The following is a 126948-nucleotide window of genomic DNA, read 5'->3' as shown; positions in this document are numbered from 1 at the left end:
CACTTTTAATCACGCTTAACCAGTTATTGATTTTTTTGGCCTCATTTTGTCCTCTAGGTACACCTCTGCATTGGCAATGCCTAATTTCATTTTTTTTGCCCACAACATCCTTTAATTCTTTGTAAATCATCTATTTACATAGCATCCAGAAATGACCCAAGGCACTTCATGGGAGAATTATAAATCAAACTATGATTCTGAGCCATATAAAGAAAATTAATATTTGGTTAAAGAAGTAGATGTTAAGGTTTGCCAAAAGTGGAAACATGACCTAGAGAAGCAGAGGGAAGCAGAGGATTTATTCCACAGCTTGAAGGATAGGCAATCAAAGACACACCCAGTGTGTGTGGAGTGATTAATGTCAGGAGTGGACAAGAGGCCAAAATTAGGGGAATGCAGACTCCCTAGAGGGTTGCAAAGCTGGAGAAGAATACAGAGCAAGCCTATGTAGAGAGTTGAACAAAGATGAACATTTTAAAAGCAAGATTTGTTTGAGCAAATATAGGTCAATGAAGACAGAAGTGATCGAAGAGCTGCTGTGAGTTATGGCACAGGTATCAGAATTTTGAATGGCTTCCAGGTTACAGAGGCTAGAATATAGAAAACCAGCCAGAAATCCATTGGAATAGGAGATTCTGGAGGAACAAATGCATGAATGAGGGTTTCATTTGGAGAGGAGCTGTGGCATGTACAAAGTTGGAAATGAAATAGAGGAGTTTAGTGATGACACAAACATATGGTTGGAAGCTCATCTTGGAATAATATGTAAGATTAAGATTGTGAACAAAATGTCTTAATATCAAATTTTTGTCAGAAGTAGAATTGGTAACAAGGAACATAGTTCAAAGTGAAACCAAAAATATTGGCTCCAGTCTTTCCACACTTAATTGGAAGAAATTAAATCCAAATCTTAATACTTCATCCATACATGGTAAGGTGTTTCTAACATCTATCTCACAATATAGGATGCAAGTAAAAGAGTTTTCTTCATAAAAATTATCTTTATTCATGAAACATTCACTGCAAAACATTACAAATTTAAAATTACAGGAAGTAGAATAGAATTAAGCTTTTCTCCACAGAGAATGTTCCACTCAGAGTTGCTTCAATACAATTGAAATACTCTTGATATACATATATGCCAATATACATTCAGGTGTACTGATCACCAAATAAAAGCTTGATAACTTTCCCAACCCTCCCTGCTCCCCACCAGCCTTGCATTCTCTATTTTATTAACATTGGCTGTCAATTGTCTTCTGAATTTCCTTTATTGTTCCTCCTAATCTGCAAATATAGTATCTTCCACTACCCTACTTCTGCAAGTACCTCTTTTGAAGATATTACTTAAGACAAAGTGTGCATTTATAAAGCAACATTCATGATTGCAAGCCATCCCAAAATACCTTACAACCAATGAAGTACTTTTAACTATGATCACTGATGCAGGAATTTACCCTCACTACATTCTCATTTTGTTTCATGATAGCACCAGTTACTCTTTGCTAGCCTCTTAAGTTGGTGGAAACACTAAATTCCAGGAGTTTATCATCTCTAAACCTTTGGCTTTTAATTCAAAGATGAGATAACAATCACTCAGTGACCATTTATCCTTTCATTTCCTTCACTCCTCTCACTGTTGTTGATGTACTTAGACCTTGAAATACAATTTCTCAAAATAATTTTAAAATTACAAATGAAAGAACTTCAACCATAACAATTTGTAGCATAAAATATAACCAAGCAGCTAAACTAAACAGAAATGGGGGTACAGTTAGCAACGGTAGCAGCTGATAGGAAGAATTGCCAAGAGGAGTCAAGGTGATAACAGAAGTAAGTGTAGCTAGTAATGATACTAATAAAAAGAGTGGAGAGGAAATTATACTAAAATGATGGTCAATAAGACAGATAATTGTTTTAAAGAAATTAATCCTCAATTCTTCTGAATATTTAGCAATTTCTCATAAGTCTAATATATCATTATAGTTTATTTATAAGTCCATTGCAACTTCTTCCAAATTTATTACACAGTTCTTACTCATAGAGTCATAGAGATGTATAGCATGGAATCAGACCCTTCGGTCCAACCCATTCGTGCCGACCAGATATCCCAACCCAATCTAGTCCCACCTGCCAGCACCCGGCCCATATCCCTCCAAACCCTTCCGATTCCCCATACCTACTAGCCTTTCCTTTCACCCGAACAGGAATATACTTTCTCTGGATTATCATTATCTTGTGCCTGAAGGCTTCCCATTTTCCAGCTGTCCCTTTACCTGCGAACATCAGCTTTTGAAAGTTCTTGCCTAATACCGTCAAAATCTTCAGACTCTGGTGCCTTTTCCATCCTACCACTGGTACAGCTTTCTCCTTTAACAATTGCCTGTAGAATAAATCACAAAGGAAAGACATTAGAAAAAATGGGACTGAATTCAGTTACCAGTCAAAAAACTCTGCCATCAGAACTAAAAATGAGAGCCTAACGTATGCCATGAGTGGTAGAATCCCAGGGCAGCATTTTCTCAACAGCAGACAATTAACAGACCACCACTGAGACAACTGGCCATATGGGCAGCTCAACACACTGCAGCCTGTCACGATTGAAGGAGAAAGTCCCTCAATATTGAATTGTCCTTCAAGATGAGGTTTGTTCTGTTGAATAAGCTGCGATCAGGAGTGTGAGGCACATAACTGCAGTGGGATCATAATCATGGGAGCAGCTACTGGCACTGTGGGAGGGGTCTCATTTTGAATGAGCAGCCTTTATGGAGAAATGCTACCCCGGGAATTTACTGGGAGATTTAACCTGTCAGACTTCCAAAGCTGCTACAGCCACTCCTAAACCTTGACTTTTAATTGGACATTCAAATGAGGCATTTCGCTATCCAGTGCACAGCTATGCTGCTGAAGTTCCCACTACTGATAATATACAACGGCAATGGGAAGACATTAAAATTTTCTCATCATATTAATACTCTCCCACCTCCCAGCCAAACAAGTAGGCAATGTAAATGGCAATAGAGAATTGAGGGATACAGTAAGAAGAAAGGTGAATTGGATCATTTTATTAAATGATTCTTTCATATTCACTTCAATTCTTTTTTACTTATTCATTGAATGTGGATATTGCTGGCTAGGCAGATAAGAGTCAACTGCATTGCTATGGGTCTGAAGACACATAGACCAAACTGGGTTAGGATGTCAGATTGGAAATGTGTTGCTGGAAAAGCGCAGCAGGTCAGGCAGCATCCAGGGAACAGGAGAATCGACGTTTCGGGCATAAGCCTGAAGAAGGGCTTATGCCCGAAACGTCGATTCTCCTGTTCCCTGGATGCTGCCTGACCTGCTGCGCTTTTCCAGCAACACATTTCCAGCTCTGATCTCCAGCATCTGCAAACCTCACTTTCTCCTCTAGGATGTCAGATTTCCAACCCTGTGGGACATTAGTGAACCAGACATGTTTTTGCGATAATTGACAAAAGTTGCCATTAAGTTGAATTCAAACTTCATTATCTGTCACCTACAATTATTCATTTTTCATTACATTTTAATATGAAAACAGTTTTCAATAAGTAGATTGAATCATACAGTTCAAAACGAAAAGTTTTATCTTCAACCAGACAAAGATAGTGAACAAAACTTTGTTTCAACTTCAGGATTTTAAGCAGCAAAGCAACTGAAGACCAAACGTCCATGGTGACACAGCCTGGGAGAACGCTGATCTTTCTATCCCTGCTGGTCTCTTAGCGAAAGGAGCCTCTGTATGTTTGGCTTTGTCTCTGCCTCCAGCAGAATCTTCTGCTTTTCAAATCACTCCAAAACAGAATCTTCTGCTTTGCAAATCACTCCAAGCAAGTGGCAGTTAGTTTGGTTCAGAGTGACAGAAGTATGGCAGAGTCTGTGAGAACCTCTTAGGAGACCTCCTGTAGTAGTGAAAGAATCCCACCGAACTGTAACCATAGAAAACTGCTGCTGGCAGACTGTGGCTCCCTGCAGTGCTGAATCTGCATGATTACAGCTAAGAAGTTGTTCAAATTATAAAAGTGGTTTTCCATTATCATTTTGATTTCACCTCACTGTCTGGGTAGAATATTAAATATGCTTAAAGTAACATTTTATGTTTAGAAAGTAGATTTCATGTCATTCTTTCAGGGTTTTTAAACCAATAATTCAATTACATAATTGTAAAGCCAATCATCTTTTCCAATAAATATTTTGCAGTCTTCTCAGTTTCTTGGTATTCATTTTTTAAAGACATTAGTTCATTTTGGTTATACATGTACTGGAATTAATTACTCTGCCATACCTCAAATAAATAGCCATTCTTCTCATGAGTTTAAACAGTGTGTATGGATAGGCTTTCAAAATCAAAACCAAGCGGAACTCTGTTGTCAGCTGTCACAATGCAACTTTTTACAGTGACGCATGGAGTGCTGAAATTTAAAGGAGCGTTTTCTTCATTCAAATATATTTAGCAAAATTTATTTTGGACTATGATTACTGCCTACTCAACTGTAAGGGTGCATTCACCACATGTGCAGTTCCAGTTCGTGATATCACAGCATTCCATCAGAAATGTTGGATTAACAACTTGTGAAACACAATGATTGTTCACTGAGTTGATGGCCACGGTGGCTCAGTGGTTAGCACTGCTGCCTCACAACATCAGGGTCCCAGGTTTGATCCTGGCCTCAAGCAACTGTCTGTGTGGAGTTTGCACATTCTCCCTGTGTCTGCGTGGGTTTCCTCCGGGTGCTCTGGTTTCCTCCCACAGTCCAAAGATGTGCAGTTCAGGTGAATTGGCCATGTTAAATTGCCCATAGTATTAGGTGCATTAGTCAGAGGGAAATGGGTCTGGGTGGGTTACTCTTTGGAGGATCAGTGTGGACATGTTGGGCCGAAGGGCCTGTTTCCACACTGTAGGGAATCTAATCTAATCTAATATACATAGTCGACATTTGGCTCAGTTTGTGCCCCAGGGAACAGACCCAAGAGTATAGAGTCCTGTGTCGGGACAAACCTTGACAAAAATCATTGCATCTCTCTCCAGACTTTCTTTGCAAAGACAGATTCCAGAAAGAGATCTGCGACAGCGTCAAACCATTTCTCCCCACCAAACACCCTGCAGCTGCTTTGAGGGCTGACAGAACATGAAGGATTTCACAGGCAATACCCTTCTCACCACCAGCCAAGTGATGTCTTGGTGCTTATGTGTAAGAGATATCTTTGGTTTGTTTGGATAAGAGTCAAATTCAAATGTTTGTTTGTTTCCTTGATATGCTACTACAGAACCAAACTGCATTTGTGACTATACATAGAACTATATACATAGAACATAGAACTTAGAACATTACAGCACAGTACAGACCCTTTGATCCTCAATGTTACTCTGACCTGTGGAACCAATCTGAAGCCCATCTATCCTACACTGTTCCATTTTCCTCCATATGTTTATCCAATGACCATTTGGATGATTATATACACAAAGACTTTTTTTATGAATAAAATATATTTTGGACATAAATACAGTTTATTTTTTCCCTAACCTTTTGCACTGCTAATGACATTGAGACTACCAATCTGCCCACATTCTTCACCCTTTAAAATGTATAGATGTGTAAGTAATATTAAAGGTGTAGGAATTACAAAGTTTAGCTGCAGGAGCTGTGCTGGAATTTGTACACACCATGGCCATCAAATGAAGCAAGAGGAAAGTGGAGAACGGGCAGCAAAAGGATTGAAAAATGGAATTGACAAGGAACGGGGAAATGGGTGGTGAAGGAGAGGTAGCAACAAGACTGGTCTTTTCTAGTTCAAGTTCCAACTTTGGGTTGCTGTGCAGGAGCATAATGATGAAGTTAACAGCACCAAGTTCCTGTTTCAGTTGTTGGCTGGAGTTAAAAAAAAAACTATTCGGGGAAAGAGTATAATGTGAAGATGTAAGTAACCTTTTGTGCCACAGTGGTACTAATTCATCAATGAGGGCTTGACCTTGCAATACAAATGATATAAAGTGATTGAGGATCTTATCTCTCATTTCACAAAAATACTTTTCTTTTAATGATCTGTTATTCTTCCTCTTTAACATTGGAAACAAAATTCGGTAGATGTTAGAAATGTGAAATAAAAACAAAAACATGGTAGAAATATTTAACAGGTTAGCCATCATCTATGAACAGGAAAACAGAGTTCATATGATCTTTAATGATCTTTGGCCAGAACTTAATGTTTTCTGACAATTTAATGTAATGTAAGCTGTTACATTGTAAGCTTTAGATTTTTATCTGCTTTTTGAATATTTTAGAATTTAAAAAAACTGCTTTATTTGATTGTCACCTACATAAAGCTGATTTATAATCATGTGTAGTGGATTCCAGATAAGAATAAACAGCACGATAATAAAATCTGTCAAGTGATATATGGAAACACTGGTGTCAACACTTATGTCAATACTTGTGGAGATATTTAGAAAAAAAACATGTTTTGTATTCCTCTTCCTACATCCCTAAACTTCCCCAAGGAGTTATGTTTTTTACAGTCCTACTGGTACTTGCAATTCATCCTTTCCCAACTGCCCAGACTTCATGTGTGGGTCCTGACAATGTTATGGCAATAGTACTGAAGACATATGCTCCAACACTTGCCGTGCTGCCAATAAAGCTGTTCCAGTGCACCATGGCACTGGCATCTAAGCAGTAATTTGCACAGGAAAAGTTCAACTGGGCCAATTACAGCCCCATCGATCTGCTGTCAATCATCAGCAATGTGACTGAAGGGGTCATCAATGATGCTATCAAGCAATACTGGTTTAGCAATGACCTTCTTACTGACACTGTTTAGGTTCTTCCAGGGTCTCTCAGTTCCTGACTTCATCACAGCTTTAGTTCAAACATAGACAAAAGTATTGAACTCCAGACATGAAAGAAAGACTGTCCTTGACTGAGTGTGGCATCAAGGAGACCTAGCAAAACTGGAGTCAAAGGGTATCAAGGGAAATCTTCTCCACTAGTTGAAATCATAGCTACACATAGGAAGATGGTTGTTGAGCCCCAGTACTGATCCTTGTTGTGTAACATGTTACATCTTGGCAATCAGAAATTGACCCATTTATTACTACTTGGTTTTCTGATACTAGCCAATCTATTTTCCATGCCAAAATGTCATCCCCTATGCCATTAGCTTCTACACTTTGAAATAACCTTTGATGTGATACCTCAACAAATATTATCTGGAAATCCAAGTTCAGTATACTCCTTTCATCCATTTATGCCTTTATCCATAATTCTTCAAAGAATATCAGTAAATTGGTTAAACATGATTTGCCCTTCAGAAAACCATCTGACACTCCACTGCAGTACTGAGAGAGTGCTATATTATCAGAAGGCACCAACATTTGGATTGGATGGAAATCAAAACCCAACCAATTGAGTTGTCATAGTCTTACCAGTGATCTCTCTCATTAAAGAGAGAGATGACTGGTGGTGCTTTAACCTGTGAGTCATCATACCTCCTGTGAGGGAACAGGTTAAGAAGAAGAATCCTTCATGGTAACCTCAGCCAATGATGGGAATTGAGTCCACTCTATTGGCACCACACTGCTTCACAAACCAACCATCCAACTCTTATAAGGAATTAAATATCCTACAATATTGTGAGATGTGAAGGAAAACGCCTTCCTGTGTCCTGGTCAAAATGAATCCCTCAATCAACATCACTGAAACAAATTACTTGGTCATCATTGTTTATAAGATTTTAAAATATACCCAGTGGCTGCCATATTTCTAGATTGTAACTACATTTCAAAAGAATTTCATTGACTGCAAAGTGCTTTGGGTATCTGAACATTGTGAAAGGTGCTGTATTCATGCATTTTTTCCTTTACCAACAATAATAGTCGAGGAAATGGTTTGTTATTATGAATATAGAGGGTATGATCTTGACCCATTTGGATCTGATGACAGACTCAACTGGGCAATCAGGAGAGCCAGTGCCGCGTTGTGTTTATCTGCAACCGTGGCAACGGGAGGCACGTGATACTGAAATCGATCAGCTGGCTTGTTGCAATTATGTATCGGAACGAAAGGGGTTACAGCAAGGCAGGGGAAACCCCGAGAGGAAGACAGTTTACATCGGATTAGATTCGCAATTAAGGCATAAGATTGCATTTTTTTAAAAAAGTAAAGTTGCATACTACACTGCTACAAGTCTGAAAAGAAAAAGGCGGAACCTATTCTATTCGAGTTTGAGGAAATAGCTTCAGTTGATCTGCTCTAGAAAGGTGAGTGTTTATTAAGCTAAAACATTATCAGCAGCAGTTGGACTGCAGTAAATACACCGTTCAAAGGAAGGTGACTTCAAATTAAACAATGCTTTTATTCCTCAACTTGCATTTGTCACACTATTTACTAATCAAAAATTTAAGGGAAACCTGTTACCTGTTCTAACGAAATTATATGGTAGAGGAGGCTTGTAGTGTAGACGAGGGAGCAATAGGATAACAGGCAGGATATAACACTATTGGTGTTCACTGTAATTTAATGAATGTATTCCTTATTGTCAGGGTAGTGGTAATAAAGCCGGGCCTCCTTGATAAGTCCCACGTGATCCAGAGGTGTGTTAAAACATTTCTGAACAGTTTTTTTTAAAATCCTGCTTTATGGATAGTGGCTGTTTTGTTGGTCATTGAGTTGGAACTTTGAAAAATCCGACTTGTCCCTTTTTAAACTGATAAGGTTCTATTTAGTATAGACACATCTTGAGAGTAATAGTGCGCTTTAAGTTGCCCTGTGCTTAAGTATCTGACTGTTCCACAAGGTTAGAAAAGCTAGCAGGGCATTTTATTAACTAAATGCAAATATTTAAGCATGTCTAATTTGGTAAATATTTTATAAACTTTGCCCAAAAGCAACATAATGGGAGGTCAAAGCAGTAACTCTGGTTTCTCGCCCCCGGGCTGAGAGCCGGTCTCCTGTATTGATGCAGTTAAAAGCATGAATGCTGCTGCTGTAATTTGTGTAACAGTTTAAAAGATTTGCCAATCATATGACAACCATTCGGTGGTTACAAAGGGATTTTATGTTATTCCGTTGCGTGCTGCTTTTTTGTAAATACTCATTAAAATGGATGAACTGCAAAGTGGCTTCTGACTTGGAGCCAAATTGGAATCTCTCCTATTTGTGTGAATTGGGCCTATTTAATTAGCCCGGTTAGGTACTTCTACCACACAAGGGCCAAGGCGGCTTATAAAGAGTGTACTGTGCTCAACTTGAGTGTAAACTATTGAATTATATCAACGACATTCTGTCCTAGGTTAGAAAATGGACAGATGCACAGACGAGGATGAAGGGAGATTTGATGAAGGTCTTGATTTGTTATGCATATAAAAATAACCAGTCCCCAAATTCTTTCAATTAATCATTTCTTCTGAGCTATTCTCCTCCTTACACCGCTCCTTTCCAAACAAACCCTCCTGTCCGATCTTTGCCAAACCTTTTGTTCACCATCTTTCAGACTGCTGATTTTCAAGGGTCGCTGTAAAATGAACAAGGATGCAATTTCTTTCACACTGTTGTCGCAGTTGAGTTCGTTTTCGCGAATCTGCTTCTCCAAACTGAAGTGGGGGCGATTCTGGAGTGAATCTTTGACGTGCCCTAAAACAAAATTAGCTGATTTTAAAAAGCTTTCTGCGGGAACGTGTTATATTTACTTGAGGTAGGGCCGAAGATGACAGCGATTTTGAATTTCTGCAAAAAAAAATTAGAAATCTCCATCGAATAACAAGTTTTGAAAGTATCCCCACAACTCCATTTAATTTGCAGACGAGAAATAATATGGGCTGTTTGTTCAACAAACCACCTGTCTCTTGTAGAAATTGAATACTGTAGCGACGTCTTGGATGAGTTTCAGGTACTGAAGGGATTTGTACCTTTACACAACATGGGTTTATTGCGAAGAAAAGAGCGAAGAAACAAAATGCGGATAGATGGTGTTAACAGTAACTGAATTAGCGTTGCATACACCTGAGGGTCGAATTTTAGAATACACTATTCAAGTACAAAGATTTGCGTTCAATTGTCTGAATCTGAAGATATTAATTAACCCCTTTTACGGGTGGGGGAGTCATAAGCTTTAATGCTCAAGTTGTTACTTCGACATATTATTTTATGCAGTTAAATATTTGATCTCTGTGCCTTACACTGGGGATTGATCAAAGTTAGAAAGTAGTTAAATGGTGATGAAAACTGGTTTGTTATATGTTATTCGGGGTTCCACTTCAGGCTCTGAGAGGGGGGAACTGAATGAAATTAATATTAGTAAGAAAATGGTATTGGAGAAATTGTTGGGATTAAAGGCAAATAAACCCTCAGTCTGATAGTATACATCCCAAAGTACTTAAGGAAATGGCCCTAGAAATAATTGATACAATGGCGGTCAACTCTGGAACAGTTCCAATGTACTGGAAGGTAGCTAATGTAACCACTTTTATTTTGAAGGAGGTAGAGAGAAGAAAGGGAATTATAGAGCAATTAGCCTGATTTTGGTAGTGGGGCAAAACGCTAGAGGCTGTTATTTTACAAAAAGTCATAGCTCTTGGAAAAACGTGACAGAATCAAACAGAGACAGCATGGATTTAGAAAAAGGAAATTTGATACTTGACAAATCTCGAACTTTCCAAGGATGTAATTAGCAGAGTTGATGGTAAGCCAGTAGATGTAGCTTGCTTAGGCTTTCAGAAAGGCTTTAGTGAAGCACATGAGATTGGGGGTAATATACTGGCATGGATAGACAACTGGTTGGCAGACAGGAAACAGTAGAAGTAAGTGGATCTTTTTTAAGTGTGGAAGACAGTGAAGTGGTATATCACGTGGATCAGCGCCAGAATCCTAACTATTCACAATATATATTAATGATCTAGATGAGGGAACAAAATGTAATTTCTCCAAGTTTGTAGCTGACACAAATCTGGATGGGAGGGTGAACAGTGATGTGGATGCAGAAATGCTTTAGTATAATTTGGACGAGTTGAGCGAGTGGTTAAATGCATGGCAGAGGAAGTGCAATGTGGATAAATGAATTATCTATTATAGTAGCAAAAACAGAAAGGCAGATTATCATCTGAATGGTGATGGATTGGGAAAGGGAGGTACAAAGAGACCTGTTCATTCTCGTACATCATTTGCTGCAAGAAAGCATACAGGTGCAGCAGAAGGTAAAGAAGTCAAATGGTATGTTGGCCTTCAAAATGAGAGGATTTGAATACAATGGCAGGAATGACTTGCTGCAATTGTATATAGCCCTGGTGAGACCAGGGCTATATACAATTGCAGTTTTGTGCAGTTTTGATCTCCTTATCTGAAGAAGTGTTCTAGCTGCCCTGGTGAGACCACACCTGGAGTACTGTGTGCAGTTTTGATCTCCTTATCTGAAGAAGTGTTCTAGCTATATAGGGAGTGCACTAACAGTACAGGCAAGGACTGATTCGGGATAGTCAATGTGGCTTTGTGTGTGGGAAATCATGTCTCACAAACTTGATTGAATTTTTTTGAAGAAGTAATAAAGAAGATTGATGAGGGCAGAGCAGTAGATGTGACCTATATGGACTTCAGTGAGGCATTCGACAAGGTTCCCCATGGGAGACTGATTAGCAAGGTTAGATCTCATGGAATACAGGGAGAACTAGCCATTTGGATACAGAACTGGCTTGAAGGTAGAAAACAGAGGGTGGTGATGGATGGTTGTTTTTCAGACTGGAGGCCTGTGACCAGTGGAGTGCCACAAGGATCAGTACTGGGCCCTCTACTTTTTGTCATTTAAATAAATGATTTGGATGCGAGCATAAGAGGTACAGTTAGTAAGTTTGCAGATGACACCAAAATTGGAGGTGTAGTGGACAGCGAAGAAGGTTACCTCAGATTACAACAGGATCTGGACCAGATGGGCCAATGGACTGAAGTGGCAGATGGAGTTTAATTCAGATAAATGTGAGGTGCTGCATTTTGGGAAAGTAAATCTTCGCAGGACTTATACACTTAATGGTAAGGTCCTAGGGAGTGTTGCTGAACAAAGAGACCTTGGAGTGCAGGTACATAGCTCCTTGAAAGTGGAGTCACAGGTAGATAGGATAGTGAAGAAGGTGTTTGGTATGCAATCCTTTATTGGTCAGAGTATTGAGTACAGGAGTTGGGAGGTCATGTTGCAGCTATACAGGACATTGGTTAGGCCACTGTTAGAATATTGCGTGCAGTTCTGGTCTCCTTCCTATTGGAAAGATGTTGTGAAACTTGAAAGGGTTCAGAAAAGATTTACAAGGATGTTGACAGGGTTGGAGGATCTGAGCTATAGGGAGAGGCTGAACAGGCTGGGGCTGTTTTCCCTGGAGCATCAGAGACTGAGGGGTGACCTTATAGAGGTTTACAAACTTATGAGGGGCATGGATAGGATAAATAGACAAAGTCTTTTCCCTGGGGTCAGGAAGTCCAGAACTATATGTTATAGGTTTAGGGTGAGAGGGAAAAGATATAAAAGAGACCTAAAGGGCAACGTTTTCATGCAGAGAGTGGTACGTGTATGGAATGAGCTGCCAGAGGATGTAGTGGAGGCTAGTACAATTGCAACATTTAAGAGGCATTTGGATGGGTATATCAATAGGAAGGGTTTGGAGGGATATGGGCCGGCTGCTGGCAGGTGGGACTAGATTGGGTTGGGATATCTGGTCGGCATGGATGGGTTGGACCAAAAGGTCTGTTTCCATGCTGTACATCTTTATGACTCTACTGGACTGATTCCTGGGATGGAAGGACTGAAATATGATTACGATTATATTCAGTAGAGTTTAGAAGAATGAAGGAGGATTTCATAGAAACCTATAATATTACAGCGGGATTAGGCATGGTAAAACCAGGAGTCACAATTTAAGGATACTGGGTAGTCGTTTAGAATGGTTAAAGAGAAGTTTCTTCACCGAGGCTGAGCCTGTGAAATTCTCTGCCACAAAGTGGTTGGTCAAAGTTTGTGCGAAGATTTGTAGCTCGGGTGCTCGTTGTTGTGGTTCTGTTCGCCGAGCTGGGAATTTGTGTTGCAGACATTTCGTCCCCTGTCTAGGTGACATCCTCAGTGCTTGGGAGCCTCCTGTGAAGCGCTTCTGTGATGTTTCCTCCGGCATTTATAGTGGTTTGTCTCTGTCGCTTCCGGTTGTCAGTTCCTGCTGCAGTGGCCGTTATATTGGGTCCAGGTCGATGTGCTTGTTGATTGGCATTCATCCACTGATTCAATCAACAAGCACATCGACCTGGACCCAATATACCGACCACTGCAGCAGACAGCGGGAACTGACAATCGGAGCGGCAGATTCAAACCACTATAAATGCCGGAGGAAAGATCACAGAAGCGCTTCACAGGAGGCTCCCAAGCACTGAGGATGTCACCTAGACAGGGGACGAAACGTCTGCAACACAAATTCCCAACTCGGCGAACACAACCACAACACAAAGTGGTTGAAGCCAAAACATCTGATGCTTTCAAGGAGATATAGTTCTTGGGGCTAAAGGGATCAAAGGGTCTGGGGAGAAAGCAGGAACAGGGTACAGAGTTGGATCATGGCAGAGCAGGTTCAAAGGGCTGCATGGACTACTCCAATTTTAATGTTCTTTATTTGATCAGCCTGAAGGATGGAAAGCAGTAAACCACAGCAAAGCATTCTGGAAGTAGTGAAGACCTCAGTCTATGAAACTAGAGGTGAAACCTGCATGGCAATTACCATTTTCTTTTGAAAACCATGCTACTGAGAATTGTATTAATGCAATGGGGACATGAAGTGCATCACCATGATAAACATTGCATTGTTTTAGTTTCCTTATCTTCCCAAAGGGCTGCATATTTTCTGTGGGGTTGGGGTGGCTACAAAATAGTGCCCAACCATTTTGATGTCAGATATGTCATATGGTATGTCCACTCAGTACACTGAGCTGATGCTCAGGATGAAGTTACTGCCATTATTCCCCCTCTTTAAAAAAACAAATGTAGGAAACTACAGGGCCTAGTGTGGTTGAGGAAAGCCATTTATTGGTCTAATGAAAAAGGATTCTTGTAAGTTAACAAATAGCAACTAGTTACAGGCTATGTGCTAGTGATAGATTTTGTTAGAGACTTTGAGGACCAGTTTGTTTGGTCAAGATTCCAAGTTATTCAGCCCACCAGTCCAATGACCTCATCTTAGGTGGTACTTCTGACACTGACACTGATTTTTTTTCGTCATATACATTCCCTCATTATTTACACAACTGTATAACAATAACTAAATTTACCAATATCACATTTCCATCAGTTCCCTATGAAAACTTCTTCTTATTTTACAAATTCAAGGAATACAGAGTTATCTTCAGACTTGAGATCTGAGGTTTGGTGAAAGACTGTTGTCTCTGATATTGTTCCTAATAGTGTCTAAGACATACAGTTCACTTTGAGCTGGAGGATATTTAATCTCTTGGAATTCCTTCAAGGAAGGCACTCTTCCTGCCTCTTTCAGTGCCTGATTCCCTGAAACAGGCAATTTCTACCATGCGGTCTCTTGAAACATTGAGCATTGGTCATCTCTTTTCAATGACAACTTCTTTAGAATTGTGCACACATCATCTTGAACCTGTCAGCAATATTTTTCTTTCTCAGTCTGCTTATAAACTTTCTAATTCAACATGTTGATTGGCTTAGACTCTCTTTCCATTCAGTAATTTGCATTATTGGTGAAACCAACATGTTTGCTTTTTCAACTCTGCAATTTTAAGGACTTCTTGCAGCTTGGCATGATCTCTCTCAGTTGCTGCATATTCTTCCTGGGAAAACAATCAAATAATTTGCTTGAACATGTCCTATTTGAATCACATCTGACATCAGATTCAAATGTCATAGCCATTTGTTCACAAAGCTGTGTTGCACTCAGTTTCTTCAGTTATAGGTTTGTCAAATGGAGTATGCTGTTCATTGACTATCATATTGAAAACCTTACTAGCTCTTGCAGTCTGAGTACTCTACACTGTTAGTACCAATGTTTCCCACTCCCAGTCCATTAAAGTCACAGGTTCCCACCTCCTTTCTTGTGCCAACGTTTTGTTTAGGCTACACGATGAGTCGAGGAAGACTTATGTAATATTCCGCCAGCTGTCCTATGACCATTTCTTGATTGGCTGTTCCATAACTTTACATTATTTAACTTGATTTATTTGATGATTAAGGACAAGGTATGTTTCCTACTCAAATAAGAATTCTTGACTATGAAGTATTTATAAGTTCTCTACCATTTGATATCCACTAGAGACTTGCTTGTAGCATACCATTTAATCTTGAATATGACGTAATTGCATTTTGATTGTAAGCAGTGTTTTCTTAACTGTTGCTCGCAATCTGACTTGTCTCACTCACCATTTATCTACTTGCCAAAATGCAAGACCTGGATCCTCTAATTTTGAAAAGATAATTTTCAATTTTCTTCTGTTGCAGACTGTTCTACCTTATTAACCTCTGTGTGGATAGCTATTTGATTTCTTGCTTTTCTCAAACAATGTTCCACTTCTGCCCATTTTCTGAAAGCCCTATAGTGAAAAATAATTCACTTTTTAAATTGCTGACAGTACCTGATGCCTGTCATGGTCACTTTATTAGTTTTTCATATGTCATTTGTGATTTTTATCTTAACAATAAAGTGGAATTTGCTGATCTCCTACATCATGGTCATTCTTCTCTTGGGATTGTCTTTAGAGTCCGAGAGATGTGCAGCACGGACACTTCAGTCTAACTTGTCCATGCCGACCAAATATTCTAACCTAATCTAGTCCCATTTCCCAGCACTTGGTCCATATCTCTCTAAACTTTTCCTATTCATATATCCATCCAAATGCTTTTTAAATGCTGTAATTTTACCAGCGTCCATATACGTACCACCCTCTGTGAAAACATTGTCCCTTAAGCCCATTTTATATCTTTCTCCTCTCACACTAAACCCTCTAGTTTTGGACTCCCCCATCCTAGGGAATAGGCATTGTCTATTTGTCCTATCCATGATTTTATAAATGTCTATAAGGTCAGCCTCCAATACTCCTCCAAGGAAAACAGCCACAGTGTATTTAACCTCTCCCTGTAGCTCAAGTTCTCCAACCCTGGCAATATCGTTGTAAATAATTTCTGAACTTTTTCAAGTTTCACAACATTCTTCTGATAGGATGGAGACCAGAATTGCATGCAATATTCCAAAGTGGCCTAACCAATGTCCTGTACAGCTGCAATATGACCTCCCAACTCCTATACTCAATTCTCTGACCAATAAAAGAAGCATACCAAACACCACCTTCACTATCCTATCTACCTGTGACTCTATTTCAAGGAGGAACTATTATTGACCATCTGAATGACTTTCTCTAGTCAAGTCTTCTTTGGAGGGGACTATGACAAATTTGACAGAATCATCAGCAACTCCTAAACAATTTTCTCTATGAACATAATCTTAGTCACCATAGTTACAGTTCTCCATTTATCTGTAAAGATTTTTAATGAAAACACCCTTCAATTCCACTAAATCCTGAATTCTTGTATAAAATATTTGCTCTTTCCAGCATTTTATTTTAGTTCATAGATTGAAATAATTGTCAAAGGCTTTTTGTGACTCTTCATAGATACCTGTTGCTGTTTTTAATTCATGGTGAGGTATGACATCAATAAGACTCCCAACTGTGTATAGCATTGAATTTATTTGTTCTGCTTCTGATTTATCTTTATAATTTAGTAGCTGTTCCAGATCTCAATTTTTTTTTCTCCCTACCATGTCCAATTCTGTTTTATTTGGCCCATGCCTGAAATTGTCTTGTCAACACTATTTCTGATGTTAAATCCAGTTCTAAATATTAATAACAAGTTACAGGTTACCTTGATATTGATGTTATTAAACATTTTGAAGAAAAACTAGATATTTGGTCTCCCTCATTTTGACAACAATGTTCTGCTCATATCACCTCTTCATAATGAGTGGAGCTTCTGACCCTGTATGAGTCTGAAATTGTTAATACCATATAAGAAGTGTAGTTTGCCAAATTACATTAAAAGATGCCCGATCCACTGCTTTATGGAGATGTTTATCCAATGCTAATTTTGAAGAACAAGTTCGCTGGGTAATAGTCAAGGAAAGCATCAAGCAAATAAATATACCTTGTTTTATGCACTCCCTACCCCCAAAAAGTTTTCATTGACTTTTCAAAATGATGTTCATTCCAGTTATTTTGTGATGGTGATGGTAACAACCCAAATTTTCTTTCAATGAATGACTGTATGACGCAACTGACCTGGAATTGTTCCCAGTCTTATCACTAATAAGTTGTAATTTTAGAATTTAATGTGCTTGACCACATTATAAATGCATCCTCAGTGGCCATTGAGTCCTGGCTGGAACCTGAACAGAGATTTTCTGGCTTAGAAGTCAGGATACTACCCAATACACCTCAAGATGTTTCACAGTTGAATAGATTAGGATATTCACTTTTTTATCTCTTCTATAATTAGCAATCATTGAGCAACATTTTGGAGACCTGCTGAATGTAAGAGCATGCTTCAGGTCCTGAGGGCATGCTATTGGAAAAGAAAATGTTTAAACAGATTTTTAAACTAGCTGGCCACCAGGGAGTTAAGGTTCTCTTGAACTACATCATTAGCTAGGTTCTCTTTGGGTCTTCAAATATAATAAATACATTAGCAGGGGCACTGTCTTTACAAAACATTTGGTATGCTTGCATTTTAATTGGAGGTAGAAAATAAGTGGAAGAGATCTGTGTAAGCTTCAGCCTAACAGCAAGAACTTAAACTGAGTGGTGCAGAAAGAATGTATGACAAACTCTGAGATGTTGACAATGTGAACACTTTTTTTTTGGCTATTCCTTGCTGAACTCATTAAATGCCTTTTTTCATAAATATAGTTACACATTCATTTCTTTAAATGAGCAAATATTATAATGTCAGTGTAACTTTTTTTTAATGATTTCAAGCATCTGGCTCATTTCTTACTCGTTAAGATTTTTCCAAATTGTATTGCTTCACTACCATGGCTACAAATGTCAGTGATAGTATGTTAATACTCTACACATTAATGAATCATAGTGTTACTTTCACGAGGATATCTTGTCTTTTATTGGAGAACATTTTTTACCTTTTCAAAGGAGGGGACTGGTGTGGATGAATCACGAGCAAAATTTTGTTTTGCTCATGTCTAATTGTCCTTCAGAACTTCTTGTGAGCCACACTCTTAAATGTCTGCAATCCAAGTGGTGTAGTTAAGCCTACAAAACTGGGGGGAAGTTTGATCCAGCAACCATAAAGGAATACCATCATGTTTCAAGTTAAGTTGGAGTGTGACTTGAAGGTGGTGATAATGGTGCTTGCACTGTCCTCAACTTTCTAGGCAGTACACACCATGATTTGGATATTGCATATGACATGCACTACCACTACTGTATATGCATGGGGTGCTAATTGAGTAGAGGTGGGACTATTACAAATCGGATGGTCGCTACCTGGGCAGGACTGAACCGATGTCCTTGGGAGTGCTTTTGCTAACGCTATTGGGGAGGCTATAACTAATGTGGCAGACGGATGGGAACCAAATGAGGTGGTTAGTGGACAGTAAAGAGGTAATAACTAAAGCCTGTAAGGAGCTAGACAATGAAGTCAGTGACTAAGGGGAAGAGTAGGCAGGGAGCAGAAGATGAACGCAGAGGGACAGTGTTCAAGTGGAGATTTGAGACGGCCCAGGGAATCCCTTGTGGACTCAGACCTGTAAGCCTCTCTCTCTTGGTTTGTCCCAGAGATTGTACACTTTGGAAATGTGAAATAAAAACCTCTTACAGACAGTTTAGTTTAGTTTTAGTCATCCCTTTTTATGCATTAATAGTATCACTATTACAACATAACACTGATACCTATAAGCTAAACTAACTAGGTTCTAATAACTTAGGAGAGTAGGGTACCAGCTGTTCAAGTGCCCCAGTAGGCTACTCCAATGTACTGATATAAAGTGGCTTCCTTTACACAAAAGTTTACAAAAACATTTCATGTTCTTAATTAGACAGATAATTATTGAAAGATAATAATTCGTAAGGAAGAAAAGTTAATTGGTACATCTATGTGCGCTTGACTGATCACTCCTACAGGCCTTGAGCTATCCATCAGGTCGGAGAAACAAATCCAGCTGACTTAGGCATCTGCTGGCGACATAAGTTCCTTTAAAGAAGTACTAGTCGAAATTAAGTAGGAGATGTCATAAGGTAACTTTACACAGCTCGCATGTCTGATATCATTGTTTTACGAAATGGCTTCTTAGCAAGGAGCAAACCTTTAACCATAAAATGGCTTCCTGACAGATTGTGTCAGAATCTCTTCAATGTTAGGTTTAGAATAATTTTAAGCTGGGAACAGATTCTTGCTTTTTATCTTAAGCACAGAATCATTCTGTACCTGAGGCTGAAATGTTACTGCAAGGTTGTATTTAAAATGATTAATTAGTCTCAAATTAAACTTTTTAATTTCAATTTTATGTTTCAAATTTAAATAAGACATAAGATCTGACGAGTTACAGTTGACAGTGGGGCGGCCTGTAGAGTCTGCTGCAAGAACAGCAAGTAAGTTAAGGCTTCATCAATATTACCTTTTAACAGAGTTTGTATTTAATAACTGGTAATGGCTACTCAATATCATCATAAAGTCCCATAATGCAATTAAATTCAATCCATAGCAGCTAAGCACTAAGAGTTAATTTTCTGCAGCCTCCAATGGCCTTGGCACTAAAATGGTCTCTCTCTAATGTCCTTTTGAACCCTCAAGTCAAGGTTTTGTAACAGCAAAGATTTTTTTGTGTCTGCCCTGCTTGCAAGGGGTAAAAAGAATCCATTATAATTAACAGCATCTGACCATTAATTACAAAGCTTTTGATAGTACCGAATTTCATTTCAGGGTCAGAATCAAACAGTCATTAATTTCATAAGGGAATGGCTGTGAATGTTATCAATTGGTGTCCTGTTCACACAGAATCACTGATGCTAAGGCATCCTGTTATCACTTAGTGAGCCCAGCTGTCCCAATCTTCTGCATTCCTTAAGTTTCCCCCTTTTTCTGAGCCTTCCTGCCTAAGTTTGTTTTATTATTCAGCATTACAGTTTAGTCTAAATGTTTAAAGACAAGTTTTAAGGCTATAGACTTTCTCAAGAGGTGGTCTGAGGTGCGCTTGTTTTAATGGGTAGTAGGTAAAGCAGATGAACTTAGAGCTTGGATTAGTACCTGGGAGTGTGATGTTATTGCTATTGCTGAGACTTGGCTGAGGGAAAGGCAAGATTGGCAACTAAATATCCCAGGATATAGATGCTTCAGGTGGGATAGAGAGGGAGGTGAAAGGGGTGGACGAGTTGCATTACTGGTCAAACAGGATATCACCACTATCCTTAAGAAGGGCACTATGGAGGACTGAAGCAGTGAGGCAATATGTACAGAGTTCAGAAATAGGAACGGTGTGGTAACAATGTTGGGACTGTACTACAAGCCTCCCAAAACAGAGGCGCAATTTTGTAGACAGATTATGAAAAGATATCGGACCAACAGGTGGTGGTGAGAGATTTTAATTTTCCCAACATTGACTCGGATTCACTTAGTGTTAGAGGTTTAGATGGAGCAGAATTTATAAAGAGCATCCAGGAGGGTTTTATAGAACAATATGTAAATAGTCTAATTCAGGAAGGGGTCATACCAGACCTGGTTGAAGTTTCAGTAGGGAAATACTTTGGGAATAGTGATCACAATTCGAAAGTTTTAGAATACTCGTGGACAAAGATGAGTGTGGTCCTAAAGGTAAACTGTTGAATTGAATTAGGCCAACGAGAGCAAAATTTGGCAGGAACTGTGGGCTGTGGATTGGGGAGCACCTGTTTGAGGGTAAATCCACATTTGATATGTGGGAGGCTTTGAAAGAGAGATTGATTGGAGTCCAGGACAGATATGTCCCTGTGAAAATGAGGGTTAGAAATGCCAAGATTAGGAAACTATGGATGTTAGGTGAAATTATGACATATGTATTCTTCCTTTTTCCTCTTACCTAAGATTTAGATGACTGAAAACAGACAAAGCTTTGGAAAAATATTGGGAAAGTAGGACTAATCAAACTAATTAAGAGGGCTCCAAGGGGTCATGAAATATCTTTCGCAAACAGGGTTAAGGAAAATCCTTAACCCTTAACCAAGAGGGTAACTAGAGAAAGGATTGGCCTACTCAAGGACAAAGTAGGGAATTAATGCGTGGAGTCAGAAAATGGATGAGATCCTTTAGTACTCTTTGCTTTGATATTTCATGAGGAGAGGGACATGATGGATGTTGAGGTTACAGATAGATGTTTGATTACTTATGGTAAAGTCAGCATAAGGAGGGAGGAAGTGTGGATATTCTAAAAGGCATTAAGATGGACAAGTCCCCAGGTCTGGATGGGATCTGATGTAAATTCTAACTTTTGAGCTTCTACTTTTTGCACTTTCATTGAATAGCTAAGCTTGCCCTTGTAAAAATCATCACCAAATGTCCAGTTTCTCATTCCCAACAGTGCTCTAATCGTCAGAACTGTCTTGAATTACTTCCTCCTCTCAAATTTTGAAATCAAATGTTCACTTCAAATGTTCCCTTCTTTGTCCGATATCCAACACCTGTGCAACCTTCTTTTAAATCAACTTTTCTTTCCTTCCTGGTGGTGGAAAGTGATTAAAAATTTGTTCACCTGTTGTCTTTCACTGTGTGTCACATCCGCGCATACACATCATAGAAAAAATAAATAAGCCAACTCGTTCTGTCGTTGGGTTTCTGGTATTCTTGGCTTGGTGTGATGCACTATGGGCTTGTACGAATGGTCAGTTCATGTGCGGGCCAGGAAACTGACAGGAACGTGTGGGAAGTCAGTTTTATACTTCAAACTTAGAGTTTGATGGTGAGTCAGGTGGTAAAACTTGTGTTATATCCGGTCCCCGTCAGATTAAAATTGCTTTGTCGCGATAGCTCTGAGTCGGTCTAATCCGCAAATTTTGCATTTCTCGTTTTTCCTAGGTTTGGTTTCATCTGCACGTATGTAAATCCCTGGCATGCTGGTTTGGTGTTGGTGATGTCTGAAGAGGAGCTACCCGCCTGGCTCTGCACCAAAGGGGACCAGTACCTGGCCAGTGGCTCTCTGTCCGATGCCGCCGCCTGTTACACCTCCGCTTTCATCCTGAGCGCCGAGGCAACCGTGCAGCATGTCAAGTCCTTGGGGGAACCGGGGCTGGGTGACCTGTTGACAGTGTTGGAAAGCTGGTGCGCCAGCCAGAGCTGGGTGCCAAGCCAGGGCGGAGGAGGAGGTGGCACCGGCAGTGAGCTTGCAGTCGAGGCCCCCGTCAGCGCCAGAGTGGCCGCCATCTTCCTGTCGGCGCTGAGCCCGGGCAACCTGACGGCGTCGGTGCTGAAGATGGACATGCTGCTGAGGAGTGGGCGGCACCAGGAGGCAGTGAGCCACTGTAATGCCCTGCTCAACGCCCACCCGAGCCACTCGCTGGCATTGCTGCTGACCAGGGCCCTGGCCTGGATCCTGTCCGAGCGGCACTCGGCCAATGGCGTGATGGACTACATGCAGGCGTTCGGCAAGCGGCGGGAAGAGACCGTGGCATTCGTCGTCCACCGCCAGAAGAGGGACTTGCCGCAGATTGTTCGCGCCTTCGCCCGTTACCTCTCGCTGCACGAAGGGAGGCCTCAGCAGCAGCAAGATGGCCGCGGCGCCGAGCTGCTCGCCGATTGCCGCCGTTTCCTCGAGCTCGTGGTGCCTCGAGAAGTTGGCGCGCGCCCCTTCGAAAAGCGGCGGTTGGAGGAAAGCGTGGGAATCCCAGAGCTTGCGCCGCCCATGACCGTTGACGGGATGACGCCCGAAGAGGAGAAGGAGGCCCTTACCACCAGGGGCGACCCAGACTGGGAACTGGTTCACGACTTGACGTCGGCCCTCGGCAGCGGAGCCTCACGGCAGCCCCGGGCACCACACGGAGTGCTGGAGCTGGCCAAGCATTTTGTCGAGGCCCGCTTCTCCGAGTACAGGCAGGCGGTGTGCCACCGCCCCGACCTGCGATCCGACGGCGGAGCCGAGCTCCTGCGTCCCGCCCTCCGAGCGCTCCGGCTGTTGGCTGGCGTGGAGCCAGAGGCCAGGCGGGAGTGGGAGATACGGCTGGCCGACTGCATGCTCCTCTGCGGGGATGTGCAGGGCGCGCTGCGGCTGTGCCAGCGCCTGATTGCGGCCGACCCGACCAACTACCACAGCACCCTCCTCGTCCTCCGCGGGTTCTGCCACCTACACACCGGGGACTTGGCGCAGGCCCTCGAGGACTTCCAGTCCACCCTGGGGCACGGCCTGCCGCACCCTAGGAGCTGTGTCAAGGCCATGTGCGGCCGAGGCCTGGTGCGGATGTTATCCGGCAGCCCTTACCTGACGGCCCTGGACTATATCACCGCCAGCAGGCTGCGGCTGGACGAAGTGGCCCTCCTCGTGAAGTCCTATGTGCCCTGGAACCAGCGAGGCCTCCTCTACAAGGTGCTGCAGGAAGAAGCGCAGAAAATCCTTCAGAAGAAATCATCCAGCCCCTTGGGGGCCGCTGCTGCCATAAGGAAAAAGAGATGCGGGGAGCATGGAAGCCAAGGCTACCCTTTCAAGGAAGGGTACTGCTGTCTCTTAGTCAAAAGAATACTGTCTCTAAAGTTGTACCATCAAGTTGTATTTCTTTCTTGTTGGTGTGTCTGCATATACGTAGGACTTCTGCTGTAGAATACACACATGGCTCTGAAGTGAGATGCCCATTGCTTTCATGCTGTGCGATTCCAATCAAAGAATCTAAAACATGGGGCCATAGTCTTCCCAATAAAAGAGCTCATCATTTAGGAAAGAGATGAAACAAAATTCCTTTGGGTGGCACAGTGATTAGTGCTGCTGCCTCACAGCGCCAAAGACCCGGGTTCAATTCCTGCCTCAGACGACTGTGTGGAGTTTGTACATTCTCCCCGTGTCTGCGTGGGTTTCCTCCGGGTGCTCCAGTTTCCTCCCACAGTCTACAAATGTGCAGGTTAGATGAATTGGTCATGCTGAATTGCCTGCAGTGTTAGGTGAAGGGGTAAATGTAGGGGAATGGGTCTGGGTGGGTTGCGCTTCAGTGGGTCGGTGTGGACTTGTTGGGCCGAAGGGCCTGTTTCCACACTGTAAGTAATCTAATCTAATCTACTTCACTCCATAAGGGTTTGTACCTTTTTGGAAGTTATCGATTCATCTTCAAAAACTTCAACAGCTGGATGGACTTTTTGTTTGAATTCCCAGCAAATCCAAGGGAGGGATTGAGGAGGCAGGTAGGAGAGTGGAGTTGAACCCCCCCAAAATCAGCCTTGTACGGAAAGAATGGGCTAAATGATCTGCAGCTCCAGTTTCTTTCGTCTGGGTCTGTTGTAAATTAATTCATAGAAATTTGACTAGTCAGCAGCTTTTTCAGAGCTGAAAATTTGTTGCTGCAGCAGGTCAGGCAGCATCCAAGGATCAGGAGAATCGACGTTTCGGGGCATGAGCCCTTCTTCAGGAATCCTGCTCCTTGAATGCTGCCTGATCTGCTGCGCTTTTCCAGCAACACATTTTCAGCTCTGCTCTCCAGCATCTGCAGTCTTCACTTTTTCCCAGCAGCTTTTTCACACAGTGAAAGATAACAGGTGTACAAATCTCTAATTCATTTCCACCACCAGGAAGGAAGGAAACATCCGAGTAGTCAGTGACAATAGTGTCCTTCTTAGAGGGTAATGCTGCGTGATCAAACAGTGAAGTGGTGGGTAGGGATTTGATCAAAATAGAATTGGAGGGAGAAATAATATACTCCACTCTCTGCGGTGCCCACCTATCCCCGAGCAGCTCAAGGGTGTTGGTGGACACCGCATGCTCTTTCTTCAAAGGCACCTGGACTTGAACGTAACCATGGAAGAGGAGCAGGCAATCAGCCTTAACGACTCCCTCTACAGTCCACTGCCTGGACCAGTTTGGCCAGGGCCACGAGCATAGTCAGCAGCTGTTATTTTACTAAAGGATGATTAGATGGTGGATGTGTCAGACCTGTGGTCTCCAACTTGTAGATCGTGATTGACTGGTTGATCACTGATTTTCTGACAATTGATCTTCTCACTCATGTGTTCCTTTTGCTTTGTACGTGTTGATTGTCATGCCATGCATGACATCTACTTCCTGACACTGCACAACTACAGAAAAATATGATGCAACAAGCTGGCATGCATTCATTGCAGCATAAAGTAATTATTTTTGTGATGGAAATACAAACAAAAGGAATCCATGTGTGAAGCCTGGATGTTACAGTACTAGAAATATCAGAGGTTATCTAGTTTGCTGTGTCCATGCAGATTCTCTGCAGAGCAACTCCAGTCTATCCTTCAATTCTTCAGCTGGTTGTCTAATGGGTCTATATAGGGTGAAGGAAAATTAAGGGGAACACTACCGCACTTCCTATATCCTAGCAAAGCAAGCTGACCGACAGCCCTGAAAGCAAATAGAGACGACAAAAATGACTTCCCATGTCCCCACTCTTGAAAGCAGCCAGCTATGTTCTGGATGTTCCAGAAGCATGGATCCAGAGGCCTACCTGCAGTGTGACCAATGACGGAGGGATGTCACAAATTACAAGATGATGCATTTTTAATTCATTTGTGGGATATGGGCATTGCAGGCTGGCCAGCATTTACTGCCTGTTCCTAGTTGTCTTTGAGAAAATGGTGGTGAGCTCTGTCTTGAACTGATGTTGTCCAGTATTGTTAGGGAGGAATTCCAGGATTTTGACTTGAAGACATTTAAAGGAATGATGATCCATTTGGAATGGTTAGTGGCTTGGAGAGAAGTTTGCAGGTGTTGGTGTTACTATGTGTCTGCTGCCCTGCTGCCCTGAGTTTGGAGGGTGCTATCTAAGGATCTTGAGTGAATTTCAGCAGTGCATCGGGTAAATGGTAACAAACTGCTGCTGCTGACTGTTGGTAGTGGAGGGAATGAATGTTTGTGAATTGTGGTGCTTATCAGTTAGGCTACTTTTTGTCCTGGATGATGTTACACTACTTGAACGTTATTGGAGCTGCACTCATCCAAGCATCACATGCTCCTGACTTGTAGCTTGTAAATGGTGGACAGGTACTAGGTGAAGAATGATGAACCTGGATCATATATTAAAAAAAGAAATGTAGAATTTCTGTGCAGAATGGGGAAAATGAATTTCTATTCACAACTGTAAAAGTTATGATTTTCTGCTATATATGTCACCTGAGTATATCGATAAAAGGAGGAATTTGTAATAATATTATATCACAACAATGTACCTAAATTCAAAGATCGTTTTCCCTCCTTTGACATACAAATACCCAACAGGAATTCTCTTTATAAATGTGGCAACAAAAGGAAAGGCCTGCACTGAAGCACAATTTCACATTTACCATATCCTGACTAAGCATGAGAAATCATTCACAGATGGTGCAATAATTAAAGAAGCAATGACAGTGATCACTGATTCTTTATTTGACCTTTATAAAGGTTTACAAAATTATGAGGGGCATGGGTAGAGTAAATAGACAAAGTCTTTTCCCTGGGGTTGGGGAGTCCAGAACTAGAGGGCATAGGTTTAGGGTGAAAGGGGAAAGATGTAAAAGAGACCTATGGGGCAACTTTTTCACACACAGGGTGGTACGTGTATGGAATGAGCTGCCAGAGGAAGTGCAACATTTAAGAGGCATCTGGATGGGTATATGAATAGGAAGGGTTTGGAGGGATATGGGCCGGGTGCTGGCAGGTGGGACTAGATTGGGTTGGGATATCTGGTTGGCATGGACGGGTTGTACCGAAGGGCCTGTTTCCATGCTGTACATCTCTATGATTCTATGACTTAAGAACAATGATGACTTAAGAACAAAGAAGTAGTAATAATGGCAACCACAGCATGTCACTTATTGTTTCCACAGTGGCATGCTGAATGGAATCTCTGTCCAGAGGTTTTACAGCAGCAATAGAAGGATCTGAAGGGCTATGCAGTTCAGTGAATCCATCAACATGACAAGCTGTCTGTTTGTTTTATGTTTGTGCATATGATCTTTAAGAACACAACAAAAAAATCATGATTTGGAGGTGCCAGTGTTGGACTGGGATGTACAAAGTTAAAAATCACACAACACAAGGTTATAGTCCAATAGGTTTATTTGGAAGCACTAGCTCTTGGAGAGCTGCTCCTTCATCAGGTGGTTGTGCCTGATGAAGGAGGAGCGCTTCAAAAGCTAGTGCTTCCAAACCTTGTGTGATTTTTAACGTTGTACAACAACAAAAAAAATCATCTCGCACATCACTCCTGAAGGAGTGAACAAGAGGTGAGGATATTCGCATTGAAATCAAAATGTATGTGCTTGAGGGAAAACTTCCTGATCAAGATACTGGCATTCATCATGAGTGATGGTGCACCAGCTATAGTTGGTGTAAATAGGGGCTTTGATGAATTTACCGGAAATGAACCTGATTTTCCCACTTGTCAATTACTGATGGACAATCCACCATGAGCATTGGACTTTGTTCATGCAGTGAAAATTGCTATTATGATTGTAAATTCAATTCAAGCAAGAGTCTTTCAACACTGTTTATTTAAGTCCTTATTTCAGTGCTACATTTAGATAACTATTCCTCCATATTAATTGGAATTAGTTAAGTCAAGGTAAGGTCCTGCAAATTTTTATTAGATCTGATGCCTAAAATTGGTACTTAAGTAAAGGAATGAAGTGTGCAGTGAGCTGTCAGACAATGTATGATTGCTCAGTTTCTGGTTCCTTGCAGACCAACATCAAAACTGAACAGGCTGAAGGAAAAAGTTAGAGGCTTAATATATAAAAGACCATAAGAAATCGGAGTGGAAGTAAGGCCGTTTGCCCCATCAAGTACACTCCACCATTCAATCATGGCTAATGGGCATTTCAACGCCACTTACCCGCACTTTCCCCATATTTCTTAATTCCTTGCATAATGAAGAATTTATCAATCTCTGCCTTGAAGACATTTAATGTCCCAGCCTCCACCACGCTCCGTGGCAGTGAATTCCACAGGTCCACCACTCTCTGGCTGAAGAAATGTCTCCTCACTTCCATTTTAAATTGAGCCCCTCTAATTCTGAAGTTGTGTCCATGAGTCCTAGTATCCCAGCCTCACGGAAACAATTTATGTGTCCACCCTTTCTAAGCCATGCATTATCTTGTAAGTTTCTATTCGATCTCCGCTCAACCTTCTGAACTCCTAACGAATACAATCCCAAGATCCTCACTCTTTATCGTATGTTAGGCCTACCATTCCAGGGATCATCCGTGTGAATCTCCGTTGGCCACGCTCCAGTGCCAGTATACCCTTCCTGACGTGTGAGGCCCAAAACTGGACACCGTATTCTAAATGGGGCCAAACCAGAGCTTTATAAAGTCCCAATGGCGCCTCACTGCTTTTACATTCCAACCCTCTTGAAATAAATGACATTACATTTGCTTTCTTAACCATGGACTCAGCCTGCAAGTCAACCTTTAGAGAATCTTGTACTAGCACTCCTGGATCCCTTTTAATTTGTCTTTATGAATTTTCTCACCGTTTATAAAATAGTCCTTACCTGTTCTTTTTTATCAAAGTGCAAGACCTCACATTTGCTCACATTGAATTTCATCAGCTGTTTCTTGGACCATTCTCCTAAACTGTCTAAATCTTTCTGTAGCCTTCCCACCTCCTCAGAACTACCTGCGTGTCCACCTAACTTTGTATCATTGGTGAACTTTGCCAGAATGCCCCCAGTCTCTTCATCCAGATCATTTATATATAAAAGTGAACAGCTGGGGCATCAACACTAAATCCTGTGGGACACTACTTATCACTAGCTGCTATTTTGAAAAAGAACCTTTTATCCCAACTCTCTGCCTTCTGTCACATAGCCAATCCTCAATCCATGCCAGTAGCTCACCTCGAACACCATGAGCCCTAACTTTACTCAGCAGCCTACCATGAGGCATTTTATCAAAGGCCTTTTGGAAGTCTAGGTAGATAACATGGTCTAACCTACTTGTTTGTCAGGCATGACCTCTCCTTACTCAATTCATGCGGACTTGTTCTAATTCAACCCTGAACTTCCAAGAATTTAGAAATCTCATCCTTGACAATAGATTCCAGAATTTTACCTACAACTGAGGTTAGGCTAATCAGCCTATAATTTTCCATCCTTTGTCTTGATCCTTTCTTGAACAAAGGGGTTACAACAGCGATTTTCCAATCATCTGGAACTTTCCCTGGCTCCAGTGATTTCTGAAAGATTACAACCAATGCCTCTGCTATTTCTTCAGCTACCTCCCTTAGGACTGTAGGATGTAGCCCATCTGGGCCAGGCGATTTATCAGTTTTTAGACCTTTAGCTTATCAAGTACTTTCTCCTTTGTAATGGCCACTCATAGTCACTAATATACTCTCAGTTATCAATACATATAAATTGAAACTGAGATGATAGTCCTCCCAATTTAAACAAAAACACTACAACGCTTTCAGAGTCTAGATAAAATACTAGAAAAACTCAAACAAGATATAAAATGGTTCCATCTAGAAAATCTGTTTGCACATTTAAGTTTAGCAGGGGAGTTCAAAGGGTGATTTCAAGAATTTGATGGATTGGAACAAACTGATGTTTGACTCCAATCCATTCCTTCAAGTAAATATTGTTGGGTTAGCTACCAAAATCCACTAGGAGTTGGATTTGCAAAGCAGTGGATTTGATATGAGATAATTACTGTGCAAAACAATATTGAACTGAAAATGCAATCAGAGCGTCAGACTGAGGAAAAGCTTGCTTTGCCTCCACGTACCTCCAAGAGACAACATTCGTCAAAATGAAAATAATCAAATCCAAGCAATGTAGCGCTTCACAGTCATTTGAACTGCATATGACAAGCAGTCTCAAACTATAATGCAGACCTCCAGACAAAGGCAAATAATGTGCAACACTTGTAAGTGCACTGATTTGGTGAATAGAGCTCAACTTGAATCTATGTACTCGGTTTTAGAATGATAAAGCACTGCAAATAAACTTTGTTTCCTTAAAAGTAGATCCTGTGTTGCACTTAAATTTTAAAAAATGATCATGTGCTTAAAAAGGCTGGAGATCACTGCTTTACAGGGATCTTGGTCTTTCTTCCATCTTTGAAGACCTATCTTAGTAGATTTTAGTATAACTTGGACTGCAATGGAGTACATTGGTTGGTTGTCCAAATACAATTAGACTTCTAAACTGTGTGATTGTAAGCTGAAATGGGACTACCGATACAAAGAACAACAGAGCTCCATTTTGAATTAGCAACCTCTGCTTTGCACGAATGCTAATTAAAGTTTGTGAAGTGTCCTGGAGTCTGTTGCACTTAGGTTGAATTGTACTGGTTTCAGTATAACTCTTTTGGTTCAGGCTTTCACGTAAATGTATTTGAAGCTAATGCGAAAATATGTAGCTGTTCCTGCACACTTATCGTAACTTTGAATATTTACATCACTACAAGAATTCAGTTATTCTGATTTTTGGAGAGTTTAAGGTTAATTTGAATTTAGACTGTCATAGGGCTTGAATATTTGTGCTTAAGGTGTAATCCTGGAATATAATAGGTATTGTGTACAATGTGATTTATATTAAGTTTGTATTTTTGAATTATTGATATTTAGGTTTTGTGTGTATGAAGGGGTTAATGATTAACTTGTAAATATTTCTGTGCTATAGTGATTTGTTTTAAAACAAGTTGATAGATAAGTAACCTCAAGGAGTTTTTGCTTACATTAGGAGTTTACCACATGTAAGATAAATAATTGTGCATTCTGATTTCAGTCAGATAATTCTTTATTTTGGGTTTTTTAAACTTAGGCAAAGCTCCAATAATCTGGAGGGAGAAAAAGCTGTTTTGTTTCTGGCAGTTCAGAAATATTTGGGTGAAGATGAATGAGTAAAGAAGTGCTCCAAAGAGATGGTGTAGATAGAAAAATGGATTGCCTTCAGTTGGAGTTTAGTCGTAGCTCCAGACTAGGAGTGTTTGGATAAAACCTTGATTGTGTTATTTGAAGTTGAAACTCAAATATACGAATACCCCAGGGAAAGGTTTATCAGATTTTCCAGCCTGGGTGTTGAAGTCACAGTTAGATTAAATTTAATGAGATGTTAAGAAATGGAACTTTTGTCTGTTTTAAGTACTTTATTGATGGGGATTTTGGGTACAGTACAGGTGTATGAAATTAATGGGATTGCATGTTATCATTTGTTTTCAATTGTTTGTTATATTAAGTAATCTGGTTTAGTCTATTTTACCTGTTAACTTTACTGAGCAAAATAAATTGGTTTTTTTTGTTAAATCCAAATCTGTAACCTTGCATGCTTACCTTTTTTGAGGTACCACTTTGTTAAAGCTAATGAAAAAGATCATTCCGTATCTCAGTCTGCGATCTGACATATCCAGTAATAATATCAGATGGGACCATAATAGTGTGTAACTGGTCATGTTAGTTTTCAAAGATCAAAGTGTATCAATTGCAAAATAACTATGCTTTTTAGTGACATCACCTTTTATTGTACACCAGCCAGTGGAAATATTTCCACGTGCTTCACCTAAATTATTTAGTTACCTCTAGAATGTTTCAGCAATTCTGCACCAACATGCCACAGTAGCCTAGTGATTTATGAACTAAATGATCCAGAGTTTGAGGTCAGTTGCACTGTGACAATTTGAGAACTTGGATTTGATTTCGAGCTGGTAACTCGAACACTGTCACAGATAAAAATCAGACCCATTATAACATACCAACTTGTTCACTAATGCCATTCAGGAAGGCGAACTTGTTATTCCGGTGTGGCCTGAACTACATGTGACTCATGTCTCGCTTTGCATTGGTCAACTCTTTCTTACTTCCCTCAGAACAACAAATGAAACTTTGTTGTGACACATAACTGAAAAAATGTGTCAATGAATTGTAACAATGTGTTTTTGAGGATCAAGTCCAGAACTCTACTTTGTCTTCTCATTACGTGATCAGTGGTTCAATTGGTAGCACACTTGCCTCTCATTTAGCTCATGGGTTCAAGACCTTTCAAAAAATGTTTTTTTTAAATTTAATATACTTTTATAATCGCGTGTGTGGTACTGGAAAAGGCCTCATTTCTGATGAAGGGCTTATGCCCAAAACGTTGATTCTCCTGCTCCTCGGATACTGCCTGACCTGCTGTGCTTTTCCAACACCACACTCTCGACTCTGATCTCTAGCATCTGCAGTTCTCACTTTCTAATACTTTCCTAATCAACCTTTTCAGAGATATTATACAGCTTTGGAGCAGGTGGACTTGAACTTAGTGTCTCAGTCCAACAATAGGGATTGATTTCAGTGTTGTCACATGTATTGAGATACAGTGAAAAGTGGTGTTTTATATGCTATACAGGTAGATCATACCATACAAAGTGTGTCAGGGTAGCAGAACGGCATGCAGAATGCAGTTAGAACTGCAGAATAGGTGCAGAGAGTGAGAGATCAAAATTAACATTTGAGATGTCCGTTCAAAAATCTGATAACAGTGGAGAAGAAGCTGTTCTTAAATCTGTTCAAACATGTTTTCAAACTTCCTAATGTTCTGCCAGATGGACCTATACCTCTCACAATGTAAAGCTCACAGACCGAAGCTGATACACCTGCTCACTACTTAGGCAGTGTCACATTTTCTGAGGTGCCATCTTTCAGCAGAGGCCTTAAACTGAGACCACCTTCAACTTTCAAACGTGTGTTAGAAAAGTCTTGTGGCACTACTTTGAAGGAGAGAGGATTAGTTAGCCCCAGATGTCCAAGTTGGATAGTAATCATTTCCTGGAATCTGGACCAAAACAATACACAAATGTATTCCATGCTTCCCTGTTGGTCAGTACTATGCAAAGTGTACAGTTGGTATAAAGCTTTGACAGCTGGAGTCCAGGGAACATAGCATGTTTTTTTTTCCTTAATCACTCATGGGACATGAGTTTTGATGCCTGGCAGCATGAGGAGCCAGTGGCATTATAACTGAACTATTAATCCAGGGAGATGAAAGTGAGTACTGCAGATGCTGGAGATCAGAGTCAAGGTTAGAGAGTGGTGCTGGAAAAGCACAGCAGGTCAGGCAACATCCGAGGAGCAGGAAAATCGACGTTTCGGACAAAAGCCGTTCATCAGGAATGAGGCTGAGAATCTTTGGGGGTGGAGAGATAAATGGGAGGGGGGTGTAGGGCTGGGGGGAAGTTTGCTAAGAGTGCAATGGGTGGATGGAGGTGGGGGGGTGAAGGCGATAGGTCGGAGAGGAGAGGAGGGTGGAGTGGTTAGATAGGAAGGAAGATTGACAGATGAGACCGGTTATGAGGATGGTGCTAAGCTCGAAGGTTGAAACTGGGGTAAGGTTAGGGGAGGGGAAACGAGGAAACTGGTGAAGTCCACATTGATGCAATGGGGTTGAAAGGTCCTGGGGTAGGAGATGAAGCATTCTTCCTCCAGGCATCTGGTGGTAAGGGAGTGGCGATGGAGGAGGCCCAGGACCTGCATGTCCTCAGCAGAGTGGAAGGGGGAGTTCAAATATTCAGCCACGGGGCAATTTACTGTATCCGTTGCTCCTGATGCGGTCTCCCCTACACTGGGGAGACTGGACGCCTACTCACAGAGCGCTTCAGGGAACATCTCAGGTGCAGGTGTCCCAATCAACCCCACCGCCCCTTACCACCCAACGCGGAGGAAGAACGCCTCATCTTCTGCCTCAGGACCCTTCAACCCATTGGCATCAATGTGGACTTCACCAGTTTCCTCATTTCCCCTCCCCCACCTTACCCCAGTTCTAACCTTCCAGCTAAGCACAGTCCTCATGACCTTTCCCATCTGTCAATTGTCCTTCCCACCTATCTGTTCCACCCTCCTCTCTGACCTATCGCTTTCACCTCCACCCACCTATTGCACTCTCAGCTACCATCCCCGAGCCCCACCCCCCCTCCCATTTATCTCTCCACCTTGGAGGCTCCCAACCTTATTCCTGATGAAGGGCTTTAGCCGAAAATGTCGATTGTCCTGCTCCTCGGATGCTGCCTGACCTGCTGTGCTTTTCCAGCACCACTCTAATCTGGACTATTAATCCAGGGACCTTAGTGTTCTGGACACCTGGTTCAAATGCTGCTACAAACTTGAATCAAGATGCTAATGTTGACCATAAATTCATTATCTGAAAAGCCTATCTGGTTAACTGCCCTTTAGGGAAGGAATTCTGCCATCCCTACCTGGTCTGGCCTACATGTGACTCCAGACCTAATGTGGTTGACTCTTTTATGCCCTATAGATGGACAAGAAATGCTGGCCTAGTCAGCAAAGCCCACATTCTGTGAACAATTTTTTTTAAAAGCAGCCCATCCCATTCTTGAACCGCTCAATTCTAAGTTAAAGGTTGATCCATAATTCCCTTTTGGGCTTTGGTGAGACTTGGTAGAAATTAATACAAATGAGTGGCTTGCTGGGCCATTTCACAGAGCAGTTGAGACTCTGTCAAGTTGTGGAGTCACATATAGGCCAGACCAGATGAGTATGGCAGGTTTCCTTCCCTGAAGGACATTATTGAGCCAATGCATTTTTCTGATAATCAGCAATGTTTTTTTTAGTCATTGATAGATTCTTAATTCCAGATTTTAAAAAATTGAAATCCAATTCATCACCGTCTGCCAAAAACGTATTTCAGCCCAGGTCCCTAGAACATTAGCTGAGTTTTTGTATTAATAGTCCAGTGATAATACTGCTCGGCCATTGCTTCCGCACACTTACAAATATTTGACTTTTATTCTTGACTCTAGGCCAAAATGATAACTTCTAATTTGATTTTTAAAGGTAATAGTCTTTCTAATTCAATCCACATATGTTTGTTTACTCCTAGAGATGCAATGGGTGTTCATTATTTGGCTTTATTGCTGCTTGAGCTAGAGCCATCCGATGAGATTTCCCAAATTCTGTCTGCAGATGCTCTCTACCAACTTGGTTCTATGGAAGAAACTCAGAAGTCTTTGCTGGTTTCTCTTGGCAAGAACCCTCGGCATTCTTCAATCTTGGCTCGGCTTGCCCTGCTTCAACTGAAGAAAGGCTTTCTGTATGACGCCAATCAGGTATGATAACCAGGAAGCTGGAATTCAGATGGTTATTGTGAGGTATTCTCCAGCTTTGTTACACTTGGTATTGTGATTTGTTGTTGTGAAAGAGAAAAATTGAGTTTTAAAGCAAATTGTTGATGAACAGATCTGCAGATATGTACAGTAACAAAGTGATTATTTACTGCTTCATATTTATAAAAGATTATTCTGAGATTTGAGTATGGTTGGCAGCGTCAGCAATTTTTGCTCATCCCTACTTTGCTTCTGAGAAGGTGGTAGTGAGCTGCTGCCTTGAGTCGCTGCAGTTTACGTCTGTTTTGATATGTTGCTCAAGCAATCTGAAGATAATTGTTAAAAATCACACAACACCAGGTTATAGTCCAACAGGTTTAATTGGGAGCACTAGCTTTCAGAGCGCCGCTCCTTCATTAGGTGGTTGTGGCCAAACTACAACCACCTGGTGAAGGAGCAGCGCTCCAAAAGTTAGTGCTCCCAATTAAACCTGTTGGACTATAACCCGATGTTGTGATTTTTTTTAAACTTTATACACCCCAGTCCAACACCGGCATCTCCAAATCATGAAGATAATTGCACTCACTCCCTCACTCTCCCTATGGTACTATGTCCTCCTCTGTTTCAATATTTATTTGTCCTTTTAACTATGTTCTCTGCCTTTCACTGCATAACTTCCATGTCTTAATGAATTGTAATGCGGTTTCCCAATCCCTTTTCTCATGCTCCAATTTGAATGAGATGTTTTAATCATGGGAAACACAATTTAAACTTTGCATAACAATTGAGGGTGGGTGGCAGGGGGTTATTTCTTCATCAAAAGGATTATCAAAACCTGACCTATCGAAGCAGATAGTATAAAAGTGATCAGAGTCACTGAGACATCTGTAGAGAAACAAAGGGTTGATTGACATCAGAAGAAAAGAGGAGAAAGTGAGGTCTGCAGATGCTGGAGATCAGAGATGGAAATGTGTTGCTGGAAAAGCGCAGCAGGTCAGGCAGCATCTAGGGAACAGGAGAATCGACGTTTCGGGCATTAGCCCTTCCTGAAGAAGGGCTAATGCCCGAAACGTCGATTCTCCTGTTCCCTAGATGCTGCCTGACCTGCTGCGCTTTTCCAGCAACACATTTCCATCAGAAGAAAAGAGACAATGTGGGGTTTTGTCTATGAACATTTTAAAGGTCTTTCCTTTTCTGGTTCTCTGATTTTTACCTATACCAAGGTTGCTAGTTGGATTATTTTTGAGGAAATTTCTCATATATTTTCAAAATTTGAAATTTAAAAAAAAATCTTGGTGTAACATTTGCTAAGTAGAGAAAATCCCATAGCTTCTAAACCTATTTTTTTTTTTAACCACAAGATGGCACCAAAACCACAGATTACAGAATTTCTACAGTCAGCCAAAAATGTTTTTTTTCAAATTGCTTCAATGGAACATTTCAAATGGTCTTTGACGGAATTTGATTATGAAATATGCAGTAGAGAATTACAGTTTAAATCTTAAGCCATTGGGGACAGATTTAAGCTAACTAGAGAGAAAGCCGAACAGTGAAATGGATATAGATTGGAGATTTTGTTCAAATAGTCTGCAAAGTAGCTGACGTTCTGTGTGAAAGTATGGCACTAAAGTGGGAACACTACATAGGAGGTAATTTGGCATTATACTGAGAAATGGTCATGCTACATAACTATATGAGAACAGAAAGACTTGTATTTATAACTGCCATTCACAACTTCTGAATATTTTCTAGCCAGTGAAGTGTTTGAAGTGTTGAAACTTGTATGGGTATGAATAGAATTTTACTGAGGAGGTGTGTAAAATGAGTATGGTACCTGTGGGAATGTCTCTGCAGGATGAATGGCATATTGCCTATCACAGCAGGAAATCTGAGAGGCAGGAGGGGCTGGGTCATAGAGTCAAAACGATGTACAAGACGGAAACAGACCATTTGGTCCAACTCGTCTATGCCGACCAGATATCCCAACCCAATCCAGTCCCACCTGTCAACACCTGGCCCATATACTTCCAAACCCTTCCTATTCATATACGCATCCCAGATGCCTTTTAAATTGTACCAGCCTCCACCACTTCCTCTGACTTCCATACACGTACCACTCTCTTTGTGAAAAGGTTGCCCCTTAAGTCTCTCATATCTTTCCCCTCTCACCCCGAACCAATGCCCTCGTTCTGGACTCCCCCTCCCCAGGGAGAAGACTTTGTCTTTTTATCCTATCCATGCCCCTCATGATTTTATAAACCTCTATAAGGTCACCTCTCAGCTTCCAATGCTCCAGGGAAAACAGTCCCAGCCTGTTCAGCCTCTCCCTGTAGCTCAAATCCTCCAACCCTGGCAACAACCTTATAAGTATTTTCTGAACCCTTTCAAGTTTCACAACATCTTTCCGATAGGAAGGAGACCAGAATTGCACGCAATATTCCAAAAGTAGCCGAACCAATGTCCTGCACAACTTAACCTCCCAACTCCTGTACTCAATACTCTGACCAATAAACGAAAGCATACCAAATGCCGCCTTCACTATCCTATCTACTTGTGATTCTACTTTCAAGGAGTGATGAACCTGCACTCCAAGGTCTCTTTGTTCAGCAACACTCCCGAGGACCTGACCATTAAGTGTATACGTCCTGCTAAGATTTACTTTCCCAAAATGCAGCATCTCGCATTTATCTAAATTAAAGTCTATTTGCCATTCATCAGCCCATTTGGCCCATCTGATCAAGATCCCATTGTAACCGCTGGTAACCTTCACTGTCCACTATACCTCCAGTTTTGGTGTCATCTGCAAACTGTCTAACTATACCTGTTATGCTCACATCCAGATCATTTATATAAATGATGAAAAGTAGTGGACCCAGCAGCAATCCTTGTGGCACTCCACTGGTCACAGGCCTCCAGTCTGAAAAACAACCCTCCACCACCACCTTCTACCTTTTGAGCCAGTTCTGTATCCAAGTGGCCAGTTCTCCCTGTATTCCATGAGATCTAATCTTGCTCACCAATCTCCCATGGGGAACCTTGTCGAACGCCTTACTGAAGTCCATATAGATCACATCTACAGCTCTGCCCTCATCAATCCTCTTTGTTACTTCTTCAGAAATCTCAGGCAAGGTTGCAAGACATGATTTCCCATGCACAAAGCCATGTTGACTATCCCTAATCAGTCCTTGCCTTTCCAAATACATGTGCATCCTGTCCCTCAGGATTCCCTCCAACAATTTGCCCACCACTGACGTCAGGCTCACTGGTCTAGAGTTCCCTGGCTTGTCCTTACCACCTTTCTTAAATCGTGGCACCATGTTAGCCAACCTTCAGTCTTCTGGCACTGGAGTGCGAATAGTGCTTTTCTGCTGAACTTCCAGCCCAAGAATGTACAAGTGTGCAGCTCAGGCCACCAACTCCAAACTTTCCATTTTGGTCAGACTGTAGCACCAAATTTTCTACATCATTGGATCAGAAACATTAAGCTGTCTAGTGGACTGCTCAGACTATGTACCAAATGATGTACAAGTTCTTTATTCTCCTTGATGTTAATGCATTCTCCCTACCCTACATCTCATTCATCTTCCACCAACTCCGTTACTTTGTTTATCTGCCTTTTAACTTTCTTCCCCCGTTAATGATGATCTCATCTACATTTTCTTACTCTCTCTCTCCTTCCTCCACACCATGTTGATTCCTCGTATGCATGAAGTACAAATACTCCATTAGTTCACTTTTGTACCAAATCATTGATTTTGTTTCTAAAAACAACTGACCGTAAATTGTCAACAGCTCAACTGTATCTAATCTGAAGGATCATCGCCATTGAAATGCAAAACCTGTGCTGAGTCTGCATTATTGTTACCAGTACTGCTACTCCCATTTTAACACCACCACCTCATTGCATGCTTTGTAACAACCCCAGTCGTCAGTTGTTCTGTCTTCTCTTTCCTATTTGAAACACTTTTATTTTTAATTAAAAAAGCTGTGGCGATTCCTTGCACTAGAATTGTAGATATAGTACAAGGATGTGGGCATTTAGTCGGAGATAGCCATTACTTAAAATTTTCCTTCCTCCCATTTTAATGTACTTTTGCTCTTCTTTTGAAATTTCTTTAATCTTCAACCAATTGATTCTTTCCCCATTTTTTAAAAACTAAATTGGAATTGTTGTGGTAGTGGGTGGCACGGTGGTTAGCACTGCTGCCTCACAGCGCCAGAGATCCGGGTTCAATTCTCGCCTCAGGCGACAGACTGTGTGGAGTTTGCACGTTCTCCCCGTCTCTGCGTGGGTTTCCTCCGGGTGCTCCGGTTTCCTCCCACGGTCCAAAGATGTGCAGGTTAGGTGAACTGGCCATGCTAACTTGCCCATAGTGTTGGGTGCATTAGTCAGGGGTTTAAAAAAAAATGTAGGGTAGGGGAATGGGTCTGGGTGGGTTGCTCTTTGAAGGTCGGTGTGGACTTGTTGGGCCGAAGGGTCTGTTCCCACACTGTAGGGAATCTAATCTAATAAACCTAAATTATGGGCTTTATATGACAATAGGAATGAACATAGACGCTTGCTGGCTCCAGTCCTGCTAGGACCATGGGAAGGTCACCTTTCAAACACAACGACATGGTATTAAATTGATAGTTTTATGTCTTTTGGAAATGAGGAAAAAAATCCAGTTTTTTGAAGGGGGAGTAATTTGATGGCTTGTGGTCATTCACCCTTTTTGGGGAATTTACATCCATAACAAAAAGATTGGATTCGTAATAAACACATGACTATGGTTTTATTTTGCCTATTGTACTGTACAAAAGTGTATAAATATTGTGTTAACAAGTTTGGTTTAATCAGCAGTCAGGAAATTGATTAGGAGAGTCATTACAACCTTATCTAAACTCTCAATGCAAAGACTTATTATGTACGAAATAACTCCACAAACGCCCGTATCCTGTCACTAAGTCGGCCTTTATTTACACATGCACAGTACTTGTCACAGGCCCAGCTTCCTCGGCCACTGAGTGAACAGAACTTCAATCCTGTTTATAAATGTCAGCCAGGGCTCCCTGATTGGGGCTGTTAACCTGGTCCAATCAGGGAACTCATTCTATGAGGTCCACCTGGCTGATCTTGCTACAGTAATTGCATCTGCGCACACAGCCCCCACCCCACCAGATCTGGGGACGTAGGCTGCTCTTCTTCTTGTAGACACCCCTGTGGTGTTTTTGCACCAGATCTGGATCCTTCGGACTCCGCCTCAGATACGGGCAGTGTGTACTGGACTGTAGCCTACATTTTGCACCCAGAGCATCATAGAAGAAATTCATTCTCCACTTCAAGGAATAAATGCTTTGAAGTGGCGACGTCTGCTGTGTTCATCCCAGACTGTGAAATTTCTTCGAAGATGACAAAGGGGGAGAACCAACAGGTTCCGACAGCCTTTCCAGCTGTTCTGAGGAACTGGGTACATATTGCTCCTGCCATGTTTGCAGCTTTTTTGATCTACACACGAGTTCAGGTCCACATCATCTACCTGAACTTTGTACGTCTTGGGACCATGACCCCTCATCGACCATGCCTATACCCATGCAGGGACTATTCAGTTATTTTGGCACCACATTTGTTCCCTGAAGTAAACTGTTTCACTCGAGTAGCAGAATCTCGTCTCCTGATGCTGCTTCATCACTACCACCACACCCCTGGCCCCCAGATCTAAAAAGATAAGATTTATCCTGATGCAGAGTCTTCTCCCCATTCGCAACTCTGCTGGAGCAATCCCCGTAGTTACATGAGGCATGGTCCAATCATCAAATAGGAACCAAGACAGTTTGGTATCACGTGAAGCTGTAGGCTGTTTTTTTAAGGTTACCTTTAAAGTTTAGGCTGCTCTTTCCACCAGACATTGGACAATAGATTGTATGGAGCTGTCCTGAATGCCATTCAACTTCAGGAAATACTCAAATTCCTTGTTGGTAATTGATAGTCTGTGACCAACACCTCTGGGAATCCATGTATTGCAAAAGATGTTTGCAGCTTCTCTGTTGTTGTCCCAGTGTTTGACGAATGAACTCTGCGTGCCCAATCACTTTGAGTGGGCATCTACAATGACTAAGAACATTGAGCCATGAAAGGGTTGGCATAGTCACAAGTAACTGAGTCCAGGGTTTCCCCAACTATTTCCACGAAGATGGGAGAGTTACTGTCGTTAATTTTTGTCCTTGTTGGCAATCTGGGCACAACCCCACCAACGTGGTTCTATCTGCATCCAGTCCTGGCCACCATACAACTTCTTGCCAAATTCTTTGTTTTGGACACTACTGGATGATCCTAGTGGAGTTGAGAGCTGAAAAGGTGTTGCTGGAAAAGCGCAGCAGGTCAGGCAGCATCCAAGGAGCAGGAGAATCGACGTTTTGGGCATGAGCCCTTCTTCAGGAAGGCTCATGCCCAAAACGTCGATTCTCCTGCTCCTTGGATGCTGCCTGACCTGCTGCGCTTTTCCAGCAACACCTTTTCAGCTCTCAACTCCAGCATCTGCAGTCCTCACTTTCTCCTAGTGGAGTTCAGCCAGTATCTGACAGTGAGCTTTATCGGGACAAACACTCTTGCTCCCCTTAATAAAAAGCTGTCCACTATGGTGATCTGGTCTCATTGTGTCCAGAAAGGTTTCAGTTCTAGTTGTGATGACCCTTTTTGTTTCAGCCACACCCCAAGGAAATTTCTCATGAATGCCTTTATGACCTCCAGCCTGCTTCCATCTTCATTTGGCTGAGGCATGGGCTTTGTTTTGGGGTTTTGCTGATCGCTGACCGAGAGACCCTCCATTAAAGGATATGTCCTGAGTGAGGCTATGCAATTGTCTTCCCTTGTGATGGTGTTCCCCAAACTCAGTTAGTCTGGCAAGGCTGTCCACTATCATCAGCATACCCTCTAATTCATTTTGCAGTATTTTTTAATAACAAACCCAGCTGCAGTGCCTGTTTGAAGTCTACTTGGGCTTCAGCTAGTAGGTACTTTTGCATAGTTATATCATTAATCCCACATACCAAATGGTGTCTCAGCCTCTCAGTAAGGGTTAAACCAAAGTCACATGCCTTTGCCAGTCACCTTAACCTCGTCAAAAATCACAACACTGTTTCCCTAATTCTCAAACAGCTGAGTAATCTCATTAGTTAGAAAAGGCTTAGGGTCATAATATTCCTTAACTATATCCTTCAACATCTTGAAATGTTTTATTCTCTGGTGCTTAATAACTGAAAAAGCAGCAGGTCCACAAGCTGTCAGGAGAATTGCTCTGTTTTTCATCTGCCTCAATGTCTTTTGTATGGGGTAGTGGAAAATGCATTATTTCCACACATGGGCCCAGACTTCGGCAGGATGAAACAAGTTAAGTTTCCCAACTTCATGCCCGAAATATTCACCCCAACTCAAAGATGACTGTTTGCAAGTTAATTTCTTCAGGAGTATATATTGTTTTCTCTTGTTGCCACTAAAGCAACTCTACAGAAGCCAGTATCTCATCATCCAACTTGCCCTTTATTTACCTGTGCATAGTGCTTGACATTGGTCAGACTTCCTCTGAGTCAGCTGTTAGAATGAACAGAATCTCTGACACTTCTGTTTATATCTATCAGCCAGGGTTCCCTGACAGCCCCAATCAGGGAACTCATTCTCTGAGTCCATATGGCTGACTTCATTACAGTCACAACAATCTATATATCTTGGTTATCTTGACAGGCACTTAGAGTCCACACATAACGTGAGACCAGAGTTGCATGTAGGCAAGTGTGGCAGATTTCCTTTCATTCCTTTTGAACATTGAGTGAATTGGTTTAATTTTCACTGTTGCAAATTTTATTCAGTAACTCAATGGGGCAGGATTTGAATTCATGATCTTAGGTTTGTAAGTTATACTGTAAATCACCACTTTACACTATTTAGCCAGCTGTGTATTATGACTTTCAGATATGGATATATTATGGAAAGGACATACAATCAAATATCAACTCTGGGCTCAGCAAACTCACCAAAATGAGACAAGTTTGCAAAAGAAAGTTTTCAGAGAAGCTTATAAGGGACTTTGTAATTAAAATTGTTACTGCATACTGGGGCTGACTAAAGAGTCTTGTCTTTCCAGATACCGTATTTTCCAGTAATTAATTGCTGAGGAAGGGTCAGTAATTTAAAGGGCCTCCAATTTTTGAGGTCTCACCAAACATTTCTTCTTTTTTAAAGCTAATAAAGAAAGTCATTGAGATCGGTGATACTTCCTGCCTCCTACCCATAATGGACATTTTCAAGTCAGAAGATCGAGACCTAATGCAGAAACATTGCCATTCCAGTGCAATGTCAATCCTACAAAATAAGGAAGGTGACACATATGTAAAGGAAGCAGTGGCCTATCTCTCTCTGGCAATAATTTTATCAGGTTAGTGGCGGAGGTTGTTCGTTAGACTAGATGTGATCAGTGAGATGAAACTTGGATCAGGATTATATTAATATCCTAAGAATGACATGGGGGGAATGATGAGACTTAACACTCAGTGAATCAGGAAGACTGGAAATCTCAGGGTTTGTACACAATTCATAAACACTGAGGCTGCTATGACAAACTTATCCACATTTATTAACATGCAGAATTTTATTCTTACCATTAGATTTTGAGCACTAAGTTGAGTAAGAACAAGAAATAGTCAGATCATTCACCACTTGAGCTTGAATTGGCATTGGCTTGGGGTGTGGCTGATTTGAACCTCCACTCCATTTGTCTGATACTGTTAGCCAATATAACTTTCACTTTCATTCTTGAAGGTTCCAATTATCCTAGTATTTACTGCCTTTGAGGTTGGGGTAGAACAGCTTTTGATATCCAGTCCACCAATTCGTCATCTTTCATCAGTGAAGTAATGCTATCCTTAACCCTTTGCGAAGGAATTTTCTCATGAATGTCTTTGTGACCTCCAACCTGCTTTCATTCTAAATCCAAGTTCCACCCTACAGAAACGCTTGACTCAAAATTATCTCTGCTGTATATGATGCTGCTTGTTCAGTATTCCCATTCCTCTTGCCTACTTCCACTGGAGCTTCCACGTCCCTCGTTAGCTTGTGCTCATTTTCAAATCTATTTCAAAGCTGCATCCTGAGCAGAAACGGTCGATTCTATCTATATTTTGCGTGAGGATGTAAAAATAATCCCTTTGTTTTGTAATCATACAATGGTTACATTCCCAAATAAGGCCATTTGTCCCAAAATGTGCAAGAGAAATTCAGCTATTTTCACTCCCTTTTGTTTCCTTGTAGTATTTCTGCTTGTCCAATTCCTGTTCAGAAGCCAGAATTGAGTCTGCCTCCACCAACCTTTTAGGCAGTATCTCCCAAATTGTAATTGCACGTTGCATACGAATGTTTTTCTTCATGTGTCTGGTTCTTTTACCCATCACCTTTTTAAAGTGTCCCCTGGTTCTAGCCCCTTACTGAACTGGTAATAGTTACTTCCAACTACACTGCCTGAATCTCAATAACACCATAAGACCTAGGAGCAGAAATTAGGCTATTCAGTCCATTTGAGTGTGCTCCACCATTCAAACATGGCGGATAAGTTTCTCCACCCCATTCTCCCACTTTCTCCCCGTAACCCTTGATTCCTTGGTAATCAAGAATATGTCTGCCTCAGGCGTAAATATACTCTGACCTGGCCTCCACAGCCATCTGTGGCAAGGAATTCCATAGATTCACCACTCTCTGGCTGAAGAAGTTACTCCTTATCTCCGTTCTAAAAGGTCTACCCATTTTACTCCAAGGCTATGCCCTCTGGTCCTGGTACTCCTACCAATGGAAACATCTTCCCAACATCTACTCTGTCCAGGCCATTCAATATTCTGTAAGTTTCACTTAGATCTCTCCTCATCCTTCTAAACTTCATTGGTTATAAACTGAGTCCTCAAACATTCCTCATTTGTTAAGCTTTTCATTCCTGGGACCATTCTCGTGAACCTCCTCTGAACATGCTCCAGGGCCAGTACATCCTTCCTGAGATATGGGGCCCAAAACTGCGCACAGTACTCCAAATGGTGTATGACCAGAGCCTCCGAAGTACATCCCTGCTTTTATATTCAAGTCCTCACAAAATAAATGCCATCATTGCATTTGTCTTCCTAACTACTGACTCAACCTGCAAGTTTACCTTGAGATAATCCTCGACTGGAACTCCCAAGTTTCTTTGCACTTCAGACTTCTGAATTTTCTCTCCATTTTGAAAATAGTCCATGCCTCTATTCTTTCTACCAAAGTGCATGACCTCTCACCCTCTCACTTTCTGCGAGTGTGAGTATGTGTAAACTTAAGCTGACGGAATTTTTGTTTTTGAAGAAACAGAGGTGAAGAGCTGAGGTCAGTTAGGACCACGTCTTGCAAAGATTGAGGAGAGTAGACAGAAGATAGGACAAATCTGGAAGTGGCATTTAAATGACAGAGTTTGTGTTTCAATAGTCCTGCCGCAATTACAATCATCTGCAGTATTTTCACAACTTGGCATGTGCTGTGCATGTTGGAACAATGTCCATGGCCCTCCTTGTCCAAGTCCTCCATGCCTCATTGTATGGAGGACTATGCTGGGAATTGTCATCAGTGTGTGAGGTGAATGTGATTGCTCAGAATATTAAGAACATATTTTATTTCTGAAATTCCTCACCGAGGTTCATTAGATCTAGCCACGCACAGGTTATCATCTCTACGAAGCTAGACATGGAGAAATTGATGAGGAACAAATTCTAGCCAGCCCAGGACCAGCAATAATCTCCAGAGACTGATGAATAGTCTCCACGTGAGGAAGTTGTAGCTGAAGGTCCCTTCAGGATGTGAAGGAAATTACAGAAATCCAGAGCCTATTGCCCTCACCTCCATTTCCTCCAGATGGAAGAGGTACATTGTAACTGCAGACTGGGATGTCTCTGGACACTTCACAGAACTATGCCGTCTAAAGCAGGATTTGAGACCTGAAGGGTGGATGGTCATCCTATTCCAGTAGTTGTCAATGTGACAGTTGTACTCAATTTTTTGAGTAACTGGATGCTTCTAAGGATGCGCTGGGTATCTGTGAAGAATCTCTCAATCCTCAAATGTATCAAGATTGTTATATCACAGGGTTTTATCTTGTTTCTCCATAACTAGGTCATTGTAGCCTAGGCAGTAAGCTTTGCCAACATAGCTGACTTACCCAGATACAGGGTGCTGTAAACTGTACATTGTGTTGAAAGCACAATATTGTAATGCAACAACTTTTTCAACAGAAAAAGGATTTATCAGTGCACCAGTTAACTGTGGTCTTCAGTAGACATCTGAGTTTGCATTGCGTACCTTGGAAGCTGCCATGGTGCCCGTATCCTGGAGAAATCTCATGCTGTTTAATTTTGAAAGGTCAAATGCCTTACAAGGATGGTTACTGGGGTGCAAGGGCTAACGTCTGAAACCATGATTGACTCCTTTGTACGATCTCCTGACTGAGGCAGAGGATAGATACTGTGCTGCCCGATCTTTAGTGAAAACTATCATGGAGCAGATGATAGTCCTTCTGAAGATGAAGTTCCAGTGCTTGTATTGGTATCGGGATGCCTTGCAGTAACACCTGAATGTAGTGTACTGTATAATCCTTTCATGCTGTGCCCTGCACAACAGGAGCAATCAAAGAGGGAATATAATGGATGCTGAAGAGCTAGAAGAACGGCAGCAGTCTTCCAAGATGTAAGGTGAAACCTTACATCTTCAGTGAATGCATGACTCCCTTGTTCCCCATTATCTGTCCTGCTTGTTATTTTCCCAATTAGTTGACCACTTTCCTTTTTACAGAATCATGTTGTTTCTGCCTAGTCATATATTTTTGTTAAATGGCCTGCTTTTACTTCCTGAATAATTGATCCTAGGATTTTTCCCATGTTGGGTTGGACTAACTAGCGTAATGTTTCCTGATTTCTATCTGCCTCCTTTTACTTTTTTTAAGGATATTTTTATTTTTAGCAAAAAAGTAATTTTTTCTTTGGAATATTACAACAAATGCAAAACCAAACAATTCAAACCAATATTAAAAAACAAATCCACTAATTACATAAATAACAACTAATAACTAAGTTAACAAAAGGAAAATCTTAACAATAATAATAATGATAATAACTATAACATAGCTTCGCAAAACAAAGCATTAGCCCTCGATCATTGAGCACATTAGTTTATATATATATTCAAATGCTCATAGATCCTCCCCTCTGGATCCCAGATTCATTACGTAGAATTGCCATGGCTATATAAAGGCTCTTATTAGTATGGCAGACAAATCTGTATCCAGGTAATCCAAAAAAGGCCACCACGTCTTATAGAAATTCTCATTTTTATGGTGTACCATACTTGTAGGAAAGTCCAAGGGGATGTGCTCCATGACTAGCTTATGCCAGCCCGCCAGCAACCAGGGAGATTTTCCGACACCCACCCTAATAGAATGTTCTTTCTTGCACAAAAAGTGAGGATACTGAAAAGCCTTTTTTTTTTGTGTGTGTGTGTGTGCATGTAATGAAAGTGCTTTAACAAAGCAAAGAAGAAGAGACACAGGGTCCCCCTCCACCTCCGTCCTCAAAGCTTTCTCGATTTCCCCTATCACAGCGCTCCCGTATGCCCACAGTCTGTGGCAGGACCAAAGACTTGCTTTACTTTTAGGACACTTTGGAGATGCTCCTGCTTTAAATTTAGCGAGGTGGTCTGGGGCTAGATGAACCCTGTGGAGAAGCTCCAATTGCAAGGTGTGGGTCCTGTTGCAAATCAAGATCCTTCTTGCATTTTCCCAGATAAGTTCCCATATTTCAGAAGAGATCTCAACATCCAACTCCCTCTCCATACCTTTACAGAGCCGTTCGGTTTCATCCGAGGGAGCCTCCCCCAGTAGATGATAAGCGTTGCTTACAGTTAATGTACCCTCAGCATTCAACAGGCTCTTCTCCATGTCAGACCTAGAAGGATCCATTAGAAGTGTGGTCTCTTTTTTTTTGTATGAAATTTATAACATAAAATAAATGAAAGCAGTCCCTACTGGGCAATTCGTTATTTTGAACCACCTGGTCAAAGGACATCAATGTGTCCCCTTTGAATAAATCGTCCAGGAGAGACACATTGCCCACAGTTTATACCCAAAGTCCATCAGCCCTGGCTGAAAGCCCGGCATACCAACTATGGGTGCCAAAAATGATGTTTTGGCAATATTGCCCTCCCCCTGAGGCATTGCCCTCCACACCTTGACATTATTGCAAATTATTGGGCTACGGCAATATTTTTCTTAATTATTCTCATTTTGTCTAAGAACAACAGGCTAATAAGGGGGCATCTTGCCTGAGGTGTTTTGATGTCTAACCAAAGTGAGGTGAGGACTCCCCCAACCCCCCCCCCGGGCCCAACCATTCACGTAAGATAACAACGAACTTACCTGGTAGTTTTTGATATTTGGGAGGCCCACTCCTCCCAGTCTGTAAGATAAGTGCAATTTAGTTAATTTAATTCAGGGCCGCTTGCGATACCAGATAAAAGAACTGAACCAGCCGAACTAGCAAAAAGCAGAGGAAGCATTCACATGGGACACAACAGGTGGGGCAAAATGCTCATTTTGTCGACTGCCCCTACAAAAATTAAAACTGCTTGACTGTACACCATTAGTGAGGACCATGGCAAGAGGTTCACTATACAAAACCTCCACCCACCTGATGAAGGTCTCTCCCAGGCCAAATCACTTCAAAGTATGAAAAAGATATGGCCACTCGCTCCTGTCAAATGTCTTTTCCACATCTAAGATCACTAATCTCTGTACCGATCACTGTTGACATACTTGGATCATGTTAAGTAATTTCTTGACATTGTCTGTCGATCTGCAACCTTTTATGAACCCTCTCTGATCCTCCTTAATGGTTGAGGGCAGTACAGCTTCTAGCCTTAATGCCAGAGTCTTAGGATTTTGAAGTCAACATCCAGGAGTGAAATGAGTCTATAGGTAGCACAGCCCTTTTTTAAGAATGAGAGATGTTTGCCTCTCTTAGTCGTGGCCTCCTCCCACCATCTCTGTGAGTCATTAAACAATCTAAGCATCAGCCCTGACAATATACTTATAAATTCCTATAGAACTCACTGAGGAGCCTGTCAGGACCTGGCACCTTTCCACTTTGAAGCTGCCTCACAGCCCCCTTCAGCTCTTGCTATGACAATGGGGCATTGAGGAGAGACTCTTGTTCAGGGGTCACTCCCAGAAGGTCCAAATTCTTAAGATTCCATCCTAACCTGCCCATTCTCACAGCTTTCAGATTGATGTAATTCAGTGTAAAATGTCTGGAATGCTGCATTAATCTTTTAGAATTGTAGGTCAAATTTCCAGTGTCCTCTCTGATCGAGGTAATGGCTTGGGGGACACTCCTTTCCCTAGCAAAGTACGCTAGGTACTTGCCCGGCTTATCCCCATGCTCAAACAGCCTTTAACTTGCAAATGTAAGCTCTCTGTTGGCTGTCCATGTGAGCATGGAGTTCAGTGCAGACGAAAGCACCGTGATCCTCTGCAATTTAACCAGCAAGGGCCTGTCAAAGTATGCCTTTTCAGCTACTTTCAGATGCATCTCAAGCTAATGTTGCTGCTCACTCGTCTGTCACTTCTTACCGGCTGAATAGGAAATAACTAACCACCTAGCATAGACTTTAGCTGTTTCCCAAAAAAGCCCTGAACTCAGTAGAAAAGAATGCAATAAACTTGCTGTCCTTGAGGATGAAGGGGTCCAGTTGCCAGTGCCTTGAGGCTACCATGGTATCCTTACACTTAACCATTAAATACAGTGGGGCATGATCGGAAATAGATATTGCCAATTGTACGTGATGCCACCGAGCCCAGATGTGCTGCAGGCGTCAGAAAAAGATCAATCCTGGTATGGCATTTATGTGGGTTCAAAAAGAACGTGAAGTCCCTGCCAGTAGGGTGAGGGTGCCAACAAACATCTACCAACCCCAATTCAACACACAAATCCTTTAATTGTTTAGATCGCAAGGAAGATATTGGCGGGCCTTTGGGCAGTCTGTCTACTGTGAGATATTTGAGACAATTGAAATCCCCTCCTATGATAATATGTTCAGATGCAAGGTTAACCATTCTAGAAAATGTTTCTGTCAAAAATTTAAGGGGGTGGGCCGGGGGTCAGTGAACACTTAAGATCCTGTATTCTTCCTCGGGTATCAAAGCTTAAAGGATTACAAGACTTCCGTGTGTTTTTAATGCACTCTAATAACTTAAACGGGAAATTCTTTCTAACTAAAATTGCCACCCCCCTCTACTCCTCGTATTGAAAGATGAAAAATAAACCCAGTCATAACAGTTCTGTTGCAGCTTCAATGCTCTGCAATATCCAAGTGTGTTTCTTGTAATAAGGCAACATTCACCCTATCCTTTTTAAGCCTGGAAAGTGCCATCTTCCTCTTGACAGGAGAATGACTCCATGCACATTCTCCCAGTGTCTGCGTGAGTTTCCTCCAGGTGCTCCGGTTTCCTCCCACAGTCCAAAAATGTGCAGGTTAGGTGAATTGCCCACAGTGTTAGATGTAGGGATAAATATAGGGGAATGGGTCTGGGTGGGTTGCGCTTCAGCAGGTCGGCGTGAACTTGTTGGGCCGAAGGGCCTGTTTCCACACTAAGTAATTTAATCTAATCTAATCTTCCAGGTGCACCACTTAAACACATCCTTAGCCATAACCTTCTATAGGACCATTTAGACTCTAGAGAGGACGAACCTGAACTATGTAACCCATCCCTTTAACATAGAGATTAAAGATAAAAACTCTATCCATCTCAGGCATCATTTCACACAACCCCTGCCAGAAAGGAGACTCCACCAATCCTTTTTAAAGAAAAACAAACCCAAACAGCTCTGTCCTCTACGCCTATTCAGCTGTTCAACTTAAGTCAATGTGCCAGTAAAGTTCTTCGCTTTCTCTGGCAAGTTGAACAAATGTATGGATCCATTATGATTGATCCGAAGCACCACTGGATACCTTAAAGAATACTGGATCCCAAGCGCTCTCAATCTCCCCTTGTTGCCATTGTTCCTTTTCTGAACCACCACCACCACCGAGAAGTCTTGAAAAAACATGACCCTTGAGCCGCCATATACCAATGCTCTTGAATCCCTCTCTGGAATGTAGAGGCTTCCATGACCCTCTGCTTGTCTTTGTAATGATGGAAGCTTACCAGGATAGTGCACAGGCGCTGATCTGCACCTGGCTTTCGTGCCACGATCTGGTGGGCTCTTTCAATTGTTACCTTTCCCTTCTCAACCTCCAAACCAAGGAATTCCAGGAACCACATCACGAAGAACTCCAATGGCTGCTCACCTTCTGTCCCCTCTGGTATGCCAACAACGCACAAATTCTTTCTTCTGCTCCTGTTTTTGAGATTGTCCACCAGACCTAACAGACCATAGATCTGTGTTTCCAGAGCTTCAATCCGGCTCTTGGAGGAGTCAGTCTCTGCCTCTACCCCTGCAGCCTGGCGCTCGAGCTCATCCGGTCCTTTTTCCCAAGTTTTGCAGCATAGCAGATACAGGAGCCAGCTTCTCCTCAGTTTTATTTTTCTTCTTTTTTTCCTCCCTGGATCTGCGTCCCCAGGACCTCATGAGATTTGGCCAGCTCCTCAACCAGGGTCTTCTGAGTAAGCAAGCCCTCTGCTTCAGAGGGCTGGGCCAGGTGAGCTACCTCCTTTTTTTTTCAGCGTTCCCTAGCTGTAAGGGCAAAGGTGAGTTGTTTTTTTTTTTAGGTTTCTAGCTCCTTTACTGTATTTTTACTCACTATTAAGTGTTTGGGATGGGTTCTGGCTCTGTTGGGTTGGTGTTGCAGCGCGGGGCCCAGCAAATGTGATCCTAACAGGACGCCGCCATCTGGGATCCCCCGCCTCCTTTCTTAAATGGTGTTTATATTTGTTGTTTTCCAATCTACTCAACTTTCCAGAAACTAAAGAATTTTGGAAGATAACCAATGTTAATGGTATCTCTGCAATTATTTCTAGGAAGACCCATGGATACAAGGGTACAAGAAACTTGTCAATCTTTAGCCCAGTAGTTTGTCAAATATCTATATTTTTTCGCCTTGAGAGTGATTTGTTTTAAATTTCCTCCCTGCCTTTTCCCTCTTGGTTTTTCAAATATTTCTGGGATATCTTTTGTGCCTTCTACAGTGACGAATCGTTCAAAATACCTGTTCAACACTGACTTGTTTCCCATTACGAGTTCCCCATACCATCCCTACAGGGGCTACCACTTATCTCAGCTACTCTTCCTTTTCATATGCTTGTAGAAACTCTGATCCAGATTTTCCAGGGAATGGCAATCTCTCACAGATTGCGAGTACACTCCTTTTTATAAAGATAAGCTCTGCATTTCTGATCAGAGATTCCAATCAGAGTCCCTTTTGAAATGTAGAACTATACTTCCATTCTGACAAGTCCCACATAGCATAGAACAGTTGGGGGAATTCAAATCATACCCCTTTGGCACAGCAGTCAGTTTCCATTTTCTGAAACATAAAAGTCCAGCATCACAGCTGTTTTGATAGCTGTAGTGCAAAGGGAGCTTATATAAGATAATTGTGTGCGTAGGCTGCCAAATGAGTAGGATCCAAGGTGGTAAGGGTGCCAGGTAGATGATTGAGTGTTTTTAAGGGTAAGTTGGGGTGGGTGGGAGATGTTGGGTCGTGTGTAGTATAAGTTTGAGGGTCACTTTTAATCACTATCCAGGAACTAGAATATGGAAGGAAATCATCAACTTAGTAGAACCCTTCATATTTTCTGATTTTAAACGGATATTTTGAGAGTTTTGTGTTCTGGGAATTACCCAGCGGAATCTTCAATTTCTTGGGCAATTCTTTTGGCGTTATCTTTTTTTCATAAATGTCACTCCTTGCTGGATTCTGAAAGGTTCCAATCTTTTGACCTGCCACTAATCTTCACAGAACTGAATGTCGTTAAATTCTATGCTTAAATTATAAACATTGCACATATAATAAATTCCCCATCTGTCTCAAGCCATGAGTTGCTCTGGCACTGGGTTTTTCTTTTTACAGGAATTCATATTGGTGTTTGTCAACCTGACCTCATGTTTCATAACAAGTTGATTAATTAGCCTGAAAGTAGGCTCTTGCACCCTTAACTCAATTTTAAATTTTGTATTGTTGTTGTATACTGTTTTTCTGTCTCTCCATGTATTATCCCTCTTTTCAATGTGCTATTCCATAGTATGAGGAACTAACTGAGACCTCACTAGGTTGATGCAACTGTCAGCTGATCTTTTTTTAACCCCATTCTGACTATGGGCCTGACACTAATTGAGCTTTTAACATTATGCCCTACCTTCTGTTAAGAAATTACCCAAAGGCAAATCTCAAACCTCCTTAAGATGCTTGTATTGTGGTGAATTTACCAAGTTGAATTTACTTAACTGTGAATGTTTCTTAGTTGTGATTTCCACAACTGTTAATACTGATTTCTTGTACAAGCTCCCAGCTAGTTAAAAGTTATTGCTGATTTATACTGTTTACCCAATCATATCTTTGCAAAATAGCTGTGTTGTTCTGTTTGATGTGAAAGATTGTCAGTCTAATTTAATGCCCTTCTAGTCGATGTGCTTATAAATATAAAGGCAATAAATGAACTCTAAATGGATCAGTGAAGATGAACACTGGCACCCTCAATGTGGAGGTAGGCAGCACAGTGAAAGCATTTAAGGATTTGAAATGATGTTATTCATGGAAAAATATCCTTTATCTATCTTTATTTACATAACCATACAAGGCTAGGTAAGAGATTGCAGAGATATTGATTAGAGTCCTTTTTTTGTTGTTAGCTGTATTTTACACCAAAGCTCGAGAATGTTGAACACATTACCTCCAAGTACAATCTCAATCACTTGAGGTGTTTGAAAGAGAACTAGACAGTTAGTTAGTTTAGAAGTATAGGTTTCTAGCAATTAAAGGATGAGAACTGAGATGAATTGATATATAGATGCAGGTTTGAAGGGCTATATTAGATATTTTTACCCAGAATCAGCTATACCAGCAGTTTTATGAAGGATGATAACTATTCTATTGCCCTGATTTTCCTCTGCTTAAAATACTAATCCACATTTTTTTGTGCAGTCTTGCAGAGGATGTAAGTAATGCTGTATGGCCCTTGACTCTACTACAAGGGCAACAACATCTCCACATCTACCCTGTTAAGACACTTAAAATATCTTAAGTTTCAAAGGAATTATCCATTCATAAACTCAGTGATTTGCCAACTCTCATCACATTTCCCAAATGTTGTTACGACAGCAAAATCATCAACCATATTAGTTTTTTTTTATATCAAATGAATAGCTTTTACTTTTTTGTCAGATATTAAAGTCCCCATGGTTAACAGGAATTGATTGTGCTAAATTGATGAGATTCCATATTTACTCATTAAGTTTAAATTCTTGTCAAGAGCAAGCATGTAGGTTTATATGTTTTCTCTTTTAAAATTGGGCTACATTAATCAAGCCAATGTTTAAAATTAGAAATTGGAAAGGATAGTAAAGAGAAAATAATGAGTTCTAAGTTACCTAATTATGTGAAGCTTGATTAAGTGGTTCTCGAGCTGCCTACTTTATACAGTTTGCTCTGAAGGTATTTTTACCACTGCTGGTAGTGTTGCTGCTAGTGTTGTATTCCAATAAAGGCAAGTTGTCAGAAATTCTGTTTTGCAAAAGGCAAACCTTTCGTAAAGATACTCTCATTTCTGCATTAATCTTGCTCAGCACCATAAATATGTGTACATTGATCGGTCTGTTTGTCTTTCAATCACATTGTTTTTGTATGTTCATGTTGTGAGTGGATTTTTTTTTTAATCTTCTGGTTCTCAGATCTTGGAAAGATGAGAGCTCTTTGATTTAGTTCTAATTTTCCAGTTGCCTTGGTTGAAAACTGCCTACAAGCTAGTGTCATATTACACACACAAACTTGACATTCGAGTGTAATTGTGCATGTAGCTCCACTGGCACACTTTCCCTACATTTTGGTTCCTATCTAATTCCTAACTCTTTTCAGACAACACAGCAATATATAACAACTCCCATCCAATGGTGCTAACATTTTTCTCTGTTCCTTCTGTTTGCAAGTTATATGCTGAGTTGAAACTTTATTGTTGGAACAGCACAGCAGGTCAGGCAGCATCCAGGGAACAGGAGATTCGACGTTTCGGGCACAGGCCCTTCTTCACGAATGATTCCTGAAGAAGGGCCTGTGCCCGAAACGTCGAATCTCCTGTTCCCTGGATGCTGCCTGACCTGCTGTGCTGTTCCAGCAATAAAGTTTCAACTTTGATCTCCAGCATCTGCAGACCTCACTTTCTCCTCGAAGTTATATGCTGAGAATTGGGCACAATTCTAAATCTGTGTAGGGCTTTAAATGGACCTGGCACTGGGTGGACGAGGCTTTTGCTTGCTTCACTTCTGACCACTTGCAGTAGAAAGAGAGTGAAAGGAAATCAGAGAATAGATTTTTCTTTGTGGAGCCTAGATGACTGCAATTGAATCAGCTGCATAAATGCTATGTTACTGAAGCAGATCAAAGACTTGGAACAATTATCAGCTGTGCCTCTAATCAAGTGAGCCAGTACAATTACAATACTGGCATCTAGTTACCAATTTGGAAAATTGCCTAAATGTATCCTGTCCATTTTAAAAACTAGGACATATCCAATCCAGCCAATTAGAGGCATCAGTCCACTCTCAATCATCAGAAGTGATGGATGTTGTTAGTGATGTACCATCACGTAGCATTGAGTCAACCCGCTCAATGACATACAGTTTGGGTTCCACCAGGCCACCCTCAGCTCCTGGCCTCATTACAGCTTTGATCCAAACATGGACAAAAGGGCTAAATTCACGGGAAGGATAAGATGGATGCCTTTGACTATAGCATCAAGCAGCCATAGTAAAGTTGGAGCTAGTGAAATTCTGGTGAGAAACTCTCTGCTGGTTTGATTTATACAGAGTACAAGGAAAGACTGTTGCAGTTGTTGGAGGTCAATCACTCAAGCGTAGGATAATGCAGTGGAGGGGCTCCTTGGGATAGCGTCCCAGGCCCAACACTGCTTCATCAGTGACCGTGCCCTTACAATAAAGTCGGCAATTGGGATATGTGCTGATTTCACAAGATTTATTGTTGAGGATTTCTTGTTTACTGATGATATGTCCAAATAGCGCAAGACCTGGGCAACATTCGTGCTTGGGGTCATTGTGACATGAATTGTTCTTGCCAAATAAGGACCATCTCCAACAAGAGAGAACCAAGTGCAAATCCATCCAGGACAAACCAAACTGTGTGATTGCCACCCCAATCATTATCTTGCATTTACTGTATCCACAAATGAGAGACAGTGACAGAAGTGTGTGCAACATACCAAATGCACTGCAGAAATCTGCCAAGCTTCCTCCTAAAACAGCATCCTGACTTGGAACCATATCATTGTTTCTTTTCTGTTGTTGGGTAATAAGTCTTTACTCCCTAACAATACTATGAGATTAACTACTCTAGATAGATTACAGCAGTTCAAAAAGGCAGCTCATATTGACTTTCTTGAGGATAGTTAGAGCCAGATAGTAAATGCTGACCTTGTCAGACGTGCATATTCCTGAAAAGAATATTTTTTTTAAAAATTGAGTGCTGAAAATATGGTTCTCAGAAATTTTAGGGGTTAAGAGGAGGTTAAGCACAGTGCAGGTGGGGTGTGAGGCAATGGAAGGCTCTGAACAACAAGATAACTGTTTAAAAATTGAAGCGCTAGTGGATAGAGAACGAGTGCTATTCGGCAAACAATGTTGTTGACTGAAATGAACTTGTTGCAAGTTGTTGGAGCATAATTTGTGGTGAACTCCAGTTTATGTAGGGTTGGAAATGGGCGGCAAGTCAAACAATCACTAGTAGTCAAATAAGCAACTCAATGCAATAATCAATTCTGTGCTAGAGCAATAAGTTACCCAATGTGTAGTGGCTGGGCTGTAATTTGCTGGTTGAATTTAAAACAAAAGAAATTATTAGAATACAACAGAAGTGACATTATGGAAAGCAAATTGCATTCTTAACGGCCAGTGCTTGTAATTATTGCCCTCCTCTGAGAAGAAAAGACTACGAGGAGATTTGAATGAGGTTTTCCAAGGAGAAAGTGAGGACTGCAGACACTGGAGAGTCAGAGTTGAGAGTGTGCTGCTGGAAAAGCACAGCAGTTCAGGCAGCATCTGGGGAGCAGGAGAATCGATGTTTCGGGTATAAACCCTTCATCAGGAATGAAGTCTTCCAAATTGTGAGAGGTCTGTACAGAGTAAACAGAGGAACTGTTCCTGCTTGTGAAAGGGTCAAGAATGAAAGAGCACATCTAAAATGATTTGCAATCGATGTAAATGAATGTGAGAAAGCACCACTTGTGCACAACTGTTTTGCATACGGTAGAGACATTCAAGAGGGCATTAATTGATTTTTTTTAAAAATAGAAATAATATGCATGATTATAGAGAGTGTACAAGAAAATAGTACGGAGCTGTGGTCCTTTGGAAAGCTGATATAGACATAATGGTCCAAAAACATCTTCCATATCTTAACAATTCTGTGATTTCTGAGCAATATTTCTCCCAGTGAGAACCCACTTGCCAACCAATCAGTACTTTTTTCTCTTACACAGTGAAATACTGGTTTCAGTTTACATTAATATTTCTTGCGAATTATCCTGATGAGTACAAGATGGAAAGTTTCAGGAGAATGTTGGTTTTGTATTAGCCATGAACCAAAATAATACAAGGAATCACAGGTTCCATATGATGCCATTAATGTGTTCTGCAGGTAATGACATAAGACCAAGGTTATCTGAACACTTGCTGCATTGTAATATGTTTTGCTGAATCCAGTGTGGGTCTCTTGAATTGATCGTGTTGTATAGAACTACCGTGGAAATCTATTAAGAGGTTTAATGGAATTCTGAATTCACTTATACTGGTTTTGATGTAGTAAGTTTTTTTTGTTTAAATCTTCACATCGCCAATTAAAAATTTGAGAAAATTACATTTCTTATGAACAAAGTTCAACTGTGTCAGTATCACTTTTTTTTTCATTTTCAACATATGCGTTCTAAAAGACTTCCACTACGTGTGTATTGTATTTTCTTTAAATGGGATCATCTATGGACATTTTCCACTTTAAATTCAAATATGAAATTTTTTAAAAGAGGACTGACTGCATACGTAAGTTCAGTGACTATCTGGTAGAATGGACCCATAGTATGCCTCACATGTGTAGCATCAAGGGAATTTCAATTGGAAAGACTAAAATGAAAGCAATGAAAAAAGGCTGACTACCCAATCTGCTATCAGCAGTAATCCATCTCCTGCAGACACATTTGTGTTTTAATCTTTCCAAGGATATACAAAATCCGGGTTAGAAACCAACTTCAGCTTCAGCTCTAGGCTCTATGTGGCCTTCTATCCTGGAATGTATACTAATGTACTTCAGAGATAGACTTAAAAAGGAAAAAAACCATGCTGTCACTGAATGGTGTTAGCCAGCCACTCTGAAAAGGAACCAAGCCAAAAGAATTTCAATTGACCAGCACACCCAAGTGTTTCTCAATCAACTATTCATCTACCAACGTCAGCACCACTGGTAATATACACTGTAATGAGTTGAACATTCTATTATGAGCTGCCAGAGGAAGTGGTGGAGGCTGGAACAAGTACAACCTTTTAAAAGGCATCTGGATGGGTTGATGAATAGGAAGGGCTTAGAGGGATATGGGCCAAATGCTGGCAAATGGGACTAGATTAACTTAGGATATTTGGTCAGCGTAGACGAGTCCGACCGAAGGGTCTGTTTCTGTGCTGTACATCTCTATGACTGTCTAATCTTCAAAGAAATCAAAGGCTCATCTGTAATTTGTAAACTTTTTTTGTATTCACTTTTGACCTTATCTGTGTGTATGTTCATTGCATTGTCATGTGTTCTCATGTCTTTAGTGACTAATAAACTTGCACTTGTTAATTCAAGAAAGTCTGGTTAAATTGGCTCCTTTTTAAACATCGATTAATGTGGTCTGGGAGAAAAGTGCCCCTGCCCCAGGAGCTTAATGATTTGTGATTTCACATCTGGGGAATTGGGGAAAATTGTTCAGGGATTGGGGTAACATTTCAAAGAAATGACTTATGAGTAGTTTGAAGTAGAGGGAAAAGGTATGTGTATGGAATGAGCTGCCAGAGGAAGTGGTGGAGGCTGGTACAATTGCAACATTTAAAAGGCACTTGGATGGGTATGTGAATAAGAAGGATTTGGAGGGATATGGGCCGGGTGCTGGCAGGTGGGACTAGATTGGGTTGGGATATCTGGTCGGCATGGATGGGTTGGAACGAAGGGTTTGTTTCCATGCCGTACATTTCTATGACTCTATAACAGTTTAGTATTTAATTCCCGTTGTAAAGCTGTTTTAAGTATTTTATTGCATATTTATTTTTGTTCTAGGAGGCACTGATGAAGCTTCACTCCTCACCAGGGCACGATGTTATGCACATCTTAACCAGAAGAAAACTGCTATCTTTGATTTTGGCACAATTCTAAAGGCAAACCCAAACCATGTACAAGCACGATGTGGACGAGCCTTCATGTATGTGATCCTTAATAAAAAAGAGGTAATTGCTGCCGATGTTATCATAAACTTTGAGAATAATTTCACCCAATTGAAATAATTCATATTTCTTTTGATTATTGCCACAGTTGGTAACATCCAATATGAAACTGAAATCTTGAATTGAGGTATAGAGTTAACTAGCCTTATCTGCTCCAAGCAACTACTTACACCCAAGGTTTTCCATTTTTTTTAGAACAGGGTGATTTATTTTAACTATAGGTATTTAAATAATATAAATTATGTTCTTTGTTCCATTACTAGTCGAATTGTTCAGGTAAATTGATTTGCTTCTTTTTACTTCATTTTTATATTTTTTGCGATTAAAAATCTGGATCATTTTGTCAGTCTATTTTCTTTGAAAATAGGTTTAGTTGCTTGAATTTTTCTTCCTAACCAGTTTCCAAAACTTGTAATTATTTTTTTTCCTTCTCTGGCCCTGTCTGCTGTATTTGCATCCTTTTTGGCTCAGGGTGAGCAAAACTGCATACCACGCTTCAGAATGAGCCTCTTTAGAGATTTGTTCTGGCTTGTGCTCTAACAGTGTACACATAACATCAAGGACAGTGACTGAATTCTAAATACTACATTTGTAATCCTTCTATGCATCTAATTTCAATACAACTACTTAAGCTTTTTTTATGGAAAAGAAAAAAAGAGTTGTTTTGAACTCTTAGTTTTCTCACCTTTTGATCTGTGTTCTCACTGAGATGTGAGCGGTACACTGTCTTTATCTAATTCCATTACACTATGAATCACAAAAAAAAATTAATTCCTTAAACAAATACTAATATGACCAATGGTATTTTCCTCTATCTTAGACTGTAAAGAAACCTGCTTGATGGATCTTATTTCACTTTAAGACAAAATTCCTGAAGTTCTGGCAGAGGAGATGTTGACACTAGACCCTGGCTGCCTGGTCCAAATGTTATCAGTTAACAGCATTCCCTAACATGGAGAAGACAACAGTTAGAGATTTCAATCGACTGACAGCCTCACTCTGTTCCCTTAGAACTCCTCTTCGGTATCCCCTGAATTCTCATAAGTAATCTATTGAACATTTTGCAACTGGCTCCTCCCCTATTACTGAGCAGAATTGAATATTACCAATCAGAATCTTTTGGAATGGTGCTGTCTATAAATCATAGAATCCCATACAGTAGGGAAGCATGCCATTCAGCCAGTTGAATCCACACCGATCTTCCGAGGAGCATCCAATCCTAACCCCAACTCTATCCTTGTGATGTACCCTGCATTTCCCATGGCTAATCCAAATAGCCTGCACATCACTGGACACAGGTGAACAATTTACCATGGCCAATCCACCTCACTTGCACATCTTTGGACAGTGGGAGGAAACCATTCTGATGTGGGGAGAATGTGCAAACTCCACACCAGCCTTAGGGTGGAATTTAAACTGGGTCCCTGGCGCCGTAAGGCAGCAGTGCTAGCCACTGAGCCACTCTGCCCATCCTATCATATTATCAATAATAAATTGCTGACTTGCTCCGTACAAAAAAGGATACAAATAGAGGCTTTCATCACAGTGGATTGACTTAACGATGACTACTATTGTGTGACAGCATATAATGTAGTGTCACTGGACTAGTAATCCAGAGTCTCTGGCTAATGTTTTGGGTGCATGGGTTCAAATCTTATTAGTGGTGAAACTTGGAATTCACTAAAATTTTGGAATAAAAAAGTTAGCCTAATGTTAACCATGTAATTATTGTTAATGGCAGTAAGTAAGAAAGGAGAGACTATGGACCAAGGGCAGGCAGACGGGATTAGTTTAATTTGGCATCATGTTCAGCACAACATCATGGGCTAAAGGGCCTGTTCCTGTGCCATGCAATTTCTATGTTCTTAATCCAACCTGGTTTACTAAATCCTTTAGAGAGGAAAGTCTGTCATTCTACATGTGACTGGGGACACATTACAATGTATTTGACTCTTAACAGACCTTGGGGCAATTAGGAATGGGCAATAAATGCTGGTCTCATCAGCCACACCTACATGAGCAAATTTTTTAAGTTATACAAATATCCATGATGCGTTTTGTCTGTGGGACTTGTGTACTAAATGTGTGTACACATCAGAGATTTGTTTTGAATGTGACAGAACCCAAACATGTGCATGACATTTGAAAATCATGTCCCTGAACTCTTCCACGTACACTACTCACATTCTGGTGAGCGAAATAACATTGATTTGTTTTGTAACAAAAATCAAATGACCACAAGTGTGATTTTGACACATACTATTAGAATGAATAGGAATGATTTATACTATTGTAAGCCTGCATATCTTGACAGCACCTTCGACAGTATAACATATCGGGCTTTTTCTTCAGACTTCAAATTTCAGTATAATTTAAGTTTGGACATGTCCATTCTCAACTGATATCTGCTTCAGTTACTAATTTATTCTTCAATGCTTCAAACCTTTGAGATACAGATATCTATATTGCCTTGATAAATGTTTCAAAATGCAGACAACAGCTGGAACAAAAAAGAAAGAAGTGACCCTACTGCTAAAGGCATTAATTAACCATTCAGGCAAAATAATAGAACTGACGCCTTGATGGCTCATTTAATCCACATTTACAAACCAAGTTCTTCTTAATTTTCATTTCATTGGTAAAGAACTGAGAAGGGCATGAAGACCTGCACAATTTGTTCCCTGTTGATGAAAATAAATGCTTTATTTTGACCTTCATGCCATCCTTTCCCCATCTATAACTTCCTTGCGTGTGGGGTGAAGTTTTACAGATAGATGATACTAATGCTTTTCTTTTCTTTGATGTACTTTGGTCAGCTGGGTGTCTGAAGTGTACTGACACTTTTAACAGTCCTGCAGAATTCCCAAACAGAGTAATTTGAGATATCTAATTCAAGTTTTGGTTTGACTGATATTGAAGATATCATTGCCCAAAGCCCCACTCCATCCTCAGAAGTACACTTAGTCCAGAGAATTTAGTCACAAATTACAAATACTCATGGCTTACTAACGAACAAGTATAAATACATAGTGTACTGAAATTTATAGTGTTCAACCAACTAAAATCATGCAGTTTATCAGCAATGGATAACATTGTCATTACTTGTCCAGTTGATATTAGCCAATTTGTTAGGACATTTTTCCAGCTAATTCTTTGAACCAGAATGAGAAGTATTTAGTCCTGATGACACATTTTTTTTATATAGATATTTTTATTGAAAATTTAACATGTTTTTACAAGTTTACAAAAGAAAACTTAAAAAAACAAGTATAAACATTGATCTACAGTTAAATCTTAAATAAATGATAACCAAAATCTGTCAAACAAGAAAACAGAAATACCAAGAGAAAAAAAAAGACAAAACTCAACTAACTACTCATCTAACTTACAACTAACCAAAGTGTATCATTAAAATTCTTACATTATTCAAGAGGAAAAAAAAAACGGATAACACATAAATTGAGCAGTGATATATATGCTCGGAATGTGTTAACATCAGATCACAACAAAACCCGTATTTATCCAAAACATCCCGAGCATAGAGCATATAAAATTCACAAAAATAAAAGCTCTTTAGTACATTCAGATCAATATAATAAAAAAAACTATTTCTAAATAGTAAAAAAACAGTATAAAACATATTTGAACGGAGATCTACCCCCTTATTCCCAAGGGGCATCACTTCCTTTCCAAAAAACCCATCATAACCTCTCCCAACCGGTGCCCCACCCTTGACCCAGGCGCCCCACGATAGGATAAAGAAAATTCAAGTATACTACTGAACGAGAACTAACAGTGAGTACCCTATCCTCCCCCCCCCCCCCCCCACACCAACACCTGGATATATTTGGTAATGTTAATACCATATATGAACATATATGATTATAAAAGTACAGTCTCAGCAAATAATAATTAAATATATTAATACAAAATAACAGGGGAAAACAACCTCGCTCCCAAGGACAAAGATAAAATAGGATAAGGTAGCCACCTTCCCCCCCATCTACATTAACTAGCCCCCTGGCCTATATATAAAAAAAGTGAAGAAAATCGCTAAGTAAAGGATGAATAAATAAACCATTCTTCCCACCCCCCAGAGATAATATTAAACAGTAAGGTAATGAAAGGAAAAAAAAAAGAGGGGGAAAACTGGGGTGGGGGTAGGGCAAAACAACATCAATTAACTCTTATAGTTTATCTAAGAGAGTCCAAAAGTTCCTTGGCCTTCTCCGGTGATCCGAAGTTATACACGGACCCTTCATGGCTGAAGCGTAGCATAGCTGGGTAGCGCAAGGAGTATTGAATGTTTAAATCCCTTAAACGCTTCTTTGCTTCATCAAATGCCTTCCTCTTTCGGACCAAAGCTGGGGAAAAGTCCTGAAATAACATTCTTTATAAGTCATAGCTTGGGGATCTTTCCCAAGATTTCTGGAGGCATCCAAGAGCATCTGCCTCACCTTTATAGCTCTGCAGCTGGTACAGGACCGGGCGGGGGCGCTGGTTCAAGTGGGCCCATGTATTGCGACCCGGTAGGCCCATTCCACCCTTACCCGGCCTGATCCAGCCTCCAGATTCAATAAGTGCGGAAGCCACTGTTCAAGGAACCTTGTAAGCTGGCCGCCTTCTTCCCGTTCAGGAAGGCCCAGCAAACAAATATTTCTTTGACAACCTCTAAGGTTCTCTAAGGTCTGGACTTGCTACTCGAGAGTCCGGACCCGATCCACAGCCGATTCTGCAATGGCCTCGGAGGTTGTGGCCTTTAACTCCGCCCCTCCGCGGCATTCAATTTATTCGACGTCTCTGCCGTGCTTTTGTAGCGCGGCCGAAAGTGAATTCCATTGACTTCAGGACTCTTCAATGAAAGCATCGATCTTCGCATCGAGTTTGGAGATTATTTCCGCGAGGCTCACCACCGTAGGCAAGTCCCCCGGGGCGGCTGCAGACGCCTCTGCTGCAGCTGGGGAGGGTGGGGGAGGGGCTCCTGCCTGCTGAGAACTGCGGGCTCCTTTCCCCCCTAGTCATTTTTACAGGAGACTGAACTGTTAAATTTAGTACTGAACCACTAATTACATTAAATAAAAACTATTTTTAATTGATTTGGTGAGTGTGGTGGAGGAGGGTGGCCCAGTTTGCCCAGGTCTTGGGAGGAGCACTATAGACTCAGACTTGCTGAGTCGCCGCCATCTTGGATCTCCCCGAATGACCCATTAATGATTTGACAATATTTAATAATAATTTGAGAGCTCTTGTGTCATAGTGATAGTGTCTTCACCTTAAGGCTTAGGACCCAGCTGGGTTCAAGTCCATTTCGTCCATGTTAATTAAAAATATCTGTAACATTACAATCTAGTACCATGCACTGCCCAATTCGCGTTAGGTTGCAGCATATACGATAAATGTGACTTTTTTGTTCTAACTTTCCATCATTGAAGCATTAGAGATATTTTGACCCCAAAGGCACAGAGATTATCTTTGTCCCCTATTTACTCACTCAGCTGTAAGGAGGAGGTTATTGTAGGTTAAGCAACTAAGATGTGAATTTGAACCCTTCCACCCAAGTTGATAGGATTGTTGAGAAGGCGTACGGTGTGTTGGCTTTCATTTGCAGGGGGATTGAGTTTAAAAGCCGCGAGGTTATGCCACAGCCCTATAATGCCCTTGTTGGATGACACTTGGAATATTGTGTTCCATACGGGTCGCCTCAATATAGGAAGGATGTGGAAGCTCTAGAAAGTGTACAGAGGAAATTTACCAGGATGCTGCCTGGACTGGAAGGTAGGTCTTATGAAGAAAGGTTGAGGGAGCTAGGGCTTTTCTCAGTGGAGTAAAGAAGGATGAGAGGTGACTTGATAGAGGTGTACAAGATGATGAGAGGCAAAGATCGAGTGGATAGACCAGAGACTTTTTCCCCAGGGTGGGAATGGCTATCACAAGGGGATATAATTTTAAGGTGATTGGAGGAAAGTTTGGGGGAGATGTCAGAGGTAGGTTCTCTACACAGCATGATGGGTGCGTGGAATGCACTGCCAGCAGTGGTAGTAGAGTCAGATACATTAGGGACATTTAAGCGACAGTTGAATAGACACATGGATGATAGTAAATGACTGTGTGTCAAGCACAAAGTCTCCAGGTAACTTCGTCCGATAGTTTCCCACAAAACCTGAAATATCCTCAATAACTTTAGATCCTCTAACATCTAACAAATGAAGTCAGTTATAACATCTGATAGGAGAGGTCAGCTAATTCAGCACACTAGGTTTCAAACATGGACCTGTATACACTGTACAGCTCACAACTACACCACCAAAGGTCACTCAACATCTGAGTTATCAGAAAACAACCATATCCTAAATCAATCACCTGATGAAGGAGCGTCGCTCCGAAAGCTAGTGTGCTTCCAATTAAACCTGTTGGACTATAACCTGGTGTTGTGTGATTTTTAACTTTGTACACCCCAGTCCAACACCGGCATCTCCAAATCAAAGAAAACATAGTAAGCATTCTGAACAAAAATGTCAGTATAATGTTTGCATATTAATTTTCAGACTTAAAAGTAAAACATGTACTTGAGACAACATTTGCTATTTTAAACAGCAAGGTAATGTCCAACTTCATAAGTCATGTCACTTAACACTTTCTTGTTCTCACTTCACTTTCTCTTGGATCTAATTGTGTGCTGCTTGCTTTTTAGAGCCTGTATTGCTGAAGGTAAGTTGCAGAGATTTGAAATGAAATCAAATAACACACTTAAATTACTGTAGAAGAGGAGAACTTGAGTTGTTAAGGATCTTTTAAGTGGTGACTTTGAGTACCATCTTGGGTCCAAATCAAAGAAACACTGTCTGGTTGGTTGCTTTAATTCAGCTGATTCAAATTGAATCAGTTGATCTTAACAACTAGACATTGCATCTTAGGCTAAAAAACAAGAGGAATTTTAACAAACTATTTCTGTTTCAAAGTGTTGACATATGTTGGTTAATAATTGCATAAGTATTGCCATAAAATTGCTGGGTTACAGATAAATAAGCTGGTGGATGCCTAATTGAGCACATTGACTCAAGTGCAATGTAATAAATTGGGATTGATATTTTGAGATCTATTTCATGCACTTTTTAATTTTTAAAAGTGGTATCCTAGTAGAGGAAATTATAGATTAAAGTGTATTTCAGAAATAACAATTTATGTTAAACTTACTGAATGTCAATGTGAGAACATGAATGAAAAATCCTGCTCGCTAACATTTAAATTGGCTGGCTCGACTTGAGGTACCCAACCATTTCATTGATAGCCTTTCCTACCCAAAATACTTTGCAAACATTGGCAATACAGATTTGCATATCATGTACTATTAGATTACTGCTTTGTAAAAGTATATTGATGGAGTTATGTCAGTGATCTGGGTTTTGTAAAGTTGCTGCCTGTTCAAATTGTTAACTATTTGAAATTTGGCAATGTTTGTTTGACTTTCTCTGTACATGTTTTTTTCTATGAATGCTTGCAAATCCACCAGTAAATTTAGTCTTGAGCTGTCATTTTCTTTTCAGATTGACAGGTTAGCACTGCTGCCTCACAGCGCCAGAGACCCGGGTTCAATTCCCACCTCAGGCAACTGACTGTGTGGAGTTTGCACATTCTCCCCGTGTCTGCGTGGGTTTCCTCCGGGTGCTCCGGTTTCCTCCCACAGTCCAAAAATATGCAGGTCAGGTGAATTGGCCATGCTAAATTGCCCGTAGTGTTAGGTGAAGGGGTAAATGTAGGGGAATGGGTGCTCTTCGGAGGGTCAGTGTGGACTTGTTGGGCCAAAAAGGGCCTGTTTCCACACTGTTAGTAATCTAATCTAATCTAATCAGTCTGATTTTGGTTAACTCAGTGTATTTTCTTTTTGAATAGGCATTCCATTTTGTTTTTAATATAAATGATACGATAGTAGTAGAACATAGAAGAATACAGCGCAGTACAGGCCCTTTGGCCCTCGATGTTGCGCCGATCCAAGTCTTCCAGGTTCAGGTGCAAGTCATACATGATGCAGTGTTTACACTAATGGATTTATATTACAAATTTTGAATCAGTTCAAAGCAATATTAACTGCATAACAAACGTTATAGATTAGCTGAATAAATCTGGAGTTAGCACTCTACCAAACACCAAAACAAAACTTAATGGGGTTAGTAGTTTAGCATTATGTGGAGTAGAAATTAGTGTTTTGTATAAAAGCAGATTTACAGAATACTCCAGGCAAGTTTATTAATACTCCTGGCAATTTTTTTAAATGTATCTGTCCACAATTGTCATATTTATAAAACAGAGATATTGTGCCTTTTCTGCAATGTAAGCATTTAACTGATCAGATTCTCTCTTTCAGGACAGAAACACACAAGTTTAAGTTTAAACATATTTCTGATTGATTGGCTGATATTTAAACTTAAGTGCCAGGTCACCGATCTAATAGCTGCAATACAAATTCAACCCGTAATTTAAATACTGATCCCATTGATGCCAAACTGCCAAGCTTCATAATAAGTTTGATTAATTTCTGCTCATTACTGATGATGATCAGTACATTTCCACCACACTGATGTAAGACAGTTCGGCAAGCTGAATTTGGACATTGAAAACTGCTTAAGCATAGACTGTGGAAAAAGGCTCTTGTGATAGTGTCCCTTCCTCTGAAGCAGGATGGATGCATAATATCATCACTAAACAGGTTAATTAGAAAATGTCTAGTCTGTGGGAAAACACCATGCTGTTTCTGAATATTTTTACCAGGACTGAAAATAGTTCTAAAGCTTTGATTGTGCCACATGCATATTGTTTATTTTCTTTTTGGGTTTTTTTGGGTCAGTTCACAAAATTCATTTATCTGTGTATTTGCAAAATGTAACCAGTCTACAATCATACTTTTCAAATTGGGTAAGTAACTTGACAAATATATTCAGCGTTTAGTTGCTAACATTGTGCCTTAACAATAATACCGTGGATCAAATTGAATGACTAGGGTAGATACATGAATGAAATGCATTAGTAAAAACCCTTTTATTTCATTTTTTTTCTTTTATCCAGGAGTCTTAAGACCAGGCTAAATGGATATGGTAGTTGAGCTTTTGTGCAGTCATCCTACTTCGAGCTCCCCAATATTACCTAACTCTGCTGATGCTAAAACCTCCCTGTTGTTTCACCTAGACTTGACCGTTTCAATAATCTCCTGCTCTTGCTCACATAAACTTCAGCACATCTATAATGTCTGATGTCCATTTCCTAACTTATATTCATCAATCGCTGCAAAGTGACTTATATTAGCTCCCAGTCTGGCCAAGCCTCGAATCATCCTTGACTTCAAATCACACCACAGCCTCTTTGAGAACTTTATATTGTCTCTCTTTATAACTTCCTGCAGTCTGCCGCAGCCATGAGCTTTGGAATTCACTCCTTAAATCCCTGGCTCTCCTCCATAAGATGCTCATTAAGACCTGTTATGGGTTTTGGTCATCTACACCATTATCTTCTTACATAGTTTTGTGTCAAATTATTTAATGTTCTTGTGAAATCCCTTAGGATACTGTACTGTATTAAGTGTGCAAATACAGTTTATTGTAGTGTTAGTAACACTAACCGAGCACAAGGATATTTCGCTACTTATAGTTCTGTCAAGACCTGTGCAATGTTACCTCTAAGCTGCCCACAACGCTCAGAATTGGAGCATGCTGATATGTGTGAAAATGCATGGACTTTCAATTCTAGAGGTCATTATAGCACACAGACATTGGAGATCCACAGAGCAACAGAAAAAAAACTCGAGTGAATGTTGAACATATGCAGTCTTTTGGACTCATTGCCTAAGGAATAATGTATTTGCCTTGAGTACAATAAGATTGCACAAAATTAGTTATTCCTGATGAAGGGCTTATGCGTGAAACATTGACCCTCCTGCTCCTTGCATGCTGCCTGACCTGCTGTGCTGTACCCACGCCACATTTTTCAATACTAATAGATTAATTTTAAGAATTCTACATCTAACTTTATAGTTTACATTTCAAAGTTTCTGAAATTGGTAGACCTTTCACTCTGTTTCTACTTTTTTTCCAAACAGGAAGCAGTACAGGACATTGTATTAGCTCTGCAGATGGATCAAAAGTTGGCAATTGAAGAAATCTCATCTCTGAAGCTTGAAGCTCAAAATCTAATTAGCTGCTGGCTGCATGATCACTGTATTAGCATTCTAACCAGGATGGCACAAGCAAAGGCAAAAGTCTCCAGTGAAGAATTGGTTAATCTTCTTGCAATTGGCCAATCTCTACTCCAGATAAATGGGAGAGGTTCAACCTGGCACATCCTGTATATTGACATATTGATTGCAGAAGGTAAAGCTCACAAGTTTAAAAGTATTAAGCTTAAAATGACACTTGTTTTGTTTTTGTTGTCTTTACAGTCATACATCTTCAAAAACCAAAAAAAGTGCAGATATTGTAGTTAAAGTGGAGGAATGTGAAATATTAGATTAAGCAAGCATCCTGAGAAGGACATCACTGCAGGGAATCACCTCCATGAAGGTGAATGTATCATTATTCAAAGAGGATTTGCGGAATAGGCCAAATAATTTTGGGCTAGTTATGTTGACCTCCCTAATGACCAAGATGACTCTATAAGTTACTGGAATCAATATTCAGAGATAGAAGTGGCCTTTACTTGGAAAGACATGGACATTTGTGTTGCTAATTAAATTGATTTTTTTTGAGTAATTACAAGCAGGATCAATGAGGGTAATTTAGTGAGATGGATTTTAGTAAGGCTTAAAACAATGCCTCATATAGACTGGTCAGAAAAAGTTAAAACCCATGGAAGACAGAGGATGTGGAGCATTAGAAATGGCTCAGGATCAGGAAACAAAGAATAATGGTTGACCAATGGTTTTTGAGTGCAAAGCTATGTGTTGAGTCGTCTGCTGTTTGTGGTATGTAGTAATAATTTAGATACACATGTAGGACATATGATAGGGAATTTGCAGACGGCACAAAAATGAGGCAAGTAGTCAACAATGAAAAGGATGGTTGCCGACCCCATGATTATGGGCAGGAGCCCTTCAGGAATCATGCTCCTGCCCAAAATGTCGATTTTCCTGCTCCTTGGATGGTGCCTGACCTGCTGTGCTTTTCCAGCACCACTCTAATCTTGATTGTAATCTCCAGCATCTGCAATCCTCACTTTCGCCTGAACTGCAGGATTATATCAATGGTATGATTGAATTCCATTTGCCACTTTTCCAGACATTCCATCTGGAAAGGTGCGGTTTTATGCATTTGGGGAGGGCAAGGAAATGCAAGCTAACTGGGAGGAAATCATGAAAGGTAGAAAAATTGAGAGACCTTGCAGCACATGTCCACAGTTCCATAAAGTTACATAACAATTAGATAAGAGAGTACATGCAGCATATGGAATCCTTTCCTTCATGAGGTGAGGTATTCAGAAGCAGAGGTGTAATTTGAGAACTATTTCAGACATTGATTAGATCACAGATGGAGGTTTGTTTTCAGGTATGGTCGCCACATTAGAGGAGATGCAAGTACGAGGTGAGAAACACTATTTTTTTTGTAGAATGGGATGTCTGGGTTTCGAATGCATTGCCTAGAAGTGTATTGGAAGCAAGTTCAGTCAAAATATTCAAGGGGACATTGGATGATTAGTTAAATAGAAACATGCTGGTGACAAACTCATGTTTTTTCCAAGTCAACATGTTCAGAGCAGGTGCACTGAATGGCGTCTACCTACATTGTACCAATTCCACGATTCTCTGATTTGCTCCAGAGAGAGTACAGAGAACATTTACAACAAAGTTGCCAAAGCTTGACTATTACAGGTAAGGAAAGATTCAATAGGCCAGGCTTGTTTTTCTTGGAATAGAATTGGCTGAGGGGTGAATTAATTGAGGGACTTGGATAGAGTCAACAGTAAAGACCTACTTTCCCGAACAGGAAGAATGGGATTTGACTATGTGACTCCTTTATTCAGCCAGCGCAGGCACAATATTCTTATGTGACCTCTTTCTATGTTATAACTTTTCTATGATTCTGTGTTTTATCTAAAGACAATATGAACGGACAGGAGATCAAAAGGATAGAGAATATCTTGGATGTTTTTACCTCCATATTCTTGAAAGAATTCTTTTATCTGATGAGCATAAATCTTCCTTTGTTGAGAAAATTTGTTTTAATCATAGCATTAATACAATGATATACAAATTTAGACTAAATCTAATGTACCACATATGTTCCTTGGAACTTTTATAATATTTCTGAAATTGGGCTTCAGAACAAGCAAATTTGTAGCCATGAAACCTGTCAAAGATGTTGCATTTTAAATGCCCTCATTTTGACATGAGCTGTAATCCCAGATTTCAGAAACAGCATCTCATAAATGTATTCTTTCTGCAGAAATGTATGATGATGCCTTAAAACATCTGCAGGAGAAGTTTGGACCAGTTCCTAATGATGCTGCTGCCTTGGCCAGGTATGGGCTCATTCAAATGAAGAGAGAGAATGTCCAGCATGCTGTGCAGAATCTGAGCATCCTTGCTGAAAAGGACAACAAAGACTTGCAATTTCTATTGCTGTTCCTGGATAACAAATCACGTTACCATATGGCTCAGGTAATATTTTATGATTCAAGACACCAGACCATCATCTGCTCTGGAGCATGTGGGGAAGCGCATTGAATGCTGGTCATGCAATGAATTGTATAAAAATAATTGCACTGTGAGAACAAGGATATTTTGCTATTAAGAGTTCTGCAGAGATCTGTGCAATGTTACCTCTAAGCTGCCCACACTGCTTCGAATTGGAGCATGCTGATGTGTGAAAATGCATTGACTTTTGATTCCAGAGGCCATTATAGTACACAGACATTGGAGATATACGGAGCAACAGAAAAAAAGTTGAGGGAATGTAGAACATATGCAGTCTTTTGGGCTCATTACCTAAGGAATAATGTATTTGCCTTAAGTACAATGAAGATTGCACGAAATTGGTTATTAGGATGGCAGGGCAATCTTGTGAGCAAAGATTTAGAAACGACCTAAGTTATCTGGAGGTCAGAAGAATGAAGAATATTTGAGGACTCTGGGTCTATACTAGGAGTTTAGAAGGATGATGGAGGGGGGATCTAATTGAACCTTACAGCGTACTGAATGGCCTGAACAGAATGGATGTTGGGAAGATGTCTCCATTGGTTAGAGAGACTAGGCTCCAAGACCACATCCTTAGAGTGTAGGGAAAACCCTTTAGAACAGAGTTAAGAAGAAATTTCATCAGCCAGAGCGTGGTGAATCTATGAGATTCATTGCCAAAGAAGGCTGCGAAGGTCATTGAGTATATTTAACACTGAGATAAATCGATTATTCATTGTCAAGGGGATCATGGGTTACAGAGAGACATGGTTGAGAACTTATCAGCCATGATTGAATGGTGGAGCAGATTCGATGAGTTGAATGGCCTAATTTCTGCTCCTATGTCTTATGATCTTTGTTTAGGTGAAATGTATAAATCTTTTTTCTCCTTTTTGAGAGGGCTTAATTGGATAGGTGGTGAGAGGCTGTTTCCCTAGTTTGAAGAGTGTCAAACTAGGGATTATAATAACAGGACAGGTAGTTGGCCATTTCTCCACTGCCATGAGTAATTCCTTCACTGACAATAGTGAATCCTTGAAAATCTGTACTCCAGAGAGCATTGGTGCTCATTCATTAAGTTTATTTAAGATTTAACGTATTTGATTTTTGGACATTTGAAGGGAGTTGAGGCATATGGAAATGAAGTGGGAAAGTGGAGTTGATGAAAAATGGTAGGTGTGATCTTGTTGGAGCAGGTTTGAGAATTTCTTTTGATATTTTTGATCCATTAGAATGGAATTGTTGCTACACTTATTATATAGTCTGTGCAGCCATCAATTTTCATGCAGTGATCAGGCAAATAATTAGGTTAATTTTAATAAGAGATGGTTGAAGAATTTTGGCTAAAAACACTGAGCAAAGATTGTAGGAGTTTCTGCCTACAATTTGATGCCTTAACAGAAAGGTGACACCTAAACAATGAGTATATCCTCGCTACTGAATTGAAGAATACACTAAGTTGAAGGGTAGGATTTTCCTATAACCATCGTGAGCCCCCTCCTGAAAACAAAACTTCAGGCTGAAATGGGGCCAGAAGTCCACTGTTTGGAATGTTACTCATCTATGATTTTATTTTCCCTCTGAATTAATCAATTATTGTTTGATTGATGGGTTTACCTAAGGCTGGAAAGACAGAAAAAAAGGAATTCCTGATGAAAGGCTTATGCCTGAAATGTCTGTTTTCCTGCTCCTCCGATGCTGCCTGACCTGCTGTGCTTTTCCAGGGCCACACTTTTTGACTCTGACTTTCCAGCATCTGCAGTCCTCCCTTTCTCCTAATCAGTAACACTTGTAGCAACTTCAGTCTAAGTTGGCATTGTTTGGTGTTCTGGCCCCCACTGCAGGTGCTGTGGGAAGAGTGCTTTCCTCCTCTGCACCATCCTGTCCACTAGGACTTCCAGATCACAGTCCCTAAATGAGGCTCTAGTTTTCCCCCTTATCTGCCAAGGTTATGGCAAAAATTATGAACCATGCAAGGCAGCTCTGGGCTGACCATGCTTGACGGTACATTTTTTTTTTAAAGGTGACACTGGTACTAAGGATCCCAAAATATCCCAGGAGAGGCAAATACATCAGCTAACATCAGTGGGAGAATTTGTGGTAGCATTGGATGCAAAGTCAATGGGGCATGATAGGGAGTTAATGAGCCAAGCTTGAAGAATAACACAAGATAACTCACTGGGCCTCACGAGAGAAAGAGAGTGAAAAATTATACTCTGCAAAAATATGGTAAAAATTCAGCTGCAGGCTATAGAATAAAAAGTTTTAGTATGGACAAATTTAAATTTGTAAAGTTATTAAAATCAGTTAATCTCCAATCTATACTGAGCTGGATGATCTCAGTCAGAACTGCAGTGCATAACAGTAGGATATTTGTGGATTAGGAGAAAGTGTTACGACACTACTGTAATAGGTAAAAATTTGAGTGGCCAAGAACTATGTAAAGTAAAAATTAACAACTTTATTTCTTAAAGTATAATAAAGCATAATTAACTAACCACTGTTTTCAATTTCGTTCTCTATCTTTTACCTTTCCTTCTGTATATACTAGTCCGATAAAACTCCCAATTAAGATTTACAAAACACCACTTCTTATCTCAAAACCAGGCAGCTGTGGATTCTTGTCTTCGGATCTTACTGTGCTTTCTTTTCTCCTTGTTAGGAATTTCTGCATCACAGGTTACTGATCGAAACAGTACTTTTAAGAGAGAGCTATTTTCAAGCAGTCTGTTTACATGCTGGGTCGTGGCAGTTCTCCCCTCAACTGTTCAATTTTCCCCAGTCTTATACTCTAAGCATCTGATTGTGTCATTGGCTTTTAAGATTGTCAATATACTCAGTTCAAACTTGATTGGAGTTTGTTTCTGGTATAATTTAAACTGATTGGCTGAACTTGAATTTGTTTTTGTCTCTAAGCAATGAACTAATTGAGTGATTCGACCCAATGTTACATTGTTACAATTTTTGAGTACACTTGGTGCTGGGTCCAGTAGTTCTGCTGCTTTTAATTCTCTTAAAGGTATACCCACATCTTCATAACAAAAGACATCAGCAAGATTTCAAATCATTATATTGGCAACTCCTGCTGGAAACAGTGTGAATTAGGACAGTCTTAAAGATGATGTTTTAGTAGCCGCTGTGTCCTTGTGCACCACTCATCCAATAGTCTTTGTAAAATTTTATATCTGGGTATTGGCCCTTGGCCATGGTACTGTATTTGACGAGCACCTCTATATCAGACCCTATAACAAATTGGAATTCCCAAGAGAAAAGCTTACAGGGAAAACAAGATAAAAAGTGAGAAAGTATAGATACAGAGAATGGAAGAATGGGTGCAAGATGTGCAGAAATCAAAGCTGGGATTTTGAAGTTAAAGTATGGCATTGAGCATGTTAGTTAGTATCATATCAGCTAATACCTGGCTGAAATATCTCATGCGATCACATGTTTTTCAGCTTATTATCTGTGCGAGTGAAATGTTGTGAGCGTTATTCAAAGGATCCAATATTGAGATGGCAGGCCACTGGTGGGATCTTCTGGGTTAAAGTTTCTGGTGACTTACTTAAAGACCAGCTGCACACCACTTCACTTGTTGCAAGCCAAGATCACCCCTTGGCCTGTAGTGGTCACCCTTCAATTCTCAGAAGTTCAGGTGAGCTCTCAGGTTTGTCAGTGAAGCCCACTTGACACTGCTGGACAGAGTCACTGGTAGGAGGTGACTCTTCCCAGGTGACTGTGCCAGTATTCCATCTCATTAGAGTTGTCCAGCCTGGAACAAGATCATCGCAGAGTACTGAAAAGGTGCACAGTAATAAACGTCAATGATCTCCTATTTCTGCAAAGGTAAATGCGCCACCACCTTTTTACTCCGTCCCAGTCATAGGAGCATAGCATTGTGTTCTGATCATCTTAGATTTGCAGGAAGGTAAACACCTTATTCTGCATAACCTGTTCTTCATTCCAAATTAGTTCATTGTTCTGTAGACGCTAGTACAACACATGATCCTGCACAACAATAGTAGCCACCGTCTGCGCCCTTCTGCACCAGCACTGCCCCTGGTGAGGAAGATCTGTGAATCCTTCAAGGATGTGGGCGGCACGGTGGCCCAGTGGTTAGCACTGCTGCCTCACAGCGCCTGTAGACCCGGGTTCAATTCCCGACTCAGGCGACTGACTGTGTGGAGTTTGCACATTCTCCCCGTGTCTGCGTGGGTTTCCTCCGGGTGCTCCGGTTTCCTCCCACAGTCCAAAGATGTGCGGGTCAGGTGAATTGGCCATGCTAAATTGCCCGTAGTGTTAGGTTAAAGGGGTAGATGTAGGGGTATGGGTGGGTTGCGCTTCGGCGGGTCGGTGTGGACTTGTTGGGCCGAAGGGCCTGTTTCCACACTGTAAGTAATCTAATCTAAAAAAAAAATGCATCGGTAAGGCAAGACACTCACCTTCACCCTCGCCAGTGCAGAGACCTTAGTGGGTACCTAAACAAGAGGACACTAAGACATAGTCCAGTGACATCACTACAAACTTGTCTGTCCTCTGTGGAGAAAGAAACTGCCAACTTCCTGGCACTTGGAGGACTGCTGGAGAACAGATCAATGTAGATGATGTGCATCTGTACCCAGCCACAACCTGCAGAAAGAAACACGGGTGTGTCAGGCAGGTATGCCAGAAATCCTGAGAAGGCTTGCCCAAACAATGGTGAATCCATTGTCACAATCTAATAAGAGTATGCTGGAAATTGAGCTCCAGGTTTTGATCATACAGAGCTCTTAATTCTAATAATGACTTTAATTTTTGTTTGGTGCAATGGAGTTTGTTTTGTGAATCAGTTCCCTACATACTCCAAGATTTGACCCAAGCATTTGGGATAGCCAAACATCTACAATACAATGAAGTTATAGCATACCAATGTGCTACTCATATGGGTAGGGCCAACATATAAGGGCTTCAAATGTTATATTCCTTCTTTAGTAACATATTAAGCCAGTGAAGTGAATGAACTAGTGATTGCCCTGTTTCATTATACAGATCTTTCTAACAGGATTTCTACACATCTTGCACCCTTTTGAACTAGGTATTCAGCTGCTAACAATTTCTTAGCAAGATGCTTGCTTGCTACTCTCTGCATACATTGCAGATGTAAGGAAAATTGAGACTCATTGCATCTAATTACAGATCAATAATAATGACTTCTCCAGTACCTCCGATTGCCATTCCAAAAGATACACCATTGTTTTCAGTTTTGATTTCTTCTTTGTTAAATGGAAATGGCTTAGTCAGTTCTAAACGAGATTTCATAATGAAGATGTTGCTACATTGCCTTTTGTAAATGTCTCCCAGCAATTGTTTCCTTCCGGTAAACGTTTCCTTCTGTATTACAAAAATCAGGCCTTTGTGTTGAATTGTTTGGATTGGAGCTTTATGAAGTGTTTGATCTTTTAAGTCAGTAATCTACAAAAAAAAGCTTCACTACACTGCAGAATGCATATCTTGTTATGTGTACGTTTCAAACTCATATATGTGTTAGCCTTCAACTATTATGCTTTTGTATTCTCTCTCATCACAGGGACTTTCGTCAACAGCTTGCAATAAACAGAAATAATGAAAAGTGCATTATCTTGCACAGTGGCTAAGCACATTAATAGAAAAGCTGGCACAGATTTGATTTCCATAACGGCAGTAACTCTTTAAGAGCTGTGTTCCATAATCAGATGGCAGCAATTCAGCCACTACTGGTTGAAATTAACTGAATTATGTTCATTTTATTGAACTGGACTGATCTGCTTCCAAAAACACATCTCATGACCTTTGTACTTTGTTGATATAGTCATTTGACCTCACAGTTATTGCTATGCAGTTAATCAAAAGTAAGATGTATATTTGTAAACTCTTATACCTCAAGAATTGCATGAGTCATGTGCAAGTTAACATGTTTCATATTTGACTAGTGGAGTTTAATGCTTTTTATTTTACTGAAATGAATAATTTGGAAGCATAAGTAGTATTTTTTTAAAAAAGATCCCTATGTCTCCTAACCCTTACCATTGTCATTTAGAAATAGAACATAGAAGAATACAGCGCAGTACAGGCCCTTTGGCCCTCGATGTTGCGCCGATCCAAGCCCACCTAACCTATACTAACCCACTATCCTCCATATACCTATCCAATGCCCGCTTAAATGCCCATAAAGAGGGAGACTCCACCACTGCTACTGGCAGGGCATTCCATGAACTTACGACTCGCTGAGTGAAGAACCTACCCCTAACTTCAGTCCTATATCTACCCCCCCTTAATTTAAAGCTATGCCCCCTTGTAATACCCGACTCCATACGCGGGAAAAGGTTCACACTGTCAACCCTATCTAACCCCCTAATCATCTTGTACACCTCAATCAAGTCACCCCTAAACCTTCTTTTCTCTAATGAAAACAGCCCCAAGTGTCTCAGTCTTTCCTCATACGATCTTCCTTCCATACCAGGCAACATCCTGGTAAACCTCCTCTGCACCCGTTCCAGTGCCTCCACATCCTTCCTATAGTATGGCGACCAAAACTGCACACAATATTCCAGATGCGGCCGCACCAGAGTCTTATACAACTGCATCATGACCTCAGGACTCCGGAACTCAATTCCTCTACCAATAAAAGCCAGTACGCCATATGCCTTCCTCACCGCACTATTTACCTGGGTGGCAACTTTCAGAGATCTGTGTACATGGACACCAAGATCCCTCTGCTCATCCACACTACCAAGTATATGTCTTGTGTTTAAGTGCTGGATGGTTGTACATTGGAATTGCCACCTAAACTTCTGATTGCAGCCAACAATTTATTTTACTACATTTCCTAACATTTCAATTAAGATTGGTTTCTCAGTGCTAAGTTATGAAAATGGATGAGATATTATCACCAATCTCTTTGATCTAGGTTGCCTACTTATCTTTAGAGGAGCTTTCTGGGTGAACTTCTGAGACAGGCACCTTCCAAGCGGAAGTGATCTAGTCACACAATCCTTGCAGGTAGCAACAGAGTGGATGAACACTGAAATCATGCCTCTGTTTTATGGCAATAACCGTATTCCTTGGTTTAAAGATCCTAAAGCTTTTCTTCCCAGAAGGTTGACCATCGTTTCTCTCTGTCTGTCCTCTGTAACCCTTACATATCCCACAGGCCAATTCCATCTGTATTCATTTTCTCTTCTTTCTCTCTCCTTTTCACATTTTTCATCAATCTTTCCTTTCATTAACTCTACCATTTACTCTAATGTGATCAAAATATTCTATTTTTCTCTCCTTGAGCTTATGCATTAATTTATTATTCTCTCCAGTTATTTCTGGAACTTTAAGTTTTGTGTCTGTGTAAGATTTGTGGAACATGGTTCTCGAGGCCCATTTCTGAAATGCATTCAGGTTATCAATCAAATTTATTTATAATCCATATCTCTGAGGCACATACCATAAATGACAAAATGCAACACATCAGCATTCATTTCCTAAGATTACAATTCATTTTCTTTGATATTAAACTCCAACCTCATTCTGTCAAAGCTGCTGTCGAATTCTCCCCAATCTTACATTTGCATCTCTAATCATCTGTGATAATCTGCCCAAATCATGTGAGCTTTTCATTTGTTCCAGGACTTTAACATTTAATGTAATGTTTACTTTTTTTAGTCCCTGTAGATTGATACAAATAACAAAATATAAAAGACATGGTGTCAACCTCTTGTAGAGGGTGTTTTTCACGGAACCTTCTGGGAAATAATCAGTGCAATGAATAGTTTGAATTCCAGCAATGGCAATTGTCCTAGACTGTATCAGTTATTTTTGGATTTACCCAAGTTTCTTGCCCCAGCCTCTTGCAACCAGTAAACCAGCCTGCATCACTGTTACTTTTGAAGAGTCTAAGGATAGTTGTACATGTGTATATGTCACACATGTAGCCATTTTCCATCTGTCAACAAGGTAGAGTTGACAGATTCTTGGTTTTGTCTGATATCTTTCTTGCATGTCTACAGTAGAGCAGTAGACATCTATGAAGATCCAATGCTTGATTAATCACTGCTTCCAATCAGAATTTTCTAGCTTCCAGAGTAGAGCTAGCAGTTGCTTTAGAAATCTAACAAAGAATACCAGCTTTTTACTTGAAAATAGACATGGGATTCAAATTGAAGGAAATTGCAATCTAGATCACCAATTTTATTTCAACTTCCTTTCTAACCAAACTTAATCAGGAACAAGGCCTTTATGATACTGCACTGTGAGGAGCAAAAACTGCCAGGAACATCCATACCAAAAAAAGTAGTGAGACTAGCAGTAAAATAGTGCCTATTTTGGGAGTCTTGGCCTCCAATTGGTGGGCAAGCTTCATCTGTTTGTTTGGGATAATTAGACATGGAACCTTGAGGTACAGATACTACGTACCATCCTTTTTTCATCTCCCACTTGACAATGTTTATAATTCATGGAACTCTAATGGCACCTTTTTGGCTGTTCTCTTTTACAGGTGGCCTCGCAGGAAGCTGATATTTTGACAAAAGGGAATCAGCTGGAGAAGGCAATGAGTTACTACACACTGGCTGTCCTTTCAAGTAAAAATAAACCTAAGTACATTCGCCAACGTGCAAGGTGTCTGATCCAATCAAAGCAATACGAGAGGGCACTAAAGGACCTACAGGGGATCATTAAGAGAAGTACCTCCAGCAATTCCCTAGAGCTAGTACAAGATTACTGTTCTGCTGGGTATGTCCAACTCCTTATCCGGAAGGAAGAGGAGGCATGCAACAATTACATAAAAGCCCTACAGTTAGATCAGTCTGTGGCATTAACCAATATCTCCAGTAGGCCAGGACGGCTCAACTTGGCTCAACACTTCCACCAAAATGCTCGTGATTACTTCAAGCAGCAACATTATGAAAAAGCATGGAATTTAACAGAATACGGATTAATAGTTGATGAAAGCAATACTGAATTAAAGAAACTGAGAGCTAGGATCAAACGAGAGACATCAGGGTGTGTTGTTCATTAGTACCGTATGTCACTGTAAAGAATTTGCCAAAGTAATGATGTGGAAAATCTACCTGTGAAGAGTGAGGTTCAGAAAAATAAGTGGTCTAGGGCTGCCAGGAGTAGAGTGACTTGAACAGTAATGTGGACTGAGGAAAAGAGCAACTACTTAAAGGGACAATGCCTCTGAAATAAGAGTCTCAAATACTGAAAGCACTCAGCAAGTCTATCAGCATCTGTGGTGGGAGAAAGGGTTAATGTTTCAGGTGTTGATCATCGGTCAAAACCACAGCCACAGTGTTTTGCTTTCAGATTAGCGCATAGATTTTCCTTTAAACTATTGCAATACTGCTGCTATGTCTGAATTGAATTTCTGCTAGTTATGGCAATGGAGGTCCATGATAAAAATTTAAAATGTTACAACAATGACAAAAGGCAAACAGTTCAGCTTCAAAATGTTTTATATTTTGGTCAACAATCAAGTGGTTTATTTTGAAGTCAATAATTCTGTTTGTGCTCTGAATAGCGCAAGGACATTTTGATGTCTCTTCATGGTCCTGTTGTGTCGTATGCCTTTTTAGGCTGCTGTTCGCAGCCTTTGTTAGATACCTGACAAATTTAGATCCATTGCTGTTCTCCTTTGTCTCCTTTTTTCTGCAAAGCAAAAGAATGCTATAAACACACCGAGTTACTCGAGCCTTTATAGAGTAGATGGAAAGCTCTTTTAAAATTTTTATTAGGTTTTGTCATTTTTAATTATTTCTGTGTTCAATGCCAGATCACTTTATAAGGATTTTATTGCTATGATTGAAATCAGAGAACTCTATGGATATGTAGCCTTTACAGTGAATACTTGGGATTACACCATGACTATAAGTTAATGAGTAATACTTCATTTGAATGGATCTCATAAGTGTTTTCTTCCTAAGTGATAACTACCATTTTGTAATGTGGAAGACTTAATAGAAGTCCAACATAGCCCTGACCAGCCTATTTTTTCAGGAGGAAAATAAGATTGTGCGTATTACTATTGTGTAAATGGAAGTTCATTTTTTCTTAAATTATGTATTTAATATTGGTATTTATTTTATATTAAATTATAATTTGTATAGAATTCATAGTTGGATTCTGACATTCACTGAAACCAACACGCATAATTTGACAAGTATTCATTTAATGTCTGACAATCAAGCTACAGGAAGTTAGTGATTTGAGATAAAATTGAGGATGGCATTTAATTATGTGTTGAATGTTTAAATATAAAAATGGAGTTATCAGAAGCTCCCAAGTTATTTTGCATTATCCTTCCTTTCGTTTCGCTCCTTGCTCCCTTCAATGCTCAGAACTCTGAGGGTGAACTCCACAGTACCAACTACACTGAATGAAACGCTGCGCATAGTCACTCTTGTTGTGCATGCAAAAGTCCTGGCATCAACAGGACTTTCTTCCTGACCAAGTCCAGTCTTCACCAAGATTTACACCTCCATGTACTTTCCAGAGGGGTCACCGGCAATCAATTAGTTATCCAACTGACTATCTACAGCATGGAAAATTTCTGAGTACCTTAACTTGAAATATTTATCTCCAATTTGTTTCCAGATCTTGAGATCCAAATAAATACGATTGACTCCATGTTGAGAATGTGTGCAGTAAATGGTGAGCAGAAGTAAAGATCTTCATGGACCTAATAGTTTCATTTAGATTGGCATTTCCTACAACTATCTCCAGCGAGTTTCACAAAGGGTTTTGGGAGTACAGCTTTTATCCAAAAACTGCTGATTTACTTTTCCACCAAGCTGTTCACTAAATGCTGGCCAGAAGTTTACTCAGTAACTTCAAAACCCAAGGAAAAATGGGTGTCTGTTGCTCTGGAACAAGGCTAGTTGGGTTGATTGCTTTCCTAAATCCCACTGGTAGTGGGAAACTTTGGAAATTCCTTTGGCTGTTAGCAATGTAAATGTAAATAACTTGCTTTGTGGCATGATAGATTTACTTTTGTTTCCTTACAGTCAGCCTAGAATTTAAATATATACAGCCTATTGTTATCACTTTACTTTAAACCCAGCTTCTTCAGCATCCTTATCAGCCTTTCAAATACCTCCCTATATAAACTTCTAACTTGCCTGCGACTCAATCTCACCTGGTGATTTGGAGTTGCTTAATATAAGCCGCTAACCAGTTGTAGGCAATTTTCAAATGATTTGAGTTTAAGAAGCAGCAATTTAGATATGATACTCTAGTTAATTATACTGAAAAGTATACAACTACAGTAGTTGAGAATAGTTTACAGATACCAGATGAAAAACCGGCTGTTGGCACAGGCTATGAAATATTAGGGTACTCTTCCCTGGGTTGTCTTCCTCTTCTGGTCCATCTACCATCTAGAGAAAATAGATCCCTGACATAGTGCCTACAAGGGAAACCTGATCAGAACCCCTTCTGTACTTTCCACCCTCATTACATTCCTTAGTTTTCTCAGTTTCAATGTTGAACTCTCCCCAAAAGGTATTTCACACTTAAAATTTAATAACCTTCTCAGAATCTAAATTCATGGTTTTTCATTTAGTCAACTTGCCAGAGTTCTCTGTTGCTGAGTCTGCTGCTTTCTCTTGAATTCTCAATTGCTTTGTTGTTGTCTTGAGTATAGGAGTTGGGAGGTCAGTACAGCATGTCGGTTAGGCCATTTTTTGAATTTTGTGGTCAATTCTGGTCCCCCAGTTATAGGATGGATGTTGTGAAACATGAAAGAGTTCAGAAAAGATTTACAAGGACGTTGCCAGGGTTGGAGGATTTGAAGAATAGGGAGAGGATGAAGAGACTGGGGCTGTTTTCCCTGAAGCATTGGAGGCTGAGAGTTAACCTTGTAGAGCTTATAAAGTCATCGGGGCAAGGATAGAGTGAACAGCCAAGATCTTTTCCCCAGGGTAAGGGAGTTCAAAACTAAAGAGCGTAGGTTTAAAGTGGGGGGGAAAGATAAAAAGAACCTGAGAGGCAACATTTTCATGCCAACAATGGTGTGTGTATGGAACAAGCTGCCAGAGGAAGTGGTGGAAACTGGCACAATTTCAACTTTTAAAAAGGTATCTGGACAGGTATATGAAAAGGAAGGGCTTAGAGGGAGATGGGTCAAATGCTGGCAAATGGGACTAGATTAATTTAAGATAACTGGTCAGCATAAACAAGTTGGAATGAAGGGTCTGTTTCTATGCTGTAAATCTCTCTCACTGCATTGTGAGATGCCTTTGCCTTTTGTGTTATTAATGCTATGCATAGTAGACTGTTTTGACTAGACAGTAAACTAACAAAGATTGTAATTGTATATTATGTAAAATGCTTAAGCAATTATGTTGTCAGTGGTACAACGTACATTTATTACAATAAATGATCATTTGAGAATAAGATCAAATTCATCCAGGTTCTTCATTACAGCCTATTTGATCAAAATTACTTTAGAGAAATAGCATCTAATTTCAGTTGATGTAGTCTTAAAACACAATCAAAAACAAGATTGACAACTTTGTTTTTTTATGTTAGTGCTTGATTTCACAATAATACACAACTGCATTCTGTAAACTAATTTTTGTTTTTTTGTTAAATGTGGCAAAGATAACGGGAATTTTGATTTTATAGAATTATATTTAGAAAGAGGCCATATAGCCCTTGCCTATGGCTAGTGTGTTGGTATAGGCTTGGAGGGCCAAAGGACCTGTTCTTGTTCTATATTATTCTTTGTTCTCTTTGAGAGAACTATTCAGTTAGGACTATTCCTCTGCACTCACTTTTAACGTTGCAAATTTCTGCTTTTCAGGTATATATGCAATTCCCTTTTGAAGAATTTGTTATTAAATCTGATTCAAATATAGAAATTGCTGCGGAAACTCAGCAGGTCTGAATTCAGCTCTGAAAAAGAGCCACTGGATTCAAAACGTTAACTCTTTTTCTCTGCTGCCAGATATGCTGAGTTTCTGCAGCAATTTATGTTTTTGTTTCAGATCTTCATCAGCTGCAGTTCCTCGTTCTATCAAATCTGTTAACTATTTCTATTCTGAGGAGAATAATCCCAGTTTCTCTAACCTTTTCACAATTTCTAAAGTATTGAAATAATTTAAGAGTTTTCTGAAAGATTTCCTCAAATCTTTATTCGAAGAATGCTGAAAGCAAAGTTATTCCTGTCAAATAATCTTGACATTTGACAATTTCAAATTTAACTTTGCTGCCACTACCACCTTTTTTAATCATGTACCTGTATTTGGCCAATCACCCACTTCTCTTTCCCTGCAGAGTTTGATTGGTTTTCTTTGCTTTTCAGGGTTGCAATGTGCAAGCTTATTTTACGTATATATTGTGCTTTTTCAGCATTGTGTCTTTTGAAGGGTTTTCCACTTAGTCCCTACTGAAATTTTTTGAACAAATCCCCAATCAATTTGCCCAATCTATTCCCTCAACAGTGTGGCTCCTTTCCAACAGGAGCTAGATATATAATTGTCTAAGTTCCTTTCCTTTTGAGAGTTCATCTTTTAAGGACTCCATATGCTGTGTGTATACAATATTAGGACTCTGTCTGGCAATTAGTCCACTGGGTTTGCAAACTCCTCACAAATACACAGACACCACTCGCCCCCCCAGCCTCCACCCCCAAACTGGTCTTCTGAAATGTCTGCTTTGTAACGTTATTATCTATTTTACTCCTTTAAATAGTGAGTCAGTTCCTCACAAGCAATTGATTATTAGGTCATTATCACTAACATGGCAGTTCCTAGTTCTCAGCACTGGGATTTCTAAATCATTGGCAAGGAGAACTCGGAAGAATATCAAAATTTCTCTCTATCTCAATTCATGGCTCCTCTAAAGATTTATTGTACAACACCATCAGTATCTCCACCTTGGATTAGATACTGCTCCAACAAAAATATTGCACAATTCTTTGCTAGAGTTTGAAACCTCGCAACATCCATTTATTTCTTTCCTTTCTGAGTTGCAAACCAATCCATCTATCATTGGTGTTTGGTGGAAAAGAGTATGTACTACCTACAAGGTGCACTGCAATAACTGTTGAAGCCATGTATATCTAACTGGTAAAATTCAAGAGCTGCTGGTGCATAACCATGCTGAAATAGACAGATGCAACAATTTAAGATGGTGGCTCCAAGTTTCCAAGGGAGCTGGAATCAGGATGGTTTTCCTATTTATTGCTAAGTTTTTTTTTTAGAGAAAGAGAAGGCCCCAAGTTCTGATTCTGTCATGAGTTACCATAACAGAGGTGATTCTGCATTCACAGAAAGACAATAGGAGTCACTAAATACTGATCAGGGAAAAAAAACTCTATGTTTCCTTTGTTTAGCCAATGTTTTTTGAGGCCAAGTATAAGATTCCGGATAGGCTGAAATTATTTATGGTATAATAGGGAATTGAAACTGTGACCTTTCTGGCTATTTTCACAATTCTTTACCAGTCAAGACATTAGAAGAGCCATGGGAATATGAAGAATTGCTAAATTACTCAAGTCTGTAGCTGTGTCTCATGATGTCCAAAAACATGTCACATTTAATGAATTATGTATGAATCACAGCACAAGGGTTTAGCAGTCAAATATGGCAGCTGAGGTAAGCACAGCAAACTTCTAGAAACAGAATGTACAGGCAGCAACTTCGTATATGGCATTTGTTAGTTGAGGGAAGTGTAGTGGGTAGTGCAAAATAACTTGCATTTGTTCAGTGAACCAGATGGTCTTTTACAGCAGTTGACAGTGGTATTAAGATCAACATCAGGCCAGCTTTTTAATTCAAATTTCACTTGCCACAGTGGAATCTAAGCCCATGTTCTCATGACCATTAGCTTGGGTCTCTGGATTACTGTCAGTGAAAATATCATTATGCTACTACGCCCCCTTTACCAAAGCTGAGAGGCAATACCTACTAGGAAATACAAAACAGGCTGGTTATATCCTTTCCAAAAACAGAAGGGTAGCCAACTAAAGATCTATAAAATCATAAAGGGTCTTGATAATGTAGAAATATTGAAGTTGTTTTCATTTGTGGGAAATAACAAAACTAATGGCCAAAGATATACGATCATAAGTTCAAGAAGGAATTCAGGAAAAATCGTCTTTCCCAAGGGTAGTAAAGAATAATTCAATAAGAAGTAGCTATGAAAAATATCAAAAACACAAGTCAGAATAGAAATGCATTTTGATAGGGTTGGGTGAACAGATTTAGAAGAAGGTTTGTAAGGAGCATAAATACTGGCATCAATCAGTTGGGCTGAATGGCCTGCATCTGTGGTGTAGATACACCGCCTACTATATGCATGTGTATGTTTGTTTGTGCATACTTTATGCATATTTATGTGTTTATTATTTAAAGCAGTATTAGTCATATTTACCAAGTACTGATCTTTAATTGACCTTCTCAGCATCTTGCAGGCAGCTGTGGAGCCTTAGTATTGCAATTTAATTACAGTGTGTAGTAAATGGGGCTAATGAGTTTTACAGTCTCACCACAGGCAGGAAAAAGGACAAATCAGTCACATCACAGACAGCACGTGTGCTGATGTTCTATAATGTCATTGTTTGTAAAACTGACAGAGAAAGAGAGATCTTTGTCTAAAATGAATTTACAAAAGTACAATTATACTGCCAGCTTTGAAGACGGAGTATTTTCAGGTGAGTCCAAGGTTCTGTTCTGATTGCTGTAGGATTTACTGATACTATACAAGGTGATAGTACCCTCAGAAACACCATCTTGCACCAGTTCAGCATGATCCCAAGTGGAGTAAAACTCCAGTGAGTGGTTGAAATGTTTTTTTAAATCACGTGGACATAAACCCTGCCCACTAAGGGGCCATTAATCATGTATTAAGTATGTCTTCTATTTTGAACAGTTCAATAAGTTCTTTACCTATCAAGGGAAACAAATTGTCGATGATTCAATAAGCAACAGCAATAATGTACCATTGTTAGATATCTTATCTACAACGACAAATCAAAATGCAGAGGGTGGGGGGGGGTAGAGGGCTTGGTGATGTGGTGCGATGAGAATGACCTGTCTTTCAATGTCAGTAAAATTAAAGAACTGCTCATTGACTTCAAAAAGAAAGGAGGAAAACATCCTTCCCCATCTACTTCAGTGGAGCTGAGGTTGAGAGGGTGAAGAACGTTAAGTTCCTCGGAATGATGATAATTGACACCCTGTCCTGGACTTCCCACGTAAATGCAACACTCAAGGAAGCACAACTATGCCTGTTCTTCCTCAGGTGGCTCAGGAAATTTGGCATGTACACTGGGACCCTTACCTACTTCAACTTCTACAGATGCACCATACTGTCTGGGAGCATAACAGACTGGTAGGGCAAATTCTCTTCCCAGGACTGTAAGAAACTACAGAAAATGGTGTGCACAGCCCAGTCCCTCACGGAAGCCAGCTTTCCATCTGTTGACTCCCATTTGCACGGCTTGCTGCCACAGAAAGGCTGCCAATATCATCAAAGACCCATTGCACCCTGGTAATGATCTTCTACAACCTCTTGCTCCAAAGCACTGAAGATGTCACCTAGACAGGGGATAAAACATTTGCAAATCACCTTCCAGCTCAGCGAACGTGCCTACAACCACGACAAGTGGTTAAAGTGTTAATACTCGGAGGAAGGGGAATTGGAAAAGGTCAGACTGGACACAGGAGAAAAGGAGCATAGTATCTACAGTTACGGGTGAAAATCCTAGAGGAGAAGGATAGAGGTTGAAAAAGTCACAGGAAACATTTCAAGCACAATTTTTCTCTAAATTGGTTTTCAAAATAAGGACTGTCAGAGAACCCACTGTGCAAATTGGAGAGGACCCAGATCAGTTTGCTTATGTTCCTGCCCAGCACAGAAATACCCAACTGAGGAAATCAAAACAGAAACTAAACAATACTATTGTATGAGCACTCAGCTAAGAGCTTTGCACTGAAGGGAAACACTCCCTGCAGAATAAATCTAAATTAAACTCTTGCAGCTTCAAACATTTTCTCATTCACGTTTAACAAATGGGCACCAAAGAATCACCAGCTACTGTGTTCCAAGAAAGTAAGTTCAAGGAGCAACTTTTCATTTCCCGCTTAGGCGTTTTATATTCTCTCTGATTCAAGATCCATTGTCAGACTATGACAGCTGTCCTCTGTTTTTCTTAAATCTCCATGGTTCTCCGGTTGTGTCTTGTTGACTTTGCTCCCAGCAGAGCTTACTCATTTTCTCCTTTTCACAATGTAATTTGCAGAAGTTTTCCATCTCTATCTCTCCTTTAACATCATTATCACCCCTTTTGTCTTTTGCTCTGGGCATCCTCACACCTGTTCCACTTGCTCCTCATTCCTCTCTTCCCACTGCATACTTTTTTCCAACTCTTTTCAGTTCTGAGGAAGTCATACTGACTCGAAACATTAACTTTGTTTCTCGCTCCACAGGGCTGCCAGATCTGTTGAGGCATTTGGGTCTCCGGTAGAGAGGACATGGTGCAACAGGGAACCTCTGGCATGGCCAGAGACGATAATCCCTTGGTGCTTTGCTATTACCCCTCCACCCTGTTGGTTTGAAATGGCACCCACCCATCTCATGAAGGATGAGTACCCAAAGTAAAATCATGATCTTCAAATGCTCCTCTTATCCAGTCAGGGACCTTGCATACTTCTAGCAGACATTGACTGTTCTGTTCTGTTAGTGGTCACCATCTAATCAGTGGAGCGAGCCATTCACTTGCATGCTGAAGCATAGTATCAGACAGAAAACTTCTCTGCTCAGTTGGCTGGATGGCTGACTTGTAATGCAGAACGATGCTGACAGCATTGGTTCAATCCTCGCACTGAAAGTCTCTCCCCTCACCTGAAGTGTAATAGCCCTCAGGTTAAACTGCCACCATTAGTCCCTCTCTTATGAGAGAACAGTCCTATGGTCTAGTAGGACCACGGTGACTTTACAATTGGTGACACGGGTGATTACTGGTGGTGGTGGTTAATCGTTAAATAAATGAAAGAAGAGTCACATTGATTTGATACTGGGAAAGCTCTTCGGTTGTGTGTGGTAACATCTCAGGATATTTAAAAAAAAAACAGACCCAGAGATGGTCTTGTAGCACAATGGTGATGTCCCTACCTCTGGAACAGGACACCAAGGTTTAAGTCCTACCTACTTCATAGGTGTGTTATAATACTTCAGAACATCTTGATAAGATGACACTACAAAAGGATAAAACAGAACGAGGAGGCCTCTTGTGGCACAGTGGAGTGTACCTATCTCTGAACCAGGAGACCTGGGTTCAAAACCCACTTGCTTCAAGAGGTGTGTCATAAACCTCTCTGAGCAGGTTGATGAGGGGAAAAAAAATCTTTACAGCAGACCTGGGATATGGGCCTTGTCGCATCGCAGTAATTCTTGATGAAGGGCTTTTGCCCGAAATGTCGATTTTCCTGCTCCTCGGATGCTGCCTGACCTGCTGTGCTTTTCCAGCACAGCAGTAATGTCCTACTTCTGAGGCAGGAGATCCAGATTCAAGTTTCACCTGCTCCAGAGGTTTTAGTTACATCTTTGAACAAGTTGATTAGAAAATGTAAAACTGACCTCTGGATGGGTGTGCTGGACTGTCTGTCCCAGGCTGTAACTAACCTATGTATGCCATGAGTAGTGGTTCTATTTTGGTGTTCAACAATAAATGAGGTTCCTTTCTTGTCAGGTTACCTGAATTATCACAAGTGTGAACCTTGATAATTGTAAGAGACCCACTAATACAATGGAAGCTGCAATGAAGTGACAGGCATTGTTACACAAGTATGATAAGATGGAGATCCAGTGCACTGGCAACCTTACAATTCTTACTTGCACCTCTAGAACCATGAAATATTGAGTAGACAATGGTCCATATCTGCTAGATCATTTATCCTCTTACATAGAACCAGGTTCATTTAAGCTGCCCCCAGCACTGACCTCATCAACCTCCATTTAAATGAAATGAATTTCTATCAAGCAATACTATCAGACAGTCAGTCAGTCTGGCAACTTAGAGGTAGAGGAATAGGTCAAGAAAGGTGGGTAATACCACCAAAGAACAGCATGAAGCTGAGAAAGGAGCCAGAATTATACCCCTCGACTTATCAAGAGAGGCACAGGAGCAGGGAGAAACGCTCTTGCAGGTGAACCTCTGGCTATGACAGGATTAGTAAGAATTTAATCAGGCAGGTCCTACCTTACTGGATAATGGAGAAAAGATGTTGATAAAGGATAGCGTGCATCATGTCAAAGACTGCAGGCCTGTGAAGAAGAGAATGAAGGGATGGTTTACAATGGACATTTGTGACTTAAATAAAGCTTATTTCAGTATTGTGGCAGAACGGAAACGTAATCAGAAGGATTCACACAAGGGCTTCCAGGAAGGTAGGTATGAATTTGGGAAGCCAACAGCACTCTTCAAGAACTTTGAAGTGGAAAGTGAGGTCAAAGTTAGATCAATGGTTTACAAGGAAAGAGGGATTATGCGTTGGTTCTTAATGGAGACAGTGAAAGCAGATTTGAAGTATTTCAGTCCTGCACCTGAGGGGTTAATTTGATAATCACATTCTATTTTATCAGTTTAAACATGCCACTGATTTCATCCAAAGCCAGATATTCAAGCAGCCATGGACAGCTGCTCGTATAGTTAACAATTATATGTTTGCCAATAATATTTTGTGTTCTTCAGCCACTGATATCAGAGGGTAGAGCAGCATGGAAGACTGTTTATCAATTGTCTGGTGTAAAACATTTCAACCCAGCTTGTGTTCCTCATATTTCAAAGTGTCAAGAGCAGGAGAAAAAAAGAAAATCAGTCATTTATGTTGGCTGCTTCTTATTTGGAGCCAGGAATTGATGAGCCTCTGTTGAGCTGCCAATTTTCCCTCGTCAACAGCAATTAACATCAAATTGGTGCTGGCATATATTTACTGCAATAAGGCTTAGAGGTCTTAAAGGGACAGATTAACTTTAAAACAATTTCATTTTCAAAATAAATAAATACTTACTGTTATTAACCTATCATCTGGCTGATCATGAACAAGGCTGAGCAAGAGCCAGAATAAGATTATAAACAGATCATTGGATATACTGTATATTTTCATCTCCCAGGTTTTGGTTAGGACTGCATCAGCATCAGTGTGGTACATCAGCTGTTCTCTAGGTATGGGTCAATGAGTGCCGATTGATTACTTATTCATTACAGAGCACCAATACAAAGCCCAAGCTGGTCTGACATCTACAAGGGAGATAAAGTTACATTGTTTTTTTTTAAACAGTATAAGCTCCCATCTATGTGAAAAGGTATAAAAAAGATTCTGAGGATTCTAACTTTTACATTCCATCTTTAACCATTTCAATGAAAGCAGGGAGTTAATTTTCTAATTGGCTATTTGCTGATGTAAACATATGTGTGAACATACCTGAACCAAAAGCAAAAACAAAATCTCTGAAGAAGGGTCACTGGATCCAAAATGTTAGCTTTGGTGGCTTAATGATTAGCACTGCTGCTTCGCAGCGCCAGGGACCCAGGTTCAATTCCAGCCTCGGGTGACTGTCTGTGTGGAGTTTGCACATTCTCCCCATATCTGCGTGGGTTTCTTCTCTGGTTCCCTCCCACACAGATGTGCAGGTTAGGTGGATTAGCCATGCTAAATTGCTCATAGTATTCAGAGATGTGCAGGCTAGGTGGGTAAACGTGGTAAGTATGGGGATAGACTGGGATGCTGTCCAGAGGGTCAGTGCAGACCCGATGGGCTGAACTGCCTCTTTCTGATTGGTAGGGATTCTGTGATTCTATGCTTTCTCTCCATAGATGCTGCCAGACTGACTAAATTTCTGTTTTTATTTCAGATTTCCAACATCCACAGTTTTTTGGTTTTTTTTTATGTTAGCACAGAGTTAGTACAGCAACAAGTATAACTTGAGTAAATCAGTGTTCATTCTCTAAACAAGTATTGATCTCACACTGTCATCTGCAGTATAAGTCTTTTAAACGCTGTCATACAACATAACTGTTTTGATCAATTAAAATTGTTTTTTAAGAAATGCCTAGCAGAGATAAAGATACCATTTCTTCTTAATAAAAGAAAAGAAAATAATTAAATATTAAAATATGTAACACTGAAATAATTTGTGTATCAATATGCTAACTGTTTAATACTGTGACAGACCAAGGAACTCTCTCACATTCAATCCCTAATGTGTCTGTTTAAATACACAATTGAGCTATGGCCATGCTAAGATTCTCAATGTCTCCAGGCCAAGGGACTATGCAAAATATTAACCTGGATTTCCACTGTTCATCATCACCCTACAACTCCTGTTGGAAAGAGTACATATGTGGACGTTAGATGAGGGCAGAGTCAGGTATGATTCAAACCTTACTCCATATTGCATAAACATACAGTCATTGTCTGGATTTGTGCATGAAGAATGGCTACTTTGGCAGTGATTGCTCACTCCTGCTCAGCTAAATCCCAGTTTCATGAGGTAAACATGGATAGAGGGTGTAAAAAGCTAAAAGAAAGTTTCTGAACAATACGCTATAAAATATTTTTATTTGTGTACTTTAATACAAAAGGGCTAGATACATTTGAAAGTTTAGTAATAAAGCTTTAAGTACGTGCAGGCAAGTCTGACAGACTCTGTAAACCACAGTACTTATTACCATGTGTGCATACCATTTCAGCCCATCAGCTGAGCCCAGGGTCATCACTTAGCATTCTGATCCACCTGACTGGAGCTGGTAATTTCCTTCTCTTCTTGGCCCCCACCCCCACCCCCACACCCACAGTGCCACTTGCTCAGGCAAGGTTGTTAGGGGATTTACATTTCAAGACTTGTGCCTAATTCATCATCGGCTGAGTACAGCATCAAAGAGAACTGGGCTGTTGTACCAAACACTCAGATAACATTGTGCTGGAAGACCAGCCACTCTCCTCACCTGCAGACGATTCCTACGGGCAACACAAAGGCAACCTGTGTAAGTACATAAGTTTTCCTCCCTCTTCGACTATCCACTTTTTCCCTGTTACTCACTGCTTCCTTTCCCCAACCTTTTGCTATATATGTGAACTGTCTGTGCCTTGTTTCCCAGATTGCATTGAATAGCAAATATGTACATTCTTGTGTAGTTTTTCTCAGATGAAGAATGTACAAACTAACTCTGTGTGGAATGAACTTGAAGGATGGATTAGTAAATCCTAGAAGCTGTGCAGAGAAATTGGCGCCATTGTATAGATGGCCTTGAGAGATCTTTAAATATAGAAAATGTTATCAATAAGAAGAAGCAAAAATGCATTAGACAGGAGCAATAGCAGAAATCTGGCTGCTGATAGCACCCATCGTTTTGCAGTACTGTTAATCTGATAGTTACAGGAATAAAGCTACAATATTTTATGGTCAACAAAAGTATACTTAACACAAATATTATAAGGTAGTCTGTCATGTTGTGGAAGTTCTTATCTGTCACAACTGCAAATGGCTGCAAAAAAGGCTGTAATTTTAAGTCAGCGCAGAGGAATTAAAGTGCTCCGTGGATACAGGGTTCAACAGAGAAGGGACATTTTCTCAGGCATTGATTTATTTTTCATTTACTGCACCCGGTCTACACAATTACAATTACTACGGGAACCACTGAGACCAAAACACACAGGGAAACCTTGACTAATTTCACTCTATCCTAGCCCACGGACATTGAAGATTAATGTAGTAGCTTTTAAAAAGTAATTCCTTCGTCCTGGTGGTCAGCCATGTGTCATCTCTTAGTACTCTGCTCTACAAGTCAGAAGTTGTCAGCTCTCTCTACAGAGACTTCAGTACAAACTCCAACCTGTCAGAGGAGCTCTCTTTCAAATGAGATGTTGGATGAGGAGAAAGTGAGGACTGCAGATGCTGGAGATCAGAGCTGAAAATGTGTTGCTGGAAAAGCACAGCAGGTCAGGCGGCATCCAGGGAACAGGAGAATCGACGTTTCGGGCATGAGCCCTTCTTCAGGAATGAGGAAAGTGTGTCCAGCAGGCTAAGATAAAAGGTAGGGAGGAGGGACTTGGGGGAGGGGCTTTGGAAATGCGATAGGTGGAGGGAGGTCAAGGTGAGGGTGATAGGCCGGAGTGGGGTGGGGGCGGAGAGGTCAGGAAGAAGATTGCAGGTTAGGAAGGTGATGCTGAGTTCGAGGGATTTGACTGAGAAAAGGTGGGGGGAGGGGAAATGAGGAAACTGGAGAAATCTGAGTTCATCCCTTGTGGTTGGAGGGTTCCTAGGCAGACGGTTCTTCCTCCAACCGTCGTGTTGCTATGGTCTGGCGATGGAGGAGTCCAAGGACCTGCATGTCCTTGGTGGAGTGGGAGGGGGAGTTGAAGTGTTGAGCCACAGGCTGGTTGGGTTGGTTGGTCCGGGTGTCCCAGAGGTGTTCTCTGAAACGTTCCACAAGTAGGCGGCCAACATCAGAGATGTTGGATGAGGCCACTTTTGCCCTTCCTAATGACTATAATACAGTAAGATCTAATACATTGAAAAAAAGAGACACAGAGCTTTCTCTAGTCAGTATTTATCACTCAACTAACTTCATTTTAAGCAAATTATTTGTTTATTATAACATTGCTACTTATGGAATCTTGCTGTGCACAGTTGGCTGATGCATTTCCTCCACAACATATGTGACAAAATGTGCTAATTACATAAGTAATATTTTGGAAATTTGGATTCTAAGTTAGTGGCTGAGGAAATTGGTCAGTTCTGTGAATTTTTTTTTACAAGATCAGAAAACCATTCTTGAACAGTGACCTGAATACATCATTGCTAAAGAAAGCTTATAGTTCCAAACAAACACCTAGGGATTAATCTTGTTGTGTTAATGGGTAGGTATTTTTTTATATAGTGTCAGAGTAATTAAAACAAAGTCATTAGTATTGTTTTGACCCCCGAGAGAAGAAAAATTAACATTTTCAGTTTTGTTCAGGAGAAGGAAATATACTGTCCAATTCAGGGGAACCAGTCACCCTCAATAGAAGAGTTTCCAGTCTGTAGGGTTTCCAAGAGTGCAGCACTTGTATTGAAGTCTTCAAGCTGTTTGAACTGAGAAAGTTTAGGTCGTCAGATTTGTGAAAGGTTCATGCCCACAGACTTCGAAAAGAATCATAAACTTGTTTTTGTAGTCCACAGAAAAGAAACTGGAAAGAGTCAGTTAGTGGAAGCTTAAAGATTTCACATAGGGGTATAATTTCACTGGACCTGAGCCAGTGTTGGGCAATAGGTTGAAATTCTGGTGCTTGTGCTCAGATCTTTCTGAATGTTCTCCTATACCTGCATCACTTGCTCTTTTGTGTAATAAAGTTTTATGTTCTCTTGTGAAAGAACTGCTGCTTTGTGTGCATTTGTTTCAGTGACTAATCACCATTTTAAATAATTGGAATAATTAAACACCTGATCAATCAATCAATCAATCAATCAATCATCTTCCGCCTCGGAACACTTCAACCCCAGGGCATCAATGTGGACTTCAACAGCTTCCTCATTTCCCCTTCCTCCACCTCATCCTAGTTTCAAACTTCCAGTTCCGCACTGTCCCAATGACTTGTCCGGACTTGTCCGACCTGCCTAGCTCCTTTTCCACCTATCCATTCCACCATCTCCTCCCTGACCTATCACCTTCATCTCCTCCCCCACTCACCTATTGTACTCTATGCTACTTTCTCCCCACCCCCACCCTCCTCTAGCTTATCTCTCCACGCTTCAGGCTCTCTGCCTTTATTCCTGATGAAGGGCTTTTGCCCGAAACGTCGATTTTGCTGCTCGTCGGATGCTGCCTGAATTGCTGTGCTCTTCCAGCACCACTGATCCAGAACCTGATCAATCAAGCCAGGTTTCATTCTGGGATCTCACTAGTTCAGTAGTACTATCAGCTGGGACATCTGAGGTTGTGGAAGTTGCTCGCAAAGGGCACACTTTCTTTTTCAGCTTTGCTTCTTTATTTCAGTCAGTACTCCTGAAAACGAACAAGAAAGAAAGAGGGAGTAGAGCTTGGAAAACTACTGGCACTCCGTCTGTCAGTATCCAGGATTTGATTTGGAGATGCCGGTGTTGGACTGGGGTGTACAAAGTTAAAAATCATACAACTACCTGATGAAGGAGTGGTGCTCCGAAAGCTAGTGCTTCCAATTAAACTTGTTGGACTATAACGGTGTTGTGTGATTTTTAACTCCGTATCCAGGATACTTTCCCAGACAAATACTCCCTGTTGAGATCATCAAGTTACCCCTCTAATGCTGATTATCCTGATCTGAGATCAGCTGACTTAGCACAAGTCAAGGAATTGATCAGCAGAACTCAGTACCATCAGGACAGTGGCTTTACTGAATTGTCTATGGGAGCATAGCAAGGGATTTTACAGATTGAAAGGTGAAGTACACTGACTAATGGATAAGAGAATTCTCAAGAAAAGTGCAAGGCAGCTTAGATACTGGCTCACGTCGATTCACAATTAAGTAGGGCTTTTCTGAGATATTACAGACTTGAACACTTTGCAATTTAGACCATTAGACCATAAGACATAGCAGCAGAAATTAGGGCATTCAGCCCATTGAGTCTGCTCTACCATTCAATCATGGCTTATAAGATTCTCAACCCCCTTCTCCCACTTTGTCCCCATATCCCTTGATCCCCTTGATAATCAAGAACTTCTATATCTCAGTCTTAAATATACTCAGTGACCTGAATTCCATAGATTCACCACTCTCTGGCTGAAGACGTTTCTTCTTATCTCCATTCTAAAAGGTTGTCCCTTTACTCTTAGACTAGGACCGAGGGCACAGCCTATCCTACCAAGGAAACATCTTCCCAACATCCACTTTGTCCAGGCCATTCAGTATTCTGAGAGTTTCAATTAGATCTCCCCTCATCCTTCTAAATTCCATGGAATATAAACTCAGAGTCCTCAAATGTTCCTCATTTGTTAAGCTTTTCATTCCTGGGACCATTCTCGTGAACCTCCTCTGAACACATTCCAGGGCCAGTACATCCTTCCTGAGATATGTGGCTCAAAACTGCACACAATACTCCAAATGTGGTCTGATCAGAGCCTTTGAGAGCCTTAGAAGTACATCCCTGCTTTTATATTCAAGTCCTCTTAAAATAAATGCCATCATTGCAATTGCCTTCGTAACTGCTGACTCAACTTGCAAGTTTACCTTCAGAGAATCTTGGACTAGAATTTCCAAGAGTCTTTGCACTTCAGACTTCTGAATTTTTCTCCCCATTTAGAAAATATAATCATGGAATCCTTACAGTGTGGAAAAAGGCCATTCAGCCCAACAAGTCCACACTAGCTCTCCAAAGATCATTCCACCCAGACTCACCCTGTAAAATCCTGGAATGACCACCTACTTCTAACAACATTGTAGATGTACCCACATCACAAGAAGGCAGTTTACCACCAACTTCTCAACAGGACATAGCAGGCAGGGCAGCGGTAGACGTCCAGTACGTGGCCACCGCCATCCGACGCCTTAAAACGGCGGTGCTCGGACCCGACGTAGTGCACCAGTTGGAGGACGCTCAGGTGTGCGGTGGGATCCCGTCCGCGCTCACCCCAGCCCGGACGGAATTTCACATTGGCCCCAAGGTCCCGTACTTCCCGCGGGAGCCTGTGCCCCACAACCTGAGCCGCCTCCGAAATTTTAATTTTGTCTCGTTTAAGGAGGTGAAAAGAAGAGTCCTGTACAGACTGCTGCTGCACACCGTCCACCTCTTTTCCCTCATCCACCGTCCGGACACGCCTTGGCGTGCCCATTTGCCACCAGGCGGTGGGGATCCCCAGTGGAGGGCTCTCTACGCGCGAGTCCTCCCCCTTTCTCTCGGGGATCTGGGATGGAGGGTGCTGCACGCAGCAGTCCCCTGCAACCGCAGATTGCGGTGGTTCACGGACTCCCAGCCCAACTGCTTGTTCTGTGGCGCTGTGGAGTCTGTGCACCACGTGTATATTGGGTGTGGGCGTTTGCACTCCCTTTTTGATTTTCTGAAAAACCTTCTCCTCTGTTTTTGGCTGCACTTCAGTCCCACGCTCCTGATCTTTGGGCACCCGGTACGGAGGAGGGAGGGCAGGTCTGAAGACCTCCTCGTGGGTCTGCTCCTGGGTCTGGCCAAACTGGCCATCAACAGGTCCAGGCAGCGGGCCGTGGAGGGGGTCGTTAGGGCCGACTGCCTACCCCTCTTCCGCGGTTACGTTAGAGCCCGGGTGTCCTTGGAGAAGGAGCACGCTGTGTCGATCAACACCCTGGAGTTGTTCAGGGAGAGGTGGGCGCCGCAGGGAGTGGAGTGCATCATTTCTCCCTCCAACTCTATTTTGATTTAGTCCCTACCCTCCCCTTCACTGTTTTGATCACACAGCACTGCCCTCTGATGTGAAGGGCAGTGTTTGTCACTGGCCACCCGGGTGTTTTCCTATCTTCCTGGTGGTGGAAATTGAATAAAGATTCGTGCACTTTGTCTTCCACTGTGTCTCGCACCTGCACACACACACCATGGATGCTGGGGATAAAATAAGCACTACCGCACTTAGGTGGTAGTGTGGGGGTTAAAATGAAAAAAAAACAAACAGGGACCTTGGCTGCACTTCAGTCAAACGCTCCTGATCTTTGGGCACCAGGTACGGAGGAAGGAGGGCAGGTCTTAAGACCTCCTCGTGGGTCTGCTCCTGGGCCTGGCCAAACTGGCCATCAACAAGTCCAGGCAGCGGGCCGCAGAGGGGGTCGTTAGGGCCGACTGCCTGCCCCTCTTCCGCGGTTACGTTAGGGCCCGGGTGTCCTTGGAGAAGGAGCACGCGGTGTCCACCAACACCCTGGAGTTTTTCAGGGAGAGGTGGGCGCCGCAGGGAGTGGAGTGCATCATTTCTCCCTCTAACTCTATTTTGATTTAGTCCCTACCCTCCCCTTCACTGTTTTGAACACACAGCACTGTCCTTTGATGTGAAGGGCAGTGTTTGTCACTGGCTACCCGGGTGTTTTCCTATCTTCCTGGTGGAGGCATTTGAATAAAGATTCGTGCACTTTGTGTCTTTCACTGTGTCTCACATGTATACACACACACCATGGGTGCTGGGGGAAAAACATAAGCACTAGGGTTAAATTTAAAAAAAAAGAAAAAAAAAGCGAAAAAAAACGAAAGAAATAAAAAAAAAAAAAACAACGTGGTGTCCCTACCCTCCACCTCACTGTTTTGATCACATAGCACTGCCCTTTGATGTGAAGGGCAGTGTTTGTCACTGGCCACCCGGGTGTTTTCCTATCTTCCTGGTGGTGGAAATTGAATAAAGATTCGTGCACTTTGTGTCTTTCACTGTGTCTCCCACCTGCACACACACACCATGGGTGCTGGGGATAAAATAAGCACTACCGCACTTAGGTGGTAGTGTGGGGGTTAATAAGAACAGGAATGTCAAATAAGCACTACCGCACTTAGGTGGTAGTGTGGGGGTTAAAATTTAAGAAAAAAAAAATACACAGGAGTGTTCTGTTCTTTGATAAAAAAGAAAAAAACATAAAACAACGTGGTGTCCCTACCCTCCCCCTCACTGTTTTGATCACATAGCACTGCCCTTTGATGTGAAGGGCAGTGTTTGTCACTGGCCACCCGGGTGTTTTCCAATCTTCCTGGTGGTGGAAATTGAATAAAGATTGGTGCACTTTGTGTCTTTCACTGTGTCTCACACCTGCACACACACACACAGACCATGGGTGCTGGGGATAAAATAAGCACAACCGCACTTAGGTGGTAGTGTGGGCGTTAATAAGAAAAAAAAAGAAAAAAAGAAAATAAAATAAAACAACGTGGTGTCCCTACCCTCCCCCTCACTGTTTTGATCACACAGCACTGCCTTTTGATGTGAAGGGCAGTGTTTGTCACTGGCCACCCGGGTGTTTTCCTATCTTCCTGATGGTGGAAATTGAATAAAGATTGGTGCACTTTGTGTCTTTCACTGTGTCTCCCACCTGCACACACACACCATGGGTGCTGGGGATAAAATAAGCACTACCGCACTTAGGTGGTAGTGTGGGGGTTAATAAAAAAAAAGAGAGAAAAAACATAACTTGGAGATTGTCTCCCTCCGAAAAAAAAATAAAACAACGTGGTGTCCCTACCCTCCCCCTCACTGTTTTGATCACACAGCACTGTCCTTTGATGTGAAGGGCAGTGTTTGTCACTGGCCACCCGGGTGTTTTCCTATCTTCCTGGTGGTGGAATTTGAAAAAAGATTGGTGCACTTTGTGTCTTTCACTGTGTCTCACACCTGCACACACACACCATGGGTGCTGGGGAAAAAATAAGCACTACTGCACTTAGTTGGTAGTGTGGGGGTTAAAATAAAAAAAGAGAAGAAAAAAAATAGAACCAAAAGAAAATAAAAATAAACAGGGACCCCTCTATTTTGATTTAGTCCCTACCCTCCCCTTCACTGTTTTGATCACACAGCACTGCCCTTTGATGTGAAGGGCAGTGTTTGTCACTGGCCACCCGGGTGTTTTCCTATCTTCCTGGTGGTGGAATTTGAATTAAAAAAAATTTTTAAAAAAATAAAACAACGTGGTCGGTTTGGAGGTCGCCCTCAAGACGCTGCCTGTCTTTTACCAGGACCTGATCACTGTCTGGAACATGATCGAATCGCGTCGCGCCTACCCTTCGGCTGGAGTAGCGGCTGTTGTCAGGGAGCCGTTGCTCTGGAATCCGCACCTCCGTACTCGCGGGTTCGAGTGGCTGTCGGAGGGGAGGGCCGTGGCGGCGAGGGTGACCAGGGTCGGGGACGTGCTGGGTGCCGGGGGCCTGGGCTGGACGCTGCCGCAGGACATAGCAGGCAGGGCAGCGGTAGACGTCCAGTACGTGGCCACCGCCATCTGACACCTTAAAACGGCGATGCTCGGACCCGACGTAGTGCACCAGTTGGAGGACGCTCAGGTGTGCGGTGGGATCCCGTCCGCGCTCACCCCAGCCCGGACGGAATTTCACATTGGCCCCAAGGTCCCGTACTTCCCGCGGGAGCCTGTGCCCCACAACCTGAGCCGCCTCTGAAATTTTAATTTTGTTTCGTTTAGGGAGGTGAAAAGGAGAGCCCTGTATAGACTGCTGCTGCACACCGCCCACCTCTTCTCCCTCATCCACCGTCCGGACACGCCTTGGCGTGCCCATTTGCCACCGGGCGGTGGGGATCCCCAGTGGAGGGCTCTCCACGCGGGAGTCCTCCCCCTTTCTCCCGGGGATCTGGGGTGGTGGGTCCTGCACGCAGCAGTCCCCTGCAACCGCAGGTTGCGGTGGTTCACGGACTCCCAGCCCAACTGCTTGTTCTGTGGCACTCTGGAATCCGTGGACCAAGTGTATATTGGGTGTGGGTGTTTGCACTCCCTTTTTGATTTTCTGAAAAACCTTCTCCTCTGTTTTTGGCTGCACTTCAGTCCCACGCTCCTGATCTTTGGGCACCCGGTACGGAGGAGGGTGGGCAGGTCTGAAGACCTCCTCGTGGGTTTGCTCCTGGGCCTGGCCAAACTGGCCATCATTGGTCCAGGCAGCGGGCCGTGGAGGGGGTCGTTAGGGCCGACTGCCTGCCCCTCTTCCGCGGTTACGTTAGAGCCCGGGTGTCCTTGGAGAAGGAGCACGCGGTGTCCACCAACACGCCGGAGTTGTTCAGGGAGAGGTGGGCGCCGCAGGGAGTGGAGTGAATCATTTCTCCCTCCAATTCTATTTTTATTTAGTCCCTCCCCTCCCCTTCACTGTTTTGAACACACAGCACTGCCCCTTGATGTGAAGGGCAGTGTTTGTCACTGGCCACCCGGGTGTTTTCCTATCTTCCTGGTGGTGGAAATTGAATAAAGATTTGTGCACTTTGTGTCTTTCACTGTGTCTCCCACCTGCACACACACACCATGGGTGCTGGGGATAAAATAAGCACTACCGCACTTAGGTGGTAGTGTGGGGGTTAATAAGAAAAAAAGAACAGGAAAGAAAAAAAAAGAAAAAATATTTAAACAGGAAGTTGACGATCAATAAAAAGAAAAAAGAAAAGAAAAAAAAAGACAAAATAAAATAAAACAACGTTGTGTCCCTCCCCTCCCCCTCACTGTTTTGATCACATAGCACTGCCCTTTGATGTGAAGGGCAGTGTTTGTCACTGGCCACCCGGGTGTTTTCCTATCTTGCTGGTGGTGGAAATTGAATAAAGATTTCTGCACTTTGTGTCTTTCACTGTGTCTCCCACCTGCACACACACACACCATGGGTGCTGGGGATAAAATAAGCACTACCGCACTTAGGTGGTAGTGTGGGGGTTAATAAGAAAAAAAGAACAGGAAAGAAAAAAAAAGAAAAAATATATAAACAGGAGGTTGACGATCAATAAAAAGAAAAAAGAAAAGCAAAAAAAATAAAAAGACAAAAAAAAATAAAACAACGTGGTGTCCCTACCCTCCCCCTCACTGTTTTGATCACACAGCACTGCCCTTTGATGTGAAGGGCAGTGTTTGTCACTGGCCACCCGGGTGTTTTCCTATCTTCCTGGTGGTGGAATTTGAATAAAGATTGGTGCACTTTGTGTCTTTCACTGTGTCTCACACCTGCACACACACACCATGGGTGCTGGGGAAAAAATAAGCACTACTGCACTTAGGTGGTAGTGTGGGGGTTAAAATAAAAAAAAGAGAAGAAAAAAAACCCAAAAAAAAAATAAACAGGGACCCCTCTATTTTGATTTCGTCCCTACCCTCCCCTTCCCTGTTTTTGATCACAAAGCACTGCCCTTTGATGTGAAGGGCAGTGTTTGTCACTGGCCACCCGGGTGTTTTCCTATCTTCCTGTTGGTGGAATTTGAATTAAAAAAAATTTTAAAAAAATAAAACAACGTGGTCGGTTTGGGGGTCGCCCTCAAGACGCTGCCTGTCTTTTACCAGGACCTGATCACTGTCTGGAACATGGTCGAATCGCGTCGCGCCTACCCTCCGGCTGAAGTAGCGGCTGTCGTCAGGGAGCCGTTGCTCAGGAATCCGCACCTCCGTACTCGCGGGTTCGAGTGGCTGTCGGAGGGGAGGGCCGTGGCGGCAAGGGTGACCAGGGTCGGGGACGTGCTGGGTGCCGGGGGCCTGGGCTGGACGCTGCCGCAGGACATAGCAGGCAGGGCAGCGGTAGACGTCCAGTACGTGGCCACCGCCATCCGACGCCTTAAAACGGCGGTGCTCGGACCCGACGTAGTGCACCAGTTGGAGGATGCTCAGGTGTGCGGTGGGATCCCGTCCGCGCTCACCCCAGCCCGGACGGAATTTCACATTGGCCCCAAGGTCCCGTACTTCCCGCGGGAGCCTGTGCCCCACAACCTGAGCCGCCTCCGAAATTTTAATTTTGTTTCTTTCAAAGACCTAAAAAGGAAGGCCCTGTATAGACTGCTGCTGCACACCGTCCACCTCTTCTCCCTCATCCACCGTCTGGACACGCCTTGGCGTGCCCATTTGCCACCGGGCGGTGGGGATCCCCAGTGGAGGGCTCTCTACGCGGGAGTCCTCCCCCTTTCTCCTGGGGATCTGGGGTGGAGGGTGCTGCACGCAGCAGTCCCCTGCAACCGCAGGTTGCGGTGGTTCACTGACTCCCAGCCCAACTGCTTGTTCTGTGGCGCTGTGGAGTCCGTGGACCATGTATATATTGGGTGTGGGCGTTTGCACTCCCTTTTTGATTTCCTGAAAAACCTTCTCCTCTGTTTTTGGCTGCACTTCAGTCCCACGCTCCTGATCTTTGGGCACCCGGTACGGAGGAAGGAGGGCAGGTCTGAAGACCTCCTCGTGGATCTGCTCCTGGGCTTGGCCAAACTGGCCATCAACAGGTCGAGGCAGCGGGCCGTGGAGGGGGTCGTTAGGGCCGACTGCCTGCCCCTCTTCCGCGGTTACGTTAGAGCCCGGGTGTCCTTGGAGAAGGAGAACGCGGTGTCCACCAACACCCTGGAGTTGTTCAGGGAGAGGTGGGCGCCGCAGGGAGTGGAGTGCATCATTTCTCCCTCCAACTCTATTTTTATTTAGTCCCTACCCTCCCCTTCACTGTTTTGAACGCACAGCACTGCCCCTTGATGTGAAGGGCAGTGTTTGTCACTGGCCACCCAGGTGTTTTCCTATCTTCCTGGTGATGGAAATTGAATAAAGATTCGTGCACTTTGTGTCTTTCACTGTGTCTCACACCTGCACACACACACCATGGGTGCTGGGGAAGAAAAATAAGCACTACCGCAGTTAGGCGGTAGTGTGGGGGTTAATAAAAAAAACAACGTGGTTCTCTTCCGCGGTTACGTTAGGGGAAGGAGCACGCGGTGTCCACCCACACCCTGGAGTTGTTCAGGGAGAGGTGGGCGCTGCAGCGAGTGGAGTGCATTATTTCTCCCTCCAACTCTAATTTGATTTAGTCCCTGCCCTCCCCTTCACTGTTTTGATCACACGGCATTGCCCTTTGATGTGAAGGGCACTGCTTGTCACTGGCCACTCGGGTGTTTTCCTATCTTCCTGGTGGTGGAAATTGAATAAAGATTCGTGCACCTTGTGTCTCTCACTGTGTCTCACACCTGCACACACACACCAGGGGTGCTGGGGAACAATAGGCACTACTGCACTTAGGCGGTAGCGTGGGGTTTTTAAAAAAAAATAAACAATCTCCATTTGATGTGAAGGGCACTGCTTGTCACTGGAAAAAAAAACAAACAACGTGGTCGCCTGCACACACACAACATGGGTGGAAAAAAGAACCAATGTGGTGGCCATTTATCAACAAGGCATATTCCACCAGCGGAACTGAAGTAGATGACCAATTCATTTGTTTTTAGTGATATTAGTTCAGTAAATGCATCAGACAGAAAATTTCTCTATCCACCAAAGTTGTCATCCACCTGAACAGTCAGGAATTTGGTCTAATATCTTAAGCCTGAGATCAATATACTTATTTTTATTTTACAGATTTCTTTTGTCCTCATCCCAATCATCCCTTTCTCAAACCTGTTGTATTGTTTACATTTCCTACATATGACGAAAGGTCGTCAACCTGAAACAAAGGGTATAATCTTCTGCTTCCACTGGTGGTAAATCTGGAGGCAAGAAGGGCTTGTCATTAGGTGGGATGGTGTCATACTTGAAACCCACTGCTTTGCCATCTCTGCCATGGACATCTTGCCATCCCACCATCAATCAAGCCCCTTCAGTGGCCAATTAATGACCACCTAAGAGTTTAAATGAATGCCAGCTGCGGTGAGTGGCACATTGAAACCTTTCTTATCTCTGGGACCCTTTTTAATAGCACTCAGTACACGATTAAGGGATTGGATGTTGGGAAGGGCAGGTAGTGCCTGTGAGAATCAACTCCCTGCCTTTTATTGGAAGTTTTTCATGGACGATATGTGTCACTGGTTAAGTCAGCATTTAATTTGGTGGAGCAGGTGATGATGAGTTGCTTCCTTGAACCACTGCAGCTAATTGTGAGCCCAATTCTGAATTCTGTCCAGGTCTGGCTGCATATGAACATAGACTGATTCAGTATCTGAGGAGTCATGAATGGTACTGAACATTGTGCAATAATTAGTGAACATCCCCACTTCCGCCCTTATGATGAAGGGGACAGGTTAAAATCACACAACGCCTGGTTATAGTCCAACAGGTTTATTTCAAAGTACAAGCATTGTCTGAGCTGAGATGTCATCTTTTTAATAAAACCTTAACTTATCTTGGGAATGTGACTTGAAAGAAGTTCTGGGATTTACATATTAATACATTGAAACCTACATCCCCGTTCTAAACGATTAAAGAGTTAACAGCAATCTAGGTTTGTTCAATACATTGCATCAGTTATATGACACTTTGATCTTCTACTATAAATACTGTATCTTGATACTAGCTACCTGATGAAGGAGCAGTGCTCTGAATGCTTGTACTTCAAAATAAACCTGGTGTTGTGTGATTTTTAACTTTGTCCACCCCAGACCAACACCAGCACCTCCACATAATGGAAAGAAGGTTATTGATGAAGCAAGTGAACATGGTTGGGCCTAAAACACTACACCAAGGAACTCCTGCAGAGATGTTCTAGATCTGAGATCATTAACCTTCAACAACCACAACCATCATCCGTTTTGCCAAAAATGACTCCAACCAGTGGATACTCTTTTCCTTGATTCCCATTGACTTGTTTTGCTAGGGCCCCTTGTTGCTATACTCAAGTGAAATGCTACCCTAGTGTCAAGGGCAGTTGCTCTCACCTCATGTCTGCAGTTCAGTTCTTTTGTCCAAGAGCCAAAAGGCCCTGGTAGAATCCAAATTAAGTTTCAGTGATAAAAACAAAAATTTCTCTGTGAAGAGAAAGCCAAGTTAAAGTTATGGATCCGGTGACCCTTCCCCAGAACTGACAATAGCTGGGAAAATGTTCATTTGTAAGCATAAGATAGGATGGGGGAGGGCATAAGGAGTAAACCATATTTCGGGATAGAACCCAAAGAAAGAGAAGAAGAGTTGGACAGACAAAGGAGGCGATAACGATCTGGCTGGATTTGGAGATGCCGGTGTTGGACTGGGGTGTACAAAGTTAAAAATCACACAACAACAGGTTATAGTCCAACAGGTTTAATTGGAAGCACACTAGCTTTCGGAGTGTCACTCCTTCATCAGGTGATAGTGGATAGCTCAATCCTAACACACAGAATTTATAGCAAAAACTTAGTGTGATATAAATGAAATTATGCATTGAAAAATATATTGTCTGTTAAGTCTTTCATCTGTTTGAATGCCATGATTGTTTCACTTCTTTCATGTGTAAATCACAAAATCTTTTTTAAGAAGTTGCATTCTCAGGTTAGCTGTAACAATGGGTGATAGCTAGACAATATGTTGAAGGTGTTAGCCCCCTGTGTTCTCTGTCTGTGCCATGATATTTAGATCAATCTGAATATCATAACAGAGACAGAGAACACAAGGGCCTAACACCTTCAACATATTGTCTAGCTATCACCCATTGTTAACAGCTAACCTGAGAATGCAACTTCTTAAAAAAGGTTTTGTGATTTACACATGAAAGAAGTGAAACAATCATGGCATTCAAACAGATGAAAGACTTAACAGACAATACATTTTTCAATGCATAATTTCAGTTACATCACACTAAATTTTTGCTATAAATTCTGTGTGTTAGGATTGAGCTATCCACTATCACCTGATGAAGGAGCGACTCTCTGGAAGCTAGTGTGCTTCCAATTAAACCTGTTGGACTATAACCTGGTGTTGTGATTTTTAAATCTGGCTGGAGGGTGAATAGCTGTTAATGTTTCAGTGAGCAGTTTATTCTTTTGACAGATGTCACTTGATAGCTCTATTGATGACCATTTCCTTCATGTTGCTGATAATGGAGAGTAGAATGATGGGGTAGTAATTAATCCTGCTTTCTGGTCATAGGACATACCCAGTCAATTTTCCACATTGTCAGGTAGGTGTCAGTATTGTAGATATTGCAGGGATGGGTGTTGATGTAGTGGTAATGTTACTGGGCTAGTAATCCAGAAACTAAGGCTAATGTTCAAAGTTTGTGCGAAGATTTGTAGCTCAGGTGCTCATTGTTGTGGTTCTGTTCGCCGAGCTGGGAATTTGTGTTGCAGACGTTTCGTCACCTGTCTAGGTGACATCCTCAGTGCTTGGGAGCCTCCTGTGAAGTGTTTCTGTGATGTTTCCTCCGGCATTTATAGTGGCCTGTCTCTGCCGCTTCCAGTTGTCAGTTCCAGCTATCCGCTGCAGTGGCCGGTATATTGGGTCCAGGTCAATGTGTTTGTGCATAGAATGTGTGGATGAGTGCCATGCCTCTACGAATTCCCTGGCTGTTCTCTGTTTGGCTTGTCCTATAATAGTAGTGTTGTCCCAGTCAAACTCATGTTGCTTGTCATCCACGTGTGTGGCTACTAAGGATAGCTGGTTGTGTTGTTTCGTGGCTAGTTGGTGTTCATGGATACGGATTTTCCTGTTTGTCCTATGTAGTGTTTTGTGCAGTCCTTGCATAGGATTTTGTATACTACGTTGGTTTTGCTCATGCTGGGTATCGGGTCCTTTGTCCTGGTGAGTTATTGTCTGAGAGTGGCTGTTGGTTAGTGTGCTGTTATGCGTCCTAGTGGTCATAGTAGTCTGGCTGTCAGTTCAGAAATGTTCTTGATGTATGGTAACGTGGCTAGTCCTTTGGGTTGTGGCATGTCCTCATTCCGTTGTCTTTCCCTTAGGCATCTGTTGATGAAATTGTGGGGGTATCCGTTTTTGGCGAATACATTGTGGAGGTGTTCTTCTTCCTCTTTTTGCAGTTCTGGAGTGCTGCAGTGTGTTGTGGCCCTTTTGAACAGTGTCTTGATGCAACTTCTTTTGTGTGTGTTGGGGTGGTTGCTTTCGTAGTTCAGGACTAGGTCTGTGTGTGTGGCTTTCCTGTATACCTTTGTGGTGAATTCTCTGTTCGGTGTTCTCTCTACCATCACGTCTAGGAATGGGAGTTGGTTGTCCTTTTCTTCCTCTCTAATGAATCGGATTCCTGTGAATATGGCGTTAATGATCCGGTGTGTGTTTTCTATTTCTGTGTTTTTAATGATTACAAAGGCGTCATCTACATATCTGACCCAGAGTTTGGGTTGAATTTGCCGTAAGACTGTTTGTTCTAATCTTTGCATTGCCGCTTCTGCTATGAGTCCAGAGATGGGTGAGCCCATGGGTGTGCCATTGATTTGTTCATATATTTGGTTGTTGCATGTGAAGTGTGTTGTGAGGCACAGGTCCAGTAGTTTGAGTATGCAGTCTTTGTTGATAGGTTCCCCGTCTTGTTGTCTGTTCTGTATGTCCAGCAGGTTGGCTATTATTTCTCTGGCTAGGGTTTTGACGATAGAGGTGAACAGTGCCGTTACATTGAATGAGACTGTAGTTTCTTCGTTGTCTATGTGTATATTTCTGATGATATCCAAGAACTCCTGCGTTGACTGTATAGAGTGGCTGGATCCGCTGATCAGGTGTTTCAGTTTCTGTTGTAGTTCTTTAGCCAGTTTGTGTGATGGTGTCCCTTGTACTGATACGATGGGTCTGAGTGGGATGTCTGGTTTGTGCACTTTAGGTAGCCCATAGAATCTGGGGGTGGTGTTGCTTTCACGTTTCATTCTCTGTCGGTCAAACCTGGTTTCTTGATATCATGGCAGAATGAATTGAATTGGTTCAAGATTGGCATCTGTATGAGGAAAACCTCAAGAGGAGGCCAAGATGGATCAAGTACTTGACACTCCTGCCTGAAGTTGGATGCAAATACTTCAATAAAACAAAAAACTGCGGATGCTGAAAATCTGAAACAACAACAGAAATTGGTGGAGAAACTCAGCAGGTCGAGCAACATCAGCGAGAAAACAGTTAATGCTTTGAATGACCCTTCTTCAGAACTGAAGAGCTTATTTATTTTCTCTTGAGAATTTTTTCCTTCTTGTTGGTTCCCTAACCACTTGCTGCAGACACAGCCTAGCAGCTCGGCCTATATTTCTTCATAGATGCTGCCATAATGTGTTGTGTTGCAGCATTCTCTGTTTCATTGAACATATTTTATGTTAAATCAGGATATCAAGGGATATAGAGTCATCAAGATCTACAGCACCTGAAGACCCTTTGGCCCACTGAGTCTATACTGGTTAAAAACAACCTCCTAAATATTCTAATGCCATATTCCAGCACGTGTTCTATTACCTTGCATGGTTTGGCACTGCAAATGCACATCGATATACTTCTTAAATGTTATGCAGATTTCTACCTCTTCTCCCAATTCCAGATAGTGATGCGGATGTGATAAAAGCCATCAATCAGAGTATTCATCCAGACAGCACAAAAAACCTAGGCTGACACTCTAGTGCAAAACAGAAGGGATACATCACCGTAAGAGGTGTCATGTTTCAGGTTAGATGTTCGCCCAAACTCTGTGTGCACTCTCAGGTAAATGGAAAAAATCCCATATCATGAAACAGAGAAGAGAAATTTTCCTGGGTGTTCTTGCTAATCTTGTAATCTAGAAAAATTGTCTGGTCATTAACAAATTGCTGTTCCTCGGTTGCTGTTTGTAACATTGGTTTCTGTGTTTCCTACATACAGCTGTGACTACAATTCAGTTGTACTTCATTTACTGTAAAGTGTTTTGGGGCATTCTGAGGTCTTGGAAGTCACTATATAAATGCAATTATTTACTTCTCATCTTAATGCACAATAATAAAATTGAATTACAACTGCATTAAAGTCCCTCCAACTGCAAGCTTTCTAGTCGTTTAAGGAGTTCATCATGGAAGAGGCTGTGCCCTTAATGAACTCCACTTGTAATAATGAGGGGTTATTAAGCATGAATATGTGATTAAATGTTGTCCTTCTTGAGGCAACATTCTTTGTCGGCTCCATCAAAAAATGACCAAAGAACTAATGAAATTCTCCATTACCAGACTTTGGAAAAGATCCCAAATGAAAACTCTGTGATATTCATTGCTTAAACTCCGTAAGAAACAGACTAAAATTTCCTGAATTATAAGTTTCTTAAAAGAGTTGTGATCAAAATGGCAAGTAATATTCCAAATTATGATGTTACATGGACTGCCAAGAAATAAACAACATTGCATACTAACTGGGTTGGCTTTAGGGAGGAATCTGAACAAATGCTAAGATTCCTAATTATTAAACTTGGAGCAGCAACGCTAAACATTCCATATTCACTGAACTCTCAGAAGGGCTTTGAATGCTCTACTGCCCTGGTAATGATGAATAAATAAAGAAATTCCCTTTCACAGGACATCCTACAGCATCCAATCCAGCCAGAAGCTTGACAGCTGAAATGTAAGTAACACTCTCCTGTTACGTGGTCAGGGGTGACCTTAGACTGCAGTATTGGAACATTTGCGGCAGAAAGTCAAGAGCCTCCCAACATTACTCTGTGCTTTAATTAATTTTTGATCAGTCTTTGGCATAAAGCCTTTTTGTGTCAGAGCCTCTACATAAACTCTTCTTTGAAATAGAGTTTTCTTTTGTTCAAGGGCCTGGAAGCATTTATTGGGAGCAATGCAGGGATCACAGGAGCTGGCACGCTGCTATATTTTAAGCCTTCAAGAGGCAGCACTCAATTGGCCAAGTTTGTAGGGGAGCTGTGTCATCCGTACAATGGCCTCTTGATATTTTGTGTTGGAACCTACTGCAGCCATACAAAAGAAAAGATGGATAAAGAACAAACACAATTATGCTTAGCTGTTTTAAGAATGTAGTGCATGAAGGAACTCACTGTCATGCCCTGCCCAGAGGCAGGTCAAGACTCCCATGAAGTTGCAAGTACAAAACCACTAAACTGCTCATGAGCCAAAACAAAATAAACAATCAACCATAAACTGCAACCTCACATGCTGTCTGTACCTCCAGCACTGTCACAGGGGCGGATCCTGTAAAACCATTCTCATTATTCTGAGCAGCCTTTGGGATCAAGAGGCAAATCCTCAGCAGCTAAACAAAAGACAATATGTTTAATGACAGAAGTCCACTGTTCTCATTTTCTACCCTCCCACTCCAATGTTTTTGTGACTGCTCCTATCAAAAAAAACCAGAAGAGTACAATGAATGGGCAAAGTATTTTGAGAATCAATTATGTAATATTGATTATTTACAGATTTGTTGATGCTCTTATTTTACAGGGTCTGTGGCAGTAGTTTCATAAATGGACTACCCACTTTCCTCTTCTGTGCAAAATGCAGCTTGTATGTTAGGTTTATCTGTGATATGGTTAGGTTTATCTTAGGTACAAACATATGGAACTAATTCCCCTTGTTTGCGACACGGTGGCTCAGTGGTTAGCACTGCTGCCTCACTGCACCAGGGTCCCAGGTTCAATTCCAGCCTCAGGCAACTGTCTGTGTGGAGTTTGCACATTCTCTTCGTGGTTTCCTCCCACAGTCCAAAGATGTGCAGGTCAGGTGAATTGGCAATGCTAAATTGCCCATAGTGTTAGGTGCATTAGTCAGAGGGAAATGGGTCTGGGTGGGTTACTCTTCGGAGGGTCGGTGTGGACTGGTTGGGCCGAAGGGTCTGTTTCCACACTGTAAGGAATCTAATCTAAAAAATTGGTGGGAGGTCTCTAATGGTGCAGTGTTAGTGTCCCTACCTCTGAGCCTTTGTTCAAGTCCCACTTGTTCCAGAGATGTGTTATAACATGTGAACAGGTTGATTAGGAAATTATCTACAGAACCTAGTGAACTTAACCAAAGAACACATTCAAATATCACCACACATCAATTCCTGAAACATTATTAAAAATAATAGAGAAGCATTTACAACTAATATCTCACATTCATTATAGCACCTTTCACAACTTCAGGGTGTCCCAAAGAGTTTCAGAGTCAGTTAAGCATATCTGAAGTGAACTCGCTGCTGCAGTGTAGAAAGGACAAGAAACAAATTGTCACAACAAGATCCTACAAATGAACCAAATCACCTGTTTTACCAACACTGGTTGAGGGATAGGGCCAGGCTATTGAGAAGAATTGTACAGTTTTTTCCTTCACTAGAACCTTTGAATCATTTACATCCATCTGAGAGGGCAGACAAGGCCTCTGGTTAACATTTCATGTGAAAGACTGCACCTCTGGCAATGGAACACCTTCACTCCTCACCAGACTCTCAGCCTTGCTCATACGCTCAAATGTCTAGAGTGATATTGGAATCCAAAACCTTCTTTCTCTGAAGTGTGTATGCTACCCAGAGGTGTGCAACTGACACATAGACAAAAGAGATGCACAAAGGTAAATGAAGGGTGGCAGCTATGAATCCATCCGGTTTGTCTTCTAACGTGTGAAAGCACCTCAAGAAAGACAAAGCTCTACTCAGAAATGACAAGAATAAAAAACACATCAACTAAACCTGACTATTCAGTTATTCTATCAGTGATGAAACTGCAACTGTGTTGGCCATCTATTGACAAAATGCATTACTTCGTGGTCATTTAAATCAACCTGTTCAGAAATGTTATGACACACTCAAAGGCAGACCTCCTGGTTCAGAGGTAGGGACACTCTCACTGCACTGCAGGAGACCCTCATTACATTTCAACTTCACTTCAGGCCCAGCCTTATCGCACAAACAGGCTCATTATTTTCCGTTCTGCTAAAAACACATTTATGAAGTCTCCTAACTAGTTAAAATCTTTGAAAGCTTTCGAGTTAATTTACAAAATAAAGTTTGAAACTGCAGTAAATTTTCATCTCACTACAGTCAATTTCCATTAATGACTTTCTAAATTACAGCATGATGTCTTTCACAGGACAAGATCATGGTACCTTGAAAACCAATTTACGTTCTGTACATCTCTTTAATGAGCTTGGCGAGCAAGCTTTGTAAGAACCTTGGAGGAGTTTTCTGGACCACTTGATCTCTAAAGTCTAGGAGATTGTGAGTTATTTGTTATACTAAAATGCCTTTTAAGAGCAAATTAGTTCAATTTGTACTTTAAAACCATCCTTTTTAACCAATTTCATTTCCCTTCTGCTAAAGGTACTGCCTTTTTATTAGTGCCCAGCTTCACAGCTGCTGACACAGTTCCAGTTGTTCATCCATTGGCTGTTTCTCAGGCTATTGGCAGGATATTGAACTGCAAGGGGCATCGTAATCTGTCCAGTTGTGTTCCCAGCAAAAATACTCACAAATCTGCTTTTTCTGCAGAACTCACGGAATAGTAATCAGGAATGGAATCCCAGCTGGATCGATTTTGACTTTGGTGAAGTGGAAGGATTTTAGGTGTTCCTGTGGTGCAGTGGTAGTGCCTGTATCTCTGAACCAAGAAACCTGGGTTTGTGTCCTATCTGCTCCAGAGATGCGTAATAACACAGCTGAGCAGGTTACTCAGAAAATATCTAGCCAGGACCATTTAGTTCAGTTACAGAGTGCTAACCTTTAAGACTAGATGAAAAGCAAACCACAAATTCTGATCAGCTGGTCCAGATGACGCTGGTCAATTTTCACAATCCCAGATTTGCTTCTAATTTTCGAGAATATGGAGCATTAATGGAGACAACCTAATTCAAAACACAAACATCTCTCAGCAACCATACTTTAACAATGACACTATTTTAAACTGTGTCTGCACACCTCAGGCCCTGGGTCATTACATGACACAGACAAAATGTTCATATTTCTGATATGCACCCAATATGAACTAATTCTGTTTGTACCTGAAATCAAAATTAATATAACTTTAAAACCGAAGCAATTGTTTTAGACCTAAGAAGCTTCTTACACAATGGAAATATTTCCCGCTCATTTACAAACTCACTTTAATCAAATCAGTTTCCCAATGTTTGTTTTATTTACTCTAAACGCATTTTAAGATAACCATAGATGGATGTATTGCATTACTGCCACAACCAATTGTGAATAGTAGTGGACAATCGAACAACTAAGCAAAGGAGAAAATACTAAAAACATCCCGAAGGGTGGTGTGGAATCCAACATCTTGGTGCCAGAAACAAAGCTGAGCTAAAGGATCCTCAGCCAGTGCCAACATTGTGGGTCTAGCCATGGAATATAGACTGCAGCAGCAGCTCAAGCAGGCAGGTCACCTCTGTACTGATTGTAACAAGGTCAACCTCATAGCATATGAATACCCCGATTGGGGCTGTTAATCTGGTCCAAACAGGGAGCCCTGGCTGGAGCCTAAACAGGAGGGTCCGACATCCTGTTCACACTGAGAGCTGGCTCTGAGGGAGCTGGATCAGCGTCAAAGACTCTCCATGTATAAATAAAGGGGGACTTGGTGATGGGATACCAGCCTCTGTGGAGTTATTTTATCCACCACCTTTTCAAGGGCAACTAGCATAGGCAATAAATACTGGCCAGCCAGCTAACGATGTCCACGTCCCACAAGAGAATACTTTTTGAGAGGTGCCGGTTGAATGATCTGTCTCAGCTTCCTCCTGAGATCTCCAGCATCACTGATTCCTAGTCAATTCAAATCACTCTAAACAATCTTTAAAAATATATCTGAAGGTACTGAGTACAGCAGGACAACATCCAGGCTGTAGCCCTTAGTTTTAACACAACTGCAACACTGGCATATACCTGGTAACCTGGAAAATTACCAAGCTGTGTCCCATGCACAAAAAGCAAGACAAATTCAAATCAATAAATAAGTCCTTCAACAGTCCAGTTTCAATATCAGCAAAGTTAGGGAGGTATCAACACTGATATCAAGAGGCACATACACAGCAACAACCTTCATACTGACACTAAATTTGGATTTCACCAGGATCATTCTTTTTTAAAATTTTGTTCACAGGCTCTTGTCATCAATGGTACGCTGCAATTTATTGCGAATCCCTAATTGTCTTGAGAAAGTGGTGGTGAACTACCTTGTTGCACCTCCACCATCCTTGGGGTATAGATACATCCATAGAGCAGTTAGAAAGGGAATTTCACAATTTGGTCCTGTGACAATGAAGGAATGGTGAGATGTTTCCAAACCTAGATGGCATGTGCCTTGGAGGGGAGCTTGCAGGTCACAGTGTTTACATGCATCTACTGCTCTTGTCCTTCTTGATGATAGAGATAGTGGGTTTGGAAGGTGCTGAGTGAGATATCTTGGTGAATGATTTCAGCACATTTTGTACATGGTATACCCTGCTGCCATTGTGCACCACCGGTGATGGGAGTGAACATTGAAGGTGGTGGGTGGACTGTCAATCAAGAGGGCTGCTTTGTCTTGGATGGTGGACTCAGTATGACTCCAAGCAGAGCAGAGTTTTCCCCCCGATTTCCATTGACTCCAGTTTGCTAGGGCTCTTTGATGCTACAATTGATCCAATGTGGCCTTGATGTCAAGGACAGTTACATTCACCTCCTCACTGGAGTTCATCTCTTTTGTCCACATTTGGGCCAAGTCTGTATTGAGGTCAGGAGCTGAGTGGCCCTGGCAGAACCCAAACTGAGCTTTAATGAGCAGGTTATTCCATTGCTAAAAGCTACTTACTAGCACAATTGATGTGCTCTTCCAACACTTCACTGATGATGGAGAGTTGACTGATAATGGTAGAAATGGGCAACTTTGGGTTTGTCCTACTTTTTCACAGGACGTACAAAGGTAATTTTCCACATTTTTGGGTAGATGCTAGTACAGTAGTTGTTTGGGAACCGCCTGAGCAGTGTCATAGCAGGTTCTGGAGACTAGGTCTTCAGACCTGTTGCAGGAATGTTGTCAGGGCCCATAGTATCCAATGCCTTTTGCAGTATCCAATGCCTTCATCCATTTCTTGATATCATGTGAAGTGAATTGAATTGACTAAAGACTGACATCTGTGATGCTGAGGTTTCAGGAGGCCAAGGTGAATTATTCACTTGAGATTTAGATTTTACTGTCAGTTGTACTCGAGTACAGGAGAACAGGGAAAAGTGTACAAAGTCACCATTTTCAGTGCCATCTTATTTTACTAGAGACAGGATTAAAAACCGAAGCAGAAATAAAAGAGACAGCCGAAAGGAAAGTACATGTCCGATCACACCCTTGCCTCCAGCATGAGTCCTCGCTGCCAGAAAAACAAAGCCATAAAGACCATCCCTCAGTCTGTGAGCACTGAGGTGCACCGCATTCCCACACACTACTGCAGCAGGAACGCCAGCATCTCTGCCATCAGGTACTCTGGGCCCAGCCATAACCTGAAGACATGCCACCATCGCTGGAACCATGTCATCATTCTTCAGCACCATTCTGTCATCACCAATCTCGTCACTGCCATGAGTCCACGTCAGGCAGATCGCAGCAATGCAGCTGCTGCTGGAGCTGCGGGGACCCGAACTGGCCTCAGACTCAAAGCTGGGCCCATCACACTGAAGCAGTCAATGCCTTGTTCTGATTTACGTTGCTGCTACTGTCACTGCCTCCTCCCGAAAGGGCCATTTCAGCACAGGAACTAGCCAACACTCCAAGAATGAACACCTCCCATCGCTGCCAACACTGTGGGAAGGAACAGCTCACTCCACTGTGGACACTCCGGGAAGGAACAGCTCCAATCGCTGCTGACACTCCGGGATAGAAAAACTCCCTCTACTGCCAATACTCCGGGAAGGAAAAGCTCCCATCGCTGCCGATAATCCGGGAAGGAACAGCTCCCATCACAGCCAACATTCTAGGAAGGAACTGCTCCCATCGCTGCCCACACTTCGGGAAAGAACAGCTCTCTCCATTGCCGACACTCTGGGAAGGAACAGCTCCCACCGTTGCCAATACTTCGGGAAGGAACAGCTCCCACCATTGCCAATACTTCGGGAAGGAACAGCACCCATCACAGCCCATGCGCCGGGAAGGAACAGCTCCCGTCGCTGCCGACACTCTGGGAAGGAACAGCTCCCATCACTGCCAAAACTCTGGGAACGAACAGCTCCCATCGCTGCCCACACTCCAGGAAGGAATAGCTCCCATCACTGCCCACACTCTGGGAAGGAACAGCTCCCATCGCTGCCCACACTCCAGGAAGGAATAGCTCCCATCACTGCCAAAACTCTGGGAAGGAACAGCTCCCATCGCTGCCCACACTCCAGGAAGGAATAGCTCCCACCGCTGCCCATGCTCTGGGAAGGAACAGCTCCCATCGCTGCCCACGCTCTGGGAAGGAACAGCTCCCATCGCTGCCCACGCTCTGGGAAGGAATAGCTCCCACCACTGCCCATGCTCTGGGAAGGAATAGCTCCCACCACTGCCCATGCTCTGGGAAGGAACAGCTCCCATCGCTGCCCACACTCCAGGAAGGAACAGTTCCCATCACTGCCCACATTCCCGGAAGGAACAGTACCCATCACTGCCCACACTCTGGGAAGGAACAGTTCCCATCACTGCCCACATTCCCGGAAGGAACAGTACCCATCACTGCCCACACTCTGGGAAGGAACAGCTCCCATCGCTGCCCACACTCCCGGAAGGAACAGTTCCATCACTGCCCACACTCTGGGAAGGAACAGTTCCCATTGCTACCAACACTCCGGGAAGGAATAGCTCCCTCCACTACCAACACTTTGGGAAGGAAATGTGCACATTGCTGCCGACACTCCAGGAAGAAAATGTACATATCGCTGCTGACACTCTGGGAGAAACTGTGCACATCGCTGCCAACAGTCCGGGAAGGAATAGCTCCCATTGCTCAAGGAAAGGGTCCGTGCTGCCAAAAAGAAAAAAAAGAGAACCAAAGCAAAAGTAGGAGAGAGAGGAAAAGAAAAACAGATGGACTGGAATGTGCCCTGGGCTCAGGACCCTGGTACAACTGGCTGGGTCTTCTGACTAAAGATGGATTTGAATACTTCAGTCTTGTCTTTTCCACTGATGTGCTAGGCTTTCTAATCAGTGAAGATGGGTTATTTATGGAGACCCCACCTCCTGTTGGTAGATTAATTGACTTCCACCATTCATAACCGAATTTGGCAGGACTGTTGGCTGTTGTTGTTTAGCCCTGTCCATCACATGCTGTGCTTGCTGTTTGGCATGCAAGTAGTCCTCTATTGTTAGTTCACCAAGTTTGTTCAGTTTTAGGTATACGTGGTGCTGCTCCTGGCCTGACTTCCTGAATTCATCAATGAAGCAGTGTTCACCTGCTGGCTTGTTGGTAGTGGGTGATTTGCCAGGCCATGAGATGACTGATTTGGTTTAACACGACTCTGCTGCTGAATACCCAGAGTGTCAAGGATATTTTGAGTTGCTTGATCTGTTCTAAGTCTGGCCTATTTGGCGTAGTGGTAGTGCCACACAAGATGCTGAAGGGGTATCCTCAATGTGAAGATGGGACATCATCTCCACAACAATTCTGTGGTAGTTACCCTGCCAATACTGACATGGATGGATACATCTGTGACAGGCAGCTGAGTAAGGATGAGGTCAAGTAGATTTTTCCCTTTTCTTAGTTCCCTGCTGTGGACCCAGTCTAGCAGTTCTGTCCTTTCTGACACTGCCAGCTCAGCCTGTTGTACTGCAAAGCCATTCTTCATGATGGACATTTAAGTTACCTACCCACAGCACATTCTGTGCCCTTGTCACCCTCAATGCTTCCTACAAGTGGTGTTCAACATGGGGGAGTAATGATTCATCAACAAAGGCAGTGCAGTAGTGGTCATTAGCAGAATGTTCCTTTGCCAATATCTGACCTCATGACATGGGATTTCATGGAGATTTTCAGAGTCAACACTGGGGAGTTCCAGAGTTGCATAATCTTAACTATGAAGTACGGAGAACTACATCCAAGATATTTTTCTCCTGTTGGAATCCTTCAATCATGATATATACTTAACAGCTGCCTCAAATATTTAATGTGATGTTTTAGTTTTGAAAACATATCTTAAGAACGTTTAAAACTACAATGGGACTTTTCCCATTCCAGATGTTATTTTTTAATGTTTACTCAGGCCATAAATCACCATGTCACAAGCAAATTAGAAGTGTCTACAAACAGTCTCATTAAACTTCGAGGTTAAATGTAAGCTTCTGGAATGGTTCAACAGTCTTTGTTTTATGGTTCTTCTTGAGAACACTCGAGAGTGGTGACCCAGATCACTTGTGTGGGCTCATTTAATGTTTGCGCCTGTCTGTCTCCCATATATTTCCTTCCTGGCCTGCAGTTTTCTCTATGGAGATAATAACAAAGGGTGTAGAATTGCTCCATTTGCTTTTTGTGCCAGCATCCTGAATGTGTTCAAAAAGTACATGTTTACAACATTCACTACATAACAGCAACCAGAGCGCTTCCTCCCTCCGTCAGCGTCCAACTCCTTTCACTGATTTTTGATGATTTATCAGCCTTGTGAAATCTTAAATCAAACATAGTTATGATGAAGGGCTTATGCCTGAAATGTTGATTCTCCTGCTCTTTGGAAGCTGCCTGACCGGCTGTGCTTTTCTAGCACCCACACTCTCGACTCTGATCTCCAGCATCTGCAGTCCTCACTTTCTCATAACTATGACCTCTAAAACTCTGTGCAGTTATTGATTTCGGGCAAAATGGGAGTGATGTTTCAATTTGTTTCAGGGCAAGAGAATAGAAAAATCAATGAGGATGGGCTGAGATGTGGCAGATGGAGTTTAATTCAGATAAATGCGAGGTGCTGGATTTTGGGAAAGTAAATCCTAGCAGGACTTATACACTTAATGGTAAGGTCCTAGGGAGTGTTGCTGAACAAAGAGACCTTGGAGTGCAGGTTCATAGCTCCTTGAAAGTAGAGTCGTAGTTAGATGGGATAGTGAAGAAGGCGTTTGGTATGCTTTCCTTTATTGGTCAGAATACTGAGTACAGGAGTTGGGAGGTCATGTTGCAGCTGTACAGGACATTGGTTAGACCACTGTTGGAATATTGTGTGCAATTCTGGTCTCTTTCCTATCGGAAAGATGTTGTGAAACTTGAAAGGGTTCAGAAAAGATTTACAAGGATGTTGCCAGGGTTGGAGGATCTGAGCTACAGGGAGAGGCTGAACAGGCTGGGGCTGTTTTCCCTGGAGCGTCAGAGGCTGAGGGGTGACCTTATAGGGGTTTACAAAATTATGAGGGCATGAATAGGATAAATAGACAAAGTATTTTCCCTGGGGTCGGAGAGTCCAGAACTAGAGGGCATAGGTTTAGGGTGAGAGGGGAAAGATATAAAAGAGACCTAAGGGGCAACTTTTTCACGTAGAGGGTGGTACGTGTATGGAATGAGCTACCAGAGGATGTGGTGGAAGCTGGTACAATTGCAACATTTAAGAGGCATTTGGACGGGTATATGAATAGGAAGGGTTTGGAGGGATATCGGCCGGCTGCTGGCAGGTGGGACTAGATTGGGTTGGGATATCTGGTCGGCATGGACAGGTTGGACCGAAGGGTCTGTTTCCATGCTGTACATCTCTATGACTCTATCAGTCTCATTCCACAAGCCAATAACTGCTATTGGCAATAGTTACATTACTAGGACCAAGTGGAGATCTAAACTGACTTTACAGTTTTCTTTCTCTTTGTTTCATTATAAAATGTGTGTTTAAAATGTAAAAGGTGGATTTGCCAATCTACTGTGCGTAATTAACTTTTTACGTGCTGGTTGAAGAGAATTAGTCAGACAGGCTTTCTTGGGTTTTTTAAAAAAAGGTCAAGTTAACTGCTCAAAAAAAGACTTGGATAAAAACAGTAAGTGCAACACGTGTATACAAAATTCACACAATTTCAGGTTAAATGTCAAAATATGTCAATTTGGCAAATCCTAATGTGGGAAAAATGAAAGTGACACTCGAAATACACAGGGAGGCAGTGGTCACATTCATTCCAGAAAATCTCTTTCAATCCCACAAAAGCTGACTCAATTTGTGGAACAGTTAGAATCTCTGAGGAGCTGCTCCACCAATTACAGGCTGATACTCTCCAACGCTTGCTGTTCATTGGTTCACAAGTGAGCCTATTAACAGCAAATGTGAAAGAGCCTGTGATTGAGGGTGTAGTAATAATGTAAGAGGCTGTTTCGGGGGCACAGAAGACTCAGTTGCCAGGCCAGGGAGGGTGAGTCAAGGGTTATACAGGAGAGGGAGAAGGAGATGGAGGGGAAGGGAGGCTGCAATGAGGAGAAGGAAAGGGAGACTACAAGGGAAGTGGGAAATTTTATGGAGGAGAAAGGAATCTGCAATGGGGTCAGAGAGAAACTGCAAGGGTGAAAGGAAGGTTGCAAGGGGGAGAGACAGAGGCTGTAATGAGAGGGGAAGGGAGGCTGCAATTAGGTGGACGATGACTGCAAAGAGTGCGAAAGCAGCCTCAAGGAAGGGAAAGGAGTCTGCAAGAGAGGGAAGGGGAGGCAGGAGAGGGATGCAGCAGGAAGGCTGGCTACAACTGGGAGATGGAGGAAGTTTGTTGAGAAGGAACCTGCAGGGACAGTTGAAATCTGGGCTGCAAAGTAGAGAGAACAATTTTGAAACAGGCAAAGGAATACATTATTAAGTAGGAGCCATGACTAATTGAAGTCATCGAGATCAAGATGACCATTCTAGAACAAAAACATATTTTAACCTAGTTTCACAGTTTCTGGCTGGTCATTTGGTCTGTCCGCAGGCATTTGATTCCCAACTGAGATGGTTCAAAATGTAACTGGAATGTCACCTTTTCTTGTGGAGAAATTGCTATAGAAAAGCTGACTCTTGGTAGAATTCTCTGTCTGCCTGCAGGGGTTTAAACACAGTTCACATTTCCACTCATAGGGTTCAAGGTTTAGCTGTTAAACTGAAGGAACCTTCTAGTGAGAGAACAACCAGTCCTGCCTTTTGTACCATTTCAAAAATACAGCTTAGACAGTCTCCAGTGGGGCACAGGAACAAAAATCAAAAATCAAACCATTGACAGAAAATTACAGCAGAAATGTATCAAACTTAAAGTATATATCAGCAGTGATAATAGACAATAGACAATAGGTGCAGGAGTAGGCCATTCAGCCCTTCGAGCCTGCACCGCCATTCAACATGATCATGGCTGATCATTCCTAATCAGTATCCTCTTCCTGCCTTATCTCCATAACCCTTGATTCCACTATCTTTGAGAGCTCTATCCAACTCTTTCTTAAATGAATCCAGAGACTGGGCCTCCACTGCCCTCTGGGGCAGAGCATTCCACACAGCCGCCATTCTCTGGGTGAAGAAGTTTCTCCTCATCTCTGTCCTAAATGGTCTACCCCGTATTTTTAAGCTGTGTCCTCTGGTTCGGCACTCACCCATCAGTGGAAACATGTTTCCTGCTGCCAGAGTGTCCAATCCTTTCATAATCTTATATGTCTCAATCAGATCCCCTCTCAGTCTTCTAAACTCAAGGGTATACAAGCCCAGTCGCCTCAGTCTTTCAGTGTAAGGTAATCCCGCCATTCCAGGAATTGACCTCATGAACCTACGCTGCACTCCCTCAATAGCCAGAATGTCTTTCCTCAAATTTGGAGACCAGAACTGCATACAGTACTCCAGGTGTGGTCTCACCAGGGCCCTGTACAGCTGCAGAAGCACCTCTTTGCTTCTATACTCAATTCCTCTTGTTATGAAGGCCAGCATGCTATTAGCTTTCTTCACTACCTACTGTACCTGTATGCTTACCTTCATTGACTGGTGTACAAGAACACCCAGATCTCTCTGTACTGCCCCTTCACCTAAATTGATTCCATTGAGGTAGTAATCTGCCTTCCTGTTCTTGCCACCAAAGTGGATAACCATACATTTATCCACATTAAACTACATCTGCCATGCATCTGCCCACTCACCTAACCTGTCCAGGTCACCCTGTAATCTCCTAACATCCTCATCACATTTCACCCTGCCACCCAGCTTTGTATCATCAGCAAATTGCTAATGTTATTGCTGATACCATCTTCTATATCGTTAACATATATTGTAAAAAGCTGTGGTCCCAGCACGGATCCCTGCGGTACCCCACTGGTCACTGCCTGCCATTCCGAAATGGAGCCGTTTATCAATACCCTTTGTTTCCTATCAGCCAACCAATTTTCAATCCAATCTAGTATTTTGCCCCCAATACCATGCGCCCTAATTTTACTCAATAACCTCCTGTGTGGGACTTTATCAAAAGCTTTCTGAAAGTCCAGGTACACTACATCTACTGGATCTCCCTCGTCCATCTTCAGAGTTACATCCTCAAAAAATTCAAGAAGATTAGTCAAGCATGATTTCCCCTTCATAAATCCATGCTGACTCTGTCCGATCTTGTTACTACTATCCAGATGTGCCATAATTTCATCCTTTATAATAGACTCCAGCATCTTTCCCACCACTGAGGTCAGACTAACTGGTCTATAATTTCCTGCTTTCTCTCTCCCACCTTTCTTAAAAAGTGGTATAACATTAGCCACCCTCCAATCCTCAGGAACCGACCCCGAATCTATCGAACTCTGGAAAATAATCACCAACACATCCACGATTTCCCGAGCCACCTCCTTCAGTACCCTGGGATGTAGACCATCAGGCCCCGGAGAATTATCAACCTTCTGAGCTAACAGTCTCTCCAACACCAAATCCTGGCAAATATAGATTCCCTTAAGTTCAGGTCCTTCAGCCACTGTTACCTCAGGGAGATTGCTTGTGTCTTCCCCAGTGAACACAGATCTGAAGTACCCATTTAATTCTTCTGCCATTTCTTTGTTCCCCGTAATACATTCCCCTCTTTCTGTCTTCAAGGGCCCAATTTTAGTCCTAACCATTTTTTTGCCTTGCACATACTTAAAAAAGATTTTACTATCCTCCTTTATATTATTGGCCAGTTTACCTTCGTACCTCATTTTTCCTCTGCGTATTTCCTTCTTAGTAATCCTTTGTTGCTCTTTAAAAGCTTCCCAGTCCTCAGTTTTCCCACTTATCTTTGCTATGTTATACTTTTTCTCTTTTAACTTTATATGTTTCTTAACTTCCCTCGTCAGCCACGGCCGCCCATGCCTCCTCCTGGGATCTTTCTTCCTTTTAGGAATGAACTGATCCTGCAACTTCTGCATTATACACAGAAATATCTGCCATTGTTCCTCCACGGTCATCCCTGCTAAGGTATTGCACCGTTGAACTTTGGCTAGCTCCTTCCTCATAGCTCCATAGTTCCCTTCATTCAACAGAAGTACTGTCACTTCCGACTGTACCCTCTCCCTCTCAAATTGCAGATTGAAGCTTAATGTATTATGGTCACTACTTCCCAATGGCTCCTTCACTTCGAGGTCTCTGACCAATTCTGGTTCGTTGCACAATACCAGATCCAGAATTGCCTTCTCCCTGGTCGGCTCCAGCACCAGCTGCTCTAAGAATCCATCTCTGAGGCACTCCACAAAGTCTCTTTCTTGAGGTCCAATACCATCCTAATTCTCCCAGTCTACCTGCATGTTAAAATCCCCCATAACAACTGTAGTAACATCTTTGCGACAGGCCAATTTCAGCTCCTGATTCAACTTACATCCGACATCCAGACGACTGTTTGGGGGCCTGTAGATGACTCCCAAGAGGGTCTTTTTACCCTTAGTATTTTGCAGCTCTATCCACACTGAATCTACATCCCCTGACTCTAGGTCCCCCCGCGCAAGGGACTGAATATCCTCCCTTACCAACAAGGCCATCCCACCCCCTCTGCCCGTCAGTCTGTCCTTACGATAGCACGTGTAGCCTTGAATATTCATTTCCCAGGCCCTGTCCACTTGAAGCCACGTCTCAGTTATCCCCACAATATCGTATCTGCCAATTTCCAAAAGAGCCTCAAGCTCATCCATCTTATGTCTAATGCTTCGTGCATTCATG

At 41.7% G+C, this 126948-nt stretch overlaps 1 protein-coding gene across 1 annotated transcript; it reads left to right on the top strand.

Annotated features, from left to right (window-relative positions):
• The first annotated feature begins 8120 nt into the window (after window positions 1-8120).
• On the top strand, window positions 8121-85035 carry ttc34 (tetratricopeptide repeat domain 34). Its single transcript, XM_043676071.2, has 8 exons — window positions 8121-8278; window positions 22105-23730; window positions 35040-35265; window positions 43481-43673; window positions 59816-59982; window positions 70067-70337; window positions 72405-72619; window positions 81135-85035. Exons 2-8 carry the CDS (start codon window positions 22160-22162, stop codon window positions 81654-81656), a joined length of 3165 nt encoding a protein of 1054 aa, XP_043532006.1. The 5' UTR covers window positions 8121-8278; window positions 22105-22159; the 3' UTR covers window positions 81657-85035.
• Window positions 85036-126948: the final 41913 nt, after the last annotated feature.

The sequence above is a fragment of the Chiloscyllium plagiosum genome, unplaced genomic scaffold, assembly GCF_037043375.1.
Source record: "Chiloscyllium plagiosum isolate Xiang-an unplaced genomic scaffold, Cpla_swu_hap1 HiC_scaffold_37, whole genome shotgun sequence".
NCBI lineage: Eukaryota > Metazoa > Chordata > Chondrichthyes > Orectolobiformes > Hemiscylliidae > Chiloscyllium > Chiloscyllium plagiosum.
This window is presented reverse-complemented; position numbering and strand designations above follow the sequence as displayed.

What these genes read in the sequence shown, in the direction of transcription:
- ttc34 (XM_043676071.2), top strand. Translation starts at nt 22,160, where the DNA reads ATGTCTGAAGAGGAGCTACCCGCCTGGCTCTGCACCAAAGGGGACCAG. An exon ending in GGCTACCCTTTCAAGGAAGG is followed by an intron (nt 23,731 to 35,039) that starts GTACTGCTGTCT and finishes GTTTACTCCTAG; the next exon opens with AGATGCAATGGGTGTTCATT. An exon ending in CACGTTACCATATGGCTCAG is followed by an intron (nt 72,620 to 81,134) that starts GTAATATTTTAT and finishes TCTCTTTTACAG; the next exon opens with GTGGCCTCGCAGGAAGCTGA.